This window comes from Salvelinus alpinus, chromosome 2, assembly GCF_045679555.1.
Source record: "Salvelinus alpinus chromosome 2, SLU_Salpinus.1, whole genome shotgun sequence".
Classification (NCBI taxonomy): domain Eukaryota; kingdom Metazoa; phylum Chordata; class Actinopteri; order Salmoniformes; family Salmonidae; genus Salvelinus; species Salvelinus alpinus.
In genome coordinates, this window is record NC_092087.1 from 54,980,724 (window position 1) to 55,099,646 (window position 118,923).

General features: G+C 43.8%; 1 protein-coding gene across 1 annotated transcript; it reads left to right on the plus strand.

The window, feature by feature from the left end:
• The first annotated feature begins 6,597 nt into the window (after positions 1-6,597).
• On the plus strand, positions 6,598-91,207 carry LOC139564991 (LHFPL tetraspan subfamily member 4 protein-like). Its single transcript, XM_071384967.1, has 4 exons — positions 6,598-7,708; positions 66,025-66,264; positions 76,122-76,138; positions 82,973-91,207. Exons 1-4 carry the CDS (start codon positions 7,303-7,305, stop codon positions 83,024-83,026), a joined length of 717 nt encoding a protein of 238 aa, XP_071241068.1. The 5' UTR covers positions 6,598-7,302; the 3' UTR covers positions 83,027-91,207.
• The last annotated feature ends 27,716 nt before the right edge of the window (positions 91,208-118,923 follow it).

Consider the following 118,923-nt stretch of genomic DNA (forward strand, 5'->3'; position numbering starts at 1 on the left):
GCCAAAAGAAGAAAAAATGATTAATTGTCCCAATATTTACGGAGGATTCATATCATAGGCCTAATAGTACTGTAGAGCTCTTTTTACTTGCAGCGCTCCAACCCAACACACCCCACTCAGCTTTAGAATCTTAGTAAAACATTCATTATTGGTTTCGAGTCTGTTAGGCCAAGACCAGAGTGACAACCAACTCTATGGCAGAACCTAGGGCCAGGACTGAGCATGCCAGCAGCTAGGGATTGCCTAAATAGGAATCTCCCCTGACGTGGACATGTTTTCAATACAGACTCCTTTTGTCGTACAGTATTCCATATAAGGCATCCAGACCTTATGGAAGTTGCACAGTATACCCTTAATCTTGTAATAAATCAAATCTAGTGATACAATACTTGACATTTCTGCCATCCATTGTGACGTGGGAGGATAACCAACCTTCCGATTAATGGCAACGCTAGGTTACACAGTTTCTTCTGATAAGAGTCTTCAGTATCAACATTTCCAAGCAAACAAAAACGAGGAGAAAGGTGACTCTGTAAACATGCTGAGATAAAAGAACATACTCTTTGCCAGAATTCAGCCAGCCTTCACAAGAGCATAACATATGCAAATGTGTCCCCTTTTTGTGTTTTGCACCTCCAGCAGAGGAATTACATTTCTGAATGCATTATATTCATGTTCACTGGCATATAGTACCTTCTATGGATGGTCTTAAACTGCAGTAATTTATGTCTGTGATTATATGAACATGACTCGGCATTCAAACATATATATGTATCCATTCATCATCATCAATGGTGTCTCCCAGGTCTTCCTCGCATTTCTGTTTTACATGTTTTGTGTCATGAGGAAAAACCTCTATCAACCCTTGATACAGTTTGGAAATCAACTTTAGAGGTTTGTCAGACTGTCTTAAAATAGTTTCAATCTTTGAAGCTTCTGGCTTGTCCAGTGTTTGCTGCACAGAGAGAATAAAGTGTTGCGTCTGCAAAAGTTCACATCAGCGCCGTCACAGATTGATCTTTCCTAGTTGCCTGTGTCAGTGTGAAAAGTAGGGAAGTAGCTTGGGAAACTGACAGATCAACAACATTACATTGCTGTACTGACTAATAAACATTGCTGTACTGACTTGTAAAAGCAAGCTCTGCTTGCTTTTACAACTTGGAGAAAAAGCACACACTCTGTGGTGTCCGCGGGGGTCCTATATCCAACCTGCTGAAAACCACCAAACAGCCTACCTGACGGCTGTGAGGTGTGCGCATGGTCCTACTGCACACCTTTGACGCTTTTTGTATCAAAGTCCAATGAGAAAACAAAAATGCAATTTGGGAATGTCGGGGGGTCATGTCCCCCCGTCCCCAGTGAAAGTTGCGCCCCTGATGGCCAGTGACGCTGTCTTGTATGCATAGCTACGAGAAGATGTTTTGAATAAGGGGCGCTGACACAGGCATTTGCAGGCTAACAATAAAATGCATTTCCTAATGTGATGAGTAGCCTAAGCATAGGACAAGATTGGGCAACGATAGTCACTGCAGCCTTTGTTAATTTAACTCATGACTGTTTGCAAAACAAAATAGGCCGATGTGAATAAAGCGCACATTGCTTTCTACTGCATAACTACAACGTGTGTGTATGTGAAAAAGAGAGAACAAGAGGGGTGCCTATTAAAACAGCACAAATGGACAGCTATGCGATCCATTGTGGAGAAAAGTGCTCAACCCAATCCGGCACCGGCAGGTGGAAAGCGTCACCCGCTGGGCAGCACCCAACACTGGGCTGCTTGCTGGACTGGTGGGCTAGTACGCCTACGTGTTTGACATGGGCAGGAGCAGGCCTGCGACCCCGAAGGCGAGAGAATGCCTTGTTCCTTACTTGATATGGTTCCCATTCCTTTTTCGACAAATTTAGATTAGTAAACGAATAGAAAACATAAGTGGAAGACTATTGCGGGCAGCGCTCCAGATCACTTGATATCCAACACAAGGGGGAGAGAAGAGAAGCGGGAGAGAGAAAGGGGAGATGGAAAGAAAGGGAGAGAGACCTGACTCAACTCAAACTAAACTGTCTAGCATACAGCAGAGCGTGTCCAACTCCAACCCCCCACAACTGAATATATAAGAGCATATCATGAGTGCACCGCTTACAAAACGGATCTGAGAGCTTGCCGTGCAGAATGGGGCCCATAATATAAATATCCCATTATCATTTATATCAACAATGAAACGGAAAAATAGATTAATAGTTTTTTATTGCAACACAATCTCTTACACCTCTTCTGCAACTTTACTATCTCACCACCAAGGGGTAATGCAGCACCCCCAGCACCCCTACTTCCTGCGGCTATGCTTGTATGGCATTGTGTCAATTGAGAACCAGGGGTGGGGAAAATTCTGCCTTTGCAAGAAGCCTCCAAGATTTACCATGACAACTACATGTGGAATTCGTGGGCCATTGGGGTTCTGTGGGCTATTTTCACCATATGTTTGGCCATTATTAACGTGGTGGTGTTCATTCAGCCCTACTGGATTGGGGATAGCGTGAACACCCCACACGCCGGCTACTTCGGCTTGCTCCACTACTGCGTGGGCACTGGGAACTCCAACCGGGAGCTCACCTGCCAAGGAACCTTCGGCGAATTCAGCAGCATCCCTTCGAGCGCATTTAAAGCGGCAATCTTCTTTGTGTTGCTGTCCATGGTGCTGATCTTGGGATGCATCGCCTGCTTCATCCTCTTCTTCTTCTGCAACACCGCCACTGTCTACAAGACCTGCGCTTGGATGCCGCTGCTATGTGGTAAGATATTGGCATTTGGGTAGCAACAACCACGGATGGGGCACTTCATGCATTCTGCTGCACCCCCAGCACCCCTACTTCCTGCGGCTATGCTTGCGTGGCATTGTGTTAGTTGAGAACTGTTGTCTAAATTAGTGGTTCTCAATTCTCTCCTTACGGACCCCAAGCCATTCCAGGGCAAGCACACCTGATTAAACTCCTCAATTAACACAGTTTATGGAATTTTAACAATATAATATGACTGACCAGGAAAAATAACCCTGTATGGTTCTTCAAAAGGTTATTGTAGAACTTTTGAGATTGAGAAATGTTCTTAATTGTCACGCCCTGACCTTAGAGATACTTTTTATTCTCTATTTTGGTTAGGTCAGGGTGTGATTAGGGTGGGTAGTCTAGTTTTTTCATTTCTATGTTGGCCTAGTATGGTTCCCAATCAGAGGCAGCTGTCTATCGTTGTCTCTGATTGGGGATCATATTTAGGCAGCCTTTTCCCACTGGGTTTTTGTGGGATCTTGTCTATGTATTGTTGCCTGCTAGCACTACATCAGCTTCACGTATCGTTTATCCTTTATTGTTTTTGTGAGTTTCATTATTAAAGATGTGGAACTCTATGCATGCTGCGCCTTGGTCCATTAATTCAACCAACGATCGTGACAGAAGATCCCACCACAAACGGACCAAGCAGCATGGCCAGGAGGAGCAGACATCCTGGACATGGGAGGAGATCCTGGACGGTAAGGGATCCTGGACATGGGAGGAGATCCTGGCTGGAAAGGATCGCCTTCCATGGGTGCAGATGGAGGCAGCAAGGGAGGAACAATGACGACACCGGGGTTCGCAACCAAGACACAAGCACGAGAGGCAGCCCCCCTCAAAAAAATTGGGAGGCACACGGGGTGGTTGGCGGAGCCAGGATTCAGACCAGAACCAACTTCCCACACTCGCTTTCAGGAGCGTGTGACCGTTCAGGCACCATGTTATGCGGTGATACGCACTGTGTCTCCAGTGCGCACTCACAGCCCGGTGCGCTCGGTGTAAGCTCTCCGCACTTGCTGTGCGAAAATGAGCATCCAGCCAGGACGGGTTGTGCCGGCTCAGTGCTCCTGGTCTCCAGTACGCCTCTTCGGACCAGGATATCCTGCGCCGGCTCTACGCGCTGTATCCCCAGTGAGCCTTCACAGCCCAGTGCGTTCTGTGCCAGCTTCTCGCACGTGCCGGGCTAAAGTGAACATCCAGCCAGGACGGGTGGGCCAGCTCTACGCTCTAGACCTCCAGTGTGCCTCCACAGTCCAGTACGTCCTGTGCCTCCTCCCCGCACTCGCCCTGAGGTGTGTGTCATCAGCCCGGTGCCACCTGTACCGGTCCCACGCATCAGGCCTCCAGTGCGCCTCCACAGTCCAGAGCTTCCGGCGACAGTTCCCAGTCCAGAGCTTCCGGCGACAGTTCCCAGTCCAGAGCTTCCGGCGACAGTTCCCAGTCCAGAGCTTCCGGCGACAGGTCCCAGTCCAGAGCTTCCGGCGACAGGTCCCAGTCCAGAGCTTCCGGCGACAGGTCCCAGTCCAGAGCTTCCGGCGACAGTTCCCAGTCCAGAGCTTCCGGCGACAGGTCCCAGTCCAGAGCTTCCGGCGACAGTTCCCAGTCCAGAGCGTCCGGCGACGTTTCACAGTCCGGAACCTCCAACGACAGCCCACGGTCCGGAACCTCCAACGACGATCCACGGTCCGGAACCTCCAACGACGGTCCACAACCTCCTACGACGGTCCACGGTCCGGAACCTCCTGAGACGGTCCGCGGTCCGGAACCTCCTGAGACGGTCTGCGGTCCGGAGCCTCCAGCGACGGTCTGCGGTCCGGAGCCTCCAGTGGGGGTTCTCAGTCTGGAGTCCCCGGCGACGATCTACGGTCCGGAGTCCCCGGCGACGATCCACGGTTCGGAGCCTCCGGCGACGATTCACGGTCCGGTTCCTCCAGCGACGATCCACGGCCCGGAGCCCTCAGCGACGATTCACGGTCCGGTTCCTCCTGCGACGATTCCCGGCAGGGAGCCCCCGGCGACGATCCACTGTCCGGAGTATCCGGCGACGATTCACGGTCCGGTTCCTCTGGCGACACGAGCGGAGTGGGTACTTCGCCCCGCACCGGAGCCGCCCCCGACGGTAGATGCCCACCCGGACCCTCCACTATTGAGTCAGATTTTGACGTCGGAGTCCGCACCTTTGGGAGGGGGGGGGGGGGTGTACTGTCACGCCCTGACCATAGAGAGCTGTTTATTCTCTATGGTGGTTGGGGCGTGACAATGACTAGGGTGGGTTATCTAGGGGAATTATAATGCTACGTTGGCCTGATATGGTTCCCAATCAGAGGCAGCTGTTTATCGTCGTCTCTGATTGGGGATCATATTTAGGCAGCCATTTTCCCTTTGTGCTTTGTGGGATCTTGTCTGTGGATAGTTGCATGTTAGCACTATTATTAGCTTCACGTTTCGTTTGGTATTTTGTTGTTTTTGTTCGGTGTTCATTTAATAAAGGAAAATGTACGCCTACCACGCTGCACCTTGGTCCAATCTTTATGACGAGCGTGACATTAATAGAGCCATTCTCAATAAAGGTTCTATAAATAACAATTAAAAAGGGTTCTTTATAGCACCATAAGGGTTCTTTATAGAACCTACAAAAAAGGGTTCTATACTGAACAAAAATATAAACGCAACAAACAACAATTTCAACAATTTTACTGAGTTACAGTTAATATAAGGAAATCAGCCAATTGAAATAAATAAATTAGGCCCTAATCTATGGATTTCACCCACTGGAGAGTCAGGTCCAGCCAATCAGAATAAGTTTTTCCCCACAAAAGGGCTTTATACTGACAGAAACACTCCTCTGTTTCATCAGCTGTCCGTGTGGCCGGTCTCAGACAATCCTGCAGGTGAAGAAACTGGATGTGGAGGTCCTGGGCTGGCATAGTTTTGAGGTCGGTTGGATGTACTGCCAAATTCTCTAAAACGACTTTGGAGGTGGCTTATGTTAGATAAATTAACATTAAATTCTCTGGCAACAGCTCTGGTGGACATTCCTGCAATCAGCATGCCAATTGTACGCTCCCTCAAAACTGCACATTTTAGAGTGGCCTTTTATTGTCCCCAGCACAAGGTGCATTTGTGTAATGATCATGCTGTTTAATCAGCTTCTTGATATGCCACACATGTCAGGTGGATGGATTATCTTGGCAAAGGAGAAATGCTCACTAACAGGGATGTAAACACATTTGTGCACACAATTTGAGAGAAATAATATTTTTGTGCATATGGAACACTTCTGGGATCTTTTATTTCAGCTCATGACACATGGTACCAACACCTTACATGTTGCGTTCATATTTTTGTTCAGTATATATAGCACCAAAAAGGGATCCCCTATGGTTAAAAGCAAAATAACCCTTATTTGGCACTATATGTAACCATTTGTTTTTAGTGTGCAGGATGCAATGTGGTTAGAAAAGTAACCAACTTGACGTTGCCTTTAAATCATTGCCATGTTTTAACACCTATTAATTAATTTGTCAATGGATTAGTATTTAGTATTTAGTATTAGGTTTTGCTAAGCCCTGTAAGTCCCCGTAGCATAGCCTATACATCCATGCACCATTTTACAATTGTTTTCTCTGTAGGCTATACATCAACTTGTGTTTGGTTGGGAATTGAGAATTACCAGTGAGGTATGGACACTGGAGGCGTTCACATTTCTGCAATATTCAAACGTGTGCGCGCCATCATCGACAACCCTCAACATCCCCCGGTGAGCGTGATCGCGCGGAGGAGAGAGCGAGAGGGAAAACCAGGAGATAGTATTAAAACCCACGACCATGGGGTCTTGTATGTATAGTGATACGACTAAAGCCCACCTTTTCTCGTCTTCATTCTTCAAAGGACAAGTATCGGTCTCTTTTTCCGGCTGTATGTAACAACATGACAGGCGTTTGTAACGAATGCTCCCGTTTTCCTTATATCTCAATTCGTTCGCGGAAGATTCATCAGTGGGGCTCGGCAGCGCTGCTTGTCTCTCATTTGAACCGTTCGGTCTAATGGGAGTCGTATAGCTTCATTATTAACACTCTGCCGGTGGTGGTGAATGGCAAATAATGCGTCTAATCCAGTTTTTCCAAGACCATTGTTTTGTGCAATGTGAGCTTGATCGACTCTGCTGTGTCGTTACGTGTTGAGAGGAGGGAGGATCTTCCCCATCATTGTTGAATCACGCTTTGGGCTTAACGCTTCGGTCTTCCGTCATTTGGAAACCATTTGGATGTGATACTAAATAAAGCCTGGACCTGGACCTGGGGAGACAGTGGACCTGGGGAGACAGTGCAGACCTTTGTGTAATTTGCATAAGAACATTTTTATCTCCATATGTTAGAGACCCCGGAGTGTGCATATCAAAAGCGTAGCTGAGGGACCATTGAAGAAGATAGGGGGGAGACGAGGAGATTACGGGTAACGCCAGGGGTGGGGAAAATGCTGCCTTCGCAAGAAGCCTCCAAGATTTACCATGACAACTACATGCGGAATTCGCGGGCCATTGGGGTTCTGTGGGCTATTTTCACCATATGTTTGGCCATTATTAACGTGGTGGTGTTCATTCAGCCCTACTGGATTGGGGACAGCGTGAACACCCCACACGCCGGCTACTTCGGCTTGTTCCACTACTGCGTGGGCACTGGGAACTCCAACCGGGAGCTCACCTGCCAAGGAACCTTCGCCGAATTCAGCAGCATCCCTTCGAGCGCATTTAAAGCGGCAACCTTCTTCGTGTTGCTGTCCATGGTGCTGATCTTGGGATGCATCGCCTGCTTCATCCTCTTCTTCTTCTGCAACACCGCCACTGTCTACAAGACCTGCGCTTGGATGCAGCTGCTATGTGGTAAGATATTGGCGTTTGGGTAGCAACCACCACGGATGGGGCAATTCATGTATTCTGCTTACAAACATTGAGGGGTCCATTACTTTCCTCCAACAGCACACCTGGGTGTGCTGTTGTAGCCTATTATGTGTGTGTGTGTGTGTGTGTGTGTGTGTGTGTGTGTGTGTGTGTGTGTGTGTGTGTGTGTGTGTGTGTGTGTGTGTGTGTGTGTGTGTGTGTGTGTGTACGTGTGTGTGTACGTGTGTGTGTGTGTGTGTGTGTGTGGTCTTGTATTACTATTGTCGTGGGTACCGGAAATCCCCAAAAGTCCCCACAAGGATGGTAAAACAAGGAAAATTCTCTCTCATGGGGACATTTCCGAAATCCCTTCGAGGACAAAGGCTATTTTAAGATTAGGGGTTAGGTTTAGGGTTAGGGTTACAATTAAAGTTAGGATTACAATTATGGTTTGACATTATGGTTAGGGGTTAGGATTAGGGTTAGGGATAAGGTTAGGGTTAGGGAAAATAGGATTTTCAATGGAAAGTAAAACATATGGCGTGTGGGCTGTGTGTGTGTGAGAGAGAGAGAGAGCGAGAGAGAGTGGGTGAGATAGAGAGAGCGAGAAACAGAGAGGGGGAAACCCCTTGACGATCAAACCCCTTGCCGATTCAAGTTTTAATCTTTATCACTGTGGCCACGTGACATCGGGGATGAAAGAAATTGTTATAGTGTAATTATATGAAATTATGCCCATTAACTTCCTTGGGAAGTATTACAACAGCGATCACGGTTTCTATGTATGTGGCCAAGTGCCCATATAGCCATAGCCTACACCATGCCTGATTTCAATACCTGATATTTTTCACATAATCTTGGTCAAGTTAATTCAGTTCTCATCATTGGGAATGCACAGTTGAATTCCTGTCTTGGTTTCTTGAATTCCTGTCGTGGTTTCAAACTGGATTTCTGCGTAATTACATGCGCATAACATGGCAATGGCACTAGTGTATATAGCTCTGTCACGACCACGAATCAGGCAATTGAATAGGATATAATATTATTTGCTTTTTTGACTAGTTTTGAATGGAACCCAGTGAAGGACGTGTAAAACAAAATGGTGATTTGTCTGGCATCAAAAAAGCCATATGAGCTCTGTTTGTTGTTCTTTATTTTACTGAGAGAATTCAGCCAACAACACAAATAACTGTGACAGATGACAGCCGCTGACTTTGTTTGGAATCCCTGGCCTCGGTTTACATTTACATTTACATTTAAGTCATTTAGCAGACGCTCTTATCCAGAGCGACTTACAAATTGGTGCATTCACCTTATGATATCCAGTGGAACAACCACTTTACAATAGTGCATCTAACTCTTTTAAGGGGGGGGGGTTAGAAGGATTACTTTATCCTATCCTAGGTATTCCTTAAAGAGGTGGGGTTTCAGGTGTCTCCGGAAGGTGGTGATTGACTCCGCTGACCTGGCGTCGTGAGGGAGTTTGTTCCACCATTGGGGTGCCAGAGCAGCGAACAGTTTTGACTGGGCTGAGCGGGAACTGTACTTCCTCAGAGGTAGGGAGGCGAGCAGGCCAGAGGTGGATGAACGCAGTGCCCTTGTTTGGGTGTAGGGCCTGATCAGAGCCTGAAGGTACGGAGGTGCCGTTCCCCTCACAGCTCCGTAGGCAAGCACCATGGTCTTGTAGCGGATGCGAGCTTCAACTGGAAGCCAGTGGAGAGAGCGGAGGAGCGGGGTGACGTGAGAGAACTTGGGAAAGTTGAACACCAGACGGGCTGCGGCGTTCTGGATGAGTTGTAGGGGTTTAATGGCACAGGCAGGGAGCCCAGCCAACAGCGAGTTGCAGTAATCCAGACGGGAGATGACAAGTGCCTGGATTAGGACCTGCGCCGCTTCCTGCGTGAGGCAGGGTCGTACTCTGCGAATGTTGTAGAGCATGAACCTACAGGAACGGGTCACCGCCTTGATGTTAGTTGAGAACGACAGGGTGTTGTCCAGGATCACGCCAAGGTTCTTAGCACTCTGGGAGGAGGACACAATGGAGTTGTCAACCGTGATGGCGAGATCATGGAACGGGCAGTCCTTCCCCGGGAGGAAGAGCAGCTCCGTCTTGCCGAGGTTCAGCTTGAGGTGGTGATCCGTCATCCACACTGATATGTCTGCCAGACATGCAGAGATGCGATTCACCACCTGGTTATCAGAGGGGGGAAAGGAGAAGATTAATTGTGTGTCGTCTGCATAGCAATGATAGGAGAGACCATGTGAGGATATGACAGAGCCAAGTGACTTGGTGTATAGCGAGAATAGGAGAGGGCCTAGAACAGAGCCCTGGGGGACACCAGTGGTGAGAGCACGTGGTGCGGAGACAGATTCTCGCCACGCCACCTGGTAGGAGCGACCTGTCAGGTAGGACGCAATCCAAGCGTGGGCCGCGCCGGAGATGCCCAGCTCGGAGAGGGTGGAGAGGAGGATCTGATGGTTCACAGTATCAAAGGCAGCCGATAGGTCTAGAAGGATGAGAGCAGAGGAGAGAGAGTTAGCTTTAGCAGTGCGGAGCGCCTCCGTGACACAGAGAAGAGCAGTCTCAGTTGAATGACTAGTCTTGAAACCTGACTGATTTGGATCAAGAAGGTCATTCTGAGAGAGATAGCAGGAGAGCTGGCCAAGGACGGCACGTTCAAGAGTTTTGGAGAGAAAAGAAAGAAGGGATACTGGTCTGTAGTTGTTGACATCGGAGGGATCGAGTGTAGGTTTTTTCAGAAGGGGTGCAACTCTCGCTCTCTTGAAGACGGAAGGGACGTAGCCAGCGGTCAAGGATGAGTTGATGAGCGAGGTGAGGTAAGGGAGAAGGTCTCCGGAAATGGTCTGGAGAAGAGAGGAGGGGATAGGGTCAAGCGGGCAGGTTGTTGGGCGGCCGGCCGTCACAAGACGCGAGATTTCATCTGGAGAGAGAGGGGAGAAAGAGGTCAAAGCACAGGGTAGGGCAGTGTGAGCAGAACCAGCGGTGTCGTTTGACTTAGCAAACGAGGATCGGATGTCGTCGACCTTCTTTTCAAAATGGTTGACGAAGTCATCAGCAGAGAGGGAGGAGGGGGGAGGAGGGGGAGGAGGATTCAGGAGGGAGGAGAAGGTGGCAAAGAGCTTCCTAGGGTTAGAGGCAGATGCTTGGAATTTAGAGTGGTAGAAATTGGCTTTAGCAGCAGAGACAGAAGAGGAGAATGTAGAGAGGAGGGAGTGAAAGGATGCCAGGTCCGCAGGGAGGCGAGTTTTCCTCCATTTCCGCTCGGCTGCCCGGAGCCCTGTTCTGTGAGCTCGCAATGAGTCGTCGAGCCACGGAGCAGGAGGGGAGGACCGAGCCGGCCTGGAGGATAGGGGACATAGAGAGTCAAAGGATGCAGAAAGGGAGGAGAGGAGGGTTGAGGAGGCAGAATCAGGAGATAGGTTGGAGAAGGTTTGAGCAGAGGGAAGAGATGATAGGATGGAAGAGGAGAGAGTAGCGGGGGAGAGAGAGCGAAGGTTGGGACGGCGCGATACCATCCGAGTAGGGGCAGTGTGGGAAGTGTTGGATGAGAGCGAGAGGGAAAAGGATACAAGGTAGTGGTCGGAGACTTGGAGGGGAGTTGCAATGAGATTAGTGGAAGAACAGCATCTAGTAAAGATGAGGTCAAGCGTATTGCCTGCCTTGTGAGTAGGGGGGGAAGGTGAGAGGGTGAGGTCAAAAGAGGAGAGGAGTGGAAAGAAGGAGGCAGAGAGGAATGAGTCAAAGGTAGACGTGGGGAGGTTAAAGTCACCCAGAACTGTGAGAGGTGAGCCATCCTCAGGAAAGGAACTTATCAGGGCGTCAAGCTCATTGATGAACTCTCCAAGGGAACCTGGAGGGCGATAAATGATAAGGATGTTAAGCTTGAAAGGGCTGGTAACTGTGACAGCATGGAATTCAAAGGAGGCGATAGACAGATGGGTCAGGGGAGAAAGAGAGAATGTCCACTTGGGAGAGATGAGGATCCCAGTGCCACCACCCCGCTGACCAGAAGCTCTCGGGGTGTGCGAGAACACGTGGGCAGACGAGGAGAGAGCAGTAGGAGTAGCAGTGTTATCAGTGGTAATCCATGTTTCCGTCAGTGCCAAGAAGTCGAGGGACTGGAGGGAAGCATAGGCTGAGATGAACTCTGCCTTGTTGGCCGCAGATCGGCAGTTCCAGAGGCTGCCTGAGACCTGGAACTCCACGTGGGTCGTGCGCGCTGGGACCACCAGGTTAGAGTAGCAGCGGCCACGCGGTGTGAAGCGTTTGTATGGTCTGTGCAGAGAGGAGAGAACAGGGATAGACAGACACATAGTTGACAGGCTACAGAAGAGGCTACGCTAATGCAAAGGAGATTGGAATGACAAGTGGACTACACGTCTCGAATGTTCAGAAAGTTAAGCTTACGTTGCAAAAAATCGTATTGACTAAAATGATATAGTACTGCTGGCTGGTGAAATAGGCTAGCTAGCAGTGGCTGCGTTGTTGACTTTGTTTGAAAGTGATCTCCCGGGTGGCGCAGTGGTCTAGGGCACTGCATCGCAGTGCTAGCTGCGCCACCAGAGTCTCTGGGTTCACGCCCAGGCTCTGTCGCAGCCGGCCGCAACCGGGAGGTCCGTGGGGCGACGCACAATTGGCATAGCGTCGTCCGGGTTAGGGAGGGTTTGGCCGGTAGGGATATCCTTGTCTCAGTATGTAAAATGTAATAAAATGTATGCACTCTACTGTAAGTCGCTCTGGATAAGAGCGTCTGCTAAATGACTAAAATGTAAATGTAAAATGTAGCTGGCTAGGTAACCTCTAACTGGCTAGGTAACCTCGACAATTACTCTAGACTACACAATTATCTTGGATACAAAGACGGCTATGTAGCCAGCTAAGATCAAACAAATCAAACTGTTGTACTGTAATGAAATGAAATGTAATACTACCTGTAATACTACCTGTGGAGCAAAGCGGAATGCAACTACTCGCTCCAAACCAAACCGGAAGTGCGTATCGTAGAGGGAGAGGCAATAGAAGTGTTGTTTCTTGTATTATTGTCTTTTGTGTCTTTAGAGGACTGCTTCACCTTAATGTCCCCTTTCCCTTTTCTTCTGTCCTTATTTTGTCCCACTTTGTCCCTTCTTTGTCCCTTCTTCTCTTCTGCCAACTAGACACTCCTTGTTAGCTAGCTAGCTTCTTTCAGGAATGTCCCTAGCAACTGCCTAGCAACAGGTAAACAACTTAGCTAGCTAAGAAAACGGTATAATTTTATGAAAAATTGTTACTTTTTCAAAAGCCTTTCTTCTTTGTTTGCTGCTTGTTTGGTCTCCTATTCAGTTTGCAGTTTTCTTTTGATTTTTTTTCGATGTACTTTACTCTAAAAAAACATTTAAATTTCAATATTTGGTTTCTAGGATTGTATTTCAACTTTTGTGAAAGAAACATGGGATTTCGGTCACTGTGCCGTGCGATTCATGCACTTTGTCTGAGCGAGCGATGCGCGCACACACACAGGCAAGAGAGGGAACAGATTGTCTCAGCTCAGGTGTAGTGTACCTGTCACACGCACGCCAACTCACATTATGCGCTCAGTCGCACAGAAGCCCCTCATACATCTCAAATTGCACTAACCCCTAATTAATTAGACACCGTGCAATTTAATTCGCACTAAATGTGCGTAGCCACCGACTGTGAATTCAGATAAGAGTTGCGTGAGACGTGCATGTAGTTGAGAAAGTCAAAGTGCGGATTTGAGAGTGAGATTTGGAAATGGATGGTGAGTATTAGCTTTGATATTTCTTGGCGTAATTGCGCACGCATGCACGTGCACACACACACACACACACTTCACAGCATTGGCAAAATTGGGGGATTCGGGAAACCTCAATCTGCTGTTGCACTATTGTTCTGCTTCAAAGTTATAGTATTGGAGAAGGGATGGCGTGCACAGGAGAGGGAGGAATATGGTGGACTCAGTACCTCTTCAAATCAAATTTCTCCTCATTTTCTGCTCTGCCAAGTCACTGTCTCTAGAGAGGGAGGGAAGTAGAGAAATGGAAAGGGAACGAGAGAGAAAGAGAGAGAGAGAGAGAGAGAGGTGGCATAGGTAGACATTCACAGCTGGATGACACTGGGATAGGATATATTAGAACCAAGGCCTTGTTCAAAGGCAGTGCACTATAAAGGGAATAGGATTCCATTTGTGATGCTACATATACATTTAATGGTAAGCTGTGGAGATCCATCAGCACCTCTGTCACCAGGAATGCAACAGTAGTCAACAGACTCATTTGAATGCACTCCAGCTTTACTGATAGCAAGGTGTTTTCATTCAGTGTAATGTTATTCTATAGAATTCTAGAAAAGCAAAGGTATACAGTGCCTTCGGAAAGTATTCAGACCCCTTGACTTTTTCCACATATTGTTACGTTACAGCCTTATTTTAAAATGGATTAAATAAAAAAATATATCAGCAATCTACACACAATACCCCATAATGGCAAAGCGAAAACAGGTTTTTAGAAATGTTTGCTAATTTATTAAAAATAAAAAAACAGAAATACCTTATTTGCATAAGTGTTCAGACCCTTTGCTCTGAGTCTCGAAATTCAGCTCAGATGCATCCTGTTTCCATTTATCATCCTTGAGATGTTTCTAGAACTTGATTGGAGTCTACCTGTGGTAAATTCAATTCATTGGACATGATTTGGAAAGGCACACACCTGTCTAAATAAGGTCCCACAGTTGACAGTGCATGTCAGAGTAAAGGGTCTGAATACTTATGTAAATGTGATATTTCTGGGGGGGGTTTTATATAAATTAGCAAACATTTCCAAAAATCTGTTTTTCCTTTATCCTTATGGGGTATTGTGTGTAGATTGATGAGGGGGAAAAAAACGTTTAAATCAATTTTAGAAAAAGGCTGTAACGTAACAAAATGTGGAAAAAGTCAAGGGGTCTGAATGCTTTCCGAAGGCACTGTACATGTAGTTCCGTTTCTCATGCAGTGTGCTTACCTTTTCATCTCCCAGCTTCAGTTTCCCCCTTTCTGCCATAAAGGTTATGTTTGACATGACATAACATGGAATTGGTTTTTAGGGGCTCCTACAGTATAACCATTTCACACAATCGTGCCGAACCAAACCAAACTGTGTTGGATATTTACTTTTCACCTTTTCCGCACGATTCCAGCTACTATGGTGGGCCAGCTCAGTACAGCTTGGTTTGGCTATACTCGGTTCGGTTGTAGTATGAAAAGCTCTCTACAAGCCGCAAATGTAGTGTCTTGTTTTCCTCTTCCCCCTTCACTCTCTCTTACTCTGTCGCCCCTCCTCTTCCTTCCTTCTGGTCCAGGGATGGGAAACTGACCCCCTGTGTACACCTGCGGATTGACCCCCACCCCCACACACACACACATTTTGTTACGTTACAGCTTTATTAAAAAATGTATTCCATTATTTTTTCCCTCAACAATCTACACACAATGACAAAGCAAAAACTGTTTTTTAGAAATTTTTGCCAATTTATTTTAAAAAATCAAAAAATATCTAAGTATTCAGACCCTTTGGTATGAGACTGAGAACCCGATGGTCACTCTGACAGAGCTCCAGAGTTCCTCTGTGGAGATAGGGGGGGCCCCCAATATCATATTTAAAACTGCCCCAAATTCCTCTCCGCCCCATGGCAAAATGAGTAGAATTGCATTAAATTAGTTAGAAAATTGTAAAATCCTCTCTCCACCCCATGGCAAAATGGGGTGTCAAAGCAAACCAGCTTTGACATGATTATTTTTTTAAATGGCCATTGTCAAAACTGTGTTATCAGGTGTCAAATATGGTGGTCGCTAAAATGTTTTGCTCACAATGGGTGAGGGGGGTGGGAGGCAACAACATTTATCTTAAGACCCCCAAAAGGCTAGGGCTGGCTCTGACTGCATGTGTGGGTATGGATGTGTGTACGCAGACTCGCGAGCCACTGCGGGCCCTAATGATTAGTTTCCAATTTTTGTGGCCCCCACCCCCATTAAAGTTGCCCATACCTGCTCTGGTCTATCCTTTGTCTTTCCCAGGATGCGACGTGTGTATCACCAGGTAGGCAGACGGTATGAAACTGTGGCTGTTCTCGCTGTACATTCGTTTTTGCACCTTTCGTACATTCGTTTTTGCACCTTTCGCCTGGAACAAGCTCAGAGGACTGTTGGTCGTCGCGTTCGATCTCGGCTTTTAGCACTTGTGCTTTTCTTTTTTTCTTTTTAAATCAACATATCTTTTTGTTGTTGTAGTGGACTACTTTGGCAGCTGCTCAAAACTGAAGGGGGAAAAAAACATGTAATCAGAGCTGCTCTTGCAGGAGTACTGATTCTATGTATTAGCCTTTCTCATCCTCTATTGACTACATGCCTTCTACACCCAAAGTATAGCTGTCTTCAATCATGAGAGCAGGTACGTTTCGAGCAAGTAGCAATGAGTGATATCCTCCAATAGACTTCTGTAAGAGACTGGAGGGAAGACTACAATACGGCACGCTGGACTGGTGGAGGCCTAGATGACATTGCTTCAAAAGTAGAACGGTTATTGGCAACATTCTTTTAAAATGTAGTAGGCTACTACAGTGTATTTCTGCAAATGTCTTCTTTTTTTTTAATACTAGTACAAGCTCAGCAGTAACTCAGTTATCTCTAAAAGATAGGCCGCATAGGTGATTTGCTGAGTTCAATGAGATATTGACTGTCGGCTCGAAAGGTGCCAACAAGTGTGCAGACGGGCAGCATTTCTCCCAGTGACAGTTTTCCTCCAGTATTTATGGACTGAGAAGTTTAAAGGCCCAGTGCAGTCAAAATCCTGTGTTTTGTATCATATTGTACAACAGCTGTAAAAGTGTGATAAAAAAAAATCGATGTTATTTCCTGATAGTTGCTGGTTGAAAATACAATCTACACCAGACCTTCTAATCAACAGGTTTGCCTGGGCGGGACATTCAGCTTTCCAGGGTGACATCACCATGTGGTAAATTGGTTAATTTGATATTGAAATAAATACACCTGCATTGGGACTTTGGACTTTTGATGATATCATTGGGTAGAACTTTTTAACTTCATATTCTTTCTACAAAACATAGAAATGCCCCATTTCCACATTTGTAGACACTGGAGATAACGGAAATGAGGTTGAAAAGTGGTGGAATTGCTCTTTTAAAGGCACTACTTTACAAACATCTTTTACAATGTTGTAATCTTAAGAGACACTCATTGCCATACCATGTCAAGAAATGGGCCATATCCAGGTATTTACAGTAGCTTTACGTAATGACATCACTGTGAGACCCCCTGTAAATGTTAGGTTGGATAATATGGTCCTATCTTATTAGACACATACGGGAGTCACGACTTCGTGTTGTCACCTTCAGCGGTGGCATTGTAGCTGTCTTTGCGTCTGTCTGTGTGCGTGGGTGAGAATGTAGTCGCATCATCGACCGAGAGCTCACCATAACCATTCAGAGAGAGCGATAAATAGGCCTAGAGGACGAGGAACACAAGGTAGGAGGTAATTCATGAACTCATCCACACTCACCTGGTCCCTTCACACACACTGTCTCTGTGTCTCTGTGTCTCTGTGTGTGTCTCTCTCTCTCTCTCTCTCTCTCAATAGAGATAACTCTTTATGTGCAGTAATATTATATATAGGCCTAATTCAATTGCTGATATAAACCATCTGAGGAAGTGGAAACTGAAAACTATAAATACATTGAGTGACATAGCGTTCCAGGTGAAGCTGGCTGAGATAATGCGAAGAGTGTGCAAAGCTGTCATCAAGGCAAAGGATGGCTACTTTGAAGAATCTCAAATATATGATTCCATATGTGTTATTTATAAAATATATTTTGATTTATTTAAGACTTTTTTGGTTACTACATGATTCCATTTGTGTTATTTCATAGTTTTGATGTCTTCACAAAAATTATACAATGTATAAAATAGTAAAAATAAAGAGAAACCCTTGAATGAGTAGGTGTGTCCAAACCTTTCACGTTCCTGACCTGTTTTCTGTTGTTTTTGTATGTGTTTAGTTGGTCAGGGCGTGAGTTGGGGTGGGCATTCTATGTTATGTGTTTCTATGTTGGTTAATGGGTTGCCTGATATGGTTCTCAATTAGAGGCAGGTGTTTTACGTTTCCTCTGATTGAGAACCATATTAAGGTAGGTTGTTTCACATTGTTTGTTGTGGGTGGTTGTCTTCCGTGTCTGTGTATGTCGCACCACACGGGACTGTTTCGGTTGTCGTTCGTGTATGTAGTCTGTTCCTGTTCGTGCGTTCTTCGTGTCTATGTAAGTTCTCATGTTTAGGTCAGTCTATGTCGTTTTGTTATTTTGTATCATTCAAGTGTAGATCGTGTTCGTCTTGTCAATAAATTCATTATGTCCGTTAACCACGCTGCGCTTTGGTCCAATCCCTACTCCTCCTCTTCAAGCGAAGAGGAGGAGAACACCCGTTACAAAACCTTTGACTGGTACTATATGTAAATTTACGTAATGTTTTTTTCATTATGTGTCGGACCCCAGTAAGACTAGCTGTCACCATTGGCGTCGGCTAATGGGGATCCTAATAAATTAAATTAAATTAGAAACATTTAAAAATCATCAAAGTTATATTGTAAACAAAAGCCTGTGTAGTTTTTGCGGTCTGACACTGGGATTGATTATAAAATTGCGATAAAGCACTGCACCAAAGCTAACAATTTGGTTCACAGACCTTAAATCAGATTGAAATGGTCCAGGAGTTTACCGTTTACTGCCTCTTATCTTTCCATCCCTGCACCTTTTACTCTCTCTCTCTCTCACTCTTTCCATCTTTGTGCTTCTTTCTCTCTCCCTCCCTTTCATCTCTCGATCAACAACCTCATGAAAATGGCTGTTGTATGGGGAGTATGTTGTGCCAAAAATGAGCCAACCAAAGAAAGAACAAATTAATGAACGAACTAACAAACGACAGAGAAACATGCGGAATGATAACACGAGATGAGAAGGACAGAATCAAGAACAAAAGAAGGGAGAGGGGAAAGTAAGAGGGAAATAAACTAGGGAGAACATGTGAGTACGTTGTGGCTCTGTGTGGGTGCCAGTGGGGACCCTGTTAATGCAGATTTAAGCTCCAATCAGAGGGGGTGCCTGCCCAGGGTTTCACATCGCGGCAGCCCACTCTCCCTCCCATAATCCTCTCCTTTCCCCCAGACGTTAAGCCTCCGCCAATTACTGTACACTCCCCACGAAACCCCATTATCGATGGCAGATCACCGCCGAACGGTACACGCATACACACACACACCTCCCAGGGTAGAGGAGAGAGGGAAGAGGGGTGAAATAGAGAAGGAGAGGAGAAGGAAGCAGAGAGGGAAAGGGGAGTACAAGTTAAATTCATTGGCAGGGGCTTTTGGAATAGTTCAGCGTTAAGTGCAATGTAGTGAAGAGGAGTTGACAGGTAATTGTCTGGATGTGTGTAATCAATATGTACAGTATTTCTGTCTCATTAATAAGAGATACGTGAGGGGTTGCTGTGAATGTGTGTGCATGTGTGTTTCTTGAGGGGGTTCAATAGGTTTGTTGATATTTTCAAGCAGAATGGAGCCTCAGAACAGAAGCCCTCTGTAAAAATGTGCATGGAAGAGAGAATATAAAAGAATGCTTTTTGATGTGTGTGTGTGTGTGTGTGTGTGTGTGTGTGTGTGTGTGTGTGTGTGTGTGTGTGTGTGTAAGAGAGGGAGCAGCCTAATGGGATTGGATATGGGCCTAATGCGCTCAGGCCGGGCGGAGATGATAGTTTAATCAGCTCTGTGGTGCAGCTCTGAGTTGGGGCCTTCCCTCTTCACTAGGCTCTGCGGTGGAGCTCCGCTGTGTGCCAGGCTGCAGGCTGGCAGGCCAGACGCTTGCCCAGTCAGGGACAGGAGAGGGACAGCTGCTCCACACCGGAGCCCAGGACCAGGCCAGCACCTAAAGAGGGAAGGAGGGAAAGAGAGAGATGGAAGGAGGGAAAGAGAGGGAAGGAGGGAAAGATAGCGAAATGATCCGTTTTCAAGAAGGTGTGTGTGTATGTCGCACGTGAGGGGTTGCTGAGAGGGGTTGCTGTCTCTTCACAGGAGAGGCATTTGACTGTCTTTTTTTCCCTCCATCAAAATGCGGAAAAATACAGGAACCTTCTCGCTAGCTACAGTATGATTGGCTGAGATAATGGATGGGCTGGACATGCCGGGAGATGAGTTTGGATTGGTCTTCCATGTAGCATGCATCTGTCTATAACATGAGCTGCTCAGTATGTGTTGATAATCCTTTCTATTGTGGCTTTTTTTAAAGACATAACGTTAGCCATTGAGAACTACAAAAGTTTAGGTACTTTTCTCAAAAACATTGATGCCCTGAATTTAGCAGGCGCTATTGACAAATCAGTTGGAAAAAAGTTACGATGAGCTACTTTCTACACATGCCACGGTCAGTGTGAACTGGAGAGACTTGACACAACGCTGGCCAAACAAGATGTAGCTACAAATAGTTAAATGGTTCCAGTCTGCCGTGAAGCGATCTAGCTACATATTTCAGATATTATAATTTTTAATTTTGTCAGAACGTTGTTTTCATTTGCAAGTTAAAGCGTACTGTTAGGTAGCTAGCGAACGTGAGCTTGCTGGCTCGCTAGCTAACGTTACGTGTATGATCTGTGTAGTAATATTATTCAAATCAGAAATCCATTTCCATTGCTAGTTATAGCCTGTTAGCTAGCTAGCGAACATTCAACCTAGTTGGTTAGCTTTAGCTAACTGCAGATTCATACTACAGCTATGACAATCAGTTTGTGTTGGTAGTCGTATGAGTTGGGATTATGCCGGTTCATTGTTGAGCTTGCTAAATAGCTCACAAAACGGCTACATGGACTATCTGAGTTGACCCTTGGATTTTATTCTTATCTCTATGCACACTCACACGGCCCTACACGCTACGCACGCTAATGTCTAAACAAAAGACTGCACTTCGCCAAATGATTACATGACCAATCAAGTTAGCCAGGTGTGTCTGGGGGTGATTAGGGCCATCTATTGTATGGCCGTGTTCACGCCCTTGGCAGAAGTCATCGAGGTTAGATGGGAATTACCTTCCCCGTGTGGCTGCCACAGTCAAGCACAACCTACCCCTGTTTCCTGACATCGTCGAAGCATTGACGGCAACCTGGTCCAACCCGCATTCAGCTAAACTGATGCTGCATGGCTGTGCCCCGTTCATGGATCTGTGGGGGATGGAGGGGGCAGGGCTGGTGCACATGCCTCCAGTGGATAGAAAGCTAGCTAGCTACCTAGCCCCGTTGGCTAACAAGGGCATGGCTAATGCGAATCCTACGCTCCCTAACAAGCACTGTCGCTTTTCGGCTGCTCAGCTGGATAAGGTGTATCATGCAGAGGGGGTGGCTGCCCAATCTCTCTCGTCTGTCACTATGCTGCAGGTTGCTGGAGGAGCACACACACACACACACACACACACACACACACACACACACACACACACACACACACACACACACACACACACACACACATAGGCACGGCTTTGGCCGCAGGAAAGCTCCGCGCAGAGCTCCTGGATGAGATCCTTGTTACAGCCGACTTCATTCTGCGCATGTCCCGGTACCCCATTCTGGCGCTCTGGAAGAGCATGGGAACTACTGTGGTGGGAGAGCATCATTTTTGTCTGGCGCTTTCGCAGGAGCCGGAGAGGGACAGACAGATGTACCTCAATGAGACGATTTCTCCCACAGGGTTGTTTGGTTCAACTGTGGAGGCAATGCAGGCCCGGTTCGAGGCCAAAAAGAAGCAGTGGTTGTCGCACATTTTTGCCAGGGTGCCACATTGGCAGGATTCAATCACTGAGAGAGCCGCCACCTTACAGCGTTAACCGCAAATTAAAAGGACATACCTCAATTACGTAGTTTTGTCTGCTAATGTAATATTTGTTATAAAAATGCACTCCAAATACAGTACATAAAACAAACAGCCATGTATATACACCCCTATATAAGAGCAAACCTCCTTAATAGCCTGCTTAATAGCTTAAAACACTGTTTTGCATACTCCTGCTATTTCCATCTTGCCTTGGCTCTTTCTGTAATTTCCGACCCAATTTTTGGGCTACCCAAGAGGAAAGGCCAATGTTACAGAGGCAAGATTAAGGCGAAGGGAGAACAAGCCACCTCTTCCCTCCATTCTACTGGCCAATATACAGTCACTTGATAATATGATGGATGACCTCGGATCGCGGATTTGCTACCAACGGGATTCTCGAAACTGCCATATTCTCTGCTTTTCTGAAACATGGTTCGCGGACAAGATATCCCCCATGGCTATCCAACTCGATGGATTCTCCATTCACCATGATGACAGGACAGTGGAGTCAGGGAAATCGAGGGGAGGGGATTGCCTCTCCATCAACAACAACTGATGTGCAGACTCGAGTGCGGTGGAAGTGTCGACCCATTGTTCACCCGTCTTGGAATACCCGATGGTCAAATGCCAACCTTTTTACCTCCCAAGGGAGTTTTCAGCCAAGCAGGAAAACTTACATCCAGAGGCTGCTTTTCTGGTTGCCAGCGATTTTAATTCCACGTCATTAAGACACGTGATGCCCAACTTCCCTCAACAAGTCTCCCTCGCCACTAGGGACGATAAAGGCCTAGACCACAGTTATTCTACCCACAAGCAAGCATACAAGGCTCTCCCTCGTCCGACCATTCGGCAAATCAGATAATGACTCCGTACTCCTGCTTTCTGTTTACAAGCAGAAGCTCAAACAGGAATTAACCGTGACTCGCTCCGTTGAGAAATGGTCTGCAGAATCAGAGATTATGCTACGGGACTGCTTTGCTAGCGCTAATTGGAATATGTTTTGGGACTTCGCCGATAACATCGACGAGCTAACCACCTCCTTCACTGGCTTCATTAGGAAATGCATCGGCAACGTTGTCCCCACTGTCAAGGTTCGCTGCTTCCCCAATCAAAAGCCCTGGATCAACGCTGATTTTGGCAGTAAGCTAAAGGATAGGGCTAACTCACACAGGGCTATCGCAGACAACCATGAGGCTACAGCTGAGGACGGGAACAAGTACAAGAAGTCCCGCTATGACCTCTGCAGAGTCATCAAACGAGCAAAAATACAATATAGGATTAAGGTGGAATCATATTACACAGGCTCTATTTGCCGAATATAACAGGTGTAGACCTTCCTGTGAAATATCTACTTACAAGCCCTTAACCAACAATGCAGTTTTAAGAAAAATACGAGTTAAGAAAATATTTACTCAATAAACTAAAGTTTTAAAAAGTTACACAATAAAATAACAACAACGAGGCTATATATACAGGGATACCGGTACTGAGTCAATGTGCGGGGGGTACAGGTATCAGTATCTAACTCTATCGATCCAGTATCCCTGCACATTGTAAATATGGTACTTGAACTGACCCTGTATATAGTACACTTACTTACTTTCTTGTGTTCTTCTTATTTCTTATTTTTATACTTTGTTCTACCTTGTTATTTTTAGTATTACATTGTTATTGATTGCTGCATTGTTGGGTTCAGGGCTGGCAAGAAAGGCATTTCACTGTACTTGTGCATGTGACATTAAAAGTTGAATCTTGATGAGGGGCACTGTACCTTGACTCTTCTCATAGAACAAATAAGCCTAGTCATGTGTTATGAACACCCCTATGTAAGAGCAACATGCTTACTAATTTGATGAGCGGAAGTGTGCCTGCTGCTCCTCAACTCTCCTCATGCAGTACTTGTACTTTGTCATGGCCAATCCTAGTAATGCAGTGGGCAGTCTGTTCCTGTGTTTTTGCTTCACAAAGGTTCCTGCTCACAAAAAAAAAGGACTTCACTTCACTGCTTCATACCTGGGTACTCTGTGTCAGGGACCGTGTTCCAGAAGTGGGAAACACCTGTTCTCGACTCAGCTTTCAGGGTGTCATTTGCCTGCAGTTCAACAACTTCACATTCCACTGCAGCATGGTCAGGGGAGAGGCCTGTGATGACTGGGGTAAGAGAAGACCCCACCCCACCCCCCTCAGCTACCCCAACACATCCACGAATATATTGTAGTTGAAATGTTGCAAAAGTTATGGGTCATCTGTGGCGACTGTTCTGAGTTTTGTGAAGTGCACAGACTGTCTGTCAGGTATGAACAGTGTGGTGATTTTGTCTTGAAATGCTGTGACGACATGCGCCATGTTACCTGCAGGGATTCAATTGGAAAAAGTCACTCTGGGAACACACCAATGAAAATCCTGTATTCCATTCCATTCTATTCTAAAACATACATTTTTAAAAATAATTTCACTCCAATCCCAATTCCACCCCTGATTACCTGGGTTGTTTAATTTCCCTTGGAGCTGGAGATTCAGTGTATTCAGATGGCAGGCGATGGCAGTCAGCGTGGCTAGGATTCTCCAAGTGGCATTGATTTAGCGCTCTTGAAACAATAAAGTTGACCACGTATACAACCAGCTGCATCACGTTCTTGCTCGTCACGAAAAAACATTCGACTGACAACACTTCCCCTGTGAGGCCCGGCGACACAACGCACACTCCTAAACACACAGAGGTTGTCTCCGTCTCTCGTTCTCTCCTCCTTTCATCCATGAATTAGAGAGAGAGGGAGAAACAGAAACCTCTGGGCCTGCGGGGAACTGTCGTTATTTGTGTCTAATTAGCCTACATTTGGAGAACACCGATCTTTCGAGATCTTTCTCTGTCGTTCTCTCTTCTCTCTCGCCATTGTTATTTTGCTTTTGGCCACACACTTCTAAGCAGGACTTGGCCTACTTAGCATTGATTTGTTGCTGTTAAAGTGAACTGTGTTTAGCTCCAGGAGACAACAGAGTAATAGTTAGAGATAAAGCCCGATAATGAGGGGGACAGGTCTGGTTTTGTACAATAGCTCTTGTTTTGTACAACATGCAGGAAGGAAATTCCCATTGCTGTCCCATTGAATTGTGGACGAATGTGACACATAATGGTCATTATGGTGATTATGTGTGCATTGTGTCCAAAGAAAGTTTGATTAACTGAGTGTACTTCTCCATCCATCCATGTACAATATAAATAAATAAAAATGGGTGGTGTTGATAAAACGTTTACTGGAGACAGGAGAACAAGTGGAGACATAGGACGAGGTGGATAATTGTATAATAAGGCAGGTTTATTCAAGTGTAAAAATATTAGGCAAAGCGTGCAGCACAGCTCCTTTCTGTCTGATTCGTATGGAATCGTCTGGAAAAGAGGCAGTTTAAACAGTTGTACAGTTTTATATAGGCAACAAGCAAAGTAGGTTGATCTGGTAGTCTGGCCTTCCGATTTGTCGATCTGGGTCTTGGGTAGTCCTGATCAGGCCTGATGTCGACATTCCATTGGCTCTTCCCACAGTCCTTTGTCTTGTGCTCCAACCTTGAGTTGTGTGTGTCTATAATTGTCATGGGGGAGGGGAGTTGTGTGTGTCGGTGGTTGTCGTCTAATGAGATCAGCATATGTCCAAGAGAAAGAGGGGTTGTGTGCATGTTGTGTCAACTATAGCTAATGTTGAGAAGTTGTTAAAACAAGTTACCAATATCTAATACAATTTCTTACAAATCCCCCTCTTCACGTCTTATAGACGTGAATAAACTAGTTAAAATTTGTCAGAAGACAAATTTTGATTCCCCCTCTTCACGTCTCACAAGAGACGTGACATAAAAGTATCTTAGTCCTCAAATAGATAGACAGGTCCAGCTTCCCCATCATCAAGCAATGGAAACATTTGGGCCCTTTCCTGACTAGGGTCTATGGCGGCAGTGATAACACGGCTAGCAAGCGTCCGCGCACATGGAATGCAACAGCATCCACAAAGTACAAGAATGCCTGCAAAAACGGAAATAGATACTAGGATAGAGGAAACCAGCGTCTTATATTTACCAAAGGCATCCATCCATGAGTCCCACATAGAAGTGTCCACTCCAGAATGCTGTTTCATCTTACCATTAAGGGCACGAAGTCCCTCTAATGCTACAGTCAGACTCCCATCCGTAGCTGTGTTATTGGGAATGAAAGTACAACACTGCTCACCAAACATTGCACAGACCCCCCCCCCCGTTCAGCCAATAACATATCAACCGCGATTCTATTTTGAAATGCCATCAGGGACGTAGCTGCCAATTGTCCATGGACCGCCTCGAAGCCTTGTTGAGTCCAATTGCCCAGTTTCTGGACATTAAAATGAATGTAGTTAATTCTGTCCACATTTTTATTAACTGTACACCACCAACAGACAGAAGATTCAAACCCAGCTGTCACTTAGTCCACCAGTTTATATTCATCTGGCACCCCCTAGGGACACCAATAGCATCAATGTAAGTTGAGTCGTAAATGAGCAAGGACCAAAAAGGAGACCACTCCAATAACTACACCTGGAGTGGCCAACCACACATTAGTAACCCAAAAAACGAGAATATGTTAAACCCTCAGGTCCATCCCTCTATACAACCTGTACCAGGTGGGCTCGTCGCCACCCGGGAACTTCAAACCTTCACAACAGGGAGGACAAACATCACTTTTTATTCATTCGACAACATCAACTACAGCAAACCAAGGGTCCTCCTCTGTCAAGCCCACTTTCCTGCGGAAGCTTGTTTTCGTATCAGCCTCTCCAACTGGAGCATCAAGCAGCGGCATCATACCATAGGCCCTTTCCACATCTGTAACAGACTTCTTCAAACAAGGTATGATACAGGCAACACAAAAATGAAAAACAACAACTAGTGTCAGAAATCCAGTAATCATCATTGCAGTGTACTTACCAAAACAACCACCCAGCCAGGGGAACAGTCCACTCTCCTCCACACCTGCAAGACCCTTCATCTCCACTGATAACCTCGCCAACCCACTCAGAGCTTTTGACATGCTCCCATCCGGACTAGTATTGTTTAGGGACAAACGTGCAACACTGTTCTCCAATCATTTTACATACACCTCCCTGGTTGGCCAGTATCATGTCTAGTGCTAGCCTATTCTGTCTAGCAGTTCGAGAGGTGGCATCCAATTGTTCAGCCATCCCCCTAAGTGCAGTGTGGGTGTAGTTGACAAATCATTGTTGATTATATTAAAGATATAATTGATCCAGGCATTTTGTTTAGTATCAACAATAGCTGGCCCAATGGTGGGCATCAGATGCCGCAGACCATCATTTCTGTTTAATGCCTGGAATTCGTGGGGGGACCCCTATTAGGACCCCCAACAGGTTGGTGTGGATGTTATCTGTACCCTCGGACCAAGGAGCGTCACGGTTCTGCCGTCTCCTGGGTTGGTTCCGAGCCTCTGTGTCATGTGCAGCTCCCAGAAGTTGATTAGCTGTAACCTCAATAATTGGCAATGGTGTTATCAGACTGGCCAAAGCACATGTGCAACGGCAATTTCCTTTCAAAATGGGGTCAATCGCCTGGCAGGTCCACACATCCACCATACATCAGCAACACCTCTAGTTAATAGTGGCATTAGTGATGCAGGCAGTAGTAGGGAGCCTCCCATAGTCTATACCCCTACCTGTACCAGTGATACAGCTGTAATATCCCCCATATGCCTTAACTCCCCACGGTACCATCTGGGGAGGGACTTCTGGGAACACAAGACTCAGTTTTACACAGGGTTGAATTTGGCTTAAACTTTCCAATATACACATCCAACCTTCTCCATTACTTAGGGCAAATGGGTGAGCACCCAGAACAGGTCTGGCATGTCCACATGCGACACAGTCCTTTCTATTTATTGTTTTGTAGGCCAACCACATATTCTCCCTTTCCTCATAACCAGTTTCAGTCCCCAATTGTTCACTATCTGAGATGTCTTTCACATTTATTACCTGTACCGGATTGGAGAGCTTAGGTGGTGGTGTGGGACTTGGTCTTGAAGTGGTGGAGGAGGCCGGCTGAATCCCTGGTCCGTTGGAACTGGTGGTGGCTCTGGCAGTACTGTGATGGTAACATCCCCATCGTATCCTAATCAGACAGCTCAGGACCTAAAGCAGTCCTGTAAAACCACATCCTCTCCCAGAGAACACATCATCAGCCAGAGCTCAAGCAACACTTTCACTTCTATGAACGTTCACAGTGATGAAAGGACGGGGTCAGGAATTTTTCATTAAGGAGTTGACCCCCGAGCTTTATTAGCAACAGTTCTTCTCCTTAACTCTGTGATCATTCGGCAGTGTCAGTTTGTCTCACCCTCCAAGTGCGATATGCTCCCAGGTCGAGTGATTCACCTTCTCCTTTAATTCACCTGCAACGCATAGAATCCTGGACATACAGGTTTGGTTAACCACCAGTTTCTCATTTGTTTTATCTGATTATATATTTAACTTCTATGCCTATTTTTTAGCTAGAAATTTTTAATTAAGTTTATTATCCAATAGGCCCCATCCTATCCTAGACCACAATGTACCCTCCCCCGTTTGATACCTGGCTCTGGCCAGGTATCAACCTTACCTACTCTAAATAATGACTTAGTACATCATATTATAGGAACGTCCCTTTTATTCGCCGCATATCCAATTCTCCCTTGGGCGTACATTCATATCTATTCTTTTCCAATTCTCTGTCAAGTGACTTATCTACTTTGAAATGTATCTGTGCTGCTTATATATGTTAAACCCTTTCTCTCCTATCTTATTTCACAGCCTACCTTGCTCATTTCCTGGTCCACCCTCATCACCCTGCTCTCAAACCTTCAAGGTCTCAACAGTGCGGGGTAGACCCCTCTGTCTGCCTTTTTTTAAAATAATATTCAATAACAACTATGTGTTCCTTTGCAATATTAACTAAGTGTCTCACTGTTTTGACTTTTTCTGAAATCATGGATTTAAAAATAACAACATGTCTTATAGTGTCAATCTCTAAAGTCCTTACATAACCTTAATTAACCTATTGTAACGGTTTTCCTCCTCCTCTTCATCCGAAGAGGAGGAGCAGGGATTGAACCAAAATGCAGCGGGTTGTGATGACATATTGATTTATTAAATAAACAAAACAGACAAAGACGAAAACGAACTATACTTGATATAACTAACAAAATAACAAAACGATGTAGACAGACCTGAACAAACGAACTTACAAATACACGAAGCACGCTGACACAGGAACAGACTACATAAACGCACGAACAAACCGAAACATTCCCGTATGGTGTAACATCGACACAGACACAGGAGACACGATGCACGAAACAAACACCACCACTTACAAACAAACAATCCCGCACAAAGAAACGTGTATGCCGGCTGATTAAATAAGCCCAACTAATTAACCCTCATACAAAACAGGTGCGCCCAATAAACACATAGGGAGGGGGAGAAAAGGATCAGTGGCAGCTAATAGGCCGGTGACGACGACCGCCGAACGCCACCCGAACGGGAAGGAGAGCCTGCCTCGGTCGAAGTCGTGACACCTATCTCTATCTTATAATGGCCAATACAAATGCTAACCTTATGGTCAATAGTTATAAACTTTATTATAATCAATTTACCTCAAAACTAGTATCCCAAATGACACAAATTCATTATTCTCACTACATTTCCCCGTGAGTGATCAAGTCACCGGAAAATGCAACGAAAACAGAAAATAGGTCAAAAGGTTACACCTACATTCGTGTTCCATACCATATCTAGACATACCAAAAGAACCCTTTATCTTCTCAAAGTCCCTTGCCTAAATAAAACTCAGAAAGTAAAACTCCTATTCCAATATGAGTGTATTCTTTTAAGATATCTTATCTCTGGGAACACGGAAACCCTTAACCTTAATGTTTACTCCAAAAAACAAAATTATGTCACCAGCATTCAACCAGGCTCCCCGTCGGCTGGGAGACCGTTGGGTGCTGTAATACTGCCATCTTCTGTCCATTCTCTGCACAGCTCTCCACCCACTCTTATTCAACCTTCTCAATTTGAGCCATATTAGTTTCTTATTTTAACTATTGTTTTCTAAAAAAAATTTTTTTTTAAATTTTTTTAATCTATTATTACCTAGTTAGACTAGAGTGTCCGTGACATACATCCATGGGGATCCGGTTATAGTTATTCTATTAACCATGTGAAAGTGCCCAGGGACACCCCAAATATCAGTAGGAATATCACAAATAAGGGGCCAGATATCCCTAGCCTTGCCCAGGGAGGGAGAAATGTCCCTCTAACTGGGCGATGTTCCTTTATCAGGGGAGGCGGAGTTTGATGCCGCATCCCCTGAGTCAGGAATGTCTTCATTTGGAATCGAATTTAAGCTGTTTAATTCAGCTCTGACTTCTGTCAGTGTTCTAGAAGGGATTGGGGCTGGAGTGCAATGTGTGAGGTGGTGCCAAGGTGCGCCTGATTTACCTTTGACCTGGACTGAGTGTGAAGTAACCTCCCTCACTTCGTACAGTCCAGTCCACCTGGGTTCTAGCCACTTTCTCTTGTGGACTTTTACCCCACCCAGTCACCAATTTTTACCTTCAGTGATGGCGGATCTCCTGTCAGCTTCCCCATTTGGACCTTGTGAATCTGTGTGGAGAGAGCTGCAGAAAGTTCCGTCAATTATCAGACATTACAATTTGTTATACATCAAGGGCGGGCATATGACCTCCCTCCCTTGGTGGACCAAGCATAATTCTTCCAACCATTATCTCATGAGGAGAGAGATGGGTGCCTGCACCTGGAGAGGCTCTCATGGCCAGCAACGCCAGGGGCAGGGCTTCAACCCAAATCAACTTCAAACCTGCACATACATTTGATTGGCGCGTTCCACGAGACTTTTGAGATTGTGGCCTGTACACTAACCCAAACTTGTGTACAATACCCAATCTTTCCTCCACCTGTCTCAGGTGTTGGTTACTGAAATGGGACCCGTTTGTCGGATCTGATTTGCCTTGGAACTCCATACCTTGGTATGAGTTCGGTTTGGAGCCACTTAATGATCGATTTTGCATCCTCCCTTGCTGTTGGTATTGCCTCAACCCATTTAGAGAACCTGTCTACCATAACTAACAGGTACCTTTTTCCATTTGTCACATTGTCTTGCCCCATATCTGTGTAATCTATGCTGATGTCCTGCTAACCCATTGTGGTCCAACAGTATGGACTGCTCCATGAGCATACGCTGAGTCGGTGTAGATGTTTACAGTCTTTCCTTCAGCTCTTTCCAGAGCTTGTGTCAACCCTATGATTTCAGCTAACTGGGCTGATGCAGGTGTGTGATGATGGCAGATTCCAAAGTCACATGTGATCTATCCGGGAGCTGCTGCACCATTGCGTATGCTGCTATGTTCCCTTCCTCTCCTCTATAGCAGCATCCATCTGTGTATAACCATAGGTCCGGGTTGGTGAGTGGTTCGTTCCCCAGGTCAGGTCTCAGTTTCAGTTCTTGTGCAGCTCTTTCTGCACAGGAGTGGGGCAGACCTTCTTCAGCATTGAGTGCGTCTGCCATGTTTTTGTCAGTGTTGACAAATGTGATGTGTGATTGTGTGCATTTATTCTGGATTTTCGTTTTTCTTTCAGCGCTGAACGTGAATTCTTTGCTCATCAGATATGCTGCAACCCCATGGTGGGTGTGGATTTCCAATGTATGGCACATTATCATGTGGGCTGTTTTTCCAATAGCTTTTGCCACTGCAGCCACATACCTGGAGCATGTGGTTTGTCCTTCTTCAATGTGGTCCAGTTTGGAGGAGTGATACATCAACACTCTACTCTCCCCCTCTAGGTTCTGGAAAAGGATGGATGATGTAAATCCTTCTTTTTCAGAAACATCCAGATGGAACTTGTTTTTTTTGTCAGGTGCTGTTAAGGCTGCTGCCACTTAGAGATCTGTTTTCAAGAGTGCAAAAGCCTTTGATGGTACGAGCCCTCTCCACGTTCAACATCTTCTATCATAGATCTGGCCCGTGCCAGTGACTCCCTGAGGTCTCGCTCCTTCTCCTCTTCATCTTGTCCTGTTCTGTTCTCACCTTCATCGTCCTTGCTGTGGTTCCCTCTTAATGAGGCCCCAGAGGAACATTGTCCTAGTGGCGACCATGACCCTTCAGAGACTATTTGACTATCCCCCCGTGTTCTGTTTCTGAACCAGTCTGGGTTTGGAGTGGAAGAAAACTGAATCAGCTCTCTGTCTTCTTTCTTCAAAGGGCCTGGTTGAGACCCACCACCCCGTCCTTGTGGGTAGGTTGGTAGAGACTCACCGTGTCCCTGTAGTGAGGCGGAGTTTGAACCCCCCCCACGTCCCTGTGTGTATGCTCTATCCCTTTCCTCCCTGTCTTGATGATCAGGCCTCTCTTCACACACGAGTTGCCCTTCTTGGATCCCCAAAGTCATGCTTCCTTTTAGGTGTCCTTCATGCACCACAAACACTGGTGCCTGTACCACAGCAGAGGTCAAAAAAGGGTTTTGAGGGAGGTGAGTGAATGGATTTTGAAAATAGGGAGGTGGTGTTTTTTTTTTCTCTCCCTGTGGCAGTTCTGGGTATAGATGGGTGGGGGCCGATGGGGTTGCTGTGGTGGTAGGTGGGGCATCATTATTGTTGGGCCTGCCCTCTTTGGTGTCAGTTGGGGCTTCAGTGGCCACCCCCATCATATCAGGTTTCCTGTAAGGGAGTGCTCTTCTAATTTCTTCAATTGCCCAAATTCCTATTTTCAGCTCAGCCTCTGCTCTTTCCCTATGCTTTGTTCCTTCCTTTTTAAATAAGTGACTCTTATTCTTTTCAACTTCACTTTCTATCCCTTCCTTCACTACTTCCTCTAATTCCTTCTCCATAGTGAGGAGTTGCCCTTTTGATGGGGCCACCCCACTGAGGTATCCTGCCTGTGTCCATTTTAGCCTCACTCCTTCCCACACCTTCTTAACTTCCTTATACTGCATCTTTCCCCCTGATCTATCTTTCATTCTCTGATCTAAGTATTCATTGAATTTGTGTTTGGGGACGGTGGTCGTGGCCATTTTGTCGTTAAGCTATGTCTGGCTCTATGCTATTTTGGTGCACTTAGCCCATCACTGGCCAAAACTAGCAATGTATCTCTGGTGCTGACACAGTCTTATCTCTGGTGTCTGTCTCCCCCTTGTGTACAAAGAATTTTATTGCTTTATGTTTGGCGAATTAATTAAATACTTTCCCAAAGTATTTCGGCAATATCCTTTTGGAATAATATACTAGTATTATCGAGCGCTTCTATTTTAAATATAATAATAATTTTAGGAACTATTTTCAAAAAGTTATTATTCGTTTTAACTTTTTCGATTATTTAAATACTTTGCCAAAACATTTCAGAAATGTCCTTTTGGGACATTATATTAGTATATTCAAGCGTTTCTAGAATAAATATTTAATTAATTCTAGGACTCATTTTTCTCAAAAACTAATTAAAAAACTAAAAACTCAAAAACTAACTTAATTAATTAAATACTTTCCCAAAGTATTTCAAACGTGTCCTTTTGGGACAATATATGGTGTATCCTAGCGCTTCTAGAATAATTATCAAATGAATTCTAATCCTTAAATCAATCCCAACAGCACGAGAGGGAAAAATCAAGTCAACTTATCAGCAGAAAAATTGCTTCAAAACAGCCCACCCATTCTAACTCGGCGGTCCCTTTCACACAGCCTCAACTTAGCATATGGCTAATTAGTAGCAATCGGTCTCGTGGAACGTTCAATCACTCACATTAATTTGGAGAGTTTCAGGTTTAATACCATTACTCCTAGTTCAAGCTTAGATTTATCACCGATGCTCCTAGTTGAAGAATATTTCGACTAGTCCCAGATTACTAATGCAACTTGAATCCCGATATGCCAAGCTTAGATTTATCACCGATGCTCCTAGTGGGGTGCCATTTCCACTAGCCCCAGATTACTAATACGACTTGAACAGACTACATTACATTTCAACACTTTGAGTTTCAGGTTTAATACCATTACTCCTAGTTCAAGCTTAGATTTATCCCCGATACTCCTAGTTGAAGAACAATTCAACTAGTTCCAGATTACTAATACGACTTGAACAGATCACATTACATTTCAACACTTCATCAAGCTTAGATTTATCCCCGATACTCCTAGTTGAAGAACAATTCAACTAGTTCCAGATTACTAATACGACTTGATTTTATACTTCGCAAATATCTTTACACAATGCCTTAGATTCTAAACAATTCCACATAAATTTAGCAACAATTCACACTCACCACAGTACTTCTGATCATTGAATTTAGATATTGGCTATAATACAATATACAGATTTTGATTAAACAGGCATCTGCTTACCTTTTAGTTTCGAGCTCTTTTGATCAGTTTCCTGGGTGAGTTGAATCGCGATTCTCCTTCAAAACAGGTCACCTCTCCTTCTCGAATCTTTCTCCCACGCGTCTCCTGTCTGATCAACTTTCTATTGGACCGAATTCAAAGATGTCTTAACCATCCTCTGCTACCAAGTTTCTGTTGATAAAACGTTTACTGGAGACAGGAGAACAAGTGGAGACATAGGACGAGGTGGATAATTGTATAATAAGGCAGGTTTATTCAAGTGTAAAAATATTAGGCAAAGCGTGCAGCACGGCTCCTTTCTGTCTGATTCGTATGGAATCGTCTGGAAAAGAGGCAGTTTAAACAGTTGTACAGTTTTATATAGGCAACAAGCAAAGTAGGTTGATCTGGTAGTCTGGCCTTCCGATTTGTCGATCTGGGTCTTGGGTAGTCCTGATCAGGCCTGATGTCGACATTCCATTGGCTCTTCCCACAGTCCTTTGTCTTGTGCTCCAACCTTGAGTTGTGTGTGTCTATAATTGTCATGGGGGAGGGGAGTTGTGTGTGTCGGTGGTTGTCGTCTAATGAGATCAGCATATGTCCAAGAGAAAGAGGGGTTGTGTGCATGTTGTGTCAACTATAGCTAATGTTGAGAAGTTGTTAAAACAAGTTACCAATATCTAATACAATTTCTTACAGTGGCCCACAGGCACTATTGGGAATCATTAATAAGCCTATCTAACTGTACCTTTCCCGTTCCATTTCCGGGCTTTTGACAGTTGGGGTAACCGAGGGGCAAATGTGAACTTAAAAGGCAACCTTAACCTTTACCGAACCTCAACCCCGTATCCGGGATCACCCCCCACCCCCCACACACTGATTAGCATAGATAGCATAGCTTCAGAAGTAGATAGTAGCATCTAAATATCATTAAATCACAAGTCCAAGACACCAGATGAAAGATACAGATCTTGTGAATAAAGCCACCATTTCAGATTTTTAAAATGTTTTACAGGGAAGACAAAATATGTAAATCTATTAGCTAAACACGTTAGCAAAATACACCACTATTCTAACTCCATCAGTTTCTTACTCCTTCAGGTGCTATCACCAATTCGGCTCAACTAAGATATTGATATCCACTAACCAAGAAAAAACCTCTTCAGATGACAGTCTGATAACATATTCATGGTATAGGATAGTTTTTGTTAGAAAAAAGTGCATATTTCAGGTAGAAATCACAGTTTACAATTGCACCGACCATCGCAAATCGACTAGAATTACTAGATAGAGCAACGTGTATGACCAATTTACTCATCATAAAACATTTCATAAGAATAGACAAAGCATAGCAATGGAAAGACCCAGATCTTGTGATTCCAGACAATATTTCAGATTTTCTAAGCGTTTTACAGCGAAAACACAATAAATCGATAAGTTAGCATACTACATGTGAAAACGTTACCAGAGCATCGATTCCAGCCAAAGAGCGCTATAACGTAATCACCGCCAAAAGATATTAATTTTTTCACTAACCTTCTCAGAATTCTTCCGATGACACTCCTGTAACATCATTTTACAACATACATATACAGTTTGTTCGAAAAGGTGCATATTTAGCCATACAAAACCGTGGTTACACAATGAAAATACTAGGAAATCAAGCCTCAATATGTCTGACGTCATCTATCAGAGTGATCTAGTTTAATTAAAAGCTAATCATATACTTGACTAAAAAATACAGGGTTGACAGGAATCGAAAGACAAATTAGTTCTTAATGCAACCGCTGATTTACATTTTTAAAATTATCCTTACTTTTCAATACAGGGTTGGCCAAGTGAAGCTATACAAAACAAAATGGCGATGTATGCGTTTAAAATATTTCGACAGAAACACGGTTTATCATATTAAATATTGCTTACTTTGAGCTGATCTTCCATCATATTCTTGGGCAATGTATCCTTTCTATGTTATAAACGTCTTTTGGTCGATAGATGTCCTCTGTCCTTCGAAATGTCCACTAACAACGACCGAGACCGCGAAACGTTCCCAAAGCTAGAAAGTGCACGACAAAGAAATTCCTCAGAATCGCACTAAACGGATATAAATTGCTATAAAACGGTTTAAATTAACTACCTTATGATGTTTCTAAGTCCTATATCGAATTAAATTACAGACGGATACATTTCAAGTTGATAACCGAGCCTGTGAAAATGGCGTCCGGAGGTCCCATCCTGCGTAAGGGCTTGCGTCGAAAGGGGGGCTACTCTCACTCCTTGGTGTTTTATAACCTCTGAGAGCTACCTAGAAGGCCCATTCCACTTCTCATTGGTTACTGACATCCAGGGGAAGGCGGGTGCAGTTCGTGTCGTGCCATAGGATAGACAGAGACCTTAAAAACTGATCTGAAACCAGAGCTTCGCTCTCAGACCTTTCACTGTCTGTCATGGATTTCGCTGTAGAAATTTTTCTGGGTCACCCACAGACATAATTTCAACGTTGTATGAAACTAGAAGGTGTTTTCTATCCAATATAATTAATAATATGCATATTGTACGAGCAAGAATTGAGTACTAGGCAGTTTAATTTGGAGACGACAAAATGCTAATTCGGAACAGCACCCCCTGTAGTCGCAAGAAGTTAAGGGTAAATCTCCATTGACCTCAATTGACATCAATGGATACTTTAAGCAAAAACATTTCTAGTTACGAGCAGAAACCTGAAGTCAACATTTCTGGCTAAGCCAGTGGGTTAGCCTACCATGCCAACTGTGGTAGGAAACCCTCTTTTTCTAATTGTAAACTGTGTTTAGGTTTGTGAGTTGTCAGGACTAATTTCAGACCTAGATGAACCATAGTACCAAAGGTCCTGACTCAATAACTGACTGAAAAATTCGGATTTTGAAAAAAAATGCTCCCCCAGGACGCTTGCTGTTTCATCGTCTTGTCATCATTTCCAAGATGCATTTGACATTGAGGCAATGTTGTTTTGATTATGGTTAAATACAGTGTCTAAATTGTAACATTGTGGCGTATTGGCCCCCGTACATTTAAAAAAATAATTTAACCAACAATATTGGAATGGCACCCTAGATGAACATGAATATATATTTGTAAATGTTTTTAATGTCACATACACCGGATAGGTGCTGTCATAGCTTTAGAGCAAACTTTCGGTTATTGGCCCAGCGCGCTAATTGCTAAGCTACCTGCCACGCTAACAGTGAAGGACCCTACCTAGTCATTAACTGATTCCACGGCGTGTGCGTTCGCACCGAGCGAGAAGTAATCTCAGCGCCTCGCTCCATCTTGCAGTAAATCATCACAACCGCTTATGGATTTTTTATTACATTCCACTCTTTGGGAAGCAGGAGATTGCGTCCCTCTCCTAAAGGAAGGGCTGGGGGACGTGTTCCTATCAACAGAGATAATTGAGTGGCCATCCAGCGACAAATTGTCAATCAAAGTCCCTGCTTGTTGTCAAAGCCTCGAGGTAGGGAGAATGGATGGAGGACCTTGGGTGCTGAAGACCCCATGCGTACTAGCTAACAGTCTCTGGCATATTGGTGTCTATGATGTAGATGATGTTGTCGATACTGTACGGTAAAGTGTGTTGACATTTTAAAATGTAGGCCTAGTTTAAATAAAGTTGTATTGTATTCGAATTCAGTTGGTGATATACACTTTATTATCCCTAGTGGCAGAAGAGGCATGGACATGTAGGAACACATAATGAGGATCACACCATGTCATAAAATGCATGGTACAGATACACTGGATGTTATGAGCAGTTGTAAAATACCAATTATGTAATTACTTGTTAAGGGTGCTGGCAGTGAAGCTGCAATTAAAGCTTATTTCGCAATATCTCAATGCCCAAATTGGTTAAGAAAAAAGGACACTTTGGCACTAGATTTTTTTTTAAAGTTGCCACACTGCTACACCAGAAATGGCCCATAGGTGGCACTGTAATAAGGATTCGAAGTCTCAGGCTCAGCCCTGTCACCCCGTTTGACGTACAACCACAAAACGTCAAATATAAGTGCTTCTCAACATAAGGAACCAATTTGCCTCACGGAACTATGACTTCTGCCATATTGGATTTTCCGCCATATTGGCATTTTTTAAAATCAAATCTTCCAAATTCTCCTTGAGAACGTGGCACATTTGTAAATGGCTAAACCCTAATAACTCCACTTCTCTTCACTCTATCAACTTGAAGCTTGGACAAAAAGTGTTTTGAATTGTTACATGTAGAAGAGGGAAGATATATAATGCTTCCATGTAACTGTCTATTTCAGCCTGCTCATAAAACAGTACCCCATTTCATTGCTGCTTGCGGCTACATTTTCATTTGTTACCTTACATGACTTAGAAATCATTGTAAGCACTGTTCAACGGAAATTACCACATTCTCTATCATCTGTAGTTCATTCAGAAACTGAGCAATGTTGCCCAGTGTTTTACCGTAGTAATTAGTGATTTACGTCAATAAATCTATACCAGGGAAAAAGGTAGTTACTGTAAGACAAAGACAGGCTTGGTCAGTATCGTTCCCTGTTACGTTAAAATAGATTACCGTCCCTACAGTCTAGATATCACTCTTCTAATCTTAATCCCATCAGTAGACTTCTTCCAATGTAACATCTCGCACACCTTTAATCCCAATCTGGAGTCACATCCCCCAGAACAGGAGGCATATGACTGGAGATGGGGGGGGGGAGGAGCGATGTCGTGTGTCTGGTCTGTTCATTTTCACCGCAGTCTTAACCAGACTTCAGTGGACTCATTGCTGAATCAAGAGTTGCGTAACGAAAGCTCATAAACAATTTTAATGGTCTATATTTGGCCCCTCGCTACTCGTGATCCAAAAACATAAATAAACGCCACTTCATGCTTGAATTCTCACCCCTGTGAAAAATAATGAGCGAGAATAATCCCATAAGGTACTCTATATGTATGCGGAACAAAGTGAAACAATAGTGAAACAGTGAAAGTGAAACGTGTGTGTCCGCACATATGAGTGAGTGAGTGAGTGAGTGTGTGTGCGTGTGTGTGTAAAGACGCATATTGTTTGAAGCTTCATATGCTTCGCTTTGCATACGGTTTGAGAATGGCTTTGATGAATGGAGGCAGTTACATTGTGCAGAATTGAGATGCATTGTATTTGTTGACGGCATGAAAGAGGACATGTCACGATAGCACATTACATTTGTCCATGGTTCATAAGTGTGCCCTTTAACTCTACTCTGAAAGAATAACTGGCTGCTCTAAATATTGTCCCGTCAACAGTAAGGTATTTGTTAGATACTGCCAATCAAAGCCATATCTCCAAAACACAGCAGGAGCGGTACTGGCACAGTGGCTGTTGGTACTGTGTGTTTGCTGTGTTTTGGTTTCCAGTACTGTGTGTGTGTCTGTCTGTGTCTGTGTCTGTGTCTGTGTCTGTGTCTGTGTCTGTGTCTGTGTGGTATAGTCTTGGGCCTTTTTCCATTCAAATGACTCATCATCTGAAATCAACTCTGATCAACCATTTAGGGTAATGTGTGTGTGTGTGTGTTCGGGGGCGGGGGGTTGTGTGTGCGTGTATATATCGCTATCTCTTCCTCCCACTTCTCCCTTGTTACTTTCCTCTATCTGGCTCTGCTGTCTTTCTCCTTCCTCCCCCTCCCCCTCTCTCTTTCTCCCACCCGGTGGCCCATTCCCTCTATCCCACACTGCACAGTGCCTGAGCTGAGAGGCGAGTCGTGGTAGAGTTGCTCCTCCCTTCTCCGGGGCCTAGCCGGTTGCCATGGTTTCGTGACCTTCCTGTATCGCGGCGCTACCGACTCGAGACAACTCCTTATTTGCCACTCTGTTTATGTCTCTGTCCTTCCTCCTCATCACTTATTCCTTCTGTCTCTCCCTCCCTCTCTCTGTCTCACTGTCCCTCCTTCTGTCTCTCCCTTCCCTCGCTCTCTTTTCCTCCCTCATCCCTTCTGTCTCCTAATTCCCCCTCCCTCTCTCCCTCCCTCCGTCTCATACATTGAGAGAGACCTAGTACGGTGTGTGACAGCAAGAAAATGGTGAATTGCATCTAATGTTTGAGGATCTAGGAGGATGTGCACTAGTATTAAATTGTGTGTTATATTGTGTGTGTTGTGTGTGTGTGTGTGTGTGTGTGTGTGTAAATAGCATACGTTGTAAGAGCCCTGCTCTTGGATAATTGGCTGCATCGACCAATCTTATGTGTCCCTGTTGCACTAATTAAAAAAACGTACATACACGTACATGCACACTTGCATACACACACTTTCATGCACGCATAAACAAATACACACACCACACACACACCCACATCTATAGCACCTGGTTCCCTGCTGGATGGCTCTCTCCATATCTGTTCCATCTGGTCAACTGTGGTCCATATGTTAAACTAAAGAGCGGATTACATCCCCCTCGAAATAAAGCTCTTTGATTCGCCACTTTCAGCTTTTGATCCAGGTGCTATGAAAAGGAATGAACAATGATACTGACAGGAAATATAAGGCTAATTCAAAAGAGCTGGAATTGGAACTAGGAAGTCGAATGAATGGTGCCATTATTGAATTCATTCGCATTCATTCAATCAAATGATACCTGACATCAAATTAGTAAAAGGTTATATTGAGGAGGGAAGTACAGGTAACTGCCTAAAGAAAGGAATAGGGTGTTGGGACACCACGAGTCAGGACAGCTTCAATGCACTTTGGCATAGATTCTACAAGTGTCTGGAACTACATTGGAGGGATGCGACACCATTCTTCCAGGAGAAATCCCATAATTCTGTGTTTTATTGATGGTGGTGGAAAACACTGTCTCAGGCGCCGCTCCAGAATCTCCCATAAGTATTCAATTGGGCTGAGATCTGGTGACTGAGACGGCCATGGCATATGGTTTACATCGTTTTCATGCTCATCAAACCATTCAGTGACCACTCATGCCCTGTAGATGGGGGCATCCTATGGGGTCATAGCCATGGTAGCGAAAATAATGGCCTGGCCAGCATTTTTATACATGACCCTAAGCATGATGGGATGCTAATTACTTAATTAACCTGTGTGGAAGCACCTGCTTTCAATATACGTTTTATTCCTCGTTTACTCAAGAGTTTCCATTATTCTGGCAGTTGGTGCTTGCAGTTCAAATCCCACGGGGGACCAGTGCACTGTAAATGTAAATCTAACACAAGCAGCGGCCTCCCGAGAGGTGCAGTGGTCTAAGGCACTGCATCGCGGTGCTAGAGGCGTCACTAGAGACCCGGGTTCGATCCCAGGCTGTGTCGTAGCCGGCCGCAACCGGGAGACCCATGAGGCGGCTCACAATTGGCCCAGCGTCGTCCGGATTAGGGGAGGGTTTGGCAGGCCTGGAAGTCCTTGTCCCATCACACTCTAGCGACTCCTGTTGAGAGCCGGGCGCATGCACGCTGACTTCGGTCGCCAGTTGTACGGTGTTCCCTCCGACACATTGGTGCGGCTGGCTTCCGGGTTAAGCGAGCAGTGTGGCTTGGCAGGGCCGTGTTTCGGAGGACGCATGGCTCTTGACCTTCGTCTCTCCCGAGTCCGTACAGAAGTTGCAGCGATGGGACAAGACTGTAACTAGCTTGTGTGGTCATACGCACATCCTTAAAAACATAGGTGCTGGGCTATTTAAAAGTAATAGTATAGAACAAGAAGGCTGTTAAAGCTCCCAATTAACCCCTTTATTGACAACGTTTTGATCCGAAACGGATCTTCGTCAGGTGTAGACTGTGACTACCAATTGGATATCACAAAATTGGGGAGAAAAAGGGGGGTAAATATATACAGTACCAGTCAAAAGTTTGGACACACCTACTCATTCAAGGGTTTTTCTTTATTATTACTATTTTCTATATTGTAGTATAAAAGTGAAGACATCAAAACTATGAAATAACATATGTAGTAACCAAAAAAGTGTTCAACAAATCAAAATATATTTTAGATTTTAGATTCTTCAAAGTAGCCACCCTTTGCCTTGATGACAGCTTTGCACACTCTTGGCATTCTCCCAAAGGCATCATGAGGAATGCTTTTCCAACAGTCTTGAAGGAGTTTCCACATATGCTGAGCACTTGTTGGCTGCTTTTCCTTCACTCTGCAGTCCAACTCATCCCAAACCATCTCAATTGGGTTGAGGTCGGGTGATTGTGTAGGCCAGGTCATCTGATGCAGCACTCCATCACTCTCCTTCTTGGTCAAATGATAGTCGCACTAAGCGCAAACCAGATGGGATGGCGTATCGCTGCAGAATGCTGTGGTAGCCATGCTGGTTAAGTGTGCCTTGAATTCTAAATGAATCACCGACAGTGTCACCAGCAAAGCACCCCCACACCATCACACCTCCTCCTTCATGCTTCATGGTGGGAACCACACATGCAGAGATCATCCGTTCACCTACTCTGTGTCTCACAAAGACGTGGCGGTTGGAACCAAACATCTCAAATTTGGACTCATCAGACCAAAGGACATATTTCCACCAGTCTAATGTTCATTGCTCATGTTTCTTGGCCCAAGCAAGTTTCTTCATCTTATTGATGTCCTTTAGTAGTGGTTTCTTTGAAGCAATTCGGCCATGGAGGCCTGATTCACGCAGTCTCCTCTGAACAGTTGATGTTGAGATGTGTCTGTTACTTAAACTCTGAAGCATTTATTTGGGCTGCAAACTGAGGTGCATTTAACTCTAATGAACTTATCCTCTGCAGCAGAGGTAACTTTGGGTCTTCCTTTCCTGTGGCGGTCCTCATTAGCGCCAGTTTCATCATGGAGTGTGATGGATTTTGCAACTGCACTTAAAGAAACTTTCAGAGTTCCTGACATTTTCCGGATTGACTGACTTCATGTCTTAAAGTAATGATGAACTGAAATTTCCCTTTGCTTATTTGAGCTGTTCTTGCCATAATATGGACTTGGTCTTTTACCAAATAGGGCTATCTTCTGTATACCACCCCTACCTTGTCACAACAGAACCGATTGGCTCAAACGAATTAAGAAGGAAAGAAATTCCACAAATGAACTTTTAACAAGCAACACCTGTTAATTGAAATGCATTCCAGGTGACTACTTCATGAAGCTGGTTGAGAGAATGCCAAGAGTGCAAAGCTGTCATCAAGGCAAAGGGTGGCTACTTTGAAGAATCTCAAATATAAAATATATCTTTATTTGTTGAACTCTTTTTTGGTTACTACATGATTACATATGTCTTATTTCATAGTTTTGATGTTTTCACTATTATTCTACAATGTAGAAAATAGTAAAAATAAAGAAAGTCCCTGGAATGAGTAGGTGTGTCCAAACTTTTGACTGGTACTGTATATAAATTAAATAAAACAATCTAACACAAGCAGATTAAGATCATTTATTGTTATTAATAGACGGGCAGCACTACACAGGATGTTTTTTTCTGGAAAAGGTTTGGGTATAGTAGCTGTGTAGTAGTCATATGTGTATGTTTACAGTATGTATATGTTCACAGTAGATGTATGTTTGTGTGCCATTAATGCATTCATGTATGTACATGTACATGAGCTTGTGAATGGCATTAGCCTTGGATTAACAAATTCATCGATTTAGTCATTTGTTCCTCCCCCTCACGCCCCCTCTTCCCAGCTGGGCCAACCAAAATATAATGAACACCTCTGGAACGCCAAGGCCTCGAGGGCATCTGGGAAATGTAGTTATTTTCATAGAGCGGGGGGAAAAAATCTATATCTCAGCTGACTGGCCATATATACTTTACAAATCACACTAGGCTGCATGGCAGATATACTGTAAATCCCTGTCAGAATTGCCCATTTATATTCATACTAGCACATTTCAAACAAGCTATTTCCAATGTTGAGGGACCGGCTTGCTTTTACCGAAGCACCCAAAGCATGTTGTTCGGATGCACTTTTCTCATTTCCTTTGCTCTGTTTATTAGAATGTATCTCAAACACTCCACAGTGACTGTGAATGGGCTTAACACTAACGGTCAGAGTTAATTGAATCGAGTTGGTTTTGTTCATCCAATTGTTTTCTTGCAACGTTAGAGTAGAGCGAGTCAATTGGATTTCCATTCAGAGGACCGCAATTTGGGGGACGTTAACAACTGACGGACAATTCGTCATGCTGTTTGTTTTGTCGTCAAGCCTCTGAACAGCCTGTGTGTTTTGTGTTTTCACTCCACAGGATATATCTGACACAATAACAACACATCTCTCTTCACTGTTTAGTATTTGTCTCCAAATCAAATCAATGCCTAGTAAAGCTTTTTTTATTCAAAAGAATTCAAGCTACTCAAAATTCTCAAGCCCCAAAGCTAGAAATAGTACAGAAAGATTAGTAGAGTTTATTCTTTCACACGTAAGGTACAGCTCTCAGTTGGAGGTCACTATAGAGTAGCTAGCTATCTCCAATCCCCTCGGTGAAGGTATAACCTTTATGTACATCCACAGTGCACTTCCCTTGGGTTTAACCCCTACAATGGCAGGTGTGTGTGTGTGTGTGTGTGTGTGTGTGTGTGTGTGTGTGTGTGTGTGTGTGTGTGTGTGTGTGTGTGTGTGTGTGTGAGAGAGGAAGACAGAGAGAGATGGGAAGAAAACTACTTTAAAGTGCTGTGTCTCAAAATGGGATCAGCTCTGCACTGGTTTCCAACCCGAGGCCAAACGCGTGCACACACACACACACACACACATATAAAATGAGCTCCAAAAGTATTGGGACAGTGGCCCATTTTTGTTGTTTTGGCTCTGTACTCCAGCACTTTGGATTTGAAATTATACAATGACTATGAGGTTAGTGCAGACTGTCATTTTTTCATCCATGTCGGGTGAACCGTTTAGAAATTACAGCACTTTTTGTACATGGTCGCCCCATTTTAGGGGACCAAAAGTATTTGGATAAATTCACTTATATGTGTATTAAAGTAGTCAAAAGTTTAGTATTTGGTCCCATATTCCTAGCACGCAAGGATTACATCAAGCTTGTGACTTTACAAACTTGTTGGATGAATTTACTATTTGTTTTGGTTGTGTTTTAGGTTATAATTGTGCCCAATAGAAATGAATGGTAAATAATGTATTGTGTCATTTTGGAGTCCCTTTTATTGTAAATAAGAATATAATATGTTTCTAAACACTTCTACATTAATGTCTATGCTACCATTATTACGGATAATCCTGAATGAATCATGAATAATGATGAGTGAGTAAGTTACAGATGCACAAATATCATATCCCCAATACATGCTAACCTCTCACCATTACAATAACAGGGGGCGTTAGCATTTTTGGGGGGGTATGATATTTGTGCGTTTGTAACTTTCTCACTCGTCGTTACTCACGATTCATTCAGGATTATCTGTAATCACCGTAGCATCCACATTAATGTGGATCACTGTCCCAATACTTTTGGAGCTCACTGTACATACATACACTCAAGTTCAGAGAGCATGTGCTTACATTTATTGAAGCCTCTTCCACCATCCCTGACACCGATTGAAATAATTGGCCATTAATTATTAAGTCTAAATCTTGTTAACCTGTGTCAGCCAGCCACAAGCAGAGAACAACCAATCAGAACCCAGAAACACTTCCTGGACCAATTTGTCAAGACCCGGTGCGAGAAACAGTCACTAATAATCGTCAGAACCCAGAAGATGAGGCAGACACAGCAGTACTAGAGATGGTGGTTTAATTAAAGAACAAAATCTTCAGGCAAAGAAACTAAATCCACAATGTCCAAAAATAAAGCCAAGAGGCACAAAATGGAAATCCTCCAAAATACAAAAGAAACTCCACAAAGTGGTAAAAAACAGCAGGGAAAAACAAACCTCAAAAGACTACTCAAATAATACACAAGAACTAAACCAGAGAACCTCTGGAAAATCCAACAAGAGAAATATCTATATAAAACAAGGCTTGGGCTGGGGCTGGGTGCTAACTTACAAACACTGAGCAAGGAACTGAGGAACACACAGGGTTTAAATACTAACAAGGGAATGACCTACAGGTGAAAACAATAATTAGAGCAAGAAAAACAAAAGGTACAAAAAAGGTGCAATGGGGACATCTAGTGACCAAAACCCGAACAGTCTTGGCCAAAACCTGACAGAATCCCCCTCCTAGGAACGGCTCCTGACGTTCCTACCAGCCTTCTCAGGGTGGAGGGTCCTGAACTGACGAATGAGGTCAGGGTCCAGTATGTCCTTGGCAGGAACCCAGGAGCGCTCCTCGGGACCGTAGCCTTCCCAGTCCACCAGATACTGCCAGGACCGCTGCACCCGGCGGGAATCCAGTATCCGGTGGACGGTATAAGCCGACTGGCCACCGATGACACGGGGCGGAGGGGGAGGTCTGCCTGCCGGGATAAGGGGAGAAAAAACAACAGGTTTTAATAAAGAAAAGTGAAATGTTGGATTGATCTTAAGGGATCTGGGTAAGTGCAGGCGAAAAGTAACGGGATTGACTCTCCTGGCAATCTTAAAGGGACCGATGAACCTCTGGGACAGCTTGCGAGACTCCACCCGTAGTGGTAAGTTCTTAGTTGAGAGCCATACTCTCTGGCCGGGGTACAGGGTAGGACCGGGACGGCGACGTCTGTTGGCTTGTCGTTGGTACTGCTGAGAGGAACGCAGAAGATTAAGACATGCCTTCTTCCACGTAAGCCGACAGCGTCTGATGAACCTCGAGGCTGAAGGCACTCTGACTTCTGCCTCCTGGTCCGGGAACAATAGAGGCGCATAGCCAAACTGACACTCATGCGGGGATATACCAGTGGAGGAGGAGCACAAGGTGTTGTGCGCGTACTCGGCCCAAACAATGAAGGATGACCATGTGGACGGGTTGTTGGAAACCATGCATCTGAGGGTGGTTTCCAGCTCCTGATTCATCCTCTCAGTTTGGCCATTGGACTCCGGATGGTACCCTGAAGATAAACTGGCCGTGGCCCCTATGAGTTGGCAGAAGGCCTTCCAAAACCTTGAGGCGAACTGGGGACCTCTGTCGGAAACCATATCTTGCGGAATCCCAAAGACTCGGAACACATGGTTAATCACCAACTCAGCTGTTTCCTTGGCCGAAGGTAATTTGGTCAAGGGAACAAACCTGGCCGCCTTAGAAAACCTGTCGATGATGACTAGGATCGTAGTATTACCATGGGACGGAGGAAGGCCAGTAATAAAGTCCAACGAGATATGGGACCAGGGTCGGTGGGGAATAGATAGAGGGTGAAGGAGTCCTTGAGGGCGGAGGTGAGAAGATTTGCCCTGGCAGCACACGGAACAGGCCTTGACGAAAGTGGCAACGTCTTCTTTTATGGTGGGCCACCAGAACTTACGCTGGATGAACTCCAAGGTGCGACCTACGCCCGGGTGACAGGTGAGGCGAGAGGAGTGCCCCCACAGAAGGACTTGGGACCTTGCTGCCTTGGGAACAAACAACCGATTAGCAGGACCTCCTCCAGGGCCCGGTTCGATGGCTTGAGCTTGTTTCACGGTATCCTCCACTTGCCACGAGATCGGAGCCACGATCTTAGCGGCCGGAAGGACAGTCATGTCAGTATCTTCTCGAATGGCAGGAGAGTAGATTCGTGACAAGGCGTCCGGTTTGAGATTCTTCGACCCGGGTCTATAGGTGAGGATAAACTGAAATCGGCTGAAGAAAAGAGACCATCGAGCTTGTCTGGAGTTCAACCGCTTCGCCTGCTGGATATACTCCAGATTTTTGTGGTCCGTAAGCACTTGAAACGGTTGAGAAGCCCCCTCGAGCCAGTGTCTCCATTCCTTCAATGCCATCTTAACCGCTAGGAGTTCACGATCCCCCACATCGTAATTCCTCTCGGCCGGGGTAAGCCGGTGAGAGAAGGCACAAGGATGAAGCTTCTTGTCTTCACCCCTCTGAGACAGGACAGCTCCAACCCCAACCTCTGATGCGTCTACCTCCACCACAAAAGGTTCATCCGCCGTTGGTAGTGTCAGGATGGGAGCAGAGAGGATGCGCTGCTTGAGTCCTTGGAAGGCCGTCTCAGCTTCTCTTCCCCACAGAAACCTTGTGTTGCCACACTTGGTTACAGCTGAGAGAGGGGCTGCCACCGAGCTGAAGTTCTTGATGAACTTGCGGTAAAAGTTGGTGAAGCCCAGGAAACGCTGAACTTCCTTAACGGACTTGGGGGTGGGCCAATCCGCTACCGCCCCTACCTTCTTGGGGTCCATCTGGACTCGACCGGGTTCCACTATAAATCCCAGGAATTGTACTCGAGAAGAATGGAATTCACACTTTTCCGGCTTAACGTACAAATGGCTGTCTAGGAGGCGTTTGAGCACTTGTCTGACATGCTTAGTGTGTTCTTGAAGGGAGCTCGAAAAGATGAGGATGTCATCCAAGTAAACAAACACAAAGATGTTAAGCATATCCCTAAGCACATCGTTTATGAGCGCTTGGAACACAGCCGGAGCGTTGGTCAGGCCGAAGGGCATCACCGAGTATTCGTAGTGACCAGTAGGCGTGTTGAAAGCGGTCTTCCACTCGTCCCCGGGTTTGATCCGCACAAGATGGTATGCGTTCCGCAGGTCAAGCTTAGTGAAGACAACTGCTTCCTGGAGCAGCTCAAAGGCTGTGGCCATAAGGGGTAGCGGGTAGCGGTTACAGACGGTTATGGCATTGAGTCCCCGGTAGTCGATGCAAGGTCGTAATCCACCGTCTTTCTTGGCCACAAAGAAAAACCCTGCTCCCGCCGGCGAGGTAGATGGACGCATGAGGCCTGCTGCCAGAGCGTCCTTGATGTAGGTATCCATAGCAGCTCGTTCGGGGGGAGAAAGGGAAAAGATCCGACCCCTGGGAGGGCAGGTCCCCGGCAACAGGTCGATGGTGCAATCGTAAGGTCTATGGGGTGGTAGTTTGGTGGCCCTCTGTTTGCTAAATACCAGTTTGAGGTCATGGTAACACTCGGGAACTCGGGACAGGTCGATGAATTCTAGAGACTCGGAAGGGGAACTCTGGGAACTCGGGAAGATACAAGTGGCTTGGCACGTAGGACCCCACTGCTTGATAGTGCCCACAGACCAGTCGATGTGAGGGTTATGGCTGTGAAGCCAGGGATAACCAAGGACGAGAGGGAACTCGGAACAGGAGATCAGATGAAAGTTCATCACTTCCTGGTGTTGGGAAACTGAAAGTCGCAAGGGGGTAGTGGCACGAGTGACAAGTCCAGATCCCAAAGGGCTTATATCCAACGTAGTAACCCTTATGGGGTCACTTAGAGGTTCAGAAGGAACGCCATTCTCCTTCGCCCAGACCCCATCCATGAAGTTACCTGCGGCTCCAGAGTCTACCAAGGCTTGAAGAGAAAACTCGTGGTCGTCCCAGGAAAGGGTAACTGGAATGAGCAGGCGGGAGTTGGATGGATGGGAGGAGGTTATGTTTCCCGTTACAGTCCTCCCAGGCCTGCACGGGAGAGTGCGTTTCCCTGGAGCCCGGGACACGTGGAGCGGAAATGGCCCGATTTGCCGCAATATAGACAGCATCGCTCCCTCATCCGGCGGTCTCTCTCAGCCTGGGAGATGCGTCCAACCTGCATGGGTTCTGGTGGAGCCAGCGAGGATAAAGGTGGAGACTCGGAGCTGGAACCGATAGGAGCTAGGGTGAGCGGTCTACGGTTGAGTTCTCTCTCTCTCAGACGCTGGTCTATGCGTGAAGCCAACTTGATAAGGGACTCGAGGTTGTCCGGTGGTTCCCGAGTGGCCAGTTCATCTTGGATGGTGTCAGAAAGACCCTTCAAAAAACACACTGTGAGCGCCTCGTCGTTCCAGCCACTTGCTGCTGCCACAGTGCGGAACTGGATGGCATAGTCCGTCACGCTGCGCCGACCTTGGCGGAGAGTCAGGAGCTGTTTAGCTGAGTCATGGCCGTTGGTAGGACCTTGAAACACTCGCTTGAATTCTTCAGCAAAGGTAGAGTAGCTGGCACAGCAGGGACTTTGGGCATCCCACACAGCAGTAGCCCAGGCTAGGGCTTTTTCCGACAGCAGGGTGATGATATATGCTATCTTGGACCGGTCGGTGGGAAACGACGATGGTTGCAGCTCAAAGGAGAGAGAACATTGGGTGAAAAACCCCTTACAAACACTCGGATCCCCTGAGAACCGTTGGGGAGGCGGCAGACGAGGTTCAGCCAGGGGGTTAACTGCCAGGGGCACTTGAATCGGATGAACTGGAGCAGAAGCGGTTGCCGGGGAAAGTCGATCCGAAATCTGCTTTATGGAAGTCAGCATCTCTGACAGAAGTTGAGAATGTCTAGCCATTAAGGCCTCTTGCTGAACCAGAGCAGCTTCGTGGCGTTGGACAGTCCCCTCGTGGTGGGACAGCATGGAAAAAAGATCCTGGGTACTGGCTGCCTCTGGGTTCATTATAATGGCTCAGTGTTTCTGTCAAGACCCGGTGCGAGAAACAGTCACTAATAATCGTCAGAACCCAGAAGATGAGGCAGACACAGCAGTACTAGAGATGGTTTAATTAAAGAACAAAATCTTCAGGCAAAGAAACTAAATCCACAATGTCCAAAAATAAAGCCAAGAGGCACAAAATGGAAATCCTCCAAAATACAAAAGAAACTCCACAAAGTGGTAAAAAACAGCAGGGAAAAACAAACCTCAAAAGACTACTCAAATAATACACAAGAACTAAACCAGAGAACCTCTGGAAAATCCAACAAGAGAAATATCTATATAAAACAAGGCTTGGGCTGGGGCTGGGTGCTAACTTACAAACACTGAGCAAGGAACTGAGGAACACACAGGGTTTAAATACTAACAAGGGAATGACCTACAGGTGCAAACAATAATTAGAGCAAGAAAAACAAAAGGTACAAAAAAGGTGCAATGGGGACATCTAGTGACCAAAACCCGAACAGTCTTGGCCAAAACCTGACACAATTGACAAGGAATAGAGGTCATGGCTAGAAGGGCTCCAGCTTTGGTCAAATTAACATCAAAAGTTTAAATGTTTTGCATTTTAGCTAACCCTAACCCTTTTCCTAACCTTAGCATAATTCTCCTAACCTGTTGTGTTAATTATCCTTACCTGCTGCGTACATTCTCCTAACCTGCTTCGAAACGTCAAATCTGACATTAATTTGACAAAAGCTTCTAACCATGACCGGGAATAGATGAACAGAAATTGAGAAAAATGTGACTACATTAATCAGACATCGATGTCAGTGCGAAAAGAGTTCACAGCACAAATCAAAGTCCAGAGCCCGTATTCATAAAGCCGATCTAGGAACACTTTTTCCTCTTAGATCATAATGAATAAGTTGGACGGGGGGGACCTAATCCTAGATCAGCACTCCTACCCTGAGATGCTTTATTAGTATGGGCTGAGAGTTCCATTATGCAAAGAGTTCTCCTTCCTTAATGTTAAATCAGAGTGAGGGGGATAATCAGGAGGAACGGCCCAATAAAATAACCCGGCTTGGTCACATCTGGCCTGTAGGCCACACAGGGACTGCTCAGGCCCATAGAGAGAACTCCCAAGCTGCCTGCTTCACACACACACACGTGCACATGTTTAGCATGCAGGGCAAGGAGAGTGACGCATTGTTTAGCTAATAAAATGTACAGTGCATTCGCAAAGTATTCAAACCCCTTCCCTTTTTCCACATTTTGTTGACGTTACAGCCTTATTCTAAAATTTATTACATTTTCTTTTTTTGTCATCAATCTACACACAACACCCCATAATGACAAAGCGAAAACAGATTTGACATTTTTGCACATTTATAAAAAATAAATAAACAGAAATACACTGCTCAAAAAAATAAAGGGAACACTTAAACAACACAATGTAACTCCAAGTCAATCACACTTCTGTGAAATCAAACTGTCCACTTAGGAAGCAACACTGATTGACAATAAATTTCACATGCTGTTGTGCAAATGGAATAAACAACAGATGGAAATTATAGGCAATTAGCAAGACACCCCCAATAAAGGAGTGGTTCTGCAGGTGGTGACCACAGCTTCCTGGCTGATGTTTTGGTCACTTTTGAATGCTGGCGGTGCTTTCACTCTAGTGGTAGCATGAGACGGAGTCTACAACCCACACAAATGGCTCAGGTAGTGCAGCTCATCCAGGATGGCACATCAATGCGAGCTGTGGCAAGAAGGTTTGCTGTGTCTGTCAGCGTAGTGTCCAGAGCATGGAGGCGCTACCAGGAGACAGGCCAGTACATCAGGAGACGTGGAGGAGGCCGTAGGAGGGCAACAACCCAGCAGCAGGACCGCTACCTCCGCCTTTGTGCAAGGAGGAGCACTGCCAGAGCCCTGCAAAATGACCTCCAGCAGGCCACAAATGTGCATGTGTCTGCTCAAACGGTCAGAAACAGACTCAATGAGGGTGGTATGAGGGCCCGACGTCCACAGGTGGGGGTTGTGCTTACAGCCCAACACCGTGCAGGAAGTTTGGCATTTGCCAGAGAACACCAAGATTGGCAAATTTGCCACTGGCGCCCTGTGCTCTTCACAGATGAAAGCAGGTTCACACTGAGCACATGTGACAGACGTGACAGTCTGGAGACGCCGTGGAGAACGTTCTGCTGCATGCAACATCCTCCAGCATGACCGGTTTGGCGGTGGGTCAGTCATGGTGTGGGGTGGCATTTCTTTGGGGGGCCGCACAGGCCTACATGGGCTCGCCAGAGGTAGCCTGACTGCCATTAGGTACCGAGATGAGATCCTCAGACGCCTTGTGAGACCATATGCTGGTGCGGTTGGCCCTGGGTTCCTCCTAATGCAAGACAATGCTAGACCTCATGTGGCTGGAGTGTGTCAGCAGTTCCTGCAAGAGGAAGGCATTGATGCTATGGACTGGCCCGCCCGTTCCCCAGACCTGAATCCAATTGAGCACATCTGGGACATGTCTCGCTCCATCCACCAACGCCACGTTGCACCACAGACTGTCCAGGAGTTGGCGGATGCTTTAGTCCAGGTCTGGGAGGAGATCCCTCAGGAGACCATCCGCCACCTCATCAGGAGCATGCCCAGGCGTTGTAGGGAGGTCATACAGGCATGTGGAGGCCACACACACTACTGAGCCTCATTTTGACTTGTTTTAAGGACATTACATCAAAGTTGGATCAGCCTGTAGTGTGGTTTTAATTTTGAGTGTGACTCCAAATCCAGACCTCCATGGGTTGATAAATTTGATTTCCATTGATAATTTTTGTGTGATTTTGTTGTCAGCACATTCAACTATGTAAAGAAAAAAGTATTTAATAAGAATATTTCATTCATTCAGATCTAGGATGTGTTATTTTAGTGTTCCCTTTATTTCTTTGAGCAGTGTACCTTATTTACATACAGTGAGGGAAAAAAGTATTTGATCCCCTGCTGATTTTGTACGTTTGCCCACTGACAAAGAAATTATCAGTCTATAATTTTAATGGTAGGTTTATTTGAACAGTGAGAGACAGAATAACAACAAAAATATCCAGAAAAATGCATGTCAAAAATGTTATAAATTGATTTGCATTTTAATGAGGGAAATAAGTATTTGACCCCTTCTCAATCAAAAAGATTTCTGGCTCCCAGGTGTCTTTCATACAGGTAAGGAACGGAGATTAGGAGCACACTCTTAAAGGGAGTGCTCCTAATCTCAGTTTCTTACCTGTATAAAAGATACCTGTCCACAGAAGCAATCAATCAATCAGATTCCAAACTCTCCACCATGGCCAAGACCAAAGAGCTCTCCAAGGATGTCAGGGACAAGATTGTAGACCTACACAAGGCTGGAATGGGCTACAAGACCATCGCCAAGCAGCTTGTTGAGAAGCTGACAACAGTTTCTGTGATTATTCGCAAATGGAAGAAACACAAAAGAACTGTCAATCTCCCTCAGCCTGGGGCTCCATGCAAGATCTCACCTCGTGGAGTTGCAATGATCATGAGAACGGTGAGGAATCAGCCCAGAACTACACAGGAGGATCTTGTCAATGATCTCAAGGCAGCTGGGACCATAGTCATCAAGAAAACAATTGGTAACACACTATGCCGTGAAGGACTGAAATCCTGCAGCGCCCGCAAGGTCCCCCTGCTCAAGAAAGCACATATACATGCCCGTCTGAAGTTTGCCAATGAACATCTGAATGATTCAGAGGACAACTGGTTGAACGTGTTGTGGTCAGATGAGACCAAAATGGAGTTCTTTGGCATCAACCCAACTTGCCGTGTTTGGAGGAGGAGGAATGCTGCCTATGACCCCAAGAAACCATCCCCACCGTCAAACATGGAGGTGGAAACATTATGCTTTGGGGGTGTTTTCCTGCTAAAGGGACAGGACAACTTCACCGCATCAAAGGGACGATGGACGGGGCCATGTACCGTCAAATCTTGGGTGAAAACCTCCTTCCCTCAGCCAGGGTATTGAAAATGGGTCGTGGATGGGTATTCCAGCATGACAATGACCCAAAACATACGGCCAAGGCAACAAAGGAGTGGCTCAAGAAGAAGCACATTAAGGTCCTGGAGTGGCCTAGCCAGTCTCCAGACCTTAATCCCATAGAAAATCTGTGGAGGGAGCTGAAGGTTCGAGTTGCCAAACGTCAGCCTCGAAACCTTAATGACTTGAAGAAGATCTGCAAAGAGGAGTGGGACAAAATCCCTCCTGAGATGTGTGCAAACCTGGTGGCCAACTACAAGAAACGTCTGACCTCTGTGATTGCCAACAAGGGTTTTGCCACCAAGTACTAAGTCATGTTTTGCAGAGGGGTCAAATACTTATTTCCCTCATTAAAATGCAAATCAATTCATAACATTTTTGACATGCGTTTTTCTGGATTTTTTTGTTGATATTCTGTCTCTCACTGTTCAAATAAACCTACCATTAAAATTATAGACTGATAATTTCTTTGTCAGTGGGCAAACGTACAAAATCAGCAGGGGATCAAATACTTTTTTCCCTCACTGTAAGTATTCAGACCATTTGCTATGAGACTCTAAACTGAGCATCCTGTTTCCATTGATCATCCTTGATGTTTCTAGAACTTGATTGGAGTCCACCTGTGGTAAATTCAATTGATTGGACATGATTTGGAAAGGCAGAAACCTGTCTATATAAGGTTTTTGCTCTGTCCGTGCATGTCAGAGCAAAAACCAAGCCATGAGTTCGAAGGAATTGTCCGTAGAGCTCCGAGACAGGGTTGTGTCAAGGCACAGATCCTTGGGTCCTCAAGAACAGAGTGGCCTCCATCATTCTTAAATGGAAGATGTTTGGAACCACCAAGAGCTGGCCGCCCGGCCAAACTGAGCAATCGGGGGAGAATGGCCTTGGTCAGGGATGTGACCAAGAACCAGATGGTTACTCTGACAGAGCTCCAGAGTTTCTCTGTGGAGATGGGAGAAACTTCCAGAAGGACATATCTGCAGCCCTCCACCAATCAGGCCTTTACGGTAGAGTGGCCAGACAGAAGCCAATACTCAACAAAAGGCACATGACAGCGCGCTTGGAGTTTGCCAAACGGCTCCTAAAGGACTCTCAGACCATGAGAAACAAGATTATCTGGTCTGATGAAATAAAGATTGAACTCTTCGGCCTGAATGCCAAGTGTCACATCTGGAAGAAACCTAGCACCATCTCTACGGTGAAGCATGGTGGTGGCAGCATCATGCTGTGGGGATGTTTTTCAGCGGCAGGGACTGGGGAGAATAGTCAGGATCGAGGGAAAGATGAACGGAGCAAAGTACAGAGAGATCCTTAATGAAAACCTGCTCCAGAGCGCTCAGGTTCCCCTTCCAACAAGACAATGACCCTTAGCACACAGCCAAGACAATGCAGGAGGAGGACAAGTCTCTGAATGTCCTTGAGTGGCCTAGACAGAGCCTGGACCCGATCGAACATCTCTGGAGAAACCTGAAAATAGCTGTGCAGCAATGCTCACCATCCAACCGACAGAGCTTGAAGAGGATCTGCAGAAAAGAATGGGAGAAACTCCCCAAATACAGTTGTGCCAAGCTTGTAGCGTCATACCCAAGAACACGCCAAGGATGCTTCAACAAAGTAAAGTAAAGGGTCTGAATACTTATGTAAATGTGATATTTCCAGTTTTTATTTTTAATACATTTGCAAAAATTTCTATACCTGTTTTTGCTTAGTCATTACGGGATATTGTGTATAGATTGATGAGGGAAAAAACAATTTAATACATTTTAGAATAAGGCTGTAACGTAACGGGGTCGAAATACTTTCTGGTACACAGTACCAGTCAAAGGTTTGGACACACCTACTCATTCCAGGGTTTTTCTTTATTGTTTTTATTTTCTAGTTAGTAGAATAATAGTGAAGACATTAAAACTATGAAATAACACATATGGAATCATATATTTGAGATTCTTCAAAGTAGCCACCCTTTGCCTTGATGACAGCTTTGCACAATCTTGGCATTCTCTCAACCAGCTTCATGAGGTAATCACCTGGAAAGCATTTCAATTAACAGGTGTGCCTTGTTAAAAGTTAATATGTGGAATTGCATTCTTTCTTAATGCGTTTGAGCCAATCAGTTGTGTTGTGACAAGGTATGGGTGGTATACAGAAGATAGCACTATTTGGTAAAAGACCAAGTCCATATTATGGCAAGAACAGCTCAAATAAGCAAAGACAAATGACAGTCCATCATTACTTTAAGACATGAAGGTCAGTCAATCCGGAAAATTTCAAGAACTTTGAAAGTTTCTTCAAGTGCAGTCGCAAAAACAATCAAGCGCTATGATGAAACTGGCTCTCATGAGGTCGCCACAGGAAAGGAAGACCCTACCTCTGCTGCAGAGGATAATTTCAGATAGCAGCCCAAATAAATTCTTCACAGAGTTCAAGTAATAGACACATCTCAACATCAACTGTTCAGAGGAGACTGCGTAAATCAAGCCTTCATGGTCATATTTCTGCTAAGAAACAACAACTAAAGGACACCAAAAATAAGAAGAGACTTGCTTGGGCAAAGAAACATGAGCAATGGACATAGACCGGTGGAAATGTATCCTTTGGTCTGAAGCATTCAAATGTGAGATTTTTGGTTCCAACCTCCATTCAGAGTAGGTGAACAGAGGATCTATGCATGTGTGTTTCCCACCGTGAAGCATGGAGGAGGAGGTGTGATGGTGTCGGGGTGCTTTGTTAGTGACACTGTCAAGGATTTATTTAGAATTTAAGGCACACTTAACCAGCATGGCTACCACAGCATTCTGCAGCGATACGGCATCCCATCTGGTTTGTGCTTAGTGGGACTATCATTTGTTTTTCAACAGGACAATGACCCAACACACCTCCAGGCTGTGTAAGGGATATTTGACCAAGAAGGAGAGTGATGGAGTGCTGCATCAGAAGACCTGGCCTCCACAATCACCCTACCTCAACCAAGTTGAGATGGTTTGGGGTGAGTAGGACTGCAGAGTGAAGGAAAAGCAGCCGACAAGTGCTCAGCATATGTCGAAACTCCTTCAAGACTGTTGGAAAAGCATTCCAGGTGAAGCTGGTTGAGAGAATGCCAAGAGTGTGCAAAGCTGTCATCAAGGCAAAGGGTGGCTATTTGAAGAATCTAAAATGTAAAATATATTTTGATTTGTTTAAAACTTTTTTGGTTACTACATGATTCCATGTGTTATTTTCACTGATGTATTCACTATTATTCTACAATGTGGAAAATAGTAAAAAATAAAGAAAAAAACTTGAATGAGTAGGTGTGTCCAAATGTTTGACTGGTAATGTATATATATATATATAAATATACATATATATATTGAGAGCATACTGGTATGTATAGTACATACAGAATATGTTGTCGTTACTGTATAATATGTGCACATTTTTCTTCATGGTCGTTGTTGGCAACATTCAGTTTTCTGTGTCATCTAATGAAGTAATAGAAGGTTAATAGTGCTCTTCCTATCTCGATGCACACGCTCGTCGAAAAGGTTATCCCTGAATCCCAAGGATATGGGTTGTTATCAATTATTAGTCTACAGTACACTGAAATACCCTTTTATTTGTGCTCGCCAAAGTGGAATCTTTTGTGGTTAGTGCAGCGAGAGAGAAAGAAGGAGGTAGAAAGAGAGAGTGAGGGAGAGAGAGAAAGTGCCGCCCCAGGGCATGATGGGTAGTGCGTGAGGATCCAACCCGCTGTTGCTGTGCACTATGGCAACACTACATGGTTCCCCGACGATGGTTTTAATTCGAGTGCAGTCATTAAAATTGTAATAAGACCAGCAATAAAACTGGCAAGGTGTTTGCTTTTGTACAATGTAAAGTATTCAGACTCCTTGACTTTTTCCCACATTTTGTTACGTTACAGCCTTATTCTAAAATTGATTAAATTGTTTTTCTCCCTCATCAATCTACACACAATACCCCATAATTACAAAGCAAAAACAGGTTTTTAGAAATTTGTGAAATATCACATTTACATGAGTATTCAGACCCTTTACACAGGGCTTTGTTGAAGCACCTTTGGCAGCGATTACAGCCTTGAGTCTTCTCGGGTATGACACTAAAAGCTTGGCACACCTGTATTTGAGGAGCTTCTCCCATTCTTCTCTGCAGATCCTCTCAAGCTCTGTCAGGTTGGATGTGGAGCGTTGCTGCACAGCTATTCTCAGGTCTTTCCAGAGATGTTCATTTGGGTTCAAGTCCGGCATCTGGCTGGGCCACTGAAGGACATTCAAAGACTTGTCCCGAAGCCACTCCTGTGTTGTTTTGGCTGTGTGCTTAGGGTCGTTGTCTTGTTGGAAGGTGAACCTTCGCCCCCAGTCTGATGTCCTGAGCGTCCTGAGGTTTTCATCAAGGATCTCTGTACTTTGATCCGTTCATCTTTCCCTCGATCCTGACTAGTCTCCCAGTCCCTGCTGCTGAAAAACATCCCCACCTGAGCTCAATTTTAAGTCTCTTAGCAAAGGGTCTGAATACTTATGTAAATAAGGTATTTCTGTTTTTAATTATTAATGAATTAGCAAAAAATTATGAAAACCTGTTTTCTCTTTGTCATTATGGGGTATTGTGTATAGATTGCTGAGGAAAATGTTTTATTTAATACATTTTAGAATAAGGCTGTAACGTAACAAAATGTGGAAAAAGTCAAGGGGTCTAAATACTTTCTGAAGGCACTGTATATCGAGTGTTTAATGATTAGACTTTGTTGACTGATTTCAAAGGCCAGGATTGTGTTCGTGTGTTTGTGTGTGCGCGAGTGCGTTGCATGTCCAATTTGCAGTTTCACATGTGAAATAGCCATTTTCACATGTTGAGCTTAAATTTAACGTGAAACCCTATTTTCACATGTATTACATTTAGAGTTCACATGTTAACGTCACCTTTTTACACGTGATTAACATTTTCACCTCACATGTGAATTGCAGTTTCACGTGAAATTTGCGGTTTTCAGTCCTTATTTGCTACATACATTTTTGGACTTATAAATTAATTAAATGAACCCAATGATTCTTGAAGAATATAATGTATAAATGAGCTTAGTTCAACTGTCATACCCCATCAGAATCCCAAATATACTGAACAACAATATAAACGTAACATGTAAAGTGTTGATCCCCATATTTCATGAGCTGAAATAAAATACATTATGTATACAAAAATATGTGGACACCCCTTCAAATGAGTGGATTCGGCTATTACATTTTTTACTGAAGAGCTCAGTGACTAGGAAAAGTCTAGGAGCAACAACGGCTAGGCCGCGAAGTAGTAGGCCACACAAGCTCACAGAACGGGACCTCCGAGTGCTGAAGTTTGTAGTGTGCAAAAAAATCGCAACTCTCACTACCGAGTTCCAAACTGCCTCTGGAAGCAACGTCAGCACAACAACTGATCGTGGGGAGCTTCATGAAATGGCTTCATGAAAAGCCTAAGATCACCATGCACAATGCCAAGCGTGGGCTGGAGTGGTGTAAAGCTCACCGCCATTGGACTCTGGAGCAGTGGAAATGCATTCTCTGTAGTGATGAATCACGCTACACCATCTGGCAGTCCGACGGACGAATCTGGGTTTTGCGGATGCCAGGAGAACACTACCTGCCCCAATCCATAGTGTCAACTACAAAGTTTGGTGGCGGAGGAATAATGGTCTGGGGCTGTTTTTCATGGTTCGGGCTAGGCCCCTTAGTTCCAGTGAAGGGTAATCTTAACGCTACAGCATACAATGACATTTGTAGACAATTCTGTGCTTCCAACTTTGTGGCAACAGTTTGGGGAAGGCCCTTTCCTCACTAATGCTCTTGTGGCTGAATGGAAGCAAGTCCCCACAGCAATGTTCCAAACTCTAGTGGAAAGCCTTCCCAGAAGAGTGGAGGCCGTTATAGCAGCAAAGGGGGACCAACTCCATATTGATGCCCATGATTTTGGAATGAGATGTTCGATGAGCAGGTGTCCACATACTTTTGGTCATGTAGTGTACCCCCGAAATTCTCCATACACACAAAAAGCTTATTTCTCTCATTCTGTGTACAAATCTGTTTTCATCCCTGTTTGTGAGCATTTCTCCTTTTCCAAGATATTCCATCCACCTGACAGGTGTGGTATATCAAGAAGCTGATTAAACAACATGGTCGTTACATAGGTGCACCTTGTGCTGGGGACAATAAAAGTCCACTCTAAAATAGGCACTTTTGTCACACAACACATTACCACAGATGTTTCAAGTTTAGAAGGAGTGTGCAATTGGCATGCAGACTGCAGGAATGTCTACCAGAGCTGTTGCCAGATAATTGAATGTTCATTTCTTTACCATAAGCTGCCTCCAACATATTTTAGAGAATTGGCAGTACCGCGGACCACGTGTAACCATGCCACCCCAGGACCTCCACATCCGGCTTCTTCACCTGTGGGATCGTCTGAGATCAGCCCCTCGGAAAGCTGATTAAACTGTGGGTTTGCACAATTGAAGAATTTCTCCGGTAAGCTCAGTTGCGTGCATCCTGTCCTTACTAGGGTCTTGACCTGACGCCAGTCGTAACCGACTAAAATGGGCAAATGCTCACCATCGATGGAGAAGGTTGTGCCAACGTTGTGAACAGAGTGCCCCATGGTGGCGGTGAGGTTATGGTATGGGCAGGCATAAGCTACTGAAAATGAACACAATTTAATTTTATCGATTGCAATTTGAATGCACAGAAATACCGTGATGAGATCCTGAGGCCCATTGTCGTGCCATTCATCCGCAGCCATCTCCTCGTGTTTAAGCATGATAATGCATGACCTCATGTCACAAGGATCTGTACACAATTCCTGGAAGTTGAAAATGTCCAAGTTCTTCCATGGCCTGCATACTCACCAGACATGTCACCCGTAGAGCATGTTTGGGATGCTCTGGACCAACATTTACGACAGTAAATATAATATCCAGCAACTTCGCACAGCAATTGAAGAGGAGTGGAACAACATTCCACAGCCCTAATCAACAGCTGATCAACTCTATGCAAAGGAGATGTGTCGCGCTGCATGAGGCAAATGGTGGTCACAGCAGATACTGGTTTTCTGATCCATGCCCCTACCTTTTTTATTTATTTATTTAACTAGGCAAGTCAGTTAAGAACAAATTCTTATTTACAATGACATCCTACCAAAAGGCAAAATGCCTCCTGCGGGGACGGGGGCCTGGGATTAAAAATAAAAATAAATACAATATAAATATAGGACAAAACACACATCACAACAAGAGAGACAACACAACACCACATAAAGAGAGACCTAAGACAACAATATAGCAAGGCAGCAACACATGACAACACAGCATGGTAGCATCACAACATAACAAAAAAACAACATTGTAGCAACACAATGGTAGCAGCACAAAACATGGTACAAACATTATTGTGCACAGACCACAGCACAAAGGGCAAGAAGGTAGAGTCAACAATACATCACACAAAGCAGCCACAACTGTCAGTTTAAGGTATCTGTGACCAACAGATGCATATCTGTATTCCCAGTCATGTGAAATCCATAGATTAGGGCCTAATTAATTTATTTCAGTTGAATGATTTCCTTATACAGTTGAAGTCAGAAGTTTACATACACTTAGGTTGGAGTCATTAAAACTAATTATTCAACCACTCCACACTTTTCTTGTTAACAAACTATAGTTTTGGCAAGTCGGTTAGAACATCTACTTTGTGCATGACACAAGTCATTTTTCCAACAATTGTTTACAGATTATTTCACTTATAATTCACTGTATCACAATTCCAGTGGGTTAGAAGTTTACATACACTAAGTTGACTGTGCCTTTAAACAGCTTGGAAAATTCCCGAAAATTGTCATGGCTTTAGAAGCTTCTGATAGGCTAATTGACATAATTTGAGTCAATTGGAGGTGTACCTGTGGATGTATTTCAAGCCCTACCTTCAAAGTCAGTGTCTCTTTACTTGACATCATGGAAAAATCAAAAGAAAACACCCAAGACCTCAGAAAAAAAACTTGTAGACCTCCACAAGTCTAGTTCATCCTTGGGAGCAATTTCCAAATGCCTGAAGGTACCACGTTCATCTGTACAAACAGTAGTACGCAAGTATAAACACCATGGGACCACGCAGCCGTCATATCGCTCAGGAAGGAGACGCGTTCTCTCTCCTAGAGATTAACGTACTTTGGTGTGAAAAGTGCAAATCAATCCCAGAACAACAGCAAAGGACCTTGTGAAGATGCTGGAGGAAGCAGGTACAAAACTATCTATATCCACAGTAAAACGAGTCCTATATTGACATAGCCTGAAAGGCCGCTCAGCAAGGAAGAAGCCACTGCTCCAAAACTGCACATGGGGACAAAGATCGTACTTTTTGGAGAAATGTCCTCTGGCCTGATGAAACAAAAATAGAACTGTTGGCCATAATGACCATCATTATGTTTGGAGGAAAAAGTGGGAAGCTTGCAAGCCGAAGAATATCATCCCAACCGTGAAGCACAGGGGTGGCAGCATCATGTTGTGGGGATGCTTTGCTGCAGGATGGACTGATGCACTTCACAAAATAGATATATTGAAGCAACATCTCAAGACATCAGTCAGGAAGTTAAAGCTTGGTCGCAAATGGGTCTTCCAAATGGACAATGACCCCAAGCTTACTTCCAAAGTTGTGGCAAAATGGCTTAAGGACAACAAAGTCAAGGTATTGGAGTGGCCATCACAAAGCCCTGACCTCAATCCTATAGCAAATTTGTGGGCAGAACTGAAAAAGTGTGTGCGAGCAAGGAGGCCTACAAACCTGACTCAGTTACACCAGCTCTGTCAGGAGGAATGGGCCAAAATTCACCCAACTTATTGTGGGAAGCTTGTGGTAGGATTCCCAAAACATTTGACCCAAGTTAAACAATTTAAAGGCAATGCTACCAAATACTAATTTAGTGTATGTAAACTTCTGACCCACTGGGAATGTGATGAAAGAAATAAAAGCTGAAATAAATCATTCTCTCTACTATTATTCTGACATTTCACATTCTTAAAATAAAGTGGTGATCCTAACTGACCAAAGACAGGGAATTTTTACTCTGATTAAGTGTCAGGAATTGTGAAAATCTGAGTTTAATTGTATTTGGCTAAGGTGTATGTAAACTTCCTGCTTCAACTGTATGTAATCTTTGATATTGTTGCATGTTGCATTTATATTTTGCTCAGTGTATGAGCTTGTTTTACTCCAATGTTTTTAAACAAAGTAAATGTAAACAATCAATTTATAGCCTAAAAACATGGTTAAAACTTTCATTTTGATTTAATGGATTTTCAGTCCTTGCATCCAAACATAATCTATGGATTTGAGAGTGGTTGAATTTCTCCAACCCCATCCGTCAGCCTTTTACTGAAACTGTGGGGAGGCACTTTGTTAATGTTTCAATTAAGGATTGTCACCAAACACCTTTTAATAGAGTCATAGTGGTGTTATATTTCGCAATCCTGTAATGAGCGAGTCTTTTTTGCCATCAAGCAAAACTTCTGAATTCGAGAACAAAATTCTTAGTATTGCCAACAAAAATAATGATTTTTAAAGCAAAACTTATTGATAGCAGAACACATGAAAAACAGGTGAATTAACTTGTGTCTGAAAACCACAGTTTTTTTTTTTCACACATGATTTATTCATGTGTTTATTTGTAAGTGTGGTGTGTGCGTGTCTACAAGAGAGCAGCGGTGGACGAGGGACTGTCCTCCCTGTTATGTGATGGATGAACAGTTGTAAGTCGTGCTCCAGAAAAAGAGGACATATGCCCATAAGACACAGTGTTACCATGGAGGTACACTAAATCTCCTTCCCTCTTATTTTTCTCACAAATTTTCCCTCTCTTTTCAGTTCTTCGACGCATTGTCTTTCTCCTTTCGGACCGTCTTCATCCTTTCCTTCCATTTCTTCATCCTCCCTCTCTCTTACTCCTTTTGAGGCTTTATTTCACTCCGGCATTCTCCCTCCATCCCCTCCCTTCATGATGAATAATTCATAAAGCTTCTTCTTCTTCTCCTCGGCTGTGTGTGTGTGTGTGTGTGTGTGTGTGTGTGTGTGTGTGTGTGTGTGTGTGTGTGTGTGTGTGTGTGTGTGTGTGTGTGTTTGTGACAGTGGTGGATCAAAGCATGTCCTACCTTCACGGTGTAGATCAGCGCTCATTGGTCTTTGCCGCTGACAGGAAACAACCTGTCCCCCTGCTCCTCTTAAAAAAGTTAAAGTGATCCATTTACTTTCCTTTTCCTCCTGTTGTATACTGCAGATGAACGACACTACTGTCTGGAGACACTTGTTGTTGTTTTTTTATATTGGTTCTGAAAGACGATAATGTGTATGTGTGTATCTTTATCTGTAAGTATAAGCCATAGTTTAGGCCTGTTCCTAGTGCAATCACGATACATAGTGCAGAGAGAATATTGTATTTTATTTGACCTTTTTTCAGTAATGTAACATACTACATCAGGTTGTATGTTATATGGCGGCGTACGACATTACGCGACTTCTGTCTTCGCTTGTATCGTTGCAGGTAATATGTACAGTGTTAGTCAGAGTTCACTTGTTGCGAGCGACATTGGAAGAAGACACTGATACAGTGCGAATGATGCCTTCCACAAACAATGCAAGTGCAGCAGTGTATCTCCGCTTCAAGTTGATCCCTTTGGCCGCAGGAATCCATATATAAATGGACCCTGCCTTGAGCGGGGAACTTACAGTGGCAGTGCAATGGCAGTGTGGTCTTTCAACCTCATTATAGATGACTGTGTGGTGTGGTTGTCGACAGACACTCGCAGCTCTTTAGCCGGGGTCTTTTCCTTGGGCTCAGCTGCAGTGCAGTGTCAGTGTTCTCCACTGACTCCACTGGTTCTTTGCTGAAGATGAATACGATTGTCGGCAACAATAACGCTCTGTTCCTCTTTCTGCTATCTTTATTAGTATTTTCTCTCTCCCTATTTCTCTCGCTCCCCATCTCCCTCTTTCTTTGGCTCAGCCTTGGTCGAGTGCAAGAGCAGGACAGAGAGGGATGCTTGCGAAGCAGTTCCAATGGCAATGAGGGTTGACTTACGATGCAGTGTGAAATTGAGCAATTATATACTTTTTTTCTCCTTCCTTTTTTTTCTCTTCATGTCTCCTTCTTTTGTTCCCTTTCCTTACTCCAAAAACCTGTTTTCCTTGCCTAAATCTCACCTATCCTACCTATAGTACCCCTACCAACACAACACTGTTCCCATTTGTTCACCCCCCCCTATACCACCCCCCCAATCTACCTCTTCAGCCCTCCCCATGACACTTCCCATACAACCCCACCCCAAACGGTACACTTTGTACTATCTCCTTAACCCTCTCCCCTGAAACTATACACTTCATCCTGTCTCAAGCGAATACGCTAAACCATACAGTGGAAGTGTGGTCTTTCAACCTGATTATAGATGACTCTGTTGTGTGGTAGTCGACATGCACCTCTTATAGCTAGGGCTCACCTCTCTCCCCCCCCTGCTCTCTCTCCCATAGCCGTGTGTTTGATCCTGGGCTGTATGATCTTTCCGGATGGCTGGGACTCGGAAGTGGTGCGAGACATGTGTGGCGAGGAGACGGGGAAGTACACGCTGGGGAACTGTTCGGTGCGCTGGGCCTACATGCTGGCTATCGTTGGCATCATGGACGCCCTCATCCTCTCCTTCCTGGCCTTCGTGCTGGGCAACCGGCAGAACGACTTCCAGCTGGAGGAGCAGCTTAAAGCAGAACAAAAAGGTGAGACGCTAATGACGCTAGGCCGACTGCTAGGCTAATGCTAATCTTTGTTTTATTATGCGCCAAAAGTCCTATTTTTTTTTTTACCACATCTTACCAGCAGTACTGTAAAATAAAGCATTGCCCATTTACCAGATGGGCTAGGTTATTGAGACACCAGTGGCTAATGCTAATTGTTGTTATATATCAGTCAATACACTGGATTTACAAAATGCTATGTTTTAAAGTGATGAAATTTCAAAACCAGTTCTGTCCTTTTGTATTATTTTAGTGAGTATCAAGTGTCAATGTAATGGTTTTGAGTTTGAAATTTGTCACAAACAAGTCTCCACGTAGCTAGCTCAACTCACCACGTAGCTAGCTCAACTCACAGCTAACTACACTATATATACAAAAGCATCTGGACACCCCTTCAAATTAGTGGATTTGGCTATTTCAGCCACACCCGTTGCTGACAGGTGTATAAAATCGAGTTGGACTCTGGAGCAGTGGAAAAGTGCTCTCGGTGTGATGATTCATGCTTCACCATCCGGCAGTCCGACGGACAAATCTGGGTTTGTCGAATGCAAGGAGAACGCCACCTGCCCAAATGCACATTTTGGTATGAGATTGTTTGACGAGCAGGTATCCACATACTTTTGGTCATGTAGTGTAGCTATAGCTATTTCAAAATGAAAACCGTTAGCTACAGCTATAGCTACCACAATGACATGAGGAAAGCCAATGCAACACCGCCAGGGTTGGGGAGTAACAGATTGCATCTAATCGGTTACATGTAATGAATTACAAAAAAAACTGTAACTTTAATCCTTTACATTAGCAGCTAAAATATTGTAATCAGATTACAGATACTTTTGAAAAACCTATATTAGGATTACTTTTAAATTCAGAAAGTATGTTTGCGGGGAAAAAAATATTAGACACTTCTCTGTTTTCTCAATGACATTCAAATCAGCATTGAAAAAAGGCGCAAGTTTAAGTTTGTTCCACCTGAGTGAGTCTGACCACAAGTCAGAGACCATTATGATGACACACCAAATGTGTTTGATGGATCGCGGGAAAAGAGCAGGAGTAGGCTTTTGTAGGCTACAGTCCAAGCTATGTCTTACAATGCTGTGGTGTAGTCTCCGTGCGATACTGATATCACTTATTATTGATATATACATAGTGCATTGATGTGAATCACACTGCTGCTCTCTCATTTAGCTATTTGCGCCTTACGGATTGCGATTGTTGTGGATGGCTGTACACAAATCTAAATGTGTATGTGAACCCAAGAAGTCTAAGCTGCCTATCAATCATTGTTTTTGCAACCAGTGGACAGCCAGTGAAAAATGTGCTCTTGCAACAGCTGCATAGTGCGGATCCCAGCCTATGGAATAAAAGTGGGGCTTTTATTGTTCAATCTAATTCATTATAATAAAACATTATATACAGTGGCAAGAAAAAGTGTGAACCCTTTGGAAATACCTGGATTTCTGCATAAATGGAGTCTGATCTTCATCTAGGTCACAACAATAGACAAACACAGTCTGCTTAAACTAATAACACACAAACAACTATATGTTTTCATGTCTTTATTGAACACACCGTGTAAACATTCACAGTGCAGGGTGGGAAAAGTATGTGAACCCTTGGATTTAATAACTGGTTCACCCTCCTTTGGCAGCAATAACCTCAACCAAACGTTTTCTGTAGTTGCGGATCAGACCTGCACAACGGTCAGGAGGAATTTTGGACCATTCCTCTTTACAAAACTGTTTCAGTTCAGCAATATTCTTGTGATGTCTGGTGTGAACTGCTCTCTTGAGGTCATGCCACAGCATCTCAATCGGGTTGAGGTCAGGACTCTGACTGGGCCACTCCAGAAGGCGTATTTTCTTCTGTTGAAGCCATTATATTGTTGATTTACTTCTGTGTTTTGGGTTGTTGTCCTGTTGCGTCACCTAACTTCTGTTGAGCTTCAATTGGCGGACAGATAGCCTAACATTCTCCTGCAAAATGTCTTGATAAACTTGGGAATTCATTTTTCTGTCGATGATAGCAAGCTGTCTAGGCCCTGAGGCAGAGAAGCAGCCCCAAACCATGATGCTCCCTCCACCATACTTTACAGTTGGGATGAGGTTTTGATGTTGGTGTGCTGTGCCTTTTTTTCCTCCACACATTGTGTTGTGTGTTCCTTCCAAACAACTCAACTGTAGTTTTATCCGTCCACAGAATATTTTGCCTGGAACATCCAGGTGCACTTTCGCAAACTTCAGATGTGCAGCAATGTTTTTTTTGGACAGCAGTGGCTTCTTCCGTGGTGTCCTCCCATGAACAACATTCTTGTTTAGGGTTTTACGTATCGTAGACTCGTCAACAGAGATGTTAGCATGTTCCAGAGATTTCTGTAAGTCTTTAGTTGACACTAGGATTCTTCTTAACCTCATTGAGCATTCTGCGCTGTGCTCTTGCAGTCATCTTTGCAGGACGGCCACTCCTAGGGAGAGTAGCAACAGTGCTGAACTTTCTCCATTTATAGACAATTTGTCCTACCGTGGACTGATGAACATCAAGGCTTTTAGAGATACTTTTGTAACCCTTTCCAGCTGTATACAAGTCAACAATTCTTAATCTTATTTGTCTTCTGGGATATCTTTTGTTCGAAGCATGGTTCACATCAGGCAAACTCAAATTCTGTGAGTGTTTTTTATAGGGCAAGGCAGCTCTAACCAACATCTCCAATCTCGTCTCATTGATTGGACTCCAGGTTAGTTGACTCCTGAGTCCAATTAGCTTTTGGAGAAGTCATTAGCCTAGGGGTTCACATACTTTTCCCAACCTACACTGTGAATGTTTAAATGATGTATTCAATATAGACAAGAAAAATACAATAATTTGTGTTATTAGTTTAAGCACACTGTTTGTTTATGTTGTGACTTAGATGAAGATCAGGTCAAATTTGATGACCAATCTATGCAGAAATCCAGTTAATTCCAAAGGGTTCACACACTTTTTCTTGCCACAGTATATATCCATTGATTCTTGAAGAATATAACTTATAAATGCCTCATGAGCTTAGTTCGACTGTCACACCACATGAGAACCCAAAATATAAGCTTGTTTTTTCTCCAATGTTTGTAAACAAACACTGTATAGCCTCATACCATGGTTAAAACAATCATTTTGATGATATGGATGGTTAGTCCTTGCATCCATAGCTCTGTCTATTAATCTGAGAGTTCTTACATTTCTCCAGGCCCACCCCTCAACTGTGGATTCACCCATTAAACAGCCGCATATTATCAAGGTATCAAAGTGTCACCAACAAAAAAGGTCAACAATAGGCCTATAGCAAATGCCGCCTATGGCATACATTTTTCACATGTAAATAGCACTTTTCAGTAGTGCTCAAAGCATGCCATTACATGAGCGCAGCATTTATTTTTCAACTCGAATCAATGAGCCCAATCAGTCCTCCATGACAACAGAATCATAAACAACAGAGTAGGCCTGGCTAATAAGTCCTTCGTTATTGGGTAATGCTCAGGTAAAACAATTAGGCTAATATATACTTCCATATTTCCAAGTCCTATTCTTGAAGATCAAGGGATAATAAATTAATTGGAATGACGGATAATCTGATAGACATTGGTTTTTAATGTAAAGATAACTTAATCATATTATTATATGTAGTAGAAAGTGATGGGTTAGAAGAAGCTTACATAACCCACACAAAGTAAAATGTTACATCCATTTATGGCCAGCTATGTAAACTATAGCATTGATTTATCCTGCAATAGATGTTGTTCAATTGGTAACATACATTTTTTGCCTCTAAAAGGGAAAGTAATCTAATGTAATCAGATTACATTACTGAGTGTGGGTAATCCAAAAGTGATGTTACTGATGACAATATTTGGACAGGTAACTAGTAACAGATTACATTTAGAAAGTAACCTACCTGAACACCGCAGGTGGAACTCTACACCATACTTAACCAGGTCAGGATGTGTTTTTCTTGTGGCTTGCACAATCAGGGCTGGTTCCCCTGCTTGTTTGACTTGAAAATGGTGATGTTGGTGGGGATGGGGGTTTAAGCTTCAGGGGACACATGTTCAAAAATATTTGATCTTGCATTTCAGTCGTGTGCATTACATCATCCAGGTTTTCAGTCATCTACCCACTGTTCCCTTTATAACATTTCAGTGTATGAAATATTTCTATGTGTGCTGTCTAAGTGTTGCATAACGAGACAACGCTGCTCTATCTAGATTCGGTGCATCTGTATATTTGTACGATTTACCATAAATATTGTTAGCGTCGTGATGAGGGATGTTGCAGCATGATCGGAGCCAGGAAAAGACGGAGAGCGCGTCGAGCTTCCTTAAAAAAAAAATGTTTTACCCCCCCCAATTCCTTCATAGCCCTCTGATTCTATTGAGGAAGTTTCCATGGTTACGTGTCAGATTCAAGCAGGATAAGGCTGCGGTTGCTCTCTCTCCCCAGCGACCCGGCACTCTGCAGCTGTGCCTGATTTCCCTCCTTCCTTCCTCTCCCTCTCTCTCTCTCTCATATACATTTTCTAATATTCCTCCAATCATTCCTCCTCAATTCTCCCCCTATCGATTGTCTCTCCTTCCTCCCCCACCTCCCTCTCTCTCCCTCATCTGGATGCTCATTTTGTTTCATCAGGTTTAAGGATGGGGGTAAATGAGGTCGGTGGGGGTGGGGGGCCAGAAAGAGGGGATGGAGGGTTGGGGGGCTCTGGGATAACACAAGATCAGATTCGGGGGGGGGGGGGCAGTGTGTGTGGAGGGGGGTGTTAAGGCATCTGTAGTTGCCTGAGGATCGGTGTTGCGTCAACAACAAAACCTGGTGGCACTGTGCCAGAACTCCTCTGGCGTTATTTGTTTTTGCCTTAATCCACTCTGCTGTTTCCCCCATCTGTATTTATTTATTCTTCATCAGATAAAATAGCTTCAGTCACAGCGTCATGGTTCGTTTCATTGAGATAAGACTGCTTCTCTGTCATAAATATATCACGCCCTGAATGCAATTATAAAAACAATTTATACATGAAATATAAACCTAAATAAGATTAGTTTTAAACCACTTTTTTTGTTTGAATAAGATACGATGGAGCATTGAAGGGCAGATGTGGACATGTTTGTGTGTTGGGAGCCGTGCTCGTGTCCGATGGATTCCGAGGGATAATTTCCAGCCAAATTTTTCAGAGGGTCTCCCTCCCCTGCTTCCCGCTCCAGACCTCCCACTGGTTCTCACCGCGGGAGGCCAGAATTTGGATAGAATTCCGACGGAGCTGCAAATCTTATTTGAGCCAGCCAAGAGGAATAGTCTTATTCAACAACCCTTGGGGATAAACAGCTGGTTTAACCTGCTATCGAAGGAAAATACACTATACTTAATACATTTATATAATGGGATTTTTTTCAACCTTCGAAATGATCACATTGAACTAGTCTCTATTTGACACTGGGCTCGTGCAATAGTAGACCTGTATAAAGACAACAGTGATGTTGTGCCTGTAGCCTACATAAAATCAAGATGTGATTTAGTAAATGACTACATACAGACTACCAAACATGTATAAGCTGTGTATAATATTAAACATAAATGTTAATAAATGCAATGCAGGGGTGGACTATGATTATTATTGTCCCACAATTGAAAATATTTATTTAATGTACAGTATGTTTTTAATTTCAGGTAAATAATGTTATATATAGTGTAGAGATGGGCAACTGGCTGCCCTGGGTCCCCCTTTTTTTTAGATCAGAGGATCAATTTCAAATAACAAAAAAAAGATATACACTAAGCGGTCAGTTTATTAGGTACACCCATCTAGTACAGGGTCGGACACCCCTTTGCCTCCAGAACAGCCGGAATTCTTTGGGGAATGTATTCTACAAGTCGGAAACATTCCACAGGGATGTTGGTCCATGCCGACACAATGGCATCATGCAGTTGCTGCAGAGTGGACGGTGGTACACCACTGCCACCAGCCTGTACCGTTGACATCAAGCAGGGTGGGTCCAAATCCTGACTCAGCATGACGCAACAGGAACCGGGATTCGTCCGGACCAGGCAATGTTTTTCCACTCCTCAATTGTCCAGTGTTGGTGACTGTGTGCCCTCTGGAGCCGATTCTTCTTATTTTTAGCTGATAGGAGCTGCAATAGCCCATCTGTGACAAGGATTGACGGGTTGTGCGTTCCGTGATGTCGTTCTGTACACCACTGTTGTACTGTGTCATTCGTTGTCTGTTTGTGACCCACCTTTTAGGTTACACGATAATTGCCATTCTCCTTCGACCTCTCTCATCAACGAGCTGTTTTCGCCCACATGGCTGCTGTTGACTGGTTTTTTGGTTTTTTGTTTGTCGCACAATTCTCGGTAAACCCTAGAAACTGCCTGCGTGAAAAGCCCACGAGGGCAGATGCTTCTGAGATACTGACTCCAGCGTGCCTGGCACTGAAGATCATACCACGCTCAAAGTCGTTTAGGTCACTCGTTTTGCCCAGTCTAATGTTCAATCGGACAATAACTGAATGCCTCAATGCTTATCTGCCTTCTTTATATAGCAAGCCACGGCCACATGACTCACTGTCTGTAGGAGCAATCCATTTTCATGAACGGGGTGGTGTACCTAATAAACTGCCCCTGAGTGCCTTCACAAAGTATTCATACTCCTTGACTTACAGTGCCTTATAGAAAGTATTCACACCCCTTGACGTTTTCCACATTTTGTTGTGTTAGTCTGCATTTAGTTTTTTTTGTCACTGGCCTACACACAATACCCCATGGTGTTAAAGTGGAATTACGTTTTTATTTTTACAAATTAATAAAAAATTCTACGCTGAAATGTCTTGAGTCAAAAAGTATGCAAGCCTAAATAAGTTCAGTAGTAAAATTTTGGAAGTCCGGGGGGCAGGAAGGGTAAAGGGGGAGCAGGTACCTTTTCTAGTGGTGGTTATTCATCAGCCTGATGGTCTGGGGGTAGAAGCTGTTAGCTAGTCTGACAGTTTTTGCCATGATGCTCCGATACTGCCTGCGCATGAGTGGAAGCGGGGAGAACAAGCCGTGGCTCGGGTGGCTGAGGTCCTTGATCTTCTTGGCCTTCCTGCGACACCCGATGTTGTAGGTGTTCTGAAAGGCAGGCAGTGTGCACCGAATGGTACGTTTGGCTGAGCATACCACCCTCTGTAGATCCTTGCGGTCAGCCGCGGGGGAGTTGCCATACCAGGCTGTGATGCAGCCCGACAGTATGCTCTCGATGGTGCTCCTGCAGAACACTGTGAGGACCCTCGGAGACAGGACAAATTTCTTCAGCCTCCTTCTTCTCCACGGTGTCCGTGTAGTTTGACCATTTCCGAGGAACTTGAACATTTTTACCGTCTCCTCGTTGATGATAAGGGCATGCCCAGCATGGTTCCTCCTGAAGTCCACAATCAGCTCCATTGTTTTGCTGACGTTGAGGGAGAGGTTGTTTACCTGGCATCACGCCGTCAGAGTGCTTACCTCCTCTCTGTAGGCCGTCTCATTGTTGTTGGTAATCAGGCCTACTACTGTCGTGTCTTCAGAGAACTTGATGATGGAGTTGGAACTGTGTGAGGCCATGCAGTCATGGGCATACAGGAAGAACAGGAGTGGACTGAGGACGCACCCTTTTGGGGCGCCCATGTTGAGGACAAAGGAGGTTGCTGGCACCTTTATTGGAGAGAACGAGCTCGTGGTTATGACTGGAGGGGAATCAGTGGAATGGTATGAAATACACATGGTTTCCAGGTGTTTGATGCCATTCCATTAGCTCCTTCCCGGCCATTATTATGAGAAGTTCTCCCCTCAGCAGCCTCCACTGGTTGTGGATCAGTGTGGAGGAGGTAATGTTGGCTACCTTCACCACATGTGGATGGCCCGTCAGGAAGTCCAGGACCCAGTTGCATAGGGAGGAGTTCAGTCCTAGGGCCGGGAACTTTGTGGTGAGCTTAGTGGGCAATATGTTATTGAAGGCCGTGCTGTAGTCAATGAACAGAATCCTCACATATGCATTCCTTTTGTCCAGGTGGGTGAGGGCAGTGTGCAGTGCAATAGCGATTGCTTCGTCCGTGGATCTGTCAGGTGGAAGTGATGAGATGTGCCTGGTTTTCTCCAGACATAGCACTTTGCATTCAGGCCAAAGAGTTACATTTTTGTCTCCTTCAGACCACAGAATCTTTTGCCTTATGATCTCAGAGTCTATCAAGTGCCTTTTTGCAAACTCCAGGTGTGCTGTCATGTGCCTTTTTCTTAGGAGTGGCTTCCGTCTGACCATTCTCCCATAAAGCCCAGATTGGTAAAGTGCTGTAGAGACTGCTGTCCTTCTGGCAGGTTCTCCCATCTCAGCCAAGGAACTCTATAGGTCCTTCTTGCCCCGTTGCTCAGTTTGGTCAGATGGCTGGCTCTGTGCAGAGTCTGGGTAGTTCCATACTTTTTTTGCTTGATTTTGTACACCTGTCAGTGTTTGGATGAAATGCTCCAATGCACTAATTTGAAGTGGTGTCCACATACTTTTTCAGCCACACCCGTTGCTGACACATGTATAAAATTGAGCACACAGCCATACAATTTCCATAGACAAACATTGGCAGTAGAATGGCTTTACTGAAGAGCCCAGTGACTTTCAACGTGGCACCGTCATAGGATGCCACCTTTCCAACAAGTCAGTTTGTCAAATTCCTGCCTTGCTAGAGCTGCCCCGGTCAACTGTAAGTGCTGTTGTTGTGAATTGGAAACGTCTAGGAGTAACAACGGTTCAGCCGCGAAGTGGTAGGCCACAGAAGATCACAGAACGGGACCGGCGAGTGCTGAGGCGTGCAGCAGCATGATTCTGCCACCACCATGCTTCTCCGTAGGGATGGTGACAGGTTTCCTCCAGACATGACACTTGGTATTCAACCCAAAGAGTTCAATTTTGGTTTCATCAGACCAGAGAATCTTGTTTCTCATGGTCTGAGAGTCTTTAGGTGCCTTTTGGCAAACTCCAAGCGGTCTGTCATGTGCCTTTTACTGAGAGGCTTCTGTCTGGCCACTCTACCATAAAGGCCTGATTGGTGGAGTGCTGCAGAGATGGTTGTCCTTCTGGAAGGTTCTCCCATCCCTACAGATGAACTCTAGAGCTCTGTCAGAGTGACCATCTGGTTCTTGGTCACCTCCCTGACCAAGGCCCTTCTCCCCCGATTGCTCAGTTTGGCCGGGCGGCCAGCTCTAGGAAGAGTCTTGGTGGTTCCAAACTTCTTCCATTTAAGAATGATGGAGGCCACTGTGTTTTTGGAGACCTTCAATGATGCAGAAATGTTTTGATACCTTTCCCCAGTTCTGTGCCTCAACATAATCCTGTCCCGGCGCTCTACAGACAATTCCTTCGACCTCATGGCTTGGTTTTTGCTCTGATATACACTGTCAACTGTGGGACCTTATATAGACAGGTGCCTTTCCAAATCATGTCCAATCAATTGAATTTACTACAGGTGGACTCCAATTAAGTTGCAGAAACATCTCAAGGATGATCAATGGAAACCAGGATGCATCTGAGCTCAATTTCGAGTCTCATAGCTAATGGTCTGAATACTAATGTAAAAAAGGTATTTCTACAAACATGTTTTTGCTTTGTCATTATGGGGTATTGTGTGTAGATTGCTGAGGATTATTATTCTTTTTTTAATCCATTTTAGAATAAGGCTGTAAAGTAATTATAAATTGATTGGATACTTTCCGAAGGCACTGTACATGTGCAGTCAAAACCATTTCCCCCTGTTCACATCAGTCCTACTAAAGGAGGTTGACTCAAAACAATTCTCCTTCTGTTTTCACAGATTTTGCAGTGTCCAGGGTAAGTTCAATTGTTATTATGGCTTTTTGTGTGCCTTGTTGTGTGTTGTGGTTGTAAAGTATCTGTGTTGTGTGCTTGTGCGCCGGCGTGTGTGTGATGTGTACTAGTGATGAGCAGGTTGACTCATAACCCGCAGTCCTCTCGGTTATATCCGCGGGGAGGCGAGGTTTAGGGTCAGGTTTGATAAATAGAAAACAATGCGTAAAAAAAATGCATGCATTTATATCATAAGGCTACATTGAGGTTTTTCTTTCATTATTGTTGGCTAACTGGCATTAGTGCGTAACACTAATAGACTGACAAGAATAGACTGACGAGTTTCAGAAGAAAGTTCTTTGTTTCTGGCCATTTTGAGCCTGTAATCGAACCAACAAATGCTGATACTCCAGATACTCAACTAGTCTACAGAAGACCAGTTTTATTGCTTCTTTAATCTGAACAACAGTTTTCAGCTGTGCTAACATAATTGCAAAAGGGTTTTCTAATGATCAATTAGCCTTTTAAAATGACTAACTTGGATTAGCTAACAAAACGTGCCATTGGAACACAGGAGTGATGGTTTCTGATAATGGGCCTCTGTACGCCTATGTAGATATTCCATAAAAAAATCTGCCGTTTCCAGCTACAAAAGTCATTTACAACATTAACAATGTCTACACTGTATTTCTGATCAATTTGATGTTATTTTAATGAACAAAAAATGTGCTTTTCTTTCAAAAACAAGGACATTTCTAAGTGACCCCAAACTTTTGAACGGTAGTGTAGATCCCGTTATCTTAATCAGCATCATAAAATCGGATAGAATTTCAACCACATAAAATATGCATCCAAGCCGAACTGAAATCTTATCAGAAACATGTTAGGTTGTTTCCAGCGCATTTCATTTCCTTAGAACCGGTCAAACTGATTTGAATATTTTGCACCTTTTTTTCCCGGCCCTAAACGTCTTTGCTTGGCGTGAGAAGCAGAGATCACAGAGAACTTTACTGACGTCAACTAGATTGAAGCATTCATTCTATCGATTTATGACATTTTTCTGGTGAGGGTTTATATAGTCTTCTAGGGCAACATACAGTTGAAGTCGGAAGTTTACATACACTTAGGTTTGAGTCATTAAAACTCGTTTTTCAACCACTCCACAAATTTCTTGTTAACAAACTATAGTTTTGGCAAGTCGATTAGGACATCTACTTTGTGCATGACACAAGTAATTTTTCCAACGATTGTTTACAGGCAGATTATTTCACAATTCCAGTGGGTCAGAAGTTTACATACACTAAGTTGACTGTGTCTTTAAACAGCTTGGAAAATTCCAGAAAATGATGTCATGGCTTTAGAAGCTTCTGATAGGCTAATTGACATAATTTGAGTCAATTGGAGGTGTACCTATGGATGCATTTCTATGCCACCTTCAAAGTCAGTGCCTCTTTGCTTGACATCATGGGAAAATCAAAATAAATCAGCCAAGACCTCAGAAAAAAAGTTGTAGACCTCCACAAGTCTGGTTCATCCTTGGGAGCAATTTCCAAATGGCTAAAGGTACCACATTCATCTGTACAAACAATAGTACGCAAGTATAAACACCATGGGACCACGCAGCCTTCATACCGCTCAGGAAGGAGACGCGTTCTGTCTCCTAGAGATTAACGTACTTTGGTGTGAAAAGTGCAAATCAATCCCAGAACAACTGCAAAGAACCTTGTGAAGATGCTGGAGGAAACAGGTACAAAAGTATCTATACCCACAGTAAAGCGAGTCCTATATCAACATAACTTGAAAGGCTGCTCAGCAAGGAAGAAGCCACTGCTCCAAAACCTCCATTAAAAAAAGCCAGACTACGGTTTGCAACTGCACATGGGGACAAAGATCGTACTTTTTGGAGAAATGTACTCTGGTCTGATGAAACAAAAATAGAACTGTTTGGCCATAATGAACATCGTTATGTTTGGAGGAAAAAGGAGGAGGCTTGCAAGCCGAAGAATACCATCCCAACCATGAAGCACGGGGGTGGCAGCATCATGTTGTGGGAATGCTTTGCTGTAGGATGGACTGGTGCACTTCACAAAATAGATATATTGAAGCAACATCTCAAGACATCAGTCAGGAAGTTAAAGCTTGGTCGCAAATGGGTCTTCCAAATGGACAATGACCCCAAGCATACTTCCAAAGATGTGGCAAAATGGCTTAAGGACAACAAAGTCAAGGTATTGGAGTGGCCATCACAAAGCCCTTACCTCAATCCTATAGACAATTTGTGGGCAGAACTGAAATGGTGTGTGCGAGCAAGGAGTCCTACAAACCTGACTCAGTTACACCAGCTCTGTCAGGAGAAATGGGCCAAAATTCACCCAACTTATTGTGGGAAGCTTGTGGTAGGATACCCGAAACGTTTGACTCAAGTTAAACAATTTAAAGGCAATTCTACCAAATACTAATTGAGTGTATGTAAACTTCTGACCCACTGGGAATGTGATGAAATAAATAAAAGCTGTAATAAATCATTCTCTCTGCTATTATTTTGTCATTTGACATTCTTAAAATAAAGTGGTGATCCTAACTGACCAAAGACAGGGAATTCTTACTAGGATTAAGTGTCAGGAATTGTGAAAAACTGAATTTTAAATGTAGTTGGCTAAGGTGTATGTAAACTTCTGACTTCAACTGTATAATGTCAGAAGAGAAGCTGCATGTATCTAGTTATAGACAAGTTGACCTGAAAATAGCTGACCAAAGTGTCGGAAATGATAAGCAGAAACATATCTAAATCAGGCAACAACAAAAAATCCTGCACCCCCTTTCAAACAATCGTTCTGCCGTCTCTGACTGTATCCTACAGCGCATTGTCTCAGATTTTCCCTTTATCACATATAAAGTGGTTGCGGATGGGTTATTAGCAATTGCAGGCGGGTGCAAGTGAACAAAAAGCTGATCCGCGCACTACTAGTTTGTACCAGTGGAGGCTGGTGGGAGGAGCTATAGGAGGACTCTTTGTAATGTATGGAATGGAAGGGAGTCAAACATGTGGTTTCCATATGCTTGATGTGTCTGATACCGTTCTATTGATTCCATTCCAGCCATTACAATGTTCCTCCCATCAGCCTCTGATGTTTACAGTGACCTCTGCTGTCCAGGTGGGTTAGCGAGTAGAGTAGAACCACCCCCTCACCCCCACCCTCGTGTCAGCCTGGGTGCGTGTGTTACTGCCTCCGCTAACGCAACCTGGTGTTATGTCGGTTGTCTTACCTCTCAGCATTCCACTCGTTCCTGTGAGATGGTCACATGCGCATGCCTCGCTAAGTGATATTCCACAGTGATTTCAATCCTCTCTCATCCCAGCTGGGGGGGACAGGGGAGTGGAGAGAGGGGGAAAGGCGGGGGAGGGAAGCGAGGTTAGTGGAAACAAAGGTGGTAGCATGTTGTATTAAAATATCCTGGGGCAGAATGCACTCCCACAGGAGCGAGGCATACCGCGAGTGGAGAGGAGCCGTCAAGTCGAGTAACTCATATCACTGAGCCTCTGTCTGCAGGAGAAGCTACAGGACCTGGGGCTAGTGTGTAACCACTCTGATTCAGATCTGGAAAGAAAAAGAGAAAGAGGGGGAGAGAAAGGGAGCAGAGGAAAATGCTAGCCTAATTATGAGTGGAGCGGTCTTTAAAAAAAAAATGTGTTCTCACAAACACAAATATGACGTGAGCTGTGAGCACCAGCACTGTGGCCCATGAAAAAGGAATTGTTAAAAGTACTAGTAGTGATGCTTAAGGGGAGAAACATGTCCACCTCTTTGTATTCCACAGAAAAGAAGCCGCCGCAATAACTTTGAATGTGCTGGGGGGGAAATTCTGCTTATGTCTTAAATGTCTCGCAATGAAAAGGAATCGTACCTTGAATATGTGAATATTTAATGTCAGGGGTATTTTAAGAACCGTTTTCAGCATTTTAAGTGTCTGTTCACTTGTTCTGGAAAAAGGCTAATTCTTGGTTAAGGAGGAGGAGGGAAGGTTATCATTGTTCAAGGAGAGATAATAACCTCAAAGTAGAGTCGTCGATTAGAGGAGTGCAGAAATGAACTCCTTGTCCACAGTAGATTGAGTGTCTACCTTGAAAACGCTGATTTATAGCTTCAATCAATAGAAATGGTCCAAATTAAACCCTGAGGCCTTTTTATTTGCACATAGGAGACAACTGTGCTCATCAGGTGGCGAAAGTAATGACCGAGTCAGCATACAATATGGATAGAGCCGGAGGGCTGATATTTAATATACAGTAAGTAGTAAGCTGATGACACTGCTCTACAAAGACACTCCGGAGGTCATTTTTAATGCAATATCCAGAATTTTGGTCACCAGTACGGTATCCATATTAAGAAGTCGTGAGTTTTGTCTGAGAACTGATGACTTCCCAATATGGATGCCGGACAGCACACCTATAGGTTAATTGTCACTCTGGCTGCAGTAAAAAAAAATCAAAATGATCATTTCGAGGCTACAGAGGTAGGCTAGGTTTTCCCAATGAATCATCCAATAAAATCTAAATAAGGTCAATTAGGCACTGGTTGGCTATGTTTCTGCGTTTTTATTAGATTCTGAACCTCTTCACTATAATAATTTACAAAAAATATGTACATTTTCTTTGTTTATTTAGTGCTATAAATTGTAGTGATGTGACATAAGTAATTGGGTGTGGTAGACAATAGCAGTACCTATTGTCATGACGATGCACAGGGATAACGCTACGTTCCTCCCCTCCAGCATCTCCACCTTGGCTCCACCCTCAGGATGGACGGAGTAAGACCAATCAGCTTCTCCCATTCAATCATGGGGGAATATGACCTTGTCAATCAACCAATGTGCATGTATCTTACCCTAGCATTCACCTGGAACCTGTTTGTAGCTGTTTTGGATGTCTTGATGTGACTGCTTCTGTTTGTAATAAGTAGTACTGGTGTTTTCTGCACTCCATCCCTGAACCTTTCCTCATATTTCCTGTGCGTGATGCTCCCATATTAAAGGCATCAATTAGCTTGTCAAAAATAAGTCAGCAAAATAGACATCTAGATATCACTATGTTCATATTCTCTTCTTGATAGAGACAGGTGATGTCATTTTTTATGACCACATCAGACATCTTGACATTTTTCTCTTGATATTTTCTCTAACCTGCTACAGACAAGTTGATACTTTTCTCAGTGAATCAGCATTTTTGATAATACAATAATTAATCAATATAGTTTTGCACAGAGCACAGGTCAGACTCCAACTCAAAACAAAATGGCCGACATGTCCCAAACTATTGTAATTAATGAGCTCATAAAGCCTGTCTTTGGAGGGCACTTCGAGATCTCCCCATACATCGGGGGGAAGAACTCATGCACCAGGCAAGCAGACCAACCTATGTGTAGAGAGCGGGGCAGCTGGAGTTGGGGGTGAGGTGAAATGTAGTGTTCCAGGTGGAGCCTTAGCACTCCCTGGTATGTTTCCAAAGTGGGGGAGGAATGCGATGACTTAATTCAGTCTGCGCCGAAGTCGTCCTGGCCCCCAGCCAAATGTGACACCTGCTTGGGTGGCGGAGGTAGAGCGGGACTCTTAAACAGATGAATAACACTGTAATCCCTTTTCTCCTCCATCCACCTATTCATCCACAGCCCCCGCCCCTGATTGATTCACTTTTGGCGTAATCTGATTTTCATTAAATTGGCTTGCGTGGATGATGAGTCATCCTGGCAAAGTGCTACAGCTATTATTATCCTCACCAGGCACGCTGAGTCGCAAACAGGAAGTTAAAGTAGTCTCAGGTCCAAGCGGACTAACGATGTGGGGTTAGGGCAGGATGTGACACGCTATGTGGTTTGACTCGTTACTTTGAAAGTCCTCGTGAGGCAACGTAGCCGTTTTGTACGGAACGTTAATGGCCGCTGTGCTTGAACACGTCAGCTGGATTTCTGTGTATTCTGCAAAGCGTCAAGGACAAAACAAGTCGAGCACATGCACATTTTGTTTATGCAAACACTATTTTTAAAACCAGGCAAAAAGACAATAATAACTTGTAAACAAGGAGAGCAGCTGTACGTTCTGAGGCACATCCAAGTTTTGTTATGTGCTGTAGCGCAGTTACTGTGGTTATCACTGTCTCAACGCTGAGTCCCATTCAATATAAATATATATATATCAAACATAATGAAAAGTTATATACAAGATGGTCCCATACAAAAACATAATGAAATATTGTTTTTAGGGATTTGGTCTGAAATGTCAGAGAAAATGTCATCGGTGACCTTTAAACAGTATTGCGTTTGTATGCTTTTTTGTTTCTTTCATATTCCACACCTCGGTTACTGACAGTGACTCATGTTTCATGCCCCTTGTGTTGCTCCTTTCTCATCCACAATGACATACCATATCCGTTGGATAAAATGAAAATGATTTCACAGGATTATGCAAAATTATGATAATAGCCACTAGAGGAATCAAGTAATTTGTTTTCTGTTAATCCGCTACTCGTGGCCACCCCCCTGCTTTGGTTGTGTGCTCGGTTATTAGTGTTACTCTCCGCCCCAGCACCTTTGTTATTGCTTGTTTCACCATGGTGCTGGGATGGACAGTAATACTAATAACTGAGCACACAACACAAGCAGGGGAGTGGATCCCTGACTCAAGAATAAAATCGGGCATGAATGATCCAAAACCCATTATGTGAACCTTTGTGTCACTCCCCTTATTCCAGACCAGATCCGTCCATGCTACTTCCTTGTTCTTCTCCCATTCTCTCTTTCCCCCATGTGTTGCCTTACTGTCTGGAGTCCTCTTACCTTTTTATCTTTTCCTTTTTTTTCACAGATTGAAATCCGGGAGACCAAGGATCCACGATACGGAGTCCAACGGTTTCACTGAGCACCCCCCCCCAAACAGTTTCAGACCCTCCTCTTCATCTCCTCTGCTCATTCGCCCCCAAAGACCATAGCTCTTCAGGTCTAACCACTGGTCTCAGAGTGGAGCTGTTTGTAAAATAGAACTGAAATGGAAGATATTCAAAAAGAGAAACAATTTGAAGAGGAATATGATAAAAAGGAATAATATGATCAGCTTTATAAAACTCTGGGGAAAATTTTTATGATATACAGTATTAAGTAATTATCACATAATATTACTATAACAAAGGTAATGAAGTTAATGATGATGCTTGCGGCAGGCATATTCTATGAAAATCTACATATTTTTATTCCGAATGGAAAATGAGTCATTTCCAGCTTTAAAAATAAACATTTAAGAAGTGCATTTGTACAAGTGGGTGCTACTTCTGAGATATCTAATAAAAGAAGACAAAAAAAGGAAGAAAAAAACACAAACAAGAATTTTGTACAGCGACAGTAATTTTGAAGACCATCTTTTTTTCGGACAGATTTTCAACGTCCCCCTTTTTGTACATGAGGTCTGGTCCCAGGAAATGCAAAAGAAAAAGACACGTGTAAATAAGGTGTTTCTATGGAAACAGGGTAAAAATAGCATTTATTATCCCATAATTATCATCCCTTAAAACCCTTCGGAGTAGCAACCCCTTTCTGATCAACCAACTTGGAAAAGACGATGATGGATTATCTGCACCATTTCTTCTCTTCCCGTGTAATTTGATCAACCAACATCCTTGAACCAGAAATGCCAACAGGAGCAACGACAGTGGTAACGATGGACCGAATTAATTGACAGGCATTGAAAAGAAAAGACTTCACTGCTGTCAACTCTTTTTCAATCTACAGAATTTCAATCACAATCCTGCATCTAATTCACACTCTTAGAAAAAAAAGGGTTCTGATAGAACCAAAAAGGGTTCTATCACTTGCTTCATATATGGCACCTCTAAAAGTTCTATATGGAACCCTTCTATAGGGTTCTTTGATCAGAACCTCAAGGGTTCTTCTTCACTGAAACAAAATTGGTTCCATATAGAACCCTGTATGGTGCCATTTATGAATTATGGCTAATACTAATAAAATGTCCTATTTTTAGCTAACAATATAATTTAATAAACAATAAATAATGGAGAAAAGAATACCAGCATAGTTTTGAGATTTTACTGTCATTATATACATAGTTTGGAAATATGCACTGGTGGCCAAGGAGGCATCTGTTTGTTTGAATGATGGGCCACGTCAAAATTGTTACCATCTCTAACTAAATTCTGTATGGTACAGTAAGGGTTGTTTCCTAGGTTGGTTCCTGAAAATAAGACAAAAAGGACCAAAAAATGTAGTTCATCTTCAGAAATAAGCATGAGTTGATCTGCCAAAATGAAGACGAAAATTGTAGAAGAACCACTTACATAGAGTTGTCAGCAGCAGCCGAAAGAGATCCCCTGCCTCTGATAGTTGGGTTACTGCCAGACTGAGTAAAACAGATAGTGTGTTAAAAGTCATGTTATGATTAACTAGGCTATTGAGTCACCAAGACTTATAAATAATGAGGAATCATTTAGATGCATACCTCCTCTGTCAGCCCACTCACTGCCCATCACATGCATTCTACAGAGGTCAGCAACAGTCTTCTAATGGCTTCATGAAACATAGTCCCCTCATCTGACTCTAAGTAACAATTATCTAATAGCCAATGTCAGGCTGGGTCTGTAGCTCTATTTGGCATATTCAATAATAAAAAGTAATGTTTTTTTTGTAAGAGTTACTAATAACTGAGCTAATAACTGAGCTAACTAGCTTGTAAAGTGTCTAATTAAACTAGGCTAATTTCTTGTCTAGCTAGCTAGATAACAAATGGTGCTCAAATTCTAATACAACTTTATCTAGCATAGCTAGTTTATCATTTGACTGGTGTCATATTTGAATGAAATAATAAACTTTACTTACCTTAATAAATGGAAAAAATAACATGGTTATTGGTAGGCTATTTGCAGGTTTAACCACCTTCATGCTGGAATGGCAGTTGGTTTTTGAATCAGAATGGCAGTTAAAATTTGAATAGACCAAAAGGTCTATTTTTTATCTAAGAGTGTATGGTTTTATTAAAACACATAATCTATTCTTGCTTTTAGCTAGCATTTAGTTTGCAACAGATTTGTATGAACCTTGCTGTTTGTCACTCCGACCTCGGCAACAATGTTGCATAACACGAATTCGATCTCCCCCCTGCCATAGAGTGTTTAAAAATGTCAGACGTCAGCTAGCCATTTTTCTGACCAGGCGATGGATCTCCCCCAAAATGTGTTGGTGTTAAGTCCTTGGTCTTGACTTGCAAAATAAGTGTGTTTTTATATTCCTTAATGATCATTCATACCTTCGATTGGGAAAATGGTGAACTTCACAGTCCCAAACCAGAGAATGAGGAAAACCCTAGTGAAAGTTAAACAACAAGTAAGACAACATGTCTAGCAGTGGTTGCATAACATTAGCTGAACATTTATGTTGCTGTATGAAAGAAAAATTAGTCTATCGCAACATAATGGTACAAGCAAAATAGCCTCTGTTTTTCATACGGTCATCTTAATATCATTGTGAAAGCAGGCCAGAGTACCATAAAACTTAAATTAAACAGTCTCAAATAGTCCCTTTTAATAATTGGGCAGAGTCACACAGCAAATAAACACCTGTTTCAAATATACCCCGGGTCTAAATTAATTGTTTACAATGTTACCATGAATTACTATGAATTGTTTACAAGGCTTAATGTTTGATTTATTACATTAAATAATTTGGTAATGACTCTAAAAAATGATGGCAGTCAGTTGTCATCGCCAGTAAGAGAAACTGCAAGCCTTAGGCTGCTAATAGCTGAGATCTGCTAGCTAACTGGCAAACAAAAAACAGTGAACACTTCGGGAGTAAAGAGCCCTAGAAATCAGCCAATCGCCCTCTAGTTGCGAAAGTAAGAACTGCCGAAAATGCACACAGTCAATGTGAAGAATAATTATTCTGTCAAGGAATTGAAAAATAATCATTGTTCATGATTTTGATAATTTTTTTTACATTAAATGCTGTAACAGCAGAGAATAAAACAATTAATACAAGTCCAATGATGGTAGTGGCTGCCCATTACTGTGTATCACTCATAATTTATTCACATTACTTTAATAAAATATTTCAGTTGTTGTGTATATTAGTTGTTTTAGGCCTATTTGACGACTTTATTTAATTCTAAGTCATCTCATCTCTATAGAGCTGCTGCCTATGCTGTCTGACAAAATCACTATTTTGGTTGTTTCTTCCTCTCGATCACACCACACAGACCAGATAAGTAGGCATACAATGGATTATGGTCATTGTAGTTCATTACCACGTTTTCTGCACTAAACTATGTTGAATATTGGCCTGTTGGAAACTACAACTCCCTACTACACCACGCAGTTTGCGCTTGATCTGATTTATCTCTAGCGACTAAATAGAATTCTAATAATTGAACCGACGTTGGTCAATTAGATTTTGGTTAATCTTTCAACACTACATGTTAGACCCTGACACATTAGATCCCCAGAGATTTTCTCCTACACTTTTCACAGATCTTCTTACTGTAAGGCTTAGCTGCAGCTCAAATTACTTACAGAGAATTGTACCTCGTCCCTGCCCTCAAATCTTAATTCTGCACCAACATCACACACTGTGGTTGATTTGATTGCATATCTAACCAATGTGAGCTCACCATTTTTGGATCACAGATCTCATTTTTGGATCTCAGATTAAATAAATACAGGACATCCCAGGGTTGTTCTCCAACGGTGAGTAGACGAAGTGTCCCGACATGTCTTGGGTCAATAGAACTGGTGTCATCTTCAGGTCAGGGAGGTTGACCTCTTGTGCTGCAACACCATCGTAATGTCTTGCCTGGCTAGACTAATGGGATGTTGGATGTGGAGCAAAGATAATCAAAGCGGTCTCTTTGCGTGGTGGACAGACTCCTCTGTGGTGCTTTTCCAACCCAGCAATGTCCCTATACCTTAAATCCCCCACACTTGAACTTTGAACCTCCAATATAGATGAGGAAATAGAAGTGCGCCTCTTTTGAGATGTAGCAAATAACAAAGGAGAATGAGCTTACGAAGAACAACAAAGGGGAGAGGAGGAGGAACCCAGCAAAATGGCGGCGAAGCCTGACAATCAAACACAGTCCACGTCCTACTGTAGACATCAGGCAGAGACAGGTACTCTTTCTTTGCCCCTCTCCTTAACCCAACACCCCTTCCTCTGGCTCCTGTGGATCAGCCATTCTAAAATGAGGACTTGTAAATGCAAAAATATGTTTCCTTGGTAGTATTTGAATGAATATCATCAGTGTTTTTTTTCTCCCGGGCCATTGCCAGACCGATCGTTTCCGTTTAGCGGGACTCTTTTGAAGGAAAGTGTGTCCTCCTCAGGCCTTTTATCCACCTGAGGGACATGGAGACTAAATACTGGTGTAACAACTGACCACAGAGGGATTTGAATGGGGATATGAAAAGATAGAACAAAAATATATATAATTTGGTGTGCTTAGTATCAGTTTCCTTTCACTTGTTTTCTACATGTTTGTTCTCTTTTCTGGTTATGTTTATAAAGACAATATGACGGGGGGGGAGTACCTCATGGTTGAATACTTGGACCCTTACAAATATTTGGAGAGTTTTATATTTTGCAGAGTGTCCAGTGTTTTGTACGGTAGGGGTGCCCTCACTAGGCTGTTTTGTTTTGAACAGTACCATGTGGCTCGTCTTTCATTAGGAGTTTCACTGGGCTAGTCTCTTGTAAACCACTCTTGCGCCCCATTGGCATGACAGCAGCAATGACAACATCCTGATGGTTTCCTCAGGACAGAGCTTCCAAAGGGTCACTTTAGTCCATATATTGCACTACTTCTGTCACCCTATTCCCTATGTAGTCCACTACTTTTAAACAGAATCCCTTCTTTTGACTAGGACTCTGGTCAAAATTAGTTGAGTACATAGGGAATAGGGTAACAAAAGTAGTGCAATACAGTATATAGGGAATAGGATGGCATTTCAGACGCACTCTTTGTATAGCCTTTTCAAAGCAGATTTCTACTCTCATCCCAGCCTCAAATTAAATATGTATGTAACAGAGGAACTTCTGTCTTCTCCATCTTGCTAACAGCCAAGTATATTGAAATTTATTGGGATGGTTCTAATGGGAGACTATTTCATTTTTGTATTATCCCTTTTGTTTTACTGTGACTTACATCAAATATCTCTGAACCTCTCTATTATAAATATTTTTATTTTTATTTTTTACAAATCTCTGTATTGGCTACAATGAAACCTGTCAGCAAATTGCCATATCAATTCTTTAACTTGACGATATGATATCTGGTATGATAACTGACACATACATGTACAGTGTATTTGGAAAGTATTCAGACCCCTTCACTTTTTCCACATTTTGTTATGTTACAGCCTTATTCTAAAATGGATTTAAAAAATACAAATCCTCATCAAATCGACACACCCATAATGACAAAGCGAAAACAGGTTTTTCAAAAAGTTTGCAAATTTATTAAAATAAAAAAACGTATTACATAAGTATTCAGACCCTTTGCTATGAGGCTCGAAATTGAGCTCAGATGCATCCTGTTTCCATTGATCATCCTTGAGATTATTCTACAACTTAATTGAAGTCCACCTGTGGTAAATTCAACTGATTGGACATGATTTGGAAAGGCATACATCTGTCTATATAAGGCACGAAGGTCGAAGGAATTGTCCGTAGAGCTCCGAGAAAGGATTGTGTTGAGGCACAGATCTGGGGAAGAGTACCAAAAAAAATGTTCTGCATCATTGAAGGTCCCCAAGAACAGAGTGGCCTCCATCATTCTTAAATGGAAGAAGTTTGGAACCACCAAGACTCTTCCTAGAGCTGGCCGCCCGGCCAAACTAAGCAATCGGGGGAGAATGGCCTTGGTCAGGGAGGTGACCAAGAACCCGATGTTCACTGACAAAGCTCCAGAGTTCCTCTGTGGAGATGGGAGAACTTTCCAGAAGGACAACCATCTCTGCAGCACTCCACCAATCAGATCTTTATGGTAGAGGGGCCAGACAGAAGCCACTCCTCAGTAAAAGGCACATGAAAGCTCGCATGGAGTTGCCAAAAGGCACCTAAAGACTCCCAGACCATGAGAAACAAGATTCGCTAGTCTGATGAAACCAAGATTGAACTTTGGCCTGAATGCCAAGTGTCACATCTGGAGGAAACATGGCACCATCCTTACAGGTGAAGCATGTTGGTGGCAGCATTATGCTGTGGGGATGTTGTTCACCGGCAGGGACTGGGAGACTAGTCAGGATCGAGGGAAAGATGAATGGAGCAAAGTATAGAGAGCTCCTTGATGAAAACCTGGACCTCAGACTGGGGTGACGGTTCACCTTCCAACAGGACAACAACCCTAAGCATACAGCCAAGACAACGCAGGAGTGGCTTCGGGACAAGTCTCTGAATGCCCTTGAGTGGCTCAGCCAGAGCCCGGACTTGAACCCGATCGAACATCTCTGGAGAAACCTGATAATAGCTGTGTAGCGACGCTCCCCATTCAACCTGACAGAGCTTGAGAGGATCTACAGAGAAGAATGGGAGAAACTCCTCAAAGACAGGTGTGCCAAGCTTGTAGTGTCATACCCAAGAAGACTCGAGGCTGTAATCGCTGCCAAAGGTGCTTCAACAATGTACTGAGTAAAGTGTCTGAATACTTATGTAAATGTGGTATTTCCGTTTTGTATTTGTAATAAATTGGCTAACATTTCTAAAAACCTGTTTTTGCTTTGTGTGTGTGTGTGTGTGTATGTGTGTGTGTAGAATGATGAGGGGGAAAAAACAATTTAATTCATTTTACAATAAGGCTGTAACGTAACAAATTGTTGAAAAAGTCAAGGGGTCTGAATACTTCTGAATGCACTGTATGTTAGTTATATGATCTGTTATTTGATTCACTTTGATATGTTCTACTGAAATGTGCCAAAAATTACATTTAAATTCTATAAATAGTCTTAGTGTCGAGCATCCCTACAGATGTCTTATGTCAAACCACACTCCCTGAGATGAGTTTGTGAATTCAATATACAAGATATGCTGTACCAAATATCAGGTTTCCATCCAACCTTTTCAGGTGAGTAAAGTACATGTCCAATAAAACATTTCATTACAGGCCTGATGGAAACAGAACATTTTTCAGTCAACTTTCCAAATGTTGACAAAACAAAATACGCGAGACATATTTTTGTGTAGGTCAAATTCATTATGCGAGAAATGGCGGTGGAAGCGCCATTATGCCCAAATATTGATATCATAACCACTGTATCGAAGTAAAGTCACACAATGATATGTTGTGTGGTCCTCCCACTACAACTTGGGAAAGCATGCAGTTTATTAGGGTACAGGTTTAAATAAATTATTATGAATTTCACAGGGTGGCGAAAGTGCACGGTGATGAGCTTGATGCTCCTTTCCAATACATATTGAGGGTCTTATTTTGGTGAAATGATGATCGATGCTTGGCTGCCTAGCATTCCTAGGAATTAGCGACTCTTGCATGGTGGAGGAAAATTATGTTTCATATAGAAAGTATGCATCTTTTCCCCGCCTTCTCGCCATTAAATGAAGTCGAAGCCTTTGTAGCCTGAATGGAGAATGCTTTATGTAGGAACCGGTCGCAGGGGGACGTGAGCGTATTACCGGCTGTGCACATCAAGCCCAGACGATAGTGGAGATCCATAAGGCCCACTTAGCGGCTGCCAAGGCTAGGTAGTCACATGCACTGTCAATTTTACTTAAGAATCTGTTTTTCTTTTTGTTCTTTCTCTGATCAAAATGTGCCAAAACAAAACTGAAATTGTGGAATACTTTGTATGTGCATTACCTGTTGAATGCTTTTCCTTTCAATCTTTTTTGTTGTTGCTTTGCTATCGTCGTAATGTTATTTTCTATCGTAATGAGATGAAGTGATGTCTCTCGATGTTATGAAAATGGAATGTTTATGCAAGATTGTGCAGCAGGAGAGTCCACCGTGACAGATATTGTCACACACCACTTTAACATTGTTAGTGTTGTTGTTTTAAAGGAAAAAAATATGAAATAAATCAATTGAATATCATGCTTTCCATTATTTCATATTACGGTTGAGACACTAACTATCTGGAAAAACGAACAATAATGTATTCAGCCAAAGCGAACTATAACACCATCTAGTAGCATTTAAAGTTAAATAATTCTGTATCCGACAGCTACTGTAACTTCATTTTGTATTTATTTCCCGAGTGCCTCTGCTATGACATTTTCAAGTTCTTTGAGATTTGTTTGGGATACCTACTGTAGTTGTTACTGCCAGAGCCAGAGCCAGACCCTGACGCACATGGTTTTTACTTAGTTTTCAAGCTAAAATTATGTTACTGTATTTATTTGGGGAAGAATCTATGAATAATCTATGAAGACAAGCTGGCTCAGCCTGGCTGACAACTCTACTACACCGTCTTAAACGGCCCTTCTGCATAGTCAACCTGGAACAACATTTTATATCCTCTGAATTATTCACCACTTACAACAGCTACCACTGCTTAAAACGGTCGGATGTCTCTCTCCATCTCTCCACTGCACCACGTGCGGTAAATTAAGTGTGTTACGCTGTACAATGCACACCTACAGTTAAGACATCTGATGATTGGTTAACCACATCAACGCTATCCATCCTTATTTTAGTCTATTTTTAAAGTATTTTTGAAATAATATTTAAATAAAGTGTAGGCTATTTATTTATAATTTAATGGATTCATATAGAGAGGAATGAGATGGGGAGACAGATTTGGAAAGTCACATGGCGGGTTTTGAACCATTGCCCATAGGGCGATGTTTAGTCAGCGCTACCACCGGACCAACTCTGGCACCACCTAAGTAAATATGGTCTAATCAATCATTATATAGCCAAACAGATGACCCAACCTGGCCCTCACATCTCCTTCCACAATCTTTTACAGGGGTCATTGGTACTGGAAGGTGGGTAGGGGGGTGGGGGGCAGAGTGGGTGACGGAAGGACTGTGCTGGGTGCCTCTGATTTCATCCTCTGATCTCATCTGTTTGAGAAGCGGCGGGGTGTGACAGAGTACTACTGGACAGTAACATGACCAAGCTTCATCCCCAGGGCTGCGCTATGTACACTTGGGGGATCGGGGATCATAGACATGACCCTTTTCAATATGTTAACCCTTGTTGGGGGGAAATAATACCCCAGAGGTTTGGCTATGGAAATGGTATTCAAACTTTATCTGCGGGGACTCCATTCTTTCCACCACAATTTCTGGGAACCCCATTTTTTCCACCAATACTTTCTCGTGACCGCACCACAAATATAATGACACAACCTTAAAAAACAGTAGATTTCGATTTTTACATTCACAAATAACCTTTCATTGAATTTTCATTTTGTCAAGAGATGCTGAAAGAAAGAAAGAAAACCTCCACTCCTGTTCCAGAGACTATTATTTATTTATTTTAAATAATTTTACTGCAAGAAATGCATCATTTTGCAGTAGTTAATATTATATTCCACTTGAAAATTGTCATAAATAAAAAAAGTATACCAGTTTAATTTAAGGACAAAAAAATACAGGTTGCAAAAGAGTTGGGATGAGATTTTCGATCTATCAATTCCATAGCACATTGTTCGTAAACTGATACACAAAACGACGCCGGATTTAAAACTCAAGAGTTTTTCAATTTAAATTAGTATACAACATTCTTGCAACCAATAGAATGTTATATATATGGGGGATACAACCATCCCAGCTTTGCATATTTTGCTGCAAAGAGACAGAATAATTAGATGACTTGTTTTGGTACTGCCCATATGTACCTTGTTTTTGGTCGCAGGTTCAGGAATGGCTGAAAAATTGCAACATTTACTTGAAGCTAACTCTGCAAATAGCACCGTTGGGTGATTTGAAAAGTCAATCAATCGGTCAATAATATAATAATACTCTTAGAAAAGGACAATTTACAATCTGTACAATCAATTTACATTTACAATCTGTAGAAACTATCGGAAAGAAAGGTTCAGTACTTTTGTGAAACATCACAACACACTGGAAAAATATATGGCAGCTAGGAATCCTAACTAGATGGTCTTCAGAGATAGATGGGAGGGTAGCTGAAGGATGGGACTAAGAGTATATACCGTATCCATAAAATGTACAGTACCAGTCACATCTTCTCATTCAAGAGTTTTTCTTTATTTTCAACATTGTAGAATCATAGTGACAGCAAGAAATAACACATAGAATCATGTAGTAAACCAAAAAGTTTTAAACAATTCTAAATATGTTTTATATTTGAGATTCTTCAAAGTAGCCACCCTTTGCCTTGATGACAGCTTTGCACACTCTTGGCATTCTCTCAACCAGCTTCATGAGGAATGCTTTTCCAACAGTCTTGACGGAGTTCCCACATATGCTGAGGACTTGTTGTGTCACGCCCTGGCCTCAGTTATCTTTGTTTTCTGTAATATTTTGGTTAGGTCAGGGTGTGACAGGGGGGATGTTTGTGTGTATTTGTCTCGTCTTGGGTGGTTGAATTGTATAGGGGGTTTTGTAGAGGTTATGGGGTTGTGTTGAGTGTAGGTGTCTAGGTATGTCTATGGTTGCCTGAATGGTTCTCAATCAGAGACAGCTGTCTATCATTGTCTCTGATTGGGAGCCATATTTAAGGCAGCCATAGGCATTAGGCTGTTGTGGGTAATTGTCTATGTCTATGTTGCATGTGTGCACGCAGTTTGTTTAGCTTCACGATCGTTAGTTTTTTTTTTCCGTTTGTAAGTGTTTTGTTTGTCTTCATTAAAGAAGATGTATTTCTCTCACGCTGCGCCTTGGTCCACTCTTCCTCAAAGTTACGACGATCGTGACATGTTGGCTGCTTTTCCTTCACTCTGCCGTCCAACTTATCCCAAACCATCTCAACTGGTTTGTGGTCGGGGGATTGTTGAGGCCAGGTCATCTGATGCCGCACTCCATCACTCTTCTTCTTGGTCAAATAGCCCTTACACAGCCTGGAGGTGTGTTGCATCATTGTCCTGGTGAAAAACAAATGATAGTCCCACTAAACGCAAACCAGATGGGATGGCGTATCGCTGCAGATTGCTGTGGTAGCCATGCTGGTTAAGTGTGCCTTGAATTCTAAATAAATCACCGACATTGTCACCAGCAAAGCACACCCACACCATTACACCTCCTCCATGCTTCATAGTGGGAACCACACATGCAGAGATCATCCGTTCACCAACTCTGCATGAACATATCCTCTGCAGCAGAGGTAACTCTGGGTCTTCCTTTCCTGTGGCGGTCCTCGTGAGAGCCAGTTTCATCGTAGCGTTTGATTTCTTTTGCAACAGCACTTTAAGAAATTTTCAAAGTTCTTGAAATTCTCCGGATTGACAGACATTCATGTCTTAAAGTAATGATAGATTGTTGTTTCTCTTTGCTTATTTGAGCTGTTCTTGCCATAATATGGACTTGGTCTTTTACCAAATAGGGCTATCTTCTGTATACCACCCCTACCTTGTCACAACACAACTGATTGGCTCAAACGCATTCGGAAGGAATGAAATTCCACAAATTAACTTTTAACAAGACACACCCATTAATTGAAATGCATTCCAGGTGATTACCTCATGAAGCTGGTTGAGAGAATGCCAAGAGTGTGCAAAGCTGTCTGGTACTGTATATTAAGCTAAATTGAGAGGTTATAGGCCTACAGTCAGTGTCCATATTTCAGTTACTATTCCATTTAACCCATATTAACTTAAATGAGGAATATTCTGTTCATTCATGGCTACAGGGATACTCATGAGCGGGATATCAAAGGTGCATGTAAACCGCTTGTCCCGAATAAGACCTTGAGCGGGATATGAACTACTAACCGTATTCCGTATGTAAACATGGTCATTGACCTCCAAACAAAAACTCCTTGCTTGGTGGGTTAAACAATTAAAAATCTCCACCTGCTGGAGGGAGAATGATTCTCCGGCTAGTTGGGCCGCTCTCTTCCTCTTCCCCTTCTCTGGTTATAACAGGGGTTGGAGCAAAAACCTCCAAGAGGGTAGCTCTCCAGGAACAAGGTGGGAGAGCCACGTTCTAGTGGTTGAAGTATTGTATAGCAAGCAGGCAAGTAGGCCTAAGTATTTTGTGCAAATGGGGGATATGATGACATGCTTAGTTATAAAAACAGTAACAAGATGCAACCACTTGCCATTAGTGGGAAAAACGAAAATAGAATGTGTTTTATTTTTGGAATCTAAAATAATTAGACATAGTAATCTATTTACTATTTATTTTATTTTCATAACCATTGCAAAATAAATTATTTACTTTTCTGGCCTTGATGGGTTCATATTACTTAAGTAAAAAAAAATGTTTTGAGTGCTAGACAATGTTTCAGAAGTTGCAGGCTATATTTAGGTTGAGGAAAAGTCGATGCAAAACATTGTTGAATTAAAACGTTCTGCTGACAGGTCCAAAACAATTTGCCATTGTTTTCTTTTTCAGAAACTGTCACAGTCGTTTGCCAATTTAAGCATATATTACTCCAACACGGGAAATTGACTGGTAGCTTTATATAAATGTAGTCTATTTTATAGTATGGGTAGGCTATAGTTTTGCTCTGTGATAGGAACACAACATCATAGGCCTAAACCTTTTTAATCTCAGAGCCTAGACCAAGGCAGGAGGACATAATCTACTGACTAAAATAATATTGAACAACAATTCATCCTTGGCATAGAAGTTTGGGCTCCTACCACAGGAGGTTGGTGGCACCTTAATTGGGAAGGACGGGCTTGTGGTAATGGCTGGAGCGGAATCAGAGGAATGGTATATACCATTCCATTTGCTCCGCTCCAGCCATTAATATGAGCCGTCCTCCCCTCAGCAGCCTCCACTGGCCCCTACTTTTAAATAGTTTTCCAATATATACAGTGCATTCGGAAAGTATTCAGACTGAACTGCTACGTTACAGCTTTATTCTAAAATGTATTTAAAAAATGTTTTTCCCTTATCAATCTACGCACAATACCCCATCATGACAAAGTAACAACAGGTTTGTAGAAAGTTTTGCAAATGTATTAAAAATAAAAAACTTAAATGCCTTATTTACAGAAGCATTCAGACATTTTGCTATGAGACTCGAAATTGACCTCAGGTGCGTCCTGTTTCCATTGTTCATCTTTGAGATGTTTCTACAACTTCTTTGGAGTCCACTTGTAGTAAATTCAATTGATTGCACATGATTTGGAAAGGCACACGCCTGACTATATAAGGTTCCACAGTGCATGTCAGAGCAAAAACCAAGCCATAAGGTCAAAGGAAATGCCGTAGAGCTCCAAGACAGGATTGTGACGGGGCACAGATCTGGGGAAGAGTACCAAAAAATGTCTGCAACATTGAAGGTCCCCAAGATCACAGTGGCCTCCATCATTCTTAAATGGAAGAAGTTTGGAAACACCAAGACTCTTCCTAGAGCTGGCCGCCCGGCCAAACTTAGCAATCGGGGAAGAAGGGCCTTGGTCAGGGAATTGACCAAGAACCCGATGTTACTCTGACAGAGCTCCAGAGTTCCTCTGTGGAGATGGGAGAACCTTCCTGTAACGCTCGTCTTCCTCCTCATCTGAGGAGGAGCAAGGATCGGACCAAAGCGCAGCGTGGTTTGAATACATACTTGTTTTATTAAAGAAAGACGAACACGAAAAAACACTTGATAAACTACAAAACAATAAACGACGTTAACAGACCTGAACTTGTGAACATATAACATGAACGCACGAACAGGAAGGAACACACGAATGAAATGAACGAAATGAACGAAAACAGTCCCGTGTGGCACAAACACTGACACAGGAACAATCACCCACAAACAAACTGTGAGAACAGCCTACCTTAATATGGTTCTCAATCAGAGGAAACGTAAAACACCTGCCCCTGATTGAGAACCATATCAGGCTAGTTGACAACCCAACATAGAAACACATAACATAGAATGCCCACCCAGCTCACGTCCTGACCAACTAAACAAGACTAAACAAAGGAAATAAGGTCAGGAACGTGACACTTCCAGAAGGACAACCATCTCTACAACACTCCACCAATCAGACCTTTATGGTAGATTGACCAGACTGAACCACTCCTCAGTAAAAGGCATATGACAGACCACTTGGAGTTTGCCAAAAGGCACCTAAAGGACACTCAGACCATGAGAAACAAGATTCTCTGGTTTGATGAAACCAAGATTGAACTCTTTAGCCTGAAGGCCAAGCGTCATGTCTGGAGGAAACCTGCCACCATCCCTACGTTGAAGCATGGTGGTGGCAGCATCATGCTCAGGGGATGTTTTTCAGCGGCAGCGACTGGGAGACTAGTCAGGATCGAGATAAAGATGAACGGAGCAAAGTACAGAGAGATCCTTGATGAAAACCTGCTTCAGAGTGCTCAGGACCTCAGACTGGGGCAAAGGTTCACCTTCCAACAGGACAACAACCCTAAGCACACAGCCAAGACAACGCAGGAGTGGCTTTGAATGTCCTTGGCAGAGCCCAGACTTGAACCCGATCGAACATCTCTGGAGAGACTTGAAAATAGCTGTGCAAAGACGGTGCCCATCCAACATGACAGAGCTTGAAAGGATCTGCAGAGAAGATTGGGAAAACTCCCCAAATACAGGTGGGTCAAGCTTGTAGCGTCATACCCAAGAAGACTCAAGGCTGTAATTGGAACGGAATCTAAAACAAAAATCCAGAAAATCACATTGTATGATTTTTAAGTAATTAATTAGCATTTTATTGCATGACATAAGTATTTGATACATCAGAAAAGCAGAACTTAATATTTGGTACAGAAACCTTTGTTTGCAATTACAGAGATCATATGTTTCCTGTAGTTCTTGACCAGGTTTGCACACACTGCAGCAGGGATTTTGGCCCACTCCTCCATACAGACCTTCTCCAGATCCTTCAGGTTTCGGGGCTGTCGCTGGGCAATACAGACTTTCAGCTCCCTCCAAAGATTTTCTATTGGGTTCAGGTCTGGAGACTGGCTAGGCCACTCCAGGACCTTGAGATGCTTCTTACGGAGCCACTCCTTAGTTGCCCTGGCTGTGTGTTTCGGGTCGTTGTCATGCTGGAAGACCCAGCCACAACCCATCTTCAATGCTCTTACTGAGGGAAGGAGGTTGTTGGCCAAGATCTCGCGATACATGGCCCCATCCATCCTCCCCTCAATACGGTGCAGTCGACATGTCCCCTTTGCAGAAAAGCATCCCCAAAGAATGATGTGTCCACCTCCATGCTTCACGGTTGGGATGGTGTTCTTGGGGTTGTACTCATCCTTCTTCTTCCACCAAACACGGCGAGTGGAGTTTAGACCAAAAAGCTCTATTTTTGTCTCATCAGACCACATGACCTTCTCCCATTCCTCCTCTGGATCATCCAGATGGTCATTGGCAAACTTCAGACGGGCCTGGATATGCGCTGGTTTGAGCAAGGGGACCTTGCGTGCGCTGCAGGATTTTAATCCATGACGGCGTAGTGTGTTACTAATGGTTTACTTTGAGACTGTGGTCCCAGCTCTCTTCAGGTCATTGACCAGGTCCTGCCCTGTAGTTCTGGGCTGATCCCTCACCTTCCTCATGATCATTGATGCCCCAGACTGAGGGTGATTGACCGTCATCTTGAACTTCTTCCATTTTCTAATAATTGCGCCAACAGTTGTTGCCTTCTCACCAAGCTGCTTGCCTATTGTCCTGTAGCCCATCCCAGCCTTGTGCAGGTCTACAATTTTATCCCTGATGTCCTTACACAGCTCTCTGGTCTTGGCCATTGTGGAGAGGTTGGAGTCTGTTTGATTGAGTGGGTGGACAGCTGTCTTTTATACAGGTAACGAGTTCAAACAGGTGCAGTTAATACAGGTAATGAGTGGAGAACAGGAGGGCTTCTTAAAGAAAAACTAACAGGTCTGTGAGAGCCGGAATTCTTACTGGTTGGTAGGTGATCAAATACTTATGTCATGCAATAAAATGCAAATGAATTACTTAAAAATCATACAATGTGATTTTCTGGATTTTTTAAAATTACAGACCTCTACATGCTACAAAGCATCCCCAAAGAATGATGTGTCCACCTCCATGCTTCACGGTTGGGATGGTGTTCTTGGGGTTGTACTCATCAACCCCAATAAAATGCAAATTAATTACTTAAAAATCATACAATGTGATTTTCTGGATTCTTGTTTTAGATTCCGTCTCTCACAGTTGAAGTGTACCTATGATAAAAATTACGGACCTCTACATGCTTTGTAAGTAGGAAAACCTGCAGAATCGGCAGCGTATCAAATACTTGTTCTCCCCACTGTATATACATTTTAGAATGTAACGTAACAAAATGTGGGAAAAGTCAAGGGGTCTGAATGCTTTCTGAATGCACTGTAGACTAATCAATCTTGCAGAATGCACGGACAGGCGGAGACACGCATTCGCTATAGTCCCAGTCGGTCTTAGATAGAACGCCTGCCTGTGGGGAAAACAAGCAATGGCTACCTTGGTTACCCCATCGGCTCACAGCAAAAACTTGATTCTGGTCATACGCAATTTTCTTGTTGTCTGCTTGTTTTAGTCAATTACAAAACTAAATTTAAAGAAAAGTACAACATTTTTAAAGATAGCATTTCAACATTGCCTGCTCCAGGGCGTTGTCAAAATAAACATAAAATGTCAAACCGTACCAATATATCCTCTTGATACCAGCTTCGAGGACATTATCGCTTTTATACATTACCAACATATTCAAATAATGATTGACATATGTTCATTAAAACATTTATTTAGCCGGCTGTGACCGGGAATCCCATAGGGTGGCGCACAATTGGCCCAGCGTCATGCGGGTTAGGGGAGGGCTTGGCCGGGAGGGCTTTACTTGGCTCATCGCGCTCTAATGACTCGTTGTGGTGGGCCGGGCGCCTGCAGGCTGACTTCGGTTGTCAGTTGAACGGTGTTTCCTCTGACACATTGGTGCAGCTGGCTTCCGGGTTAAGCGAGTAGGTATTAAGAAGCGTGGTTTGGCAGGTCATGTTTTGGAGGTCTTATGACTCAACCTTCGCCTTGCAGCAATGAGACAAGATCGTAATCACGAAATTGGGGAGAAACGGGGTTAAAAAAACAACAACATTGATTTAGATACATTTATTCATACTATTTCATCCTCCACGAGACATAGTCCTGATACAAATCTAGGGTTGCTACCCAAGGTCGTTTTTTTCCATATGTTCGGTTGCCAGACACTCGTTACCTTAAGTCTTTTTGTTCGGTATCTATGGACGCGACCTAGTTGTTCGTCCTAAATGTTCTATTGGCTGGCAACATTCTTATCCTTTGCTTGCTAGCTAGCCAACTATGGCTAACTTACAGTCACGTCAAACAGTGCAGCCAGTGGCCGCATTTGCATTTGTATAAGCTGTTTTCTAGTGACATTTATTTGGATACAGTCATAAGATTGAGTTAATGATGCGCGATTTCACCTGGCATAGAAAATGTGCGCTCTCATCAGGACACTGATGTCCAGAGGAGCTAGCCAACAACACAACTAACACAATATTTTTTATCTTGAAGTTGGAAAGACTACAAACTAGCTGTATTTCGTTTAGTTTAACCTGTTTTCTATTGACATTTCAATAGTCCATAAAAATTATGCTGATTCATGATTTCGACTGGCTGAGAAATGCTGCCTGCCTCATCCCGACTCCCGACCCCTACACTGTCATTACTATGGGACAGCTGGAGAACGAATTTCAATATTAAAACAATGTTGCAAATGTCAGAGAGACAAGTTTTATACAAATCACCGCTATTGAAAAGCAAATAATTGCTAGTTAAAATGAAATGGGAGATAATGTCTAGATGCTTTTTACAGTGGATATCAAGTTTATAAATTGTCTGGCTGGGCGGATGAGACAGTGGATTGCGCAGTGAGATGGAACAGAGTAAATAGGCATTTCAACGTCATAGCTTTATCCAGTGGTAACTTGTGGAAGAGACTGCACTTTTAACCAATCAGCATCCAGGATTAGACCCACCCATTGTATATTTATGTATAACAAAAAACCGATGATGAATTTGGCTCTTTTACAATGGGGGTGAATGGGAAAGAATGTTGGTTTCCCACAATTTGTGGGCGTGGTCCAGGGGAATTCCTTATTATTACATGAATATCGACTTGACCCATGTTAAATTTGAAAAGAATCACTGCAAAATATCCCAACATTCTGCCCACACCTCTACAGAAATGCAATCAAATATGCCATTGCTCTTTATTTTACAGACTGCAGTGGCCTAATTCTATTAGTGCCAAATTATTCAGCAAATAAAGGGCGATTGTCACCATAAAAGGTGAATGGAGTTTGATTCGTTTTATGACAGGTCTGATTCATAATGGGTAACATGAATATGTATGGCGTGCGCCAAGTTTATAAATATATTTCTGTGCATGTGCAGTCTTTTCAGAAATTGCACATGCAGATACAGTATCTAGTGTGAAATTGCTACAGTTCTAAATGAGGCCGCATGTGCCATTTTTGAAAAGTATATCTAAATAAAAAATATTGAGGTTTATAAACTTAGCGCATGCCATACATAGGCCTACGCATGTTTCCCGTTATAAATCAGACCTGTCGTAAAACGGTGCAGGTGTGAATGAGCATTAAAACTCCATTCACCTTTAAAGGTGACAATCGCCCTTTATTTGCTGAATAATTTGGCACTATTGGAATTAGGCCACTGCAGTTTGACCTTTTATGGTGACAATAACACCCTTATTTGCTGTATACTTTGGAAGTATTGTAATCGGCATATACTGTATTTCCTTTTATTAATTGAATTTCCATTATCATTGCAGAATAAATTCCTGGGATGGTTTCATAGGCTACTCATGTCACGAAATAGCCTATATCCCTACAACAAGTTACTACCATGAAATAGCCTATGTGCCTACAACAAGTTAGTATAAGATTGGTTGTTCCAGTTTAGATGATTAAGGTAGTCTCATATCTGAATGCAGGTTGCGGGTGAATAAACATTGCAAATGTTGGATATCCCCACTCTGTCTGGATTCCAATAGGAATTACACATCACTTTGCAAGCCAGCATAAAGTGACTTGCAGGCCTAATTTTGCCTGTAAACCATGAGTTTTAGGCCACTGTATTAGGGTAAAAATAGGCCCTCAAAATAAGGACTTATTATGTGTTGTATTGTGTTAAAGCATTACATTTTAATGATAACATATTCGCTTAGGATCTTACTTGGTGAAGGCCACAGGGCTGAAAATGGATGAATGCAACAACCATGTCTCTGTCACTAACAAATAGTCAACAAATAGTCTACAATTCACTCAAAAGGCAAGGCACTCTGGGAAATATTCAAATAAGGCTTTACACTAAGCAGTGTGTTAAATGAACACTGAAAAGTGTGGATCCATATAGACACTGGACCAGTGTTAAATTTAACACTCTCAGTGTTGATTTAACACTGGAGAATTTGCTGTGAAGGTATCAGTGAACACCATAACAGTGTACATTTAACACTGACCTGCTGTAGTGTAAAAATCGAATTTTACGGTGTTAAATACAAGGTATCAGTGAACAACACCAACACAATGTAACTTTAACACTGAGTTAGTGTAACATTATAATGCCACTGGTGTTGGAAAGCATCGGTGTTAAGGGGCTTTGGTGGGTGGAGTAGTGGAGAACAATTGGAGGGTTACTTAGTAACAATACAAATATCATGATACAGCTATATGGACACTCAATCACTATGGTACTTTTTAATGGTAAATTTACAAACATATATAGATTTGAAACTTGAATCACATTATGGTAAATGGTGAAATAAGTATAGCCAGTTAGAATTGTAATGGCTTAGCAGATAATAAGAAAAGAAGAACAATATTTACCTGGCTCGAAGAGAAGAAATATAATATTGTTTTCAGGAAACTCATTCAATCATTTTAGATGAAGGTGTGTGGAAAATGGACTGGGGGGGGGTGAAATATACTTCTCCCATGGACAAAGAAACTCAAAAGGGGCGATGATATTAATTAACAGTAATTTTGATCTGAATGTGCAAATTGTCCAAACAGATCCGCAAGGTAGATGGAGGATTTTAAATATGTTACTGGACTATAAACAGATATGGCTCATTAACCTTTACGGAACAAATAATGATGATCCACGCTTCTTTGAAAATATATATCATACATTGGCAACCCTGCAAGCAATACAAGACTCTAATATTATGGTGAGAGATTATAATACTGTTTTAAATACCTCAATGGACCATAAAGGAAATCACACTACAAACTATCACCCTCATGCTCTTAAGGAAATCATGAATGTCATGGATATATTGGAACTAGTGGATATATGGAGGCTTAAATATCCTGACCTAGTGAGATATACATGGCGGAGGCTCAATCAAGCTAGTCGTCTTGACTACTTTCTTACACCATTCTCTCTGGCACCAAAAGTGAAAAAAGTGTAGAATGCGGACGGACCATTCGATAATTGGCATATACATTACTCTTACTGAATTTTCACGTGGGTGAGGATATTGGAAATTTAATCAAAGCCTATTGGATGATAACTTGTTTTTAAGACAGGAATTTATAACTGAATTTTTCCGACATATCATAGGTACAGCAAATCCGCTTATTGTATGGGACACTTTTAAATGTGCCTTTAGAGGCCATGCAATTCAGTACTCATCTCTAAAACAAAAGCAATTTAGGTCAAAGGAGTCCATACTGACAAAGGAAATAGAAGGTCTAACAGAACAGATAGATAGCAATAAAACTGTACCATAGAGGCTCAGAATAAATTAGAGGAAAAACAAAAAGAAATGTAGGAGCGTATTCAACAAAGATCAAGTGTAATATACACTGCTCAAAAAAATAAAGGGAACACTTAAACAACACAATGTAACTCCAAGTAAATCACACTTCTGTGAAATCAAACTGTCCACTTAGGAAGCAACACTGATTGACAATACATTTCACATGCTGTTGTGCAAATGGAATAGACAAAAGGTGGAAATTATAGGCAATTAGCAAGACTGAAGGAGTGGTTCTGCAGGTGGTGACCACAGACCACTTCTCAGTTCCTATGCTTCCTGGCTGATGTTTTGGTCACTTTTGAATGCTGGCGGTGCTTTCACTCTAGTGGTAGCATGAGACGGAGTCTACAACCCACACAAGTGGCTCAGGTAGTGCAGCTCATCCAGGATGGCACATCAATGCGAGCTGTGGCAAGAAGGTTTGCTGTGTCTGTCAGCGTAGTGTCCAGAGCATGGAGGGGCTACCAGGAGACAGGCCAGTACATCAGGAGACGTGGAGGAGGCCGTAGGAGGGCAACAACCCAGCAGCAGGACCGCTACCTCCGCCTTTGTGCAAGGAGGAGCACTGCCAGAGCCCTGCAAAATGACCTCCAGCAGGCCACAAATGTGCATGTGTCAGCATATGGTCTCACAAGGGGTCTGAGGATCTCATCTCGGTACCTAATGGCAGTCAGGCTACCTCTGGCGAGCACATGGAGGGCTGTGCGGCCCCCCAAAGAAATGCCACCCCACACCATGACTGACCCACCGACAAACCGGTCATACTGGAGGATGTTGCAGGCAGCAGAACGTTCTCCACGGCGTCTCCAGACTCTGTCACGTCTGTCACATGTGCTCATGTGCTCAGTGTGAACCTGCTTTCATCTGTGAAGAGCACAGGGCGCCAGTGGCGTATTTGCCAATCTTGGTGTTATCTGGCAAATGCCAAACGTCCTGCACGGTGTTGGGCTGTAAGCACAACCCCCACCTGTGGACGTCGGGCCCTCATACCACCCTCATGGAGTCTGTTTCTGACCGTTTGAGCAGACACATGCACATTTGTGGCCTGCTGGAGGTCATTTTGCAGGGCTCTGGCAGTGCTCCTCCTTGCACAAAGGCGGAGGTAGCGGTCCTGCTGCTGGGTTGTTGCCCTCCTACGGCCTCCTCCACGTCTCCTGATGTACTGGCCTGTCTCCTGGTAGCGCCTCCATGCTCTGGACACTACGCTGACAGACACAGCAAACCTTCTTGCCACAGCTCGGATTGATGTGCCATCCTGGATGAGCTGCACTACCTGAGCCACTTGTGTGGGTTGTAGACTCCGTCTCATGCTACCACTAGAGTGAAAGCACCGCCAGCATTCAAAAGTGACCAAAACATCAGCCAGGAAGCATAGGAACTGAGAAGTGGTCTGTGGTCACCACCTGAAGAACCACTCCTTTATTGGGGGTGTCTTGCTAATTGCCTATAATTTCCACCTTTTGTCTATTCCATTTGCACAACAGCATGTGGAATTTATTGTCAATCAGTGTTGCTTCCTAAGTGGACAGTTTGATTTCACAGAAGTGTGATTGACTTGGAGTTACATTGTGTTGTTTAAGTGTTCCCTTTATTTTTTTGAGCAGTGTATTTTAATAATAAAGCAAACTGGATGGAATATGGCAAAAAATGCACCAAATATCTTTTTATCTTCAACATGGAAATGCTGCCAAAAATAATCCAGTACATTTAAAAAATTGTAGGCCCCTTACACTTCAGTGTTGGGATGCAAAAATTCTAGCAAAATGTATAGCGCATATAATTAAAAGGTATTGTCGGACATTATTCATTCTAATCAGACAGGTTTTTACATGGACTATACATTGGAGATAATATAAAGCAAGTACTGGAAACAATAGAACACCATGAAAAATCTGGGTAGCCATTTGATTAGCTGTTCAGGGGTCTTATGGCATTTGGGTAGAAGCTGTTTAGAAGCCTCTTGGACCTAGACTTGGTGTTCCGGTACCGCTTGCCGTGCGGTAGCAGAGAGAACAGTCTATGACTAGGGTGGCTGGAGTCTTTGACAATTTTAGGGCCTTCCTCTGACACTGCCTGGTATAGAGGTCCTGGATGGCAGGAAGTTTGGTCCCGGTGATGTACTGGGCCATACGCACTACCCTCTGTAGTGCCTTGCGATCGGAGGCCGGGCAGTTGCCATACCAGGCAGTGATGCAACCCGTCAGGATGCTCTCGATGGTGCAGCTGTAAAACCTTTTGAGGATCTGAGGACCCATGCCAAATCTTTTCAGTCTCCTGAGGGGTAATAGGTTTTGTCGTGCACTCTTCACGACTGTCTTGGTGTGCTTGGACCATGTTAGTTTGTTGGTGATGTGGATGCCAAGGAACTTGAAGCTCTCAACCTGCTCCACTACAGCCCCCGTCGATGTTAATGGAGGCGTACTCGGTCCTCCTCTTCCTGTAGTTCACAAACATCTCCTTTGTCTTGATCACGTTGAGAGAGAGGTTGTTGTCCTTGCACCACACCGTCAGGTCTCTGACCTCCTCCATGTCTCGTCGTTGATCAGGCCTACCACTGTTGTGTCATCAGCAAACTTAATGATGGTGTTGGAGTCGGGCCTGGCCGTGCAGTCATGAGTGAACAGGGAGTACAGGAGGGGACTGAGCACGCACCCCTGAGGGGCCCCATGGCAGATGTGGATCAGCGTGGCAGATGTGTTGTTACCTACCCTTACCACCTGGGTGCGGCCTGTCAGGAAGTCCAGCATCCAGTTGCAGAGGGAGGGGTTTAGTCCCAGAGTCCTTAGCTTAGTGATGAGCTTTGAGGGCACTATTGTGTTGAATGTTGAGCTGTAGTCAATGAATAGCATTCTCACGTAGGTGTTCCTTTTGTCGAAGTGGGAAAGGAAAGTGCGGAGTGCATTAGAGATTGTGTCATCTGTGGATCTGTTGGGATGGTATGCATGCATATTGGAGTCCATGATATCTTTGGACATGATATCTTTGATGATGGTGTTGATGTGAGCCATGACCAGCCTTTCAAAGCATTTCATGGCTACATATGTGAGTGTTACAAGGCGATAGTCAATTAGACAGGTTACCTTGGCATTCTTGGGCACAGGGACAATGGTTGTCTGCTTGAAACTTGTAGTTATTACAGACTGGGTCAGGGAGAGGTTGAAAATGGCAGTGAAAACACTTGCCAGCTGGTCAGAGCATGCTGTGAGTACGCGTTCTGGTAATCCATCTGGCCATGCGGCCTTGTGAATGTTAACCTCTTCAAAAGGTCTTACTCATGTCGGCTACGGAGAGCGTGATCACACAGTCGTCCAGAACAGCTAGTGCTCTCACGCATGGTTCAGTGTGGCTCGTCTTGTAGGCTTGTGTCACTGGGGAGCTTGTGGCTGGGTTTCCCTTTGTAGTCCGTGATAGTTTGCAAGCCCTGCCACATCCAACGAGCGTCAGAGCCGCTGTACTAGGATTCAATCTTAGACCTGTATTGACACTTTGCCTGTTTGATGGTTCGTCGAAGGGCGTAGCAGGATTTCTTAAAAGCATCCGGGTTAGTGTTCCGCTTCATAAATCATAGAAGCAGCAGAGATGGTGCTATGACCAGGTCTGAAACCCGACTAATTATCATTTAGAATATTTTTCATAGTTAAAAAGGATCTTAGTTGAGTATTTACCAAGGATGTTACGATTTTAGATAGGCAAGAGAGTTTGGAAATGGGGCGATAATTTTTTGGGTCACATGGGTTGCAACCTTTATGAAGGAGGAGTATATGGGCCGCCTTCCAGACCCCAGAGATGGAATCAGAAAACACAGTCAGGTTAAAAATATGTATTAGAGTTTCTGCTATCTGTGGAGAATCAAGCTGTAGCAAGAAAGGATCAAGCTAATCTGCCCCAGTGGATATGTTTTTTTTTTACATCAATCTTAGACAAGGCATCTGGCCCATCACAAGTACAAAGTTGTTGAAATTAAAAATATTCACTAAAAGTTGACTGATCTTCAATCGAGCCAACTGGAGGCTGGGAGGGGGAAGAACAATTGACTGATAGACCAGGGTCAATTAAACCACAATTTATTTCAAATAAATAAAAGCATCACTTATCTCATTTTTCTCACACTGTCACGCTCGTCGTACGAACTGGAAGCATACTCGGACCAACGTGCAGTGTGATCTAGGTTCCACATCTTTATTTATTTAAAGTAAGTGAACCACATAACAAAACAATAAAGAATAATGAAACGTGACGACAATGGAGTGCTGACATACAACTACACATAAACAATATCCCACAAAACACAGGTGGAAAAAAGCTACCTAAATATGATCCTTAATTAGAGACAACGATTACCAGCTGCCTCTAATTGGGAATCATACAAAATCACCAACATAGAAAAACAAAACTAGAACCCCACATAGAAATAATAAACTAGACTAATCCCCAGTCACGCCCTGACCTACTCTGCCATAGAAAATAAGGGCTCTCTATGGTCAGGACGTGACAGTACCCACCCAAAGATGCGGACTCCGGCCGCAAAACCTGAAACCAAAAGGGAGGGTCAGGGGGGGTGTCTAGTGTCGGTGGCGGCTCTGGCGCGGGGCGAAGTACCCGCTCATCCGCCAGCATCGGGGGCGGCTCTGGTGCGGGACGAAGAACCCGCTCAGCTCGCGGATCCACCATCTTTACTGGCGGCTCTGGTGCGGGCCGAAGAACCTGCTCATCCCACGGATCCAGCCATGGACCCAGGCTGAACACTGTGCCTGGACTGGACCTAGATGTCGAGGAAGGCTCCTGCCATGGAGCGGGACTGGACACCGGCCCTGGCCTGGACATCGGTGCAGAGGAAGACTCCTGCCATGGAGCTGGACTGGACGCCGTGCTCGGACTGGGCATCGGCGCAGAGGAAGGCTCCTGCCCTGGAGCTGGAGGTTCTGGACCGTGGACCGTCGCAGGAGGTTCTGGACCGTGGACCGTCGCGTGAGGTTCCGGACTGTGGACCGTCGCCGGAAGCTCTGGACTGGGAACCGTCGCCTGAAGCTCTGGACTGGGGAGGCGCACTGGAGGCCTGATGCGTGGGGCAGGCACAGGTGGCACCGGACTGGTGACACGCACCTCAGGGCGAGTGAAAGGAGCAGGCACAGGACGTACTGGGCTGTGGAGACGTACTGGAGACCTGGTGCGTATAGCCGGCATCAATGGTACCGGTTCGATGACACACCTCGCCCGGCAAGTGCGAGGACCTGGCACAGGACGTACTGGGCTGTGAAGGCGCACTGGAGACCTGGTGCGTATAGCCGGCATCAATTGTACCGGAACTTTAACACACTTCTCAGGACGAGTACGGGGAGCTGACTCAGGTGGCATTAAACTAATTACACGCTCCTTAGGGCAACTGTCGTGCATCTTCCACCAACTTAACAACTCTCTCCGCTCTTTCTCCTCCAATACCTCCATCCACTCTCTGACTGTCTCTGACTCTCTCCTTTCACTCTCCTCCAGTTTCTCCCTCTTCTCCCAGACTGGCTCTGGTTCACTCCGCCGACCATCCCATGTGCCCCCCACCAACAAAATAATTTGGGCTGTCTTTTGGGCTTTCTCTGTGGCCGCGAACCCCGGCGTCGTCGCTGTCCTCCCTTCTCTCCTTGCGTCTCCCGCCAAGGAAGGCGATCCTGTCCTGCCAGGATTTCCTCCCAAGTCCAGGATCCCTTCCCGTCCAGAATCTCCTCCCAAGTCCATGTTACCCTCTCCTCCTGGGCACGCTGCTTGGTCCTGTTGTGGTGGGATATTCTGTCACGTTCGTCGTACGAACTGGAAGCATACTCGGAACAAAGTGCAGCGTGATCTGGGTTCCACATCTTTATTTATTTAAAGTAAGTGAACCACATAACAAAAGAATAACGAAACGTGACGACAATGGAGTGCTGACATACAACTACACATAAACATTATCCCACAAAACACAGGTGGGAAAAAAGCTACCTAAATATGATCCCCAATTAGAGACAACGAATACCAGCTGCCTCTAATTGAGAATCATACAAAATCACCAACATAGAAAAACAAAACTAGAACCCCACATAGAAATAATAAACTAGACTAACCCCCAGTCACGCCCTGACCTACTCTACCATAGAAAATAAGGGCTCTCTATGGTCAGGACGTGACACACACATGATGCCAGAGTCTGACACAATTTGCTTAGGCAGCGAATTATAGGAAATTCCACGCTTCAGAGCATTTACAATTTTCCAAAATTTTGACTGATCAGCAGAGTCTGAGATGGAACTTACAGGGTTCGTACAGACAGTGTCAAGTCAAATTCAAGGAAATTCAAGTACTTTTTCAAGCACTAATATTTATTTTCAAGGACCATTCATTTGTAATAGTTCCTATTATGCAATTGTTTCTAGTCGCCAACAGACGACAGCATATTGGCACAACCTCATGAAAAAAAACAACTAACTTACTATTCATCACTGAAAAAAGGGGGAGGGGCGGCTATATATGTGAAATTGACTCTCGTGGCATCATTTTGTCTAAGTGTCACTATCCCCAAAAGGTGTGAGTGTTTGGTTATAGACATCACAAGTTCTATTCAATAATACCTGTTTCACTGCTTATTTACTACATACACGAGTGGTAAGTCAGGACTGATGATGTTGACTGATTTCCTTACATGAACTGTAACTCAGTCAAATCTTTGAAATTGTTGCATGTTGCGTTTATATTTTTGTTCAGTGTACATAAAATGAAATTGTCTTTATATTTCACGAAATTGTAGGTCCCACAGGCTGTCCCAACACAATGACATGAAAGTGAATTCTGACAGTGGAAAAGGCCCTTAGTTGACTCTAAAATGTATTCTATACCCATTTGAAGAGAAACAAGTTATGAATGTGTTTGATAAGATTAAAGATTATGTAAGGACCCTGTCTAAATTTTAGGGGACCCCACATTGGTCCCGGACACCAAGTTTGGGAACCAATGTACTATTAACCTCTCTCCCTGTTTGCTTCAATGCTTCCTCTCTCTGTGTATCTCCTTTGCCCCCTTCATTGCAGCCTGACTCCCCACTGTCTGTCACACTACGCTCTATAGAGAAAAGGTATTTTGTTATAATAACTTATAGTAGGCCATCTTTCGATTACAGTTAGCTTAATTTCAGTCAACTGCTCCTGCTGCGGTCAGGCTCCGTTCAAGGTTAGCTTCTAACGTCATCCTTCTAGCCAGCTAGTTATAGCTAGCTACCTGGCTAATAGCCAGACCAAGGTAAAGTTGGTTTTATATTCACACATTCGGGACATTCAACAGACATTCGCCAAAAGCCATTTAAAATGGTAAAAATCCAACACAAATTCATTGATTGTCACAGAAACAAAAAAATAGATATGGTTTATTCTATGCATTTCTAGCATACTTTTACAACCTTTGTTTTGAGGGAAAAATCCAGTTTTGACTTGATAGCAATACATAACATCTATAAAATGCCATTTAAAGCTACATAAATCAATAACGTTTTCACTGATTATGACATATTGTTTGCCAGAGATATACAAATAGATGAGACAAATTCTAGAGACAATTCCAGGTCAGTTGCATAGCTGATAGAGGAAAGCTCAGAGCAATACATATCATGAAGGAACGCCTGTGGAGATACTGTATATATATATATATATATTTTTTAATACAAGAATCAATGTTTTTCTGTTTTGTATCTCTAATACATGCAATAGGATAGTGATCACAAAAACACCACTCGATAAGTACTTGTGGGGGGCCTTTTGTCAAAAAATGTTCAATCATGGAGGAGTTTGTTGGGTTTCTTACATTAATCCGTGTAGGTTTGGATATTAGTTGAGTCAGGTTAAAGTCGATACAAATATTCGATTCAAATGATCTGAGGCCGGGATAAACTAATCCAGGTTAAAATCTCCCCAAAGAAATATACTGAACAAAAATATAAATGCAACATGCAACAATTTCAAAGATCAGGCTGTTGCTATGTGGCCTGTGGAATGTTGTCCCCACTCCTCTTCAATGGCTGTGTGAAACTACTGGATATTGGCGGGAACTGGAACACTCTGTTGTACACGTCGATCAAAAATCATCCCAAACATGCTCAACGGGTGACATGTCTGGTGAAGGCCATGGGGAAGAAGGCCATGGAAGAACTGGGATATTTTCCGCTTCCAGGAATTGTGTGTAGATCCTTGCGACATGGGGCCATGCATTATCATGCTGAAACAGGAGGTGATGGCAGCAGATGAATGGGCCTCAGGATCTCGTCACGGTATCTCTGTGCATTCAAATTGCCATCGATAAAATGCAATTGTGTTCATTGTACGTAGCTTATGCCTGCCCATACAATAACACCCCCCCCCCCCCCCGCACTATTGGGGCACTCTGTTCACAATGTTGACATCAGCAAACTGCCATATTCTCTAAAACGATGTTGGAGGCTGCTTATGGAAGAGAAATGGTGGACATTCCTACACTATGGCATTGTGTTGTGTGGCCTTTTATTGTCCCCAGCACAAGGTGCACCTGTGTAATGATCATGCTGTTTAATCAGCTTCTTGATATGCCACATCTGTCAGGTGGATGGATTATCTCGGCATAGGGAGAAATGCTCACTAACAAAATGTGATAAATATATGTTTTTTTGTGCGTATGGAAAGTTTCTGGGATCTTTTATTTCAGCTCATGAAACATGGGACCAACACTTTACATGTTGCGTTTATATTTTTGTTCAGTATAATTCAGATTACGGAAAAGGTTATAATTAAATACAGAAATAGTACCAACAGCCTCTGGCAGTGCAGCAGGGCGGCAGTAAATCTTTGCTACAAACATATGCATGTTTTGGCACAAGGCCACATCTATAACCAAACACTCACACCTTTTGGGGATAGTGACACTTAGACAAAATGATGCCACGAGAGTCAATTTCACATATATAGCCCCCCCTCCCCCTTTTTTCAGTCTATCACACCTGAAGATGTTGTAATCAGCAATTTCAATGTCTTTATCCATGATCGAACCATTGAGCCAGGTCTCTGTGAGAACCAGAACATCCAGACAGAACCTCCTCGTTGTTCGCCGAGAGAACTGTTGCCTCTCTCCTATATGGATGCAAGCCATTCCTCTTGTAAAACTGGGGCCTCTTCCAGGAGTTCTCAAAATTGTCAATGAACTCCAAATCTATCGAGGAACAGTAGGATTTAAGCCAGTAGTGTAGACAGAGGAGACGGTTACTACTTTATTATCATTATTTGTATTAACAATGGACACCACAGAAAACTATCAATTGAAATTATCTCCACACTACTGTTTAGTCTATGACAGAAGCTTGAAATGCTGAAACGACACACGGTTAAATATCACATTACAAAGCTATGGCTAGAAAGAGAGATGGAGAGAGAGACAGAAAAAGAGGGCAGAAAGTGAATGCAAATCTCTGCAAATGGGAAAAGAGAAATGAAGAGCAAGAGTCAGCTGGAATTGAGAGAGAGAGAAAAAAACAGAAGGAGACCCAGATGGTCAGTCTGGCGCTTGGCTGCAGCAGGCCGTCTCCTGTCTGCTCCCTGCGGGCTGGCCAATGGGACGGCAGGATGGAGGGGGCCCTGGCCTGGACAGTGCCAACGCTGTCGGGCAGTGCCAACATGCTTTGAGAGGGGCCAACCAGGGGCCAAGCTGTCACAGAGGAGCCCTGTGGAGGGTACCGGCAGGGCCGCTTTCACTTTGATCACAGGGCACCGACAGATGATGGCACTGCCAGTGCCAGCGGACTGATGCCAAGGTATCCTTATACACCCTAAGAGTATCTATTATAATGACAAGATAGTCGAGTGACCGCTCTAACAATGGAAATACATGTCCTCAAAGATGGAAGCACTGTATTGTCTTTGATGGAAGACAGGCGGGAGTAGGCAAGATCAGGTGGGACCATTCTAGCCAATGAGAGGGCAGATATGCATGTGAACAACAGGCACATTTCCAATATTTTGGTTTTTTAAGTTGCCAAAATGCCACGTACGTCCACTTATATCAGCACATTCGTGACAACCTAAGCAATATGAAACTTCTATTCGATCAAATAAGCCTCACATAGCAAATGAGCAATTCAATTTTTTGTTGACAAAATTTGACACTCTCTCATTGACCTCCCCAAAAAAATTCCTCACTTCGTGGTCTTATCTTTGGGCGGAGTAAACCCTCTCACGTCGCCTGTTCCTCTCTGACTACCCTTTCAAATGCCTCCTCGCTTTCTCCCTTTCTTGACAGGTTCGCCGATGTGTTGGCAATAAGACAAGTGAAGCTACACAGCCACACTAATGGATTGCGTCCTAAAGTCATATATAATTGAAACCTGCATATGGTGTAAACATGTCATTGTCTTTGATTGCACCAGCTGTCATCTACAGTATCTAAACAGAAGTGTGGTACGACTCAGATAGTGAGCGAGTCTGGACCCTCACTCTGTGTCGATCAATCGGCTCTGACCAGTTGCGCATGTGTGGTCCTATCGGCCGCTCTCCTTTCTGACCTGTAGACATGAAAGGGAAAAAAGGAATGACCAGTTGTTTATAGCACACCTTGTTTAAATAATTCAGTCTGGTCAAAGAAAAGGATGTTGTCAGCCCCTGGCTCCAAACCACTTCTAAATCATCATCACCCATCCAGTCTTTATGAGTCACCAGGAGTATTACACACAACCAACTAGGCAGTGGGTGCCACACCTTGAAGGCCTGAGCTCATCGACTGGAGAGAGAACAGTCGAGTCAGGGAGTGGACCACAGTTTGTGTATGTGTGGCCTGTCACTGTGTGTATGTGTCAGGAAGTGGACCACAGTGTGTGTGTGTGTGTGGCCTGCGAGAGTGTGGCCTGTGTGTGTTCACGCGGCTAGCAAAAATAATCACATGGAGTGTGGTCATCATCGGGTGAGCAGAGATTAGCTCTTTGGCCATGTGCGTTTCTCATCTATGGATGGGCTCGGTCGGGAGTGGAGGGGTATGGGAAGGAGAACAGGATGTGCTAGGCAGGGTTTTGGTGGGGTGGGTATCTGTCAAAGGGTGTCTGAGTGTTTAGGCTTCACCATCGGAGTGGCAGCTTTGAAAATAAAGCAACCATGTCACGTCACTTTGTAGACAGAGCCAGCAGCCGGGCCTGTGAGGCTTTGGCAGGAAAGGTGGAAAACGTTACCCCTTACCTACAACGCGCACACTCGCCGGCACACACACAAGACGAAACCACACACACGCAAGATGTCACTGCTGATTGAAAAACCGAAATGATGCTTTTTTTGTTGTTGCTTCATCTCCTTCATTCATGGGGGGAGTAGCCAGGTAGCCTAGCGGTTAAGAGCGTTTGGCCAGTAACCAAAAGGTTGCTGGTTTGAATCCCCCCCCCCCCAAAACAAATCGGTCAATGTGCCCTTGAGCAAAGCACTTAACCCCAATAGCTCCTGAAAAATCGCTCTGGATAAGAGTGTCTGCTAAATGACTAAAATGTAGGCGAAATAACACAGGCCTACCTTGGGCACAACACAATCATAGCAGTGCAGTCAAACACATGGTTCTAAATGCCATGTTGTCGCCGTCTCCATTCTTGTTTTAGTCAAACGTCAGACGTGTTTATTGTCCGTCTTAAAGAACAAGATGTGCTGACAGGACTCAATATAACACCACACCCTATCTAAAGCACTGGTTGGTGACCAGGGCCCGTAGCCACAAAGTCTATCAGAGTAGGAGTGCTGATCTAGGATCGGTTTAGCCTTTTAGATGATAATGAATATATTGACAGGTGGGGACCTGATCCTAGATCCGCACTCCTGCTCTGAGACGCTTTGTGGATACGGGCCCCGATTCCAGTGGACATGTAACACACAAGCATTAACCACGTGACACACAAGCAGGAACAGCACATGTACAAACACGGGCCATCCTGAAATTCAGGCAGTGCGAGAGTATATTTCCTCTGCGAAGCTCCTAAAGAGCTTGCCCAATACATCTTATAGGAAATAATCTTCAATATATACCTTCGCCTAATGTACATAGAGCTCCATAGAAGTTACATAGATGTTTCCCCTAGGTACAGATCTAGGATCAGCTTGCTTTTCCAAAATCCTAACCTTAACCATTAATGGGGAAATGCTAAATTGACCCAAGAACAGCATCCAGGGGCAACATAGATGTCCAGGATCAGAACCAGTATGCATCTACTTACAGCCACTTACAACTAGCTGGATCTCTTTTTGGAGACTGGTTGGATGACGTGCCAAGATAAAATTAGACCGTGGTTTTCATCAGCTGGTATAATTAACCAGTTATGTAACGGTTCTGCTGCCACGGTGATGGCCTGGCGGGGGTTCTCCTCATTAAAAATGGACACATCTAACATCGTCATCACCGATGCACATGCAGTGAGCTCCAAATGTATTGGGACAATGACACGTTTGTTGTTGCTTTGGCTCTTTACTGCAGCACTTTAGATTTGAAATGATATGACTATGACCCCTCAAAGGTATTGGTACAAATTCACTTACGTGTATTAAAGTAGCCAAATGTTTTTGGTCCCACATTCATAGCACACAATGATTACATCAAGTGTGTGACTCCACAAATGTATTGGATGCATTTGCTGTTTGTTTTGGTTGTGATTCAGACACAGGAGGTTTGTGGCACCTTAATTGATGAGGACGGGCTCGTGGTAATGGCTGGAGCAGAATGACTGGAATGGTATCAAATACATCAAACACATGGTTTCCATGTGTTGTGTCATTTCCATTCGCTCTGTTCCAGACATTATTATGAGCCGTCGTCCCCTCAGCAGCCTCCACTGGTTTCAGATAATTTTGTGCCAAATAGAAATGAATGGTAAATCATGTATTGTGTCATTCATTATTTACCATTACGTTCTATTGGGCACAAAATTATCTGAAACACAACCAAAAACAAACAGCATATGCATCCAACAAATTTGTAGTCACAAGCTTGATGTAGCCATTGTGTGCTATGAATATGGGACCAAATACTTAACTTTTTACTACTTTAATACACGTCGGGCATCCTTCTGAGAATCCGGAGGCGAGCGTGTAAACTCCCACTGCCTTCCATTCTTCTGGCTAACGTGCAATCACTGGAAAATAAAATTGATGACCTACGATTAAGATTATCCTACCAACGGGACATTAAAAACTGTAACATCTTATGTTTCACCGAGACGTGGCTGAACGAAGATACGGACAATTTAGAGCTAGCGTGATTTTCCATGCACCGGCAGAACAGAGACGCTACCTCTGGTAAGATGAGGGGTGGGGGTGTGTGTCTTTTTGTAAATAACAGCTGGTGCGCGATGTGTAATATTAAAGAAGTCTGGAGGTATTGCTCGCCTGAGGTAGAGTACCTTATGATAAGCTGTAGACCACACTATCTAGCAAGAGAGTTCTCGTTTGTATTATTCGTAGCCGTCTATTTACCACCACAAAACGAAGCTGGCACTAAAACCGCTCTCAACCAACTCTATGAGGCCATAAGCAAAGAAGAAAATGCTCACCCAGAAGCGGTGCTCCTAGTGGCCGGAGACTTTAATGCAGGCAAACTTAAATCAGTTTTACCACATTTTTACGTGCAACCATGGGAAACCATGGTTGCCATGGGGGAGGGGGGGGAATGGGGAAAAAATCCTAGACCACCTTTACTCCACACACAGAGATGCATAAAATGCTCTCCCCAGCCCTCCATTTGGCAAATCTGACCATAATTCTATCCTCCTGATTCCTGCTTACAAGCCAAAAAGCAGGAAGTACCAGTGACTCGCTCAATACGGAAGTGGTCAGATGACGCGGATGCTACACTACAGGACTGTTTTGCTAGCACAGACTGGAATATGTTCCGGGATTCATCCAATGGCATTGAGGAATACACCACCTCAGTCATCGGCTTCGTCAATAAGTGCATCGATGATGTCGTCCCCACAGTGACAGTATGTACATATCCCAACCAGAAGCCATGGATTACAGGCAACACCCGCATCGAGCTAAAGGCTAGAGCTGCCGCTTTCAAGGAGCAGGAGACTAATCCGGACACTTATAAGAAATCCCGCTATGCCCTCAGACAAATCATCAAACAAGCAAAGCATCAATACAGGATTAAGATTGAATCCTACTACACCGGCTCTGACGCTCGTTGGATGTGGCAGGGCTTGAAAACTATTACGGACTACAAAGGGAAACCCAGACGCGAGCAGCCCAGTGACGCGAGCCTACCAGACAAGCTAAATGCCTTTTTTGCTCGCTTCGAGGCAAGCAACACTGAAGCATGCATGGGAGCACAAGCTGATCTGGATGACTGTGTGATAACGCTCTCGGTAGCCGATGTGAACAAAACCTTTAAATAGGTCAACATTCACAAAACCACTGGGCTAGACGGATGACCAGGACTTGTACTCAAAGCATGAGCAGACCAACTGTCAAGTGTCTTCACTGACATTTTCAACCTCTCCCTGACTGAGTCTGTAATACCTACATGTTTCAAGCAGACCACCATAGTCCCTGTGCCCAAGGAAGCGAAGGTAACCTGCCTAAATGACTACCGCCCCGTGGCACTCACGTCGGTAGCCATGAAGTGCTTTGAAAGGCTGGTAATGGCTCACATCAACAGCATCCTCCCGGACACCCTAGACCCACTCCAATTCGCATAACGCCCCAACAGATCCACAGATTATGCAATCTCAATCGCACTCCACACTGCCCTTTCCCACCTGGACAAAAGGAACACCTATGCGAGAATGCTGTTCATTGACTACAGCTCAGCGTTCAACACCATAGTGCCCACGAAGCTCATCACTAAGTTAAGGACTCTGGGACTAAACACCTCCCTCTGCAACTGGATCCTGGACTTCCTGATG

What these genes read in the sequence shown, in the direction of transcription:
- LOC139564991 (XM_071384967.1), top strand. Translation starts at nt 7,303, where the DNA reads ATGCTGCCTTCGCAAGAAGCCTCCAAGATTTACCATGACAACTACATG. An exon ending in TTGGATGCAGCTGCTATGTG is followed by an intron (nt 7,709 to 66,024) that starts GTAAGATATTGG and finishes TCTCTCCCATAG; the next exon opens with CCGTGTGTTTGATCCTGGGC.